We start from the raw sequence: 133153 nt of genomic DNA on the forward strand, positions 1-133153 counted from the left end.
CCTGTGGGCCAACCTTCCGCGCCTTTCAACAAAGCCTCCCCGGGCTCCTGACCGTGGCACGTGCGGTTGTCTTGCGGGGCTCCGGGTAGCACGGAGCTCCTCTTTGTTGCCTTGAGGTTATTTTAATCATTTCCTTTCCCGTTCTTTGTTTGTTTGTTTGTTTGTTTTTCCCGAGGCCGCCGTTGGGGAATGGGCCCAGCGCCTGACAGGGGCCTCGCACGCGCAGGGGCGACGCTTGCGCGCGCGCCTGCGTGCCCCGGCCGGCCAAGACGGCGCCTCCCGATTGGCCCCTTTGGTTGCCGAGCAACGGCGGCGGCGACGGGGGTCGGCGGTCGCCATGTCGGCCCGGACGCTGCCGCTGCTGTTCCTCAACCTGGGCGGGGAGATGCTCTACATCCTGGACCAGCGCCTCCGCGCCCAGAGCATCCCCGGGGAGAAGGCCCGCAAAGGTGAGCGGCGGCCGGGGCCCCTCCCGGAGCCGGTTCTGCCCCCCCCCCCCCCCCCCCACCGCGGGGATCGCTCCGGTCGCCGGGGCCTGTCCGGGGCAGCGCGGAGAAGGCCGGTCCCGCGGCGTGGGGGCCGCCCCCGGTACGGAGCAGAGCGCCGGGAAGTGGCTGGCGATATCGGGGCGGCCCCGAGGGACGGGAGCAGCGGCACTGCCGCAGGTGCCGGTGCCCCGGGCAGGGCTCTCCGCCCGCCCGCTCCCGGCGAGGGGATGGGCCGCTGACCGACCCGCCGCGGGCGCCCGCTCGGCTCCCGGTAGGTAATAGGGGAATAAATGGGAATATACTGGCTGTACGGTTACTGGAAAGGTGCTCGAAAAGTAACAGGGCATCACCGTCTCCGTCGGCGAAAGGAGTCTTGGGCAGGTGGTTTCCTCGCCACCGCAGAACCGCGCTGTCACGGTAATTGATCGTGTGTGTTTCTCTTCTCTTGAATTTGAAGTAAGGCCGGTTGAGTAAATCGGCTGTCATGAAGTTTCTGTGGTCATAACTGCCCAGAGGTATTGCTGAAGCTCATTTGTGAAATGCATACAGCTAAGGTAGAAATTGAAATATATTTCAGTGTTTCTGCGCTTGTTTCAGAGGTTAGAGCTTCAGAAATATACTTTTGGAATCAAAATAACTCAGGATTTGGGCATGTCGGTCCAGGTCCTGAGCTGTTTCAGGAAGACCAGATTGCTTTGCAATCAGAAGTAGTTTCCAGGAATAATTTTGTAAAGCCTATGCAGAAGCAGCATGTGCAATTAAGAAAAACTTCAAATAACATAAATATGGCTTCTGAAACCCTTGTCTGGCTTTTATAAAAATCTGTCAGTCTAGCATTTTGCCAAAATTATTGTAAAAGTAGAGCCCTGTGCGTTCACAGGCGTGCACAAAAATTCCAGCTTATAGCTGAGTACCTCTTTGTTTACCACCTATCGATTAAAACTTCTTTGCTTTTAAAAATTCTTCCAGCTTCCTGTCATGGGATGGGGAATGTGCTTCAGGAAGCTTTAGTATTTTCTAATGAAGAATCAACTCAGTGTTAACTCGATATTGAAGAGGTTGTTACATTTTTTTCCTTCTCCTGCCTATCCAATAGGAAGAAGTGCTAAACCATAGCAAAGGTTTCACTACAGCAGTGTGATTTTTAATTATTCATGTGTGTCTTCAGAGAATGAGCGGACAAAATGTTACTACTGTTCATATAGGTCTAAGCTTAGAGCTTAAACTAAATTAGCCATACTTGGTGGAATATCTCGGCAGGAGAATTAGATCTGTACTAGTTTATCCACATATGTGTTTTATCTTCCAAAAAATCAGGCATTAATTTTACTGAGATGTGGTTTTGTCCACACTGAGGTGTTTGTTAATCCTTAAAACTGTTCACTCAAATATTGTTCACTTCTAAGTGCAAAAAACAGCTGAAAACTTTCCAAGCTCAATGCAAAACATGCTAAGATTCAATCAAGGGTAAAATTTTATCTCCATTGAAGCAACAAGATTTTTTCCAAGGGCAGGGCAAGATTTCATCTTTTCTGTGCTCATTGAAAGTGAAAGATGTCAAGTAACAGAAGAGTTCATTCTTGTTAAGCGCTGAATGCTGATGGGAAAAACCAAAGTCCATTAGTTAGATATTTTTTATTTTTTTTTTTAGTTTATTTCTTTCATTTTCCTTGCCAACTCCTGTTCTTACTTCTTGAACTGATGTTTTTGTTTTATATGCTTCGTGTAGATGAATGGACAGATGTGGACAGGAAACGAGGTACTGTAATCTTCTAGCTGCATGCAGTAGACAAACACCACTACATGCACACATGAGGCTCATCGTACGTTAACACAGCGTATCCTGTTCCTGCAGCCTTCTAGTCATAGTGTCAAAGATGAATAATAACACTCACCTGTTCATTAAAATGCACTTTCACTATAGATCTTAGAAAAAATAGACAATATCTCAAAATTATATGGCTTCAAAAATAACTTGCTAATTTAACCAAGACTATAAATAGATCAAAACTTTTTATCGTAGCGGTCTTTCTGGCCAAAATTATATTTGTATTTTTCTAGCATCATATTAATGCAAGCATATAATTGTGTGAGCATTATGAAGGTTATTTTTCTGCTTAAGTGCAGGAATATTATGTATACTGCATTTTTCTAAGTTTTTTTTTAATTCATTGCTTAGGGTTTTGACAGGTGAACTCCAGGAAAGATTTCAGGCATTTCCATCCTAGCTGCTTATCCATCTCTGCTAGTGGTCACCACCCTTGCAGAGCGATCACAAAGGAGCAGGTGCTCACACTTCAGCCAAGCTCATCTTGACTGAAATTATCCCAGAAGGTGAGTTCGACCTGAGACTTCAGGTTTTGCAGTGGAGCAGCTGAGGTGTGTGTGCGCTTTTCCTTCTGGACTCTGCCTTGAAATGGTAGCTTCCAGCAAAGGGGTGTGGTAGGGAGCTGGATGAGGAAATAAATCTCTTAAACTATCTCAGGTTTTTTTGCTAGGTGAACATGAGTAGAACTTTCAGTGTCTTTCTGAGCACCCCTTTTTAAGAGAGATCAGGGTTATGATTCATGTTTTTCAAAATAAGCATCATTTGTAGGCTTGGAATATTTACTGAAGGTAAATACTGATATCCTGGAGTTTGCCCCAGCTTTTTTTTTGCTACCATTACATGCTGTTTCCAAGAATGCTTTTTTCCAGCATTCAATATCTCCGAAGTCTAAAAGATTCCATATTCCTCTTTTATCACATCCAAAATGAGTTGTATGAAAGCCCACTTTATCATATTTAGTTGGTAGTGGCACAGATGCAGATCCCATGTTGAGCAATCAGCTTCTCTTGTGAGAGAAAAAAGTTTGCCCATGAGCACTGCTCTTGGGGTGATCTCTGAAAGGTTGCATAGAGTAACCAGCCAAGACTATTGCTGATGAAGCCATGATGAGGCGGCTTCGCCTGCCTTTGACCTTGTTAAGAACTGTAAACTTATTGCAAGTAGAATGTGTGGCTGTTTTGAACTCATAACATTCCCTCTGCTGCATCGAATGTCTTCTAAGAAGCACGAGCATAATCCAGGTGTAAAGACTCCAGTCTCATGTCATGCATCCACGCCATGTTATGTGACAGCACACTAGATGTTGGAACGTGTCTGTCACCAGTGACATGGCACACGTAGGCAAAAACCACCGTAAATCCTCAGCTTCTCTTCTGTCCATCGCATTGCCTATACTTGGTTTCCCCCTCCCCATCCCAGTTGATGAAAACCCTTTCTGCTAAATTGCTTTTATGCTATGTTGCTTGGCGTGCCATACTCCCTGAGCTAACGCTCCTTTCTTTGTTATTTTCCATTGTTAGAATGGTGTAAATATCTCCCTAGGGACTACCTGTGCTCTAAGATCTTTTTGCTGTGTCATTATCAAACATACCATGTGAGATTTGCCCTTTACCGTGTTTTTTTTAATGTCTTTCTCGGTTCTTTTTATAGCCAATACAAGAGGTTTTAATTTCAGAAGATGTTTTATGTAAGGCTGGGTGTGTGGTTAACACAGATCTTCCGATTCCACTGTAAATATCTACCAGCCACAGTCAGCGTACTGGGACGTTGTCTGTCTCCTGGCAGTTGTCGTTATTAGTGATTCTGCAAAGATGGAGGAGAAGCCTTTGCACGGACAGCATACACAAACAACTTAAAAATATTTTTCTTGATAGCAGTATAAGGCAAAAGTTCTTATTTTTGTCATAATTGATTACTTGCAAAATGAAATATATACTAATAGTAATATATTTGATTTTCCCCACTGAAAAAAAAGTGAGGATTTTTGCCTCAGACTGCAAGTAGGGATTGTTTTATGGACAGTTTATTTGAAAAGAAGGGAGGAAGAGGAGGGATTTTTTTTCCCCCATTTGTAATTAGGTGTGTTTGTAATGCATGCTGCTCAGAAACTGAGCTGAGATCTGTCTGTCTTGTTTGGGTACTTAAAACAGGTAGTAAGCCCTGTTAGGTACAGTGCAATGGGTGCTGAAATGTGTGTGTCACCGGTGGCGTACACCAGTGTAGGAGAAAACTTTTACACATCAGGTTTAAGCAAGGAGAGAGACTCACATCAGAAGGCACTTGCCCTCATGAACACAGCTGTGTCCAGGTTCTCAGCACCTACAGCGTACCTAGCCGTGTTCCCCAGAGAGTTAATCATCTAAGAAAAGATGAACTGACTGGGACATTAACTCTCTTCTGGTTGTTTATGTAGCTTCAGTACAACAGTTGTGAAAAGCCAGGTGTCCAACCCACCAATGAATAATTATAGCTGTATTTCAAATAGCTAATCACTACCACTATGTATATGTTCAATTTTTTTTATTATTTTTATTACTTCTTCTGAGGTTTTTCTAATCCATAAGAATCAGCTGGCATTATGAGCTTCAGTAACAGTCATCTGCTTAGGAAAATTCAGGCTTGTACAGTAATCTTGTGTGAACTGAAATTTTCATTTAACATTTTTTTGATAGAGAAATAAATGCTTATTCATGATAACTCTGTAGAATGTATCAGGTATATAATAAAAGTATCAGATCCAGCACAAAAGCTAAGATGCTGCATCTGCTTGAATCACTGCAAAATGTTTTCTATCTTCTTTGCCTTAAAAGCTCAATAACCACAACATAGCCCTTACACTCAGCACTCCTGACCTCTAGCCCTTACACTCAGCACTCCTGACCTCTACATGACTTGAATAAATTGCATAACAATTCCATGTCTAAATTTACACATAAAAAAATGAAGCACGTGTAAGGAAGTCTAGAGTTCTGCGCTTTTGAACTGCCCTAGTATCTGCAGATGTTGCTGTGTAAGAGCCCTGAATGGCCTGACATAGACCCCAGTGTTACAAATGCTCCCTTAAATACTTGTCAGTGTTAATCCATTTGAAACGAATACTTCAAGGAGCCTTGAATCATTCAGGAGCTTCAGTTCAGAAGGAAAAGTAGACTAATTGTGTCAAAAGCTAAAGAGAAAACAGGCAGAGTCAGCTAGCTATAGTTTGCAAAAATCTAGAGCGATGCAAAACAGTCTTTTTAGGAAGCAGAACTGTAGCTTTTATAGATAATACATGTCAGAGTAGCCTATAAACAAAATTATTTAAAAAGTGAAAAGTGCTAGCCGTAGCTGTAAAAACAAGGCAGCAAAACCAGTTGTATTCCCACTGGAAAACAGGGTTTGATGTCTACAGCTCAAGTAGCATTTCTGCCCCTGGGGACAGTCAGCAGGAGTCGTGCTGCTCGCTTAGACCAACGTGGGCCTGAGAAAAATGTTGACATTAAGAAGTGGCGTTCCTCCTCCTTTTTTCTTTTGTGGCTATGTATCTAGTTTTCACAGGTAGGCATTCATGTCAATCCTCACAGCTGTCAGTGTCCAAGTTCTCAGTGTGGAAGGAATCAGATGAATGTGCTGTTTCTGAAGCAAAAAACAGAGACTCTTTGTCTTTGCAGTTATGAATGACATCATCACAACCATGTTCAATAAAAAATTTATGGAAGAGCTGTTTAAACCACAGGAACTCTATTCCAAGAAAGCTCTGCGAACAGTGTATGACCGGCTAGCTCATGCTTCAATCATGAGACTGAACCAGGCAAGCATGGACAAGGTAAAAAAGACCACCTGCCCAGTCCTGACTATGCTGTACTTCCGTGCTACCGTTCACAAGTTTCTGATTGTGATAATTAGTACATGGCTTTACATCACTGTAGTTTTGAAGCATTTTGTAACAGACCTCTTTCTGCTTGCTTGCTTGCTTTGTAAAAATGGTTCTTGGCCAAGGAAGCTTTGGGGAAATCCATGGTAGTATCAGATACCTCAGAACTATGTATTTCTGCTTTAATAACTACATGTTTGATTTTAAGAGGTTCAGTAAGCATTCTTTATCAGATATTTTTATATATATTAAAATATATATATGTGGGTGTGTATAAATATATATATTTCTGTATTGACACTCACTGTTTTGCAGTTGCAGGTGTTAGAATTTTTGCCTGCAAACAGTATATCCAGCAGACAATTTAAAAAAAAAAAGTAGGAACTGGATTACCTGAGACCTCTACTCAGGTGTCAGTGGTGTTGAAATTTGCAGTAGTTTTAAAGGCAGTTGGAGACACCAACAGGAGGGCTGAAGATGTGATTGCAGAGGTCATATTTTCTTAGGAAACAAAGCTAAAATGGTTCTTCTTACCACAGGCAGGTGCTAGCCTAAGTGTCTAAATCCCTTTCCACATCAACGTGAAGTTACCTAAGCAGTGTCGCGCTCTCTGCTGTGATGGAACCAAAATTTCCCCATGTTGCTTTGCAGTTATATGACCTTATGACCATGGCTTTCAAATACCAAGTGCTGCTGTGCCCTCGGCCCAAAGACATTCTGCTGGTCACATTCAATCACCTGGATGCGATCAAGGATTTCATACACGATTCCCCTGGCATTCTGAACCAGGTGGATGAAACTTTCCGACAGCTGATTCAAGTAAGAATCCTTAGAAAAATGGTGGGACACAGTGTGGTTTGAGATTTTTAAATTTTTTTTCCCCAAGCTAATCTCAGAGACTAAATACTACATCAGTAAGTGCCATATCAAGTGTGGAGGTTGATATGTTCTCAACCTCAGATAACCATCCAAATGACCTTCCCCTCTTTTTAACCTGAGAGAAACAAATTGGTGTCCCAGTTAGCAACTTTTGCTCATGTAACTGCTGTAATTCTTTGGACAAAGAATATGAGTCTCCCAGTGAAAGGGAACTGGTTTCATAAAATGTTAAAAGTTCTGGGAAGTCATTAAATGTTTCTAAAGGGCTTCTGGAGAGGGAGATGTCTATGAGTCAAGTGTTATTTTTTTCTACTGGCTCAATTTAAATCAATGCATTGCTTATTCAGCCTGATCAAAGTCTCCACTGACTTCAGCAGAAGTTAAATCAGACTCTTAGTCACAGATAATAGTTACTGATAATGACCAGCAGCCCCCCCTTATATAACTTCTGCTTCCCCTACCACACGTACCATTTTTGGCCACCAGTATTGTGATACACTTGTTTCCACCTTTACCTGGGTTGGACATGGTACACTTGCAAAGCCTTACATGACCGTTTTTCTTTTCCAGACATACAGCTGTCTCTCTGCTGGTGAATTTCAGCTCATCAGGCAAACACTCCTTATTTTTTTTCAGGACATGCACATAAGGGTAAGAGCTCAATACAACTAGTCAGTAAGAATGAAAGGGAGTTTGTGGCTAGAATATGAAGGTATGTTATAATTACAGTGTAGGTTTGATTTTGTTACTTATGCTTTTCAGTCATCGTGATGTGCTTGTATTTCACACATTGAGCACATCTACTACAATAATAATTCTAAAATGATATGAAAAAAGGAATCTCTACTAGTACAGATTTGCTAGTTGATAAATATGTGTTTTCTTTTAGAAGAAACTTGATATGAAACTTGGAACCTGAGCTCGAAGTCATGGGGCCTGATATTCTCTAAATAAATTGATCATACTCAAGTGCATTAACAGTGCATATTTTTATAATTTTTTTTTTTTAAATTTTAGATTAGCGTGCCCATCCTGTGGACCATAATTGTACATTGCTGGCTTTGGCCTGTATCATAGTCTCTACATATACACCAAAATCTCTAGGAAACCTACCCCAGTCTAGGCAGGAAGGCTCCAAGGTCAGACTTCAAAGAATTCAGATCAGAAGATACGTAATTGATTTTCTCAAAGGTGGAATATTCTTTTACAGGTCTCTATCTTCCTGAAGGATAAAGTGCAAAACTCTAATGGTCGCTTTGTGCTGCCCATATCAGGCCCCGTTCCTTGGGGTACTGAAGTTCCAGGACTCATCAGGTGAGTTCTGAACTGCTGCTTATACTGTTTGTAGTGCCTTGCATGTATGGCTGCTCACAGAGGAAGTCAGTCCCAGAGGTCTGATAGGAATCGAGCTTAGACTGTCATTCATGTTGCACGGATTGCTGAACCTCCAGGAAGTACTATTTAAAGGGCAGGATCTGGGAATAAGTCACCCAGCAATCAAATACTAAGATGTGTCGGGCATTCTCTGTTCCAGTAAATTAGCTATTAGTAATTTATCCTATAAAATAGGCATTCACCAACATACAGAATAGGGTTTTATTCCCCTTTTTCTTGTGCAGTAAGAAGAGGAAGTCAGTACTGAAAATCAGTAATAAAAGTACTAAACATGTTTCAATAATAACTTGCTTTTAAGGATATTTAATCACAATGGAGATGAAGTTAAAAGGACTGAGTTCACCACTGATGGAAATTACGTTACTCCACAAAGGGAAGGATCTTTTGATCTTTATGGAGACAGAGTCCTTAAACTTGGAACAAATATGTAAGTAATATTTGTCCTACATAGAAACATTAAGTAAATGGTGATGGTTATGGATTTGTTCAGAAGCACATCTTCAGCCTTGTGTATTTTTGCCTTTCACCATCAACAGCTTGACTTTTTTACAAAGTGATGTCCTGAAACAGAACGCATGTGGACAGATGTGTATAAAGAGCTGTGGAAAAGAGCAAAAGTTTGATTTATGTCTGCAGTAGAGCTGAGTAAAGAGTGTTCTTATCTGGTACTGCATATTATATGAAATGTAATTTAATTTTAACTGTATTCAAGAAATCCTTTCTTTTCTCTATGTTTGTCTTAATGTAATTTTTCCATTCAAAGAGTAAGAGAGAGCAGTGTTCTTACAGCTTTGTTGCTCACACATTTTAGTGCCTTGATACTCCATAAAACTGAACTGTAACTTCTCATTTCAGTTATTTAGAGTCTTCAGAAAAATATCCTGAAATCGTAGATACTGTGCTGCTTCCTCCAGTTCCTGTATCTCATACAAGTAACAGGTTGCTCTTCCTCATGTGTTTTTCCCTCTAGGTATAGTGTTAGTCGGCCAGTAGAGACACACATGTCAGGATCATCCAAAAACTTGGCATCCCATGCAAAGGTCAGTGTTGTTCTGCTCCTGTCACTGGTTAACTGGCTAGCTAGTCTGTGTCAGTGAGTCCTGCAGCCGGTCACACATGGTGGGAGCATTTCCTTTGAGCAGTTTCACCACATCCACCAGATTTTACATTCTGCTTCCCTTGTCTCTTAATAGATGGGGTCACCGAATGAAACACCCACAGCTGTCATCTCCAAAACATTTACTATACAGTTGCACTATCTTCCCCTTTGTTCATTTCCTTTCTCAGGGAAACAATAACCATCTTTTTAGTCTGCAGTTATGGGATAACTTCAGGGGAACCTGTTCTGTTGCCTTCTCGGAGCCCCATCCAATCCTCCACAGTCCCTTCTGAGCTAGGGGAAGGGCATGTTTTCCTAAAGAATCTTACATGCAGGATTATGCAATGGTGTACTTGCTTCCTATTTTAATCTCTCCAGAAAACAGAAAGCTGGTTTTACAGATTTCTCAGCTGTTCAATTTAGCTGGAAAATTATCTTGTCCTGGGTCTATAAATTCAAGCAACCATTTTAAATATATAGCTGATAATTACTAGTTATCTGCACAATCTGTACCATTAACAACACAGAAATGTATTTATATCACTCTGAAGAACATTTATGTAAAATCAGAAAACACAAAAATTATTGCAGTCCTCATCTCCCTGGTAACCTGACCAATGAACCCATTGCTGTTTTCTGCAGGAGAATATAGTCCCTAATCCTCTTGCTAAAGAAGAACTGAACTTTTTGGCCAGGCTGCTGGGAGGTCTGGAGATCAAGGAACCCGGGGGCAGTGAGACAGGATTTCGACTGAATTTGTTCACAACCGACGAGGAGGAAGAGTATGCTCAAGTCCTTCTTGGTTGGGGTTTGTGCTGTAGTGCCATGTGGACAGCCCTGGAGACAAAAGCTGGCCCTTAACAGCTTTAGGGACAGAATAGCAGGGTTTTTAGCATTTTGTTATTCTGGTCCAGATGGTCCCCACAGGAACAAAAGAGGAGCAGTTTCCCTGGCTTGACCTTTTTATTACAGCTGTCAGCAAGAACAGCCATTTCCCTTACTGGTGTCTCCCGTGATGCACAGCCTTGCATTCCCTCCACGTGACAGTGGCGGTCAGCAGCAGGTGACAATCTGTGCTTAGTTCTGTCCCATGGAACAGAGACATCCCTTCAGCCCTTTTAGCTCTCCTCTCCCCCAAATGCATCTAGGTATTTTAGAGGCAAGAATATAACTGATGGAGGTGATGAGCCTGAGAGGCTTGAACACTGTAGCCCCCTCCTGGCAGGGAGTACAAGGGTAACAAGACTTTTTGTTATGTGATTTCTGCAGAATGATTTTACCTGCTTTTATTCTCAACTAGAGAGATATTCCTGCTGTTCTACACTTAGCATAAAAAATCCAAGACAGGGAAAAGTCTCCAAACTGGGGTCAATGCCTTAATTTGCCTAGTAGGAATAGCAACATTGTCCAAACTTTGTGCCTGCAGGAGCCTCATGGAATCTGATTTTTATAATTTATTTGTATGTCTTCATGAGATTAAGTACTCTTTTCATGTTTTTTTATCAAGACACGCTGCATTGACTAGACCAGAGGAGCTATCTTACAAGGTTATCAACATAGAAGCCACGCAGGTACGTACAGTGTGTTTCAGACCTTTGATTCTCATCATTCTGCCTTGCTAAGAACTGTGGTTCACCCAGAGTGGTAACTTTAAAAATACTTTTTTTTTCCCCTATGTCAGTTAAGCTCATAAATAAGTAGTGGCAGTATTTTCTGCCAAGCCTGTGGATTTGGGGACTATTTAATAGGAGAACTTGAAACCTGACAAATGGTAGAGGAAGTTTTTAGCTGCATAGGATGGAGAACTGTTACTGGATCATTTGCCTGCTGGCCCATTTTAAAGAGGCTCGCAGGTGTCAGCAGGTGCTGCGGCAAGTCCCAGTCCCTCCAGTACATGCCAGCAAAGGCCCGTGTTAGCAGGCGCTGGGGCACGTCCCAGTCTGCCCAGTACACCCTAGCAAAGGCCTGCGTTAGCAGGCACTGGGGCATGTCCCAGTCTGCTCAGTGGACCCCAGCGAAGGCCCGCGTTAGCAGGCACTGGGGCACGTCCCAGTCCGCCCAGTAGACCCCAGCGAAGGCCTGTGTTAGCAGGCGCTGGGGCAGATCCCAGTCCCCCAGTAGAACCTAGCGAAAGCCCACGTTAGCAGGCGCTGGGGCACGTCCCAGTACACCCAGTACACCCCAGCAAAGGCCCGCAATAGCAGGTGGTACGGCAGATCCGAGTCCGCCCAGTACACCCCAGCAAAGGCCTGCCTTAGCAGGCACTGGGACGCATCCCAGTCCCCCAGTACACCCCAGCAAAGGCCCGCATTAGCAGGCACTGGGACGCATCCCAGTCCCCCAGCAGACCCCAGCGAAGGCCCGTGTTAGCAGGCACTGGGGCACGTCCCAGTCCACCCAGCAGACCCCAGCGAAGGCCCGCGTTAGCAGGCGCTGGGGCATGTCCCAGTCCCCCAGTAGACCCCAGCGAAGGCCCGCATTAGCAGGCCCTGGGGCACGTCCCAGTCTGCCCAGTGGACCCCAGCGAAGGCCCGCGTTAGCAGGCGGTAGGGCAGATCCCAGTCCGCCCAGCAGACCCCAGCGAAGGCCCGCGTACGCGGGGCAGGCGCGCTGAGACGCGGTGTCTCTCCCCGCAGGAACCGGGGCGGCGGGCGGAGCTCTCCCGCATCCTGGGGGAGCTGGAGGTGGCGGATCCGCGCCCGGCGAGCTCCGGGAAGGGCGAGGACCTGCTGGCGCTGATGGACGGGCTCTGAGCGGCGTGGAACGGCGGGGGCGGGCCGGGGCGGGCGGCGGGGCGCAGTGCGCAGGCGGGGCCGCCCCTTCCTGCCGCCGGGGCGGGCGGGCGAGCGAGCGAGCGAGTGAGTGTGCAAGGGGAGGGGCGGCCCCGGCGCGCGCCCGAGCCTGGGCGGGGTGCGTGTGCAAAGGGGAGGAGCGGCGCGGGCGAGCGTGCAAGGGGAGGAGGCGGGCAGCGCACGTGCGGAGCGGGGGGGGGGGGAGTGTGCAAGGGCGGGAGGAGCGTTTGTGCGTGCAAGGGGCGGCACGTGGAGAACGGGAGCGACCGCTGGGAGAGGGGCGGCGTGCAAGCGAGCGTGCAAGGGGAGCAGGCGGCGAGGACCCCAGCGTGCTGGGCCGGGGAGGGGGGGGCACACGGAGAATGTGAGGAGTCAACTTGGGAGAGGGGCGGCGTGCGGGTGAGTGTGCAAGGGGTGGTACGTACGCGTACGAGCGTGCAAGGTGAGGAGGGTGGGTTTCCCCGGAGGCGGGCGCCCGGCCGGGGCGCAGCACGGCGTCTCCCTCTTCCCCGCCGCAGCCGCGCGATGGACGTCAGCCACTCCGTCAAGGAGCGCACCATCGCCGAGAACAGCCTGGTCATCCTGCTGCAGGGCCTGCACGGCCACGTCACCACCGTGGACCTCCGCGACGAGAGCACGGCCACGGGGCGCGTCACCAACGTGGACGCCTTCATGAACATGCGGCTGGCCGAGGTGACCTTCACGGACAGGCAGGGCACGGTGTCCCGCCTGGACGAGCTCTTTGTGACCGGCAGGAACGTCCGCTACGTCCACATCCCCGACGAGGTGGACATCAGGGCCACCATCGAGCGGCAGCTGCAGGCCATCCACAGGGTCCGCTACTTCGGGGGCCGCGACAAGGGCAGGAAGGAGTTCCCTCGTGCCAAGCACAAGTGAGGCCCCGGCGCTGCCCGCAGCCCTGCCCGCGGCAGGGCCGGGATGGAGCTGCCCCTTTGACCGGACTGCCAGCCGCCTCCACATCTCACCCCAGACTTCTCGCCCAGGGACTCGCAGCTCTGCTGCTCCCCTGGCTGGTGGGGTAGCACAGTTAATTTTTTTTTGTAATGAATAACCCTGCTTAAAAGGGTCTGTGATCTCTCAGCTCATTTCTTGTTCTTGACTATTCATGTCCCTCCTCTGATGGCCAGACAAAGCCCTTTTGGCCAAAGCCACAGCCTGGGGTTGTTGCTCGGCCACAGCCCCTCGCAGCCTTCCTGCTGCCCACGGCTTTGCCTTCCTCTGCCAGCATTGCTGCGCGCAGGAGCTGGAGACACTGGTCCCGAGCTGGGGAGGGGGTTGGTCGTGGTCTGTCCTCTTGCCTTCCTGCTAGACAGCCGCCGTTCTGAAAGTGTTTTAACGGGAAGAGGGTGAGACGAACATCTGTCTGGAGCGGAGCAGGGCTGAGCTCGCAGGCGAAGGGGCAGCACTGTCTGCCTGGAAAAGCACGAAGGTGCTTTGCCCAGGACACAGGGAATGCTGCTGCTGCTGCCGGCTCTTCTGCTTCCCCACTCCTCCATCACCCTTTGCCCAAAGCCTGCGGCTCCTTCCTCAGCCCACTGCGCAGTCAACAGATGACTTCACCCTGTTTCCACAGGGATCCCTTTGTTACCCAGCGCCGTCCAGGCTCCTCTGAGACAGATCTCGGTGGCTCTCTCTCCCCCCCGGCGCATGCCGTGGGCAGAGCTCTGGGCCTGGGCGCCTCGCTGGAGCGGTCAGCGGCTCTGGGGCAGACCCCGAGGACCGAAGACCCGCTTGGGTGAAGACGGGGGATTTTTAAGAGCTCGCCCGTAAGAAACTGCACACGAATAGGGACCGCATGTCCCTGCCACAGCCGGGGGCGGGCTGGGGACGACTCCAGCGGTGGGAGCGGCTCGTGGCGCGGTTTGTGTGGGCGTCAGGGAGGCCGCTCGGGCGGGAGGGTTTGGCGGAGGTGCCGTGGGCCTGCTTCCCGCTGGGGAGAGGAGTCGGGTGGAGGGGCTGGAGCCTATGGCATGGCTGCCCCGTGCCCCCGGCCAGGGCCTGGCTGCGGGGAGCGGGGCCGAGTGTCACGGGTGGCTCAGGGGCACGGCGGCCTGTGATGGCGGCGCTCTGCCGGCAGCCTTCGCCCCGGAAAGCACCCGCCTCTCCACCAATCACGGCGCGTTCGAATCTCCCGCGTGCCCACCAACCCCTTTGGCGTCCAGCGGCGGCCGGAGCGGGAGCCAATCGGCGGAGGGAGTCATCCCTCCCCAGCCAATCAGCCTTCGCTTCTTGTCTCCCTCTCGTCTCCGCGCCTCAACCCGTCAAAGTCTTCCCCTCCAGGCCCCCGGGCTCTCCCCCAATCGCAGCCGGCTCTGGCTCAGCCGGCCAATCAGCGCCGCCCCTTCCCCGCGGCCCCGCCGCCATCTCTGCGGCGGCCGCCAGGAGGCGGGATGGCTGCGGGAGGGAGGGGGGGGGCGGTGGCGTGTGCGTCACTTCCGTTGTCAGGTGGCCGTCCGCCGCGGAGCGGAGCGGAGGCCGCGGCCGGGCGTGGGGCTGCGGGAGGCGCCGGCGGCCGCGCCGGCCCCGGGGCCATGGGTGAGCGGGGAACGGGCGAGGGGAGGGTGAGCCGGGTCACGGGGTCGGCCCCGGTCCCGCTGTGTGACGGGGTGGGCGGGGAGGCGCCGCCGCCAGCCCCGTCGGTGTGGGGACCGCGGCCGGGCTGGGCCGGCGGAGCCCGCCCGCTGCCCGCAGCCCGGGAGGGGTCCCGGCCGAGGCCTCGGGAGAGCCGGTGGCCCGGGACCGCCGCGGGGGCCTGCGGGGCGAGCTCCCGGCCTCTCCGGGGAGCCTTCCCCAGGGGTCGGCCCAGCCGGCCGGTCGGTCGGTGTGCTGCCGGTGCAGCGGCCGCTCACCCGCGAAGGGTGAGATTTTGCGTATCGCGGCAAAAAAAGGGTTTAAAAAATCACTTTGTAAAACTACTTTGTCGTTTTCTTCCCCGCTGACAGCGCTGGTGGGGATTTGGGCTTTGTTGACAGCATAGCTATTTTTGCGGCGCGCTGGCAGGTTCAGGGCTTGCTGAGGGAGCAAACAGCTTGTGTTTGGTGCTGATTTCGCTTTCAATCTGAGCAGGGATTTCTTAATTTAGTAGTTTCGGACCTCTGTTCTGAGGAGGAGTCTCGTGTGTCTCAGCAGTGAGTAGCTGAAGGTTGTACCTCTAAGTGAGAATGAGTAAGACCATAAAGTATTACAGCTGGAGCTAGCTACAGAAACCTGCCCCGTCCTCCCTGTGCAAGCTCGCCTGAAGAAGAGAAGGAGGCATGCTGTGGGATTTCCTGCGTTCAGAACCTGTTTCTGTTACCTGTTGGCTCTGGCTGTGGCCTTTGGGAGCTTCGCTGCCATAATACATGAGAGCGCTAAAGGTCTTGTCTGTTCCTGTTGGAGGGAGCCTGTGGCACAGCGGCTTTGTGTCGCTGCTTTTCTCCCTGACATGAGGTGTTTTGGGCTCATCTTGTTCCCAGCCAACTGCTCTCTCCTCCTGCCATGGCTGTGGATGTGAATGTGCTGCACTGGTGTTGATAATTCAGTTCTTTGCTAGTTTAGAGTCTTAACGTGTAGGCTTAACATACACGGCTATGTATAGGTGTGCTAGGCATCTTGGGCTCTAGTCTCAGGCTGTAATCCCATGTCCAGAGGGAGGCAGAGAGCTCGGAGCAGAGGCCAGTGCCCGGTGCGGTGGGGCTGAGATGCGGGACAACAGGCTCCCGTTGGGGCATAAGGGACACGAGTTAGGTGCAGATGGAGGGTGGTTGGGTTTGCGGGATGCCTGCAGCCCAGGTGGGGTGTAACTTGAGGGATGGGGCAGAGTAGGGCTTACCTGCTGGCAAACAGCCCTGGTTGGGATGCAGGACGCGTTTCCCTGGTGCTGGAGTGTTTGTGCTACATCCTTTTATTGTTTCTCTGTGGCATCCGTGCTGATGTTTTGGTCACATAATCGCATTACTTAAAAGCACCGTCATGTTCAGCTGCTTTTTATTCTCAGGATATTACAGAATCATCTGCTTTTGAAACCACGCAGAGGAAAGCCTTGTAGGCACTTAACTGCTGTTTGATTAAGGGAAACCCTATTGATTTTGCCTGAACTGCCCACTGTGCTTAGCCTAAATAAGGGATGTGTTTTCTGTCTGCAGAGACTCGGTGGTGCTTTGGACTTTTACAGCATGCGCCTCACTCGTGCCTGGGAGCTCTCCAGCTGTGAGCTCTTGCTAGACCAGAGGAGGCTCCAGGTCCATTGTAACTTTCTATGTGACACAGTCTTTTTTTGTTAGTTGGGTGCATATTTGTGAACTTATGGTGTCTGTCAGTGTGCTTTCATGATACAAATGATAGTAACATTAGCATGGCAGTATATGTAGATAACTTCAATATATATCTATCTAGTTAGAGCTTGATGAGTAGATTATCGTTAAAAGCAGCAACCACACCTCACTGTAACAAAAGTGTCAGCACGTGTGTGAGTCATGCAATAATCTTTGTGCGCATGAGGAAAGTCCTGCTGCAGTGGATTTATGGAAAATCAAGTGTACATAGTAACATAAGCTATAAACAAAAAGTAAAATCTCGTAATACAATACACATCTCACCTGACGGTGATTTTAAGCGTAATGACTGCCTGACTTCACGGGAGCGGCCCAAGGTCAAGAACTTGTGCACTGGGCTCTGTTCTGGGAGAGCGATGCAGTCTTAGGTGCTGTCGGAGTGCTGCAGTTGGATTTCCAGGCTCTTCTGCGCGGTGCCCATGCCATGAGGACGTTGGGCTGGAGCACGTTTTTTTCCTGGTGGATGTGGCTTGTGCTTCAGCGTGAAAGGGTTAAGCTGAAGTTGATGTTTATGTAACCAAACAGGGAACTCCCAGAGATGAGTCCTTGGCTATCGCATGTGTCGATGCATCAGAAGGGTTTAAAGAAAGCCCAGCTTGTTGCTTGCTTGCACTGTAATTACGTTGCTGGAATCCTGTGTTTCAGAGTTTCCCTGGCTGCCTGGGGGGGCCAGGAAGGAATTTGCTTTCCCTGATGTATGACTTGGCCTGTGGAAGCCTTTTTTGTCCCTGAGAAGTTGGAGATTGGCCACAGCTAGATGAGGCAAGATGCGGGATGTAGGCGAGGTGTACTGAGGTCCCTTTTAGCACTATGGCCTCTCAAGCACTGGCTGTGCCTTGCTCACATACCTGGGATTAAACTAATTGGCAAGTTTGGCTGAGGAAGGAGGTTTTCTAGTGGGTTGCTAGTTCAGCAGGGGCTGCCGGAGGTGTTCATGTCTCCCAGCTTGCGAAGCACAGCTCGCTTGGTGAGCTCGTACTTCACCAGGTGCCTTCCGGCAGTATGGGGCTGCACCGGCACCTCAGGATTCTTCCTTCTGCTTTGGTCAGAGAAACTCTGCGTCTGGTTTTGAGCGAACTTGTCACTTAGGGAAGAAGCTTGAATAAGTCTTCACACATTTCCAAGAAATCTCTGAGTCAGGGCTCCTCTGTTTCTGGAGAAGACTTCCCTTCCCGGAAGGGCTCACACAGCGGTACAGGGGTTGCACTGGTGGCTCTGAGTCATCTGATGGGCTTTTTTTTTTTATTATTACTTCTCTTACAGAACAGTTAAACTTCCAAAGCCTTTGGTAAAGTTAATGTTCCTGTATAGTGAATCTACCACAGTGCTTTGCAGAGGGAGGGGAGTTTACCCCGGCTGTCCCCGCACCCGCCTGCAGCAGCAGCTCCTCCTTCCCGCACGCCTGCTTTGCTTGGGACCTGCCCGGCAAACGTTCCCTGTAATCCCCCAGCCAGTGACTCCTCCGCAGGCCTGACTGATCTGAACTCCACCTGTTCTGAGGGAAGCTTTTCCAATGGGAATCGAGCCTCTGTCCCTGGGAGCACTGATGACTCGGGTCTGAGCTGTCCCTAGCTGGGTTTGCCTGGGGAAGGCATGTGGCAATGCTCTGGGATTGCCGCTTCTCGGAGCGATACCGACCTGCTTGTTCCCGTGCTGGGAAGCTGGACCATACTCGAGGTTTTACTCATTTAATGTCAGCATTCATGTAGGTTTTTAGGTCATGTCCAACATTGCTTCTCATGAGCTGGAATTTGTCATGAGCCAGGCTTAAATGCGAACTTTGGTTAATCATCACTGATAAATACTTCCCAGTGTGTTATTTAGGTGATAAAAGGTGCAGCCTGATGCTGCTTATTTGAATCAATTTTTTTTAGCTTCATTTTTGCGAAAGCTGAGTCCTGCGCTGGCTGAGAGGAGAGGGGACAGGGTGAGTGAGAAAAATGTTTGGTCCGAGTCTCCAGCTTCATCCCAAGTGCTGCACCATTTGGCTCCCAGAAGAGAAAGCTGGGCAGAAATGCTGCTGCATGGGGTGGCAGGTCTTCTCCTGTTTGGGGTGGGAGATGGATAATTCATGAGTATGGAGCAATACCGTGCTTCCCTGGGCAGTGAGCGCCCGGCGGGCCTGGCTGCGGTGCCGCCTTTCCACCATGGAGGTTTCGAGCTCGATGACGAAGCCCGCGGGGAGCGGTGATTCATTAGTCCTGTGCGCACGCCCGAGTCGGCAGCCTGGCAGCTCTGCCTGCGACTCCCGCGCAGCCCTGTCTTGTTTCCACCTGCAGCGTTTCCAGGTCAGGAGCAACGGGCGGTGCTGGCAGCGTGGTGAGCGGGAGCAGCCGTGGCACAGCTCCTTCGTCTGCCTGGGAGCTGCTCCAGCAGCACCTGGGCTCCCAGAGGCAGGTTTCCTTTATTGGTATGAACTCCTTGCTGAAGGAGCTTGTCCTCAATAGCCCTGAACTTCCAGCAGACGCTGGTGGGCTCTGTCATCTGCTGCTGGTTCCCAGCTGCCAGCTCATCCTGTTGCCTTACTTGCAGAGATCAGCTCGCTTGTAGCAGTGGGGTAGGACACCTTCAGGGTTGCCAGTCATCAGACTAGAAGGTGTAAACACCAGCTAACTCATTTTGTCCACTTGTTGCAAGATAAAGCAACAGAAAGCATCACAGAGGTTGTATCAGCTGCTCCAGTGTCTTAACTAGTTTCTGTGCTGCTGAGTAATCCTGTTAATGCCCCAAAGGTACTTTTTTTTTTCCTTGCTCCAGCTATTAGCTGTGGCTGCTGGACTGCAGGACCTGCTTGTTCTTTAATCTGAGATGAAAAGGTCAGTTTCCTCCTCTCTTGTTTTTCTTTGTTATGCTGGGCACTGGAACATCATGCAGCAATTTGTGAATTAGACAATTTCCTTAAGCTACGTAATTAAAAGACGCTACATCTAGGTCTCCAAATTATTTGATTAATAATTCTATTAAAGTCATAGTTAGCACAGTAAGAAGCTTTAGACACTTCTCCAGTAAGATGTTTGATACATTGCATGCATCACATTAAAATCGTTAAGTAATGAATTTTTGTGCTAGACTTGTAACTTCATTGTCTGTGTGAGAGAGACCATTTTTGTTACAGATGGTGGGACAGGGAGCGGGGGTGGTTTGACTCACTTTGTACACTTTGGGTTTTGGTGGAGGCGGTAGTGAATCTACCACATCAGTATCTAACGGTCCTGTCCCTAGGATGTAGTGTTCTAAGGGATAAATGGTTTTTTCCTGGTTCTTTGAAGAAATGTTGGATGCTCTCTCTTGAGGCTGATCCTGATGATGATAAAATTATTTCTTTTTTTTTTTTTTTCAGTCTTAAGAATTGGAAAGTCCCCGGTGTCTATGGGGCTGCTTGTAGACAGAGGTATTGCTGCAGGGGTTGGGGGGGATGCTCTTTGCCCTTATGAGGCTCACCACCTCTTGTGGAAACATTCTAAATTTTCAGCTTTGGGCTATTTTAAATCTCAGCTGTGCTGCAGCGTGACCAGTTTGTGTGTGGGACTCCACTTACTGCTTATTTGCCCTCTGCTCATTGTGTGCGAGGAGGAAATCCTTGTGCGATGCAGTAATTCCCCTCTTGCGTGCTCTGAGCAAGCCTGTCCTGGGAAGGCTTGGCTGCTTGGGTGGCACTAGCAGCAAGCACATGAAGAAGCTGCTCGTTTGCTCTTTGAACGTGTTAGGCAGAGGAGCAGTGACGCTGCCAGTGTCCCTTTGGCTCAGCTGGGCTGGTGGGGCTCCTGCATGTGTCCAGGGGCCAGTTGTGCCTGCAGCGAGGCTAGGGATGCTCCGGGGCCCGCGGGCGGGATGGCAGATGGCTTCAGCCCGTGCTGCTTGTGAGATAGGACCCCCATCTCGCAATGGGTCCCGCTCCAGGTCTGGGTGTTAAGGGTTGCTGTGGCCTCATGTTTCCTCTTACAGCTGCAGAGTCATTTTAAGCCATCCAGTTTATTATGGCTTTTGTCTAAAACTTATTTAAAGCTTATTGTTCCAGGATATAGTTCAGCTGTTGGTGTCTGAGCAATGCCAGCTTTGTGTTATGAAGCAGTGAAGCCCCTTGAAATCAGAGCTTTTTATCAGCCCAGCACAACCCAAGATTAAACGAATTTGCAGGTAGCAAACACCCGCTAGCTTGGCAGGGAGGGGGAGCCTCCTGCATTGCTGTTCTTATTTTAAGATTTTCCTTAAACCCAGTCTCGAAATACTGTTCTTAGCCCTATGCCTACTGGATAGCCACTTGTTCTGTGGGAAGCTTACACAAGGAAATCCGTGCCCTTTTGACCAATTTCCTTGCTCTAATTGGGGTTACACAATGTGCAGAAAAGGGAACAATTTTCCTGCTTTTTCACAGAAGCTGCCCCTGGTTTTCTTCCCTTTGCTCTGGGACCTTCCTTCCATCTGACCATCCTTTATTCCAGTCTCAGAGGAACCTGAAGTGCTCACATGTAAACCCTCTGGGTGCTGCTGAGGTCCCCTGAGATTTTTTCTGGGGCTCTGCCCTCACTGCCTTGTGATGCAGCAGGAACCGAGTAGGGAGCGGGGAGATTGGGTAGACAGTGCTGTGAGTGGTATAGGATTGTCTTTAATAGCTAAGTACTCATTTATATTGGTGTTTTTCTTGCTTGCTCTTACAAGTATTCTGTGACGGAGCTGTGATATTTAAGTCAGTGGATGTCCTTTAGGCAGCAGTAGAGCTGGGGCTCTCAGTGCTGAGACGACTCATACCGAAAGTGCCAGCTAGCCAGTGCGCGGGTGAGCAGGCTGTCTGCGTGCTGTCAGCACGGGTCTGCCTGACCGGGGCATCCTGCTGCCTAGAGCAGCGGCTCTGAACGTGGTTCATCAAAGTATAAATAGCTTCAGTACTCTAATTCAGAAAGACTTTTAGCAGTCTTTGCAGCTCCCCCAGGACCAGGTGATAGTACTTTGTTGTGTTTTGGGTGGTGTTGGGAGTTTGGTTCCCGTGTCCCAAATGTTCCTTGTGCATTTTTCAGTTGATGTAACTGGTTACTGGTAAAGTAAACCAGCTTGGATTAACAAAAGTGTAACACTTGATATATGAGGGTTAAACTAAGCATTTGGCAGAGGTGGTATAGTTTCAATTCTAGAGTGTCTGATTTAAATCCTAAATTTCTCCTTTATAATGGTACCAGATGAGCTGTTAAGCAGCACTGAATTTAAGTTGAATTAGTTTGATTATTTTTTTTAAGAGGCCAGATATAAATTGTAAAGAGGAATTACCTTGCAGTGGGGGTTCGATAAGAACAAAATTCAATGTATTCTTTGCCTTTTGCAGAAATTGTTCTGTTCAAGTCCAAACTTTTAAGCATTAACTCTTACCGTGATTAAAAATCGCTTCTAGTGGTGAAGATTCTGTTGTGGCACTGTTGCTAGCTTGGGTGTATTTAAGATATTGTTAAAAACAGGCAAGCTAGTACCATGTGGCAGGGATTAAAATGGAGAACATGTTTGTTTCTCCTCTGAAGGTCTGTCTCACGTCACAAAATGCCTTTTGAGATAGTTGACGCTTGTATTTGTCTTGCTATGCAGGGCCATGTGTCTGTGACTCTTTGGGGACTGAACTTCAGGAGCCCTTTTATTCTCTCTCGTGATATCAGGAGCTTCAGGCCTTTTCTAGGCCAAAATAAACACAGATGTTTCAAGCTGCAGAAGTTTTGGTGCATACCACGTTATCGTAATCAAGAATAATCCAGAACCACAGCATCAAGTGTATCTTGTTTCACATTACAGAGTCCTCGACCTTTCGACCATCCAGCCTTCTCCAAGGTGATGACTCCTGTCTCCTGAGACGTTGGAAAACCTAGTTTGGAAGAAGAGTAAAGATACAGTTGATGCTGAACTACGTGAGTCCTCAGATTATTTTGTTTACGATAACGCTGTTTGCACCATCGATTCCTATCCAGCTCAGATTGCACAACGGTCATTATCTCAGAGTTTCTGTGCAGTGGGGTTTCTCCAGTGGAAATGTTACTCATAGGTTTCCAGCAGGGATGATGATGTTGCAAGGAGTGGAGAATTTTATAAGGCACAATCAAATATTAGGTCAGGGATGCGGAATGAACAGAACAAGGAGCATATTGGGCTCAGGACTTTATTCTGTTCAGCTAGCTGGGCCTGGTAACACTTCTCTGTTGGAGATCTGAACAACTGGTGGAAGTCGGTAGTGCAGGGATGCGAAGTCTGCTGCAAGACTTCTCACCTTATCTCTCTTGCTATCTCTGATCTTGGTGACAGGTACTGCTAGATGAATTAATGCAATGAGATCACGCTTGTGTCCACAGAAAGGGTGGGACTGCCAGAGGGTAAACTTCATTCAAAGTATGGTGATTTATCAGTCTCTTATGTGGTGAAACACTGGGACTTTTTTAAAACACATAAGTAGTAACCCAAAAATATTTTCCCAGTCTGCTTTAGTAACCTCTTGGGGAAGACTACCGGGGCTTGGTTTTGACTTGCTCAGAGTAAAAAAGTGGATCTGTGCTCAGTTCCTCCTCTTCCCCGGCCCCCCCCCCTGCAAAAACAAAAACAAAAAAATCTTTGAAATGCTAGAGCACAAGCATTTAATGTCTAGATATTTGTGAAAGTCTTTGAAACTATTTTCCAAGAGATAAAGCTGAAGAGGAGGTGTATTGGGAACAAAACTTCAGTTTGATGGAACTGATTTATGCTTGCAGTAAGCATGCAGTGCGTGAAGGCTAGCCTGGCAGCAAACATAAGAGGTTCTTTTCCTGCTAAACTGAAACAAGGCTTTCCTTTGGGGAAGAAGTGTTTTAGTCACAAAGGCTTGAATTTATTTGTCAGCTTAGGTATTGGCTCTGCCATACCGGTGCAAATTCTCTTCAGATTTCTGAGCAGCAGACAATGCATGTTGGAAATCAGATTTTCTGCAATATCTGAATAAGTAGGCGTTTGTCAAGCTTTTAGTTGTTTGTGCTGAATTGTAGTGATGTGTGGACCTTGAATAAATACTTGGACACAAAGCATGAGATTAGCATTTAATAGGTTGAATTGTTCTTTGCATGGAGTGGTAGTGCAAGAGAGCACATGTACTGGCACCACAACGTTTTCATTGGAATATCCATTAAAGGCAGGTAATAGTGTGTTAATTCTAAACAAAGCACCATTCCTGCATGTGGAGACTGAAGTGATGGAGCTTTATATGTTGGACTCCAAATAGCTGCATTGGATGTAGATAGATGGGGATGTAATAAAAAGGTTCAAGCCTAAAGAGGTACAAAGAGAGAGGGGGACTTAGTTTAAGACTAAAAATAAATTTTTGAAAAATCATAGTTAAATTAACTGAATCTCACAATAACTAGCATGTTTCAGTCTTCTGTGCCCTTGCTGGAAAAGGTGAAAGATATTGTTCATTTTCATGGTCAGTTAGTTTTGTGCACTCTTGGCTGTTTGAGGAACAGACTTGAGCCTTCTGAGTTACTTGGTGAGCTGGCTGTGATGCCTAGTGGGAAGTCCTCTGTGAAGGAACCCACAAAAGTCCATAGGCTGAGTCAGTAGACATCCATACAGAAGGATAACTTAAGTATTTTCTTTCAGAGTTTTTTGGAATACGTTAATTTGCAAACTTGTTTTTGCTGTAAAACAAGCTTTAATTATTTTGACTTGTTCCCACTATGTGTCTCAAACAACTGTTCTAGGAAATGTTGCTTTGAATAATGAGGCTGATTTATACCTTCAAAAATGCATTAAGCCTCCAACCAACAACTGGTCTATCAGTAATGAGCCATAGCTTTTTTGTAGAAACATACGTAGGCAGAGACATGAGTGCATCAGTAGGTGAAAGCCTTCCACTAAGAAATAAGGGGTAGTATAAGAAATAACTCAAGTTGCTCATCAAATGTGGTCTTCTTTCTCTTTCAAGAGCCAAGGATGAAGCGGCGAGCATCAGACAGAGGAGCTGGGGAAACATCCACTAAGGCAAAAGCTCTTTGTACAGGGATTTCTGGAAATAATGCCAAGAGAGCGGGCCCTTTTATACTAGGTAAGCAGGGAGGGTTTTCTTCAGTTTTCAAGGTAGCTGCTGATTGCAAAACTGAAAATAAAAGGCACTATAAAATGAGGCAAAGCAGATGTGTAACTCAACGTCTTACCTCAGAGTGCAATTCACTTGATGTAGCAGAGCAGCAGCCCTTGGAGCTTCTGCAGCTAGTCAAGCTAAGGAGATTTATAATACTAATACAGAAAGGCAGGCATGGCTTTTAAGATAAATATGAGCCCTTGCTTTTACCTGCCCCCCCCCCCTTTTTTTTTTAAACTACATTCTTAAACATTAAAGAGCAAATTCATTTGGGGGCTTTTTGGTTAGTGCTCCAGAGAAATGTTCAACCCTTCTTGACAATATGCTGTCAAATCAGCATGTAGGCAACTTAATAATGCACTAGTGGTCATTATAAGCAGTATGTGCCAAGGCAAGACCACTTTGATAGCTTTCGAGAGTTGCTAGAATAGTTGTTAGTTTAGAACTATTATATAAACTGTCAAAAACATGATGGAATTCATATTGGAAACCAATGGATAATCAATTGGAAGCTGATTGATTTAAACTGAAGAGTGGAGACTGTATGTTAACTTGAAATTTGTACCTCAGGTGTACCTGAGCTGTCCCTGCAGAGGTGGCAGTTGGCTTCAGAGGTGTGGTAATAACAGTTGCCATGGGTGTTGCTAGTAAATATAAAAGCCGTATGGTTCAGGCATGCAGAAATTTGAATTTCTGAAAACAGCTGTGCCATGTGTGGGCTTTTGTTAAATGTTTCTCCAGTGAACAAATGAAACATTGTCCAAAAAGGTTTCGGAGTTCAAGACCATTTTTTTTCTTTAGATTGTAATTTGTGGAAATGCACTTAGTCTCCTGAAAAAAAAGGAACTCAGTTTAAACTGTGTGACACTTGCATACTGATGTAACCCCGAATTAGTCATTGCTGCTTAGAGGAAAACAAGTCTGTTTTTGCTTTGTGCTGTTAGGTCCACGTTTAGGTAACTCCCCTGTGCCGAGTATTGTTCAGTGTTTGGCAAGAAAGGATGGGACAGATGACTTTTATCAGCTAAAGGTAAGCAAACTGCAGGGCTTCCAGATCTTCAGGGCTTTTTAACTTTAGCTCTTGTGACAGAAGCACTTGCAGTAGTGTGTGGTGTAGGCTGAACTGGTGCACTGTCAGAAATGGCTGCTGGAACTTCCCCTCGGTGGGGCAGTTCTGCCAGGCATAGATCTGGTGTTGAGATTAGCCCTGAGACAGGCCTCTGGCTGCTGTGCTGCTCTCCTGGAGCCCTCTGATCTGCTCTGCTGTGCCTGAAATGGGGGTGGATCCAGTGGGAAAAATCACCAGGGATATTTGCAAAAAGCCACCTGAGCAGCTTTTCTGTGTTAATCAAGCTCATGCTATGCATTCTGCATAGATGTTAGTTCAGGGAGGTTTGTGGCAAGTATGCAAACATCAGAGCAATTACATCAGCTATTAAACACATGTGAATACCTAAAATGACAGAGGTTGGGGGCATTTGGGTTTTTCTGGGAACTATAAAGGTCATCTCCCTTTTCCTGAAGATTCTCACCTTAGAAGAAAGGGGTGATAAAGGAATAGAAACCCAGGAGGAACGACAGGGCAAGATGCTGCTGCACACAGAGTATTCTCTCCTTTCCCTGCTCCACAACCAGGAAGGAGTGGTTCATCATCATGGGCTCTTTCAGGTACAGCTGGTCACCATCCAGGTTGGGGGAATGCCAGTAATCACTATTGGCTTGAGCTGCTTTTGTTTAATGTACAGTTTGTGCTGACCCTGTTCTTGTTTGTAAAGAGTTACCAGCACACTGCTGAGATTAACCACAGCTGCTTCAAACAAGCAAGGCTGTGGCAGGGGCTTTTGATAGTTAAGTGGGATGTAATGAGGTTTGGGATTTGGGAAGTGTGAGAGCATTCAAAGATGGGACAGGTGCTCATTAGTGTCCCCTTTAAATAGCAAAAGAGCTGCTTCACTGGTGAATTAATTTGTGCCCATAGAGCACCCTTTAGAACTGAATTTGTGCTTTCCAGTCTCTGTACTGTTTTATGATGACTTGCAAGAGGGGACAAATTGCCAAGAAACTGTATCAGCAAATTAAACTAGTCAATATGCTGATCGATGTCTTGTGTGAATGAATTGTGTTGCTGTTAATGCCTTCAGAGCTGTTTATGGATATGATGGGCTGATGGGAATTACTGGTTTGGATGTTGGTATTGCCTTGCTTGCTGGTTAAATTTTGTCAACAGACTTTTCACTTGAGGCCATCTGTACTATATCTTAAATAAGCCAAATGTCCAACTCAGCTGTGTCCTGTTTAATGTTATGGAAGAACTGCTAATTGTGTCTTAAGATTTCTGTTCTTCTCATTAATAATGTGTTGGATCCCTAGTATTCACAGAGTCTGTACCACTGTAGGGTTTTTCTAGGTTTTTATCTAAAGGTGTTTGTGTGTATGTAAACAGTATCAGTGCTGACATATGCATATAGCCAAACAGCATAGACTTTCTCTGGCTTCTTTAGGTAGAGATCATGTATCTTCTTTTTTGAAATCCCAACTCAGGGCAAAGATCAAGTGCTATGATTGCATTTGCTTATTTTGAGATCATCACGTAGTTATTTATTCTCTAGTGCTCTGTAAGTACATATGTCCAGATAGCTTCCCTGAACTATTGCTCATTTGTTTGCCTCCCTGTAGGACCGAGCTTGTGAAATTATAGAAGATCTAGAAGCCAACAGAATGGTTAGAAAAATGAAGAAGCGCATTTGTCTTGTGTTAGACTGTCTCTGTGCTCATGATTTCAGTGACAAAACAGCAGATCTGATCAATCTGCAGCATTATGTCATTAAAGAGAAGAGACTCAGTGAGCGGGAGACAGTAGTAATATTTTATGATGTGGTACGAGTGGTAGAAGCATTACATAAGGTAAGATCTTTGTTACCCATTTCAGTGCTGGAAGGCTTAGTTTTCCCCTGTTAGTCTAATAGATGTTTTAAAACTTCCTTGTGCAGGCAGTGGCAAGGTTACAGAGGATGGATATTTCAGCTGTTTCCCCCTAACAGTGTTCTGTCTAAGACCTCATGCCCCAAGCTGTAAAAGCATTCCCTTCTCCTCAAGTTTCTTGATGATAACATAGCATTTGTTGACTGTGGAGAGGGGCCAGCTGGGCTAAATGTAGATCAGGTGAACTAGGGTGTTACTAACCTCAGAAAGGGGTGGTTGAAGAGGGGAGCAGAGACTAATCAAATGCAGGAAACACTTCAAGCATTTCCTTTTGAAGCAAAATAAATGACAATGTAAGAACTGATTTCTGAGATCAGAACCTCAAGCTACAAGTTTGAGATCAATGAACTAGAAATTATTGTAACAAAAAAAGATTCTGCCAATGTTTGACTTCTTACACTGTGACAAGGGACACCCATCCTTTCTTGGCAGAGCAGTGAAGCATATTTTTGAGGGAATGTTCATCATATTGGTCTTACTGAGCCTGGACACTTAAGTTTCAGGTCTCTTAGTTTCAGTCAAGTCTGTCTGTGTGTTCAAAGCAGTAAATTTGCTTGTTCTGTCCTTCTGACCAGAATAAAAAATGAAGTGCATAAAGTACCTGGGACAGAACCTGACTTGAAACCTTGATCTACGTTATTTCTGAGAATGAAGATGACGTGATTTCAAAAGATACTTAGTGCTTTTGTCCAAGTATTGAGTTTATACTTCTATAACAAATATGCTTTTGCTTATGTTATACTGTTACATATTTTACAGAAAAATATTGTGCACAGAGACTTGAAACTAGGAAACATGGTGCTAAACAAAAGGTAAGTCTGCTGGAGAGCTGCTGTTCTGGCAGTTGTCTTGCATTTCTTCCCTGAAGCAGATTTCTATTAGAAACACAATTGAAGGTAGCACTCGTTGAGAGTGCTCTCGTGTGAGAAGGGTGAGGGAGCTGGAAGTAGGCTGCACAAAAATACAAATCCATCTCAAAGTTACATGAGTTATTCTCCAAAAATGAATTGAGCCCAACCTAGATAGTTCACTCTTCGACCAAGCTTAGTGACCCCGTGTCAGCACTTCTTTTTTCAATTCTAACTTCTGAAAACTAAATTTTATTCTAATTCAGAAACCTGCAAGAGAAATACTTATTTATAATATTTTAAAAAAGAATTGAAACATTGTAAGTGGTTCTGTTCACATAATTCACTTTCCATCATGCTAAAGGGATTCCCAACACTGCAGTCTGTACTGTAATCACAGCAGTGTTAAATCTTTGACTGTTGCACTGCTGTGTTTTTGCTAGCAGTAAAATATTTACTTATCTAAACAAAAGTTCTTCTGTCTAGTCTGTATTTGTGCCTCAAATAGCTTTCTTGTTCCCATTAGCTGGTTTGATGCAAGCCTCAGTTTATAACGCGCTGATGTCCAACATGTCTTGGATGCTGTGCAGACACAGGAGGGACTAGCCCTCCCAGAGCAGAGCGAACAGCATCAGTGGGGCATGAGTTCAGCACGAGTGGGAGGCAGCTGGTGGTAGTGTGCACTTTGCTTGGTGGCTCCTTGGAGTTTTTTAGTTATCTTGGGTTATGTAGTTACTTAGTTGGCAAGCTAGTTCCAGTTCAGATACTCCACTGTGTCCTTCAGTATTGCATTACTGGCTAAATATTTTGCACTAACTTTTAAGAATGAGTGGAATTCATTGTCTTTTCGCACTGTCTGGTTTTCTGTGGCATGAATAAAAAAACTGGAAGGCTTTAGGTCTGCAGGCTTCCAGAGTCTGTACAAAGCATGCAGCTTCACTCTGGTCATAGCTTACTTTTTTCTCCTCCCTAATACCATTTGAAAGCAAACAGATTTTACCTACTGAGGTTGAACTTCTTGGTTCCCCCCAACACACACAGCAGCTAGTGCTTTTCAGGGCCACCTGTAAAGAGTTTTAAGTCATTTCAGTAACACTTTAAGATAAATCTCTTATCTTCTGCTTGCTTCTTTGATTCTCCTTCTTGCTAGGAAGAGGCAGACAAAGGTTGCTGCTTTAAAGGATCCACCCAGAGCTTCCCTTCTTTTCTGGGCAAAGTGTGCAGTGGAGCATCCCACTGACAGAGCTGCACACAGGGGCCCCCACTAGCAGGAAGGGGGAGGTATTTTAAGCTTTGTGAACATGTTTGCCAAAGTCATTCTTTGTATTACATACTATGTTTTTGCTTTTTACTAGCAAGACCATCAGCTTTGGTGAGGAAAAACTGTAGCCTCTACAGCAGTGAGTCATATGAAAGGGTGGGTGAGGCATAAGAATAGATCACCATGGAGAGGACCAGCCATTTGGGCTGATCAGAAATGTTTGTTCTGTTCCAGCCACGCTCATAGAAGAGCCAGGTCTTTTCTGTTTGTGGGGGAGTGAAGGTAGCTACATATCACTGCAAAGTCCTAACCAGGCATGTTACACCCTGGGCTAATGTAGGTCCCTCAGATGTTGTCCCCTGCAAGATGTGGGCATTAAAGTTTTCCAATTAGCCAGTGCAGTAGTTGGATGATTACAGATTAGATCAAATTTTGGTGAGTAAATAAAACCAAGCAACCCTGAATATTTTAGTGTCCTTTAGAACACTTAGTCTTTTAAATCCTTAACAAATCCTGCAGATTGTTATTCAGCCAGGGAAGTCTCCTGGCAGTTGAAGCTAACACTTCTTAAACACAAATCTTTCTTAATAATCAACTCTCCATTGCCAACCCACACTTGGTTTTATTTCACTTCTCTGTTAGACTCGCTGGAAGTATTTCTTGGTTATTGTGACTGACTTAGTTCATGCTCTCAGGCTCTAGTTGTGTAATACTTTTCAAGAATATAGAAAACTTCTAGACAGTCCTTTAAGTTGTATGTTAAAATCCAAATTATCTGAGTGACATGGAAGATTTAATGTGATAGTAGTTTCATAATGAGCTCACTTTCCCTGGAAAAATTCATTAATTGGAGCTGGCAATACCATAGGCAAATAGGGGTATCTTAATTGCATGTATTGCATGTACCTGCAGTTCTCACCTTTTCTGTAGGAGGTTTTTTGGATGTTGATTAGACTTTCTCTGTTCTGCATACTTGCATGTGAAGAACAGTCCTGCAGATCAGGTAAAACTGCCACCAGACTACTGCTGTGGGATTGCTGGATAATGCGAAAGTGGTTGTACTGAATCAACAAAGGTCCTGTGGTTCATCTGCTGGCGACATGTAAGCAAACAGTGCATGGAGGCCAGGCGTGTGGCAGTCCTTCTGTAGGGTATTTTCCCTCAGCTGCCAGAAAATGTTGTGTGGAGAAGATGCTTTTGGAGATGGTAGTTGGGAAGCATAGAAGAGAATCAGCAGTTAAAATAAACTTCTACTTTGTTAACGCTCATACACTACAATGATCAGCAAGCACACAAGTGCAGATCCTGGTGCTGATGATGCCTGCAGGGTGCTGTGCTGCTGGCTATGATGTTCCTGGCAGGCTGGCCAAAAGGCACTTGTGTGGCTGCAAGGTGGACAAGTTACACGAGCACCCTGTGCTTACAGCCACGCTTATATGTGCCACTCGAGTTGGATGTAGATGTCCATAGTTGTAAAAGATTCTCTTATTCCCCCTGTAAGAGTCTTGCAAGCCATGCTGACAGGTGCGGAATCCCTCCCCTTTGGGATGGAGTTGTTGATCTTACAGCTCCGCTTGTCTTTTCCCAGCACTTCAAGCCTCCCAAAAAGCCCTGTAGACACACACCTCTGTTTTGGTGTTAACTTCCTCTGTGCTGTTTGGCTCATACAGGATAGTCCTTGTTCACTGATGTCTTCTGATTCTCCCCAGGACTCATCGAATAACCATAACAAACTTCTGTCTTGGAAAGCACCTCGTGAGTGAAGATGACCTGCTGAAAGACCAGCGAGGGAGCCCTGCCTACATCAGCCCAGATGTGCTTAGTGGTAGGCAATCCCCTTTGGTCCTCAGTGGGAATTCACAGCCTCCACGCTTAACACTTGTTGCTTTTATTTGTGGCTCTTGACAATAAATGAAAACAACCCACTTCTGTTCCCATATGTAACCTGCCTTCTGTGAGAGCCTCTTAATTAGGGTCCAGTTATGAGACTTGGTCTGTTTTTTCCCAACTGGGAAAGTATGGAGGGAAGGAGCAAGTGTAACTTTTTTCTTAAGGCCAGTCTGAACTTCAAAGCTAATTAAAAGCTCCCTGCCTGTTCTTAAATAAGTCCGACTGCAGACAAGACGTTCCGTTTCCCATACCTGAATCTTGTTCTGAGGCTTCACTTAAGCTGCAGGTAAATCCCTAGACCTAAGAGGCAATTGGTCCAAATCCCACCATCGTGTCAGTTTATTCCAGGCCATACACTAAGAGGAGCAGTTGCTGCTGCAGCTGCTGCTTGCTTACAGAAGGGAACTACTGACCCTCTGGGCGGCTTCGGGGCTGACTGAGAGGAGTTACTTGAAAATAAAGGAATGATCACATCAGGCCAGACTAGCAGTCTGTTTGGGCTGTATCTTGTCTCCAGCAGTCTGGCCTATGCCTTGTCTGCAGCAGTGGCCTTAAGCAGAAGTCTGGCAAAGAACAGCTTTCCCTAATGTCCTCCCCTCCCACCTTTTAACTGTTTCCAGTGCATGGGACTTTCAGAAACAGATGTGGTTTCTGTCTGTCTAGTTGCTTCAGGAGGTTTCTCTTCAATAAACTGTCTGCTACTGTGCTAGCTTTTGTGCTGGCAATAGCTGAGCAGGGCTGTCCTGTTTGTCAGGGCAGTGACTGAGGCATCGTTTTGGGTTTTTTTCTGGAGGTTTGGTTGTGGTTTTTTGTTTGGTCTTTTTTTTTTTCCTCATCCAGATGAGCTTGACTAAGAGTGTTGAAAGGTGCATTTACAGTTGGGACTGTGCATCTGAAGCACCTCTGTATAAGTCTACATAGACTCTAGTTACCATGCATTAGCTCATGTTGTGGAGTAGTCCTTGTGAGCACAGATAAAATTCCCTTTGGATGGAGCTGAACTGCAGGATGCAGTCCAAGATCACCCCTAATGCATCCCACCTGCCTAAGGGTTATCCATCTACAGGGTCAAGGTATCATTTGGACGATGGGAAACTGCCTAAAACTGTGGACAGTAGGTCATCAGCACCGACTGCTTTCTGGACAAGTCGGCAGTACGCTGGGCAGCACCACTTGCTGGTGTGCATATAGCTAGTGTGAAAGCCAGAATCCTTGTCAATCGTATTTGTTTATGCAAGGATGACATCTAGAATACTGAAAACACCTCTGCTGAAGATTTGAGTTATTAGTTTGTGGTATCCTGAGCTATTGTGTTTCAGATATCCACTCAGAGGGAGCTAATCCTGAAATTTCCAGACCCGGTGGACTCCCCTCAATAAGTTTGTTGTTGGGTTTACAGGCAGCAGCAATAAATGTAGCTGAGCTCTTCTGTTGTGATCTGCCAGGCAGGTTTGAGGCTGCTTCCCTCCTGGGCAGGACTGAGCCAGGAAGGGAGCAGAGGCAGGCAGGGAGGTGGAACGTGTGTTTTTTTGCAGGCCTTTCCTGTTCTGCAGGATATCCTGAGGCCCCTGTAACCAGATGGATGATACAAGCCAACTGCTCTGCAGGAGCTTGGAGCAGTTGCAGCTCAAGTGGCTGGTGTCTGGTAAAGGCTGCATGGGGCTGCTCCTTCCTGCTCGTCCGGGGTACTGTTCAGTCCTGGACTTCAGCCCTGTTATCCTCCCTTCCAGTATAGCCTGGCTGCAAGCACCTGCGTTTCTTCTAACGGCTCTCTTGGTGGTGGATTGACTGGCCTGTCTGTAGGCCACACACCACAAGGCGCTGAACAGGCTGCCGTTGACTTCTCTGACAGCTGAGGCTGTTCAAGATCCTGCAAGGGGCAGCCTTAGTTAGAGGACTACATCCTTCTGTAGCACCACCTTGCCTGACCTTTGGGTGCAATCGCACTGCTCTCTGGCTCTGATGTCTCTGCAAATAGCCCTTCCCTGCGGGGTGTCTGTGCAGCCCGATCCTGTGCTCTTGAAAACACTGTTCCAAAATGGCTCAGTCTGCAGTTCCCCTCCAAGCATCGAGGGAAAAGTTACTTGAGGACATTCCAGGCTTCACCACCACCTTCAGACTCTGAGCATCCCTCTGTCTGTATTGCTAATGCTCCTGTGCAAGGGGAAGCTAAAACGCATGAAGAATTAATCATTGTTTTAGGTCTCCAGAAGAAGCTGTCTTCTGCTAAGAGATGGCTCGCGTTTTATGGCTGCTGAAATGTCACCGCAGGAAAAGTTGGAGGAGGAGGGAGAGGTGCCTTTTTTTGAGCATATAAAGCAAAGAATAATTAGTACAAATAACAAATGCTGCAGCAGTGACTCACTGCGTGAGTCAGAGGAAGTCATTCCCTCAGTCCTGTGCTGTGGTACAGCACTGGAGTTTAATTTTTTGACCCTCATGCGTTCTGCTGTTTGCTGATTTATTGTGTGATTGAAGGGGCTTTAAAGCAGCATTTCCATCGAATGGCTCCCAGGGTGTGCTGGGGCTGCAGCAGCTTTTGCGAATGCCTCTGCCCAGAGGAGGCACTTTCCTGTGCCCTCCACAGCTTCCCAGCAGGCTCCAGTGTCTGCATGCTGGATCCGTCCTGGAGGCAGAGTCCCATCTTGACGGGCTCAATCTGAGCTGGGTGTGGAGAGTCTTAGTCTGCACTTCCATGCAAATCTCCAGTGCAGTTGGGGTGGTGAGGTTGGCGTTAATCTTGGGCCACTCTTCACCTGAGGAGCATTTACTCTTCTCAAGGTTTCTTTCCCGCCTCCCCCTGCCTTGTGCTTGCTGGCCCTTAAATTCCCTTCTCCTTTGACCTGGACTCACAGCAGGGTGCATCTGTGGAGCCTGCGAGGCTCGGGTAATCCTGGTGGCAACAGTCTGCAGGGATGGCAAAGGGGAGTGAGGTGTGAACTCCAGCACAGCATGCAGTTGTTCTGATTACTTGGTGCTCTTGGATCACATCGAGGCCATTCAGCAGGGATAGCCCTGCTCTGTAGGGAAAGGGAAGACACCTGTGTGGAGATGAACAATTTGCTTATTTGCAAAGGATGCATCTTTGAAAGAGGTTCTTGGTGTCCTGTGATAGGAAGTCTTGAGCATTTTGATTAATGCTAAGAAAAAAGGGAGCATATACAGAGGTTGCTTCAGTGCCTTTACTGCTGGTGGTGGGCTGCAGAGGTGAGCAGTGTTATAAAGCCTGTTGCTTTTGTCTCCTTGGTCCCTGCAGGACGGCCATACCGTGGAAAACCCAGTGACATGTGGGCGTTGGGTGTGGTGCTCTTCACCATGCTCTATGGCCAGTTCCCCTTCTATGACAGCATACCTCAGGAGCTTTTCCGCAAAATCAAGGCTGCCGAGTACACCATCCCTGAGTGAGTATAGCCTGTCCCAGGGAGGCCCTTCTCTTAGTGCCTGTGTGGGCGGTGCTCTGGGCCTTACTGGGACAGCCAGAGCTGGAGGGGCTTCACTCAAAGCCCCTGAGGGTTGCAGCAGTAATGAGAGCAAAGACTGTATGCAGTAGTCCCCAAGGAAGCAGTAGCAGAGCTGGGACATCTTGTACAAAGGTGAGAGAGGCCCCATGCTGCAAAACAGGGAATCAACCCCCTGGTTAATTCTGGGGTCTCTCAGTCAAAGCATTGGTGGCTCCTCTAGTTCCTGACCTGTGCTCCCAGCACATCCATCCTGCTGCTGCCTCTGCCCACCTCAGGCACTCAGACTGATCATGTGTTCTCTCTCCCAGGGATGGACGGGTCTCAGAAAACACTGTGTGCTTGATCCGAAAACTGCTGGTCTTGGATCCGCAGCAGCGTCTGACAGCTTCTGAAGTGCTGGATTCTCTCAGCTCCATCATAGCATCATGGTACGTGCAAGAGGAGAGACACAGGAACATGGTGCCTCTGGCCGCAGGCAGCGTTATTCCAGCTGTGGCCAGCAGACTTCTGCCAAACAGGACACCAGAGCAGGATCTGTGAGAACTGCAAAAAAGGTCTTTAAATCCTGTGTCTCAACCACTGGTGTCTGCTGATGGATACAGCCAGAGCGGCCTGCACAAATGCTTATCATTGTGACCAGGGTTGAAGTCTAAAGCAATAACATTACAAAACCGTACTGAGATCTCTAGAGGGGAAGAGCAGGAGATGCCGTTACAGGTGGGAACACTACACATGCAGGGTGGGGATGCTTTTTGAGGGTAAATCTGACTCCAGGACTTGCATGAACCAACTGGGATGAGATTCCAGTAGCACACTCCAGCAGAAATGGATCCTGGCAGTGTTTGCTTGGTGCAGCCCTCTCTTATTAGCCCTGTGACCTTCTGTCTGTGCTGCACAGCATGCCCAGGCAAAGTTCTTGTGCTGTCTGTTGAGTCAGCAGTGAAGTCTGTGATTTTTGGACCTGTGGTTGTTTTCTCTCCTACCTATGCAAGAGTTAAGAGTTCCACATCCTGTTTAACAAAAAAAAAAAAAAAAGGCAGCTCTGGGGTTATAACATGATTTCATACCAGGGAAGTTGAATTTGGAATAGTGTCCCCTAGTAGCAGTAGCCGGTGTGGCATCCAGGTAGCTCTCTGCCACACTCACAGCCAGCCAGGTGGGATTGCCCTGGCCAGGGTGTTGGGTGAGGGTGGGTGAGCTGGTTCTGTGCTCTGAACCCTGACACTGTACTCTCCCCCCAGGCAGTCTATGTCCTCGCTGAGTGGCCCTTTGCAAGTGGTGCCAGACATCGATGACCAAGTGGCTAACCCTGAAAACCCCCAAGAGGTAGGTTTTCCTACTTACCTTTCTGTGGAACTGCTTTTCTGTGCTAAGTCTGTCTGTAATGGAAGGAGATGGCAGCCCCCTGTGGCCCCCAAGCTGGTGAGGGGAGGGTGGTGAGGACCCAGCTGTGGCTGCTGCTCTACGAGGTGGCCAAGTCCATCGTTGTCTTGTGCAGCGGAAGGAAAGGCTCATGTTGCTGGGGCTGGGAGTCTCATCCAGCTGGCTGTGCTGCCTGGAAGTGAACTCTCAGGCCCCAGAGCTGGCTGAGGGTCAGCTTGCTCCTCTCCGAGCTGCGCTTGCTCCCTCACACACAGCTGAGAGCTCACATGCAGTGGGAGAGCTAGGAGGAGGTAGCGATGTTGGCTCAGGCTCCCTGGTGAGTTCTGTGATGGGAGCAAACATCCTGTTTTCTTGCCAGCATATTTTTTTGTTGGAAGTGACAGCTGGTGACCTCACTGCCTTGGGGACAGCCTTGTAGGAGCTTTTGCCTGTGATGCTGCAGTCAGTGTTGCCATGAGAAATCCCTCTGCAGGGCGCGGGGGGATGTGAGAACTGGGGCCAAACAGCTGCAGCCCCTGAGTATCTGCCAGGGTTGGGATGAGCTGCATCAGGACAGAGCCACTGAGGTTTCCAGACCTCTGTTTCTGGTGGCACAAGTGAGTCCTGCCTGTATGTCTGGCAGCAGGTCCAGTTCTTGCATTAAGACTCCAGTTATCCGGCAGTAGCTCAGGACCATTGGAAGGGAGTTGTGTGAACATTGCTTGTTGCCGTGGCTCTGACTGGGTGGTTCTCTCACAGGTGAAGGTGACAGAGGAGTGCTCACAGTACGAGTTTGAGAATTACATGAGGCAGCAGCTGCTCTTGGCTGAGGAGAAGAACACCTTGCATGAGGCCAAGAGCTTCCTACAGAAGCGGCAGTTTGGGAACATCCCCCCCGTGCGACGCCTGGGCCATGATGCCCAGCCCATGAACCCTTTGGACGCAGCTATCCTGGCCCAGAGGTACCTTCGGAAGTAGCTTCCCACACATCCGAGAGCACAAGCACCATCCTGCAGTCTGCCTTTCACGTCGCCTACTACAGCTCAACAGCAATACCGGTGTCCCGTGATGGAGAATAATGTAGCAATTCTTCTGAGCTCTGTTCAGGGACACGCACTCACACTCGCTCTGGAGGGAGAAGACTTTTGAAAAAGCTAGTTTTGGAAGCAGCAACCTCTTGGCATCTTCTGGAATCTGTTTTTTAAATCGAAGCCTAGATGACTAATCTGCTTTTAATCATGACTGTAATCTACCTCTCTTGTCTTTTTAACCATGCTGTTCTCTGGATCGAGCGAAGCCTGCGGGAAAGGAGAAGACTACCAAGGGTGAAGCTGGTTTGCTGGCACAAGAGTTGCGGCTGTGCAGTACAGAGAGTCGGCTGATTGCATTCGCTCCATATGGTTTGAATAAGCTTAGATTTATCAGGGTTTCTTGAAAGGAAGAATTTCTTGAAACCTCCCACTTCCCTTCATCTGCATCAAATCTTTTTCTGTCCTTGACGTGCCACCTGGTTTGGCTGTGTTGTCTAACCCTCGGTGGCCGTGCGTGGGCTGCAGTGTGCCAAGGCCTTCGTGAGCAGCACAAACAGCCGCCCGGTTATCCTGTGTGACCGGCGGCTGCCCGGAGAGCTGGCCGCCGCCTCAGGAGAGAGTCGTCCTTGCAGGCAATTGCTGCAAAGATGGGATCTTGTCCACAGTTCAAAGGTTTTGCAGGACTTGGCCCAGTGTGGCCTCTGACCTCTTTCCCACCTTTCACTGATTCTTTTAGTTTTGTAAGGATATATGATTTAATCTTATTTTTCAGTAGCTTATCTAAGGTGCAGTTAAAATTGCATTAATTCTGATTTAGCATTTTCACACTTCAGTTGTGGTACAGATATAATATATGAGTTATAATGTGAAAAAGCTTCCCAAAATAATCTGCCTAGAATTAGGAAGGGGCTGGCTGAAGTCTCTACTGTATTTGTTCCCTAGCTTATCTTGCCATCCCAGCCTCGCCATGCAAACCTGGGGCCACCTCTGCTGTCCCCGTGTGGTGCTGAGGCGGGAGAAGGATGTCCCGGTTTGTCACCTAATGCCACTGGAAGAGCGTTTGCCTGTGCTGAGAACAGGAACGATTGTTTCTGAGCCTCATTTTGTGAACTGGATGCCTGTCTTGCCAGATGAACTGTTCTCGCACAGAGGTCCCAGGGCTCACAGTGCCCCAGCGAGGGCTCCTGCTCAAGGCAGCAGCTCTCTGGCTGCCTCCTTCCCCTGCTCCGGGCTGCTCCCAGCCCTGTGGCAGCTCCAGCATCGCCCTCTCCTGCCAGCTTGGGGCTGGGCACAAGGAAATGTGTGAGCAGGGATGGGAAAAGCTGCTGTGGCCTCGGCTGTGGGGGCTGGCCCTGCTTTTTGGGGCCAGCTCTTTCACCCTGGTGAGTGCGGGCAGGGAGCGAGTAGCAGATATATTTGTAGCGTGTTGTTGCCTTCTCTTGCCCCAGGCTGGGGCAGCAGACTGCGTCTAGCCTGGGCCAACCTACAGGTGTCTTTGTGGAGACATAGGGATTGACCTGAAACTCCTTGGCAGCGTCGGGCATTATGTCCTGCCTGCGAACTCGCCAAAGCCGCTTGGCAGCGGGCAGGCAGGGAATTGTGAACACTAATACAGACTAGAACAGTTGCACCAACCCCAGCCAGCTGAGCCAGTAGCCTGAAGTCTTAGCCTTATTTATTTTAAAGATGGTAGATCTGTCCCGGCACACCGCAGCGCGTGCCCATCGCCCCCCTGTGCCACCAGCAGTGGAGCAGAGACCCCCAGCCCCGCGTCCCCTGGGGCCTGGACCCCCAGCTGGGGCCCTGCTCTTTCCATCTGGTTTTCTCCTGTTTTGCTCCCACCTCTTTATGTTTTGGTTTTTTTTTTCCCCAAAGTTAAAAGCAATATTCTGGGGACTCTGCAAGGCTGTATCATACCCAGTATTCCTGCACACCGGTCATCGCCAGTAAATCACACTTGTATTAAAGCAAACTGGAAGGGGGGGGTGCGGGGAGGGCAGGAGCGGCTGGGGGGTGCGGGCGGAGGGGCCGCGCTGTGGGAAGGAGCCTGTTGTAAGAAAAAAAGAAAAAAAAAAAAAAAGGAAAAAAATTTGTATAAAGACATTATTTTTGTACTACATCAAAACTACTCCTGCATGACGGCAATAAAACTTCATACCGAGAGCCCGGAGCGCAGCGACCCCGTGGGGATGGGGGGGGCTGGGACCAGGATGGCTCGGGGACACGTGTGGGAGGGTGCAGTGGGGGTGGGCTTGCAGCGAAGTGGCCATGAGGGACCCTACAGGGACCCGCAGCCCTGCCCTGCCCCGGGGGTCCCAGCTCCCCTTGCCAGGCCCTGCCCAGGGCTGAGCCCCCTGCCCCGGCAGAGCCTGTCCCTCCAGATCCAGCCTGGTGTCATCCCTGGGCCACTGGGGACAAACATTGGGTGGGGAGTGTTGGGTCCTGGGGGTCCAGCCCCAAGGTGTCCAGGGCTGATGCAGGTGGGGCAGAGACCCCTGCCCGCACCCTCGGCTCTGCCCGGCACCGCTGCCGCGCCGGAGCAGCCCGTGCTGCCGTCAAGCTGCCGGGTGGGCTGCGCCATGGCCTGGGCTGCTCCGTCCTTGCACGGTGCAGCCGGGAGCAGGGCAGGACCCTGCCTGTCCCCAAACCTCCCTGGGGCTGGGTGCTGCCCCGGGAGCCCCTGCACACCCTTCCCTGCGTGGTTACGGTGCAACACGTGGGGGGGCTTCGCCAGGTCGAGGCGCAGCCCCGCGAGCCCATGGGGCTGGTCGTGGCCGGGACGGGGTCCGGAGCTGCCGGCCCACAGCCCCGCTCCCTGCTCCGGGGCGGCTCCGCAGCAGGGCCGAGCCCAGCGTCCCGGGGGAGCGGGACGAACCCCGGCCCCGTGCCTCGTTCGGCGTCGGGACGGGGCTGCCATTGGCTCCGGCGGGGAGCGCTGACCGCCAGCCGCCTCCAAACTATTTCCTGTTGCTGCGGCGTTAATGCTAAACAGACCTTTCTCTCTCTTCCCTCTCTCCAGCCAAAGTGCAGCGGGCTCCTGCCGCCGCTCGCCTTCCTGCCCCGCTCCGGGGCAACCCGCCACCCCGGTGAGTACCAGCCCCGCCGGCCCCTGGGCACCAGCACAGGGGGCTCGGGGACCGAAGGGGTCCGCGGGGCAGACGGGGCACCCCAAAGGACCCCCGGCACCCCGCATCCGCCCAGCCCCGACGGCCGCGGCGGGATGTCGCGGATCTGCCCCGTCCCCTGGTTGAGATGCTCCGGCGTTGCGCGGGGGGGGACCAGCGCGTGGGGACGCGGGGTCTGAGGGCGCGGGGTTCGGCGCGTGGGGATGCGGAGCTCGGGGACGCAGCGGTTGAGGATGCGGGGCTGGGTGCTTGGGGACGCGGGGCTGAGCGCTCTGGGGCTGTGCCCGCAGGCGCAGCCGTATCTCGGGGTGGTCCCGCTCTGGTGTCCCCGGGGGTCCAGGGCAACCCCAGCTCCGGCGGTGAGGGCTCGGTGCCCTCCTGCCCAGCACACAGCGCCCACCAGGGCCCAGCTCCCTCCGGGCTCGCTCACACCCTGTGCCCACTACAGCCCCGGACCTCAACCCTGCCACGGCCCACGGCCACGGCTGCCGAGCCCCCCCGTGGCCAGCCCTGCGGTGCCCTCGCCAGCAGCCCCGCCACCGGCAACGCTCCGAGGGGGTCCCTGGAGCCCCACGGCGGGGTTCTGCCCCTCCAGCCCCGCAGCGGGGCTGTGCGGCTCCCAGCCGGCCCCCTTGCAGGGGCAGGGGCTGGCGGTGGGGCCGCTCCGCAAGGGACGACACCAGGACCCCCCTGGGGGTGTTTCGGGGTGTCCCGCTGCGAGGGGCTGCCCAGCCGCGGGACGTGCAGCAGCCCCGCAGCACTGGACTGTCCGGGGACGGTTCTGCTGATGTGTCACATTTTCTGCATTTCTTTCCTCATTCCTCCCTCCCTGGAGCTGTTTTCTGGGAAATGAGCTCGTCCCCTGCCAGGGCCAGGCACTGCATCGCCTCCCGTCCTGCCCGCTGCCCCAGCCCCACGCCTTGGGGGGGGGCCACGGCACCCCACAGCTGAGAGGGACCCCGGCCCCACACCAGCATCGCTGGGGCAGGGACGGGCTGCCGAGGCTGGTGCTCAGCAGCTTGGGGCCAGGCGGGTCCCTGGGCGGCGGGAGGTGGGTGCTCACCCCCTGCACCCCATCGGGGGCTCAGGCACCCTGTCCCCACGGGGTGTCGTGGAGGGAGACGGCGCAGGGTGCCCACGTCCCCTCCCAGCTCCCCAGGGCAGGTTCCCGTGGGAGCTGTGGCCGGCGCAACGGAGGCGGCGCGAGCGGCTTTTCCTCTCGCAGAAGGACCAGCGCCTGCCCTTCGCTCATCCTGCTCCGGGGGCCGCGGCGGGAGCGCGGGGTCAGCCCCGGCTCGGCGGTGTTCCCTGCTGCCTGCCAACCCGGCGGCCGTTGCACCGTGGCCCGGTCCTTGTCCCTGTGCCATGGGGCCCCGTGGCCACCAGCCGAGGCTGGGCGCAACGTGGAAGGGGGACACACACACACACGCTGCCGCAGAGGGGCTGCGTGGGGAGCACGCGTGTGCACAGGCAGCACCAGCTCCCGCGCACCCCGTGGCTCTGCCTTGCAAGGGTGCGCCGGGACCCCGGCCCCGCTCGGCACCGAGCTCAGCCCCGTGTCCCGTGCCCGTGACCGGGGCAGGGGATGGAAAGCCTGGCCCGGTGCCGCAGATCCGCTTGACGCAGCGTCCTGGAGGAGCCATATCCGTCCCGGTCCTGCCGGAAGGACGGAGGGGTGGTGGGAGCGGGACGGCTCCAGTTCGGCACTTTTGGGGCTCGGTCCTGGATGGAGCAGCCCAGCCCGGGAGCGAGCCCCTGCCCCAGCCGGGAGCCCTTGGGGCACGGTCGCAGCCAGGCATGGCCCCAAAAAGGGACGGGGGACTGCTGGGGAGGCCCCAGCCCCCAGTAGCGCCTTGCTCAGCCCCCGTGTCCTGCAGATGCCGAGCACGTGCCATCCCGGGAGACGCTGAGCAGGGCCAGGCGCGAGATGGAGAGCCGCAGGCGGGACATGGAGCTGCTGAGCAACAGCATGGCGGCGTATGCGCACATCCGAGGTGAGCCAGCCTGGACCCGGCAGGGACACGTCCCGGGGGGGACCCTAGGGCCAGTCCCTCATCCCCTCTGCTTTCCTCGCAGCCAACCCCGAGAGCTTCGGGCTCTACTTCGTGCTGGGGGTCTGCTTTGGGCTGGTGCTGACCCTGTGCCTGCTGGTGCTGCGCCTCTCCTGCCGGCCCGCCGTGCGCCCCCCGCCGCGCCCGAGGGACTTCGGCGAGGACGAGGAGGAGGACGAGGAGGAGGACGAGGAAGAGGAGGACACCGTTGACCGTGCGGCATCCGAGTCCCTGCTGCCGGTGACCGAGATCCCGCTGGACAGCCACGGCCCCGGGGACGGGGCGCTGGCCGTCAACGTCTTCGCCTCGGCCGAGGAGCTGGAGCGGGCGCAGCGGCTGGAGGAGCGCGAGCGCATCATCCGCGAGATCTGGCGCAACGGGCAGCCCGACATCCTGGGCACCGGCACCCTTGGCCGCGTCCACTACTACTGAGTCCCGGCACAGGGGCAGGTGCCCCCGCGCCGTGTCTGGCTCCCGGCCCCGGGTAGCTCAGCCGACACCGTGCCACCCCCGGGAGCTGCCTAGGACGCGGTCTGGGGACAGGAGGACGGCGGGTGGGGGGGCTGCTCACTGCCCCCAGGTCGGAGGAGCTGACCTGGAGCACCGCTGCCAGCCGGACCCCAGCGCCACGGGCACCCCCTCCCCAGGACCAGCCTCGCCCCCGCCGCTGCGGGACACGAGGCACTTTTTGAGGCATTGGTACGACTGCTGGCACCGGCCGAGCAGCCCTGGGACTCTGCAGAGACAAGGACGAGGACAGGGCAGACCTTGCCGGCCTCGGCCACGGGCGCTGGCCCCCGTCGGCTTGGCGCTGGCACCGCAGGGAGGCCCAGCCCTGTGGGTCGCGGTCAAGCTGTACGTCCGTGTAAGCTATGGGGTCCTGCCCCCCCCCCCAAAACATGGTGCTGTTATACACTACCTGGAGCCCAGCGTGGCGGCGGGGGGGGACCCTGCGTGCCAAAGGGGGTCCCGCATACCGGGGCGGCTGCAGGAACCGACAGAAGTGGTGCTGGGGCTGGGGGGGGGTCCGGCCACGGCTGCCTTCCCCAGGCCAATTCCCTCCCCGCTGGCCCCACTAAAATTAGCCGGGTCCTTTCCGGCACCGCCTGGCCCCGACCCAGCACCCTCCCGGCGGGGCCGGGGCGGATGTTTCCCCGCTGGGTTTTCGGGGCGGCGGGTGCTCCCCGGGGACGCGGGCTGCTCCCCGCAGGGCTGGGCCGCATCCTGCCCACGCTCCCTGCACCGGCCCAGCCCCATGGGGTGCGGGGGCCCTGCTGCCCCCTCCCCAGCCCCCTCCCCGACAACTTTATAAAAATAGCTCCTTCCCAGGCCGGTCCCCAGTGCCGCCAGCGCCAGCAGGATCCAGATGTTTTCCAGATGTTCTCCCGGCCCCACGCCAGTGGCTGGAGGCCAGGATGTGCCGGGGCTGGGGCTGGGCTGGGAAACGGTGCGGGGGCTGGATGAGGAGGAGGAGGAGGAGGAGGAGGCGCTGACCCAGCCCTGCTGCGGGCCCTGGCTCTGCATCCCAGCCTGGGACAAGGTGCAGGGGGATGGTGGGGGGGCACTCGGCCCCCCCCAGGACTGGTTGTCACAGTCTGCAGCCCTGGCTGTGACCGCTGGCATGGCCACTGCCAGCACCTGGGGCTGAGCACTGCAGGCTCCTGCCCTGGGCTCTGCAGTGAGCCAGCCCTGGTGGGACGCCCTGTGCCAGGGCAGGGACCCCCCGTGCCAGGGCAAGACCCCTGTGCCGTGGTGGGACCCCCCCCCGTGCCCAGCCCAGCCCTGCCCAAGCCTGTAAGAACTTGGCAGCCCCAGGGCGCTGCCCTCTGCAGCACCCACAGAGCCCAGCAGCACTCCGTACCCAAAATATAGTTTATTTTAAACAATATCTGTACACCCAGGGGCTGTTGCTGCAGAAAGCAGTGCCTGGGTGCAGGGTGGGTGTTTGGGCTCAATCGGTGCAGGACGGGGCTGGGGGCAGCGGGGCTGGGGGGCACATGGCACAGCACCGGCACAGCTCCCGCAGCACCACGTGCCACCCCCGGGGCCGCAGAGGGGTGGGCACCGCAGCCGCTAGCAGGGCAGCACCTTCCTCACCCGCTCGATCTCCGCCTGTGGGGAGAGGCTGTGAGCGTTGGGGGGGGGGGGACGGGACGATGGGGACCCCAAAACGTGGGAGCAGCCCCTCGCCAGGGACTCACCTGCAGCGCCTGGCGCTTGGCCCGCTCCTGGCACATCTCCAGCCGCATGTCCTCCAGGTCCCGCCTGCAACACGCCGGGGACGGCTCAGCCGGGACCACACCGGGCAGCGAGCGGGACCCCCGCCACCGCCAGCACCCCAACACCCCCCCCACCCCGTCCCCACTCACAGGTGCTGGACTCGCATCAGGTCCACGAGGATGTGCAGGGACCGGACCTCAGCCTTCAGGTCCTCCAGGGCCAGCTTCTCCTCCGGCCGCGGTGCCGCTGGCACCTCCGTGTTCCATGGCGGAGCGGGCGCCTGCCCCGCGCTGGGGAGAGGGGCGCAGGTCCCGGCGTGGGGACCCCCCACAATCCCCAGGGCGAGGCTGGGGGGCCGCTGGCCGGGTACCCGGGGGCGCGTGGCAGTGGGGTGGCTCAGCTTGGCCGTGGTGATCGGCACCGCGTTGAAGCCGTCGGCGTCTGCCAAAAAGAGAGTATCGGCGCCCGGCGTTGACGCAGGGCACGGTCCGGCGATGGCCACAGTGCCCGGTGCCGGCACCCGGCTCCTACCTGGGTCGCCGGCTCTGCCCTGTTCCGTGTCGGCCGAGGCGCAGGGCTGGGCACCGCCGAGCCTGGGGATGGCAGAGGTGGTAAAAAGTGGCACAACTGTGCCGTGGTTGGCCCTCCCGTGGGGGAGACGCCAGCCCCACTCCGGGGACCAAGCGTGGTCATCGGCACGGCCCCGGCGCTGGGGGCATCGCGGCGGCCCCAGACGTCCCGGCACGGCCACGTGCATCATCTTACTTGCTCGCCAGTGTGGGGGCCGGTTTGGCCTTGGCAGGGACGGGGGGAGCAGGAGCCATCCTCTTGCTGGGGGGGAGCTTAGCCGGCTCCATCCTCACCGGTGCCGGCAACTCTGGGGAGAGGAGGCAGCACCGGGGCTGGGGCTGGGATCGGCACAGCGAGCACCGCACGGCACAGCCAGCACCGCACGGCACAGCCATGCCCCAGCACCGGGGACCTGCACCGGGCACGGGGGTCCTGTCCCCCTCCCTCCCTCCCGCCTCCCCCAGCCCAGGACTCACCCGGGTGCTCCCCCTCCTCGTCCTTCGCTGTCTTACAGGCTGCTGGGGAGCAAAAAGGGGCTCGTCAGGCGCTGGGGGAAGGATCCTCGTTATGGTCCCTCTCCCAGGGACCCTTCGGCTGGGTGGGACAGCCCCCCCACCCTGCTAGGACATGGTCTCCAGGGACCACTCCATCCCTGACTCCCACATCCTTGCACCCTGCTCCTGCCAGGGGCCCTGGGGGCTCAGGGTTGTGTGTGGGGGACAAGGGGGTGCTGGGGACGAGGCACCCACAGGCAGAACCAGTGGGAGACGGTCTCACGGTGCTCCTGGGCCCACGGTTCCCACCAGCACAGTCTCCCACGCCTGCCGGGGCCGGCAGCGATGCTTGGCAGGACCTGAGCAGCCCCATGGCAGGATCTGCCCCACCGCCCCCGGCACCATGTTCCTATGGTTCTGTCTGCTGGTTTGGGGGCAGCCACCCCTCCTGCCAGCCCCACACCCAACCCTGCACCCAGCCCCGCACCCAGCTCCGCTGCGGTCGGCGCTTCCTCTGTGCACGGCAGAGCAAGCGGCTGCAAACCTCCCCCGGAGCGCTAGCACCGTGGCGCAGGCAGGATGCCATCCCGCCACCGCCTATGGCACAGCAGCATCCCTCTGCCGCCGAGCCCCGGCGTCCCACCGGGACAGGCCCCCCCAGCAGAGCGGGATACGAGGCATCAGGCCACAGACACGTGCCCACGGACCACCCTGTCCTCGCGGTGGGCCACCCCGTCCCTGTGGCGGTCTGGCAGCCCTGATGCCGCCTGGACCCTGCCACCGCCAGCACGGCCTTCGCCACGGCAGCCTCGTGGGCACCAAAAATGCCTGCGGTGGGTTTTATCCACCCGAAGAGACAGCTGCGGCCATGAGGGCTGCAGGGACGAGGACGGGGACGAGGGCGCCCGGCCCCAAGGGTGCGGGGAGCTGCTCTGCGGGTCCTGGGGCTCCATCACTCCCAGCGGCGCCGGGTTGATGGTGCCCAGAGCTGCCCGGCATCCCACCAGCCCCTGCTCCTCCTCAGCAGCTCCCCCAGCTCCTGCGGCCCCGACACAGCCCCGGAGCGGCGTGGCCCCACGCAGGTGCTGCTGCCACCGGGATGGTCCCCAGGCGCGGGACCCCCCCAGAGCCACGGCCGCTCCGTCCTACCTGCCGGTGCGGGGCTGCCCACGAGGCCGCGTGGTGCGATGCCGTGCCAGGCTCCCCTGGCTGCCACAGCCCCACACCGCGCACGTGACGCCGGAGGAAATCGGCTCCTCGCTGGGAAGGAAGTTGAAGCAGAGAGCACCTCGGTGCCGGTCCACGCCGCATCCCCGTGCCCCACGGGGCTCCTCCGGCCCCCCGGCACGGCCGGCCCCCCGGCTGCCCCAACCCACCTTGCACCCGGCTGCGGGGCTGCCCGGCCGTCCTGGCGGGACACCGAAGCCCCCGGGGCCGGATGGCCGCTGGGGCCAGACTCACCGGACTCCGTGTCCCGGGATGGCGGCGTCGCCGGCTTCAACTGTGGGAGAGCGGGTTTGGGTGAGGATGGGGCACCGGAGCGCATCCCGTGCTGGGACTCCAGGCAGGGACACGGCGCGGCCCCACAGACACCGGAGTTTGGCTCTACGGAGCCCACCGGGGTGCAGGATCCAGCCGCACGAGCCCCACGGCAGGGTGGCTCCAGTGCAGCCCCCACTCACCGTGGGCACCGGCGCCGGCAGGAGCTCCACGAAGTTGTTGGGGAAGAGCCCTCTCTGGTGCCGGCACTGCCCGTCCCACCAGCCCTCAACCTCTGTCCGCTGCGGGCAAGGGCAGGCGTCAGCGCCGGGGAACAGCCTCGGGGTCGCCCCCGTCCCCGCGCCCCCTCACCTTGCCGAGGACCTGGACGACATCTCCCCGCCGCAGCGGCAGCTCGTCCGGCAGCTCCGGGGTGTAGTCAAACAGGGCCCGGCACAGCTCCGGCTCCCGGTCTGCGCGGGAACGGGACGATGGGGCTCGGGGGGGGGGGTCTGGCTCCTCTCCAGGCCCCCCCCAGCACCCCAAGCCCAGGGGAGACCCCCCCACCTTGGGCACAGCCCTGGCCCACAGCAGAGGGAATGGGTGACTCACCCAGCTCTGGCGGCAAGACGGGTGCCAGGCGCTGCGCCGCCGGCCGCGGCTCTGCCTGCGGGACGGGAGACCTGCCGGGGCACGAGGGTCCCGGCTCCCAGCCGGGGCCGGAGACAAGCCCAGGCACCTGCCGGCTTGCAGAGCCCTGCGTCCCCCCCCAAACCAACCCCCCGCTCACCTTCTCCTCCGGCACCGGGAAGGGCTTGGGCATCTGCTTCAGTGCGGCGTCGGGGCAGGCAGCTGTGAGAGTGGGGAGGGGGGTCCCGGCTGCGGCTGAGCCCCAAATGCCAGCTCAACCCCTGGGCTGCCCTGTGCCCGCACCCAGCCCCGGCACCCCCTGATGCAGGCGGTGGGCTTGGGGACCCTCGGCGGCAGAGCGGCTCGGTGACAAGGGCTGGGGCTGCTGCACAGAGCGGAGAAGTCACAAAACTGCTGCATGGAAAGAAAGGGCTGGGGAGAGGAAGGGAGCGGGAGCCGGGGACAAACCCACAGGGCTGCCCTCCTCTTCCTCTGGCACCTCCGGGCTGTGCCGGAGGCTGCCAGCAGGCTTGGGTACAGACAAATCCCCATAAGCAGCCATGCAGGAATCGCCTGGGCTGGGCTGTCCGGGACCGTGGCGGGGTGAGCTCGGTCATGGCCAGACTGATGGGACCGGCCCCCCCGGCAGAGCTGGCACCCCGGCACAGGGGTGTTCGGTGGCAGCGGTGACACGCAGGAGCCAGGCGTTCAGGGCTGCTGGTGCTGCTGTCGCCTGGCACTGGCATCTGAGGAGACCTGAAGCTGCAGCCGCAGCGTTACGGGGGAAAAAAAGGGGCACCCGCTCGCCTTGCGTGGGCTCGGTCTCCTCTGGGACGATGCCACCCGATGCACAGGCACTGCTGTGGCCTCGCTCCTGCCCGAACACTGACCCGCACCCTCCCAACACTCACACCTTCGCTACAGGCGATTCACCATCTCCTCCGGCGTCACTGCCGGGAGCTGGAGGGAATTTGTCCCAACTCTCCCACCCGGCAAGCTCGGCAGGAGGCACGTGTGCTCATGGCAGCTCTGAGCTGGTGCGTGGCTTGGGCTATCGCTGTTACACGGTGGATTTAGCAGAAGCAGCCAACTACAGCTGCCGCTGCAGAGCATGGAGGGGATTCACGGCTCTGTGACCACTCCTGCCTCGCTCAGACAGCCGGGGAGATGCCTCGCTGCAAGGTGAGAAGAGCCCCCCCGAGCTCCCATGGGGCCAGCAGCAGCCCCAGCCCCCCCCGGCCCCAAGGACCGTACCCAGCGGCAGCCCACGGTGCGGCACGGCCGTACCCAGCGCCAGCACTGAGCTCTTGGCACCGCGGGCACGGCGCATCCCTACCTGAGCTGCACCTGCAGGCAGCAGCCGAAATCTGCCGACGCGGGCACAGCCGGCGCAGGCTGCCAATCCAGGGAGCGAAGCACTAAGGCAGGCGTCACACCCGGACCTGGACAACAGCTCGAAGCCGCCCGGGTCTCGCTGTGTGTCTGTCACCTTCGGTCTGGAAGGGGAAGTGAAACCTAAACCACAGAGGGGCTGAAACCCACAAACCGCAAGCGCACAGGGCTGGTGTGGCCACGCCACCGAAGTCCCCCTGCAGAGCGCAGCAGCCAGAAGGATCCGTAGTGGCCCCAGGGCTCCCCAGCTGGTCCCGGCCAGTGCTTGGTCCAGGCTGACAGCACCGATATTCCTTTAGACCAAATGCATTTGACGCATCAATGCTGAACCACAGCACAGGGAGGGGGCCTGAGGATCAGCACCGGGCGGCAGAGAAGGCTGATAGGGGAGCGGTTTCTGCTGGGGAGCGGGAAGCGTGCTCTCCCTGCTCTCCCCTGGGTTTGGCCGCTCAGGCTGAGGAGCCGGGAACACTGGGCACCCTTTGTCTCAAGTTGGCTCAAGGGCTCAAGTTCAAGCGTGAAGGGAAACACGAACCGTTAACCCACATTACTGTCTCAACTGCTGTTAGCCAACACTGTTAACCAACACCAGCCAGGAATGCTTCTCTGCAGTGCAGGCAGACACCCAAATCCACCACGAAGGCTGCACAGCCAGCAGCCCCTGTAGACGTCAGACAGCAAGGAGCAATCTTCCTTAGAGGCAGCAGCAATGGAAAAGCATTTACTGCCTGGCACCAGCAAATGCAGTGGCCAGCTTACTCACCTACACTTGACAAGCACTGGGGTTTAACGGCATAAAACCGGGCTGCCTGGAGCCGGGATCTTCAGTGAGGAGTTCAGTTTTAGAGCATGGAGGGAGCTGGTCTTCCTGTTGGGGGGTGACACAATTCCTCCCAGCAGCAGGGCTGGGGAATGTGGCCTGTGGCTGTATCACCCCCCTTCCCCCCATGCAGTTACTGCCAACACCAAGGGGCTAAAAGGTCTATCAGCTGCTTAAAAAACAGCAGTTAGCTGCTAAAAGCAATGAACTCAATCACTTCAGGCTAATGGTGGAACAAATACTGCGTTCTTGTACCTGCAGTAACTCAATAAAACTCCACCGCGGCAGTGCTTGCCCCTGGCCAGCTCCTGGAGGGGCAACTGCAGGACTCTGCTCCTGCACGCCCTTGTGTTACGAGGGCAATTTTCCTACTTGCTTGCAAGCGCAGCGTTCCCCACCTGGAAAGCCATATCAAAACGGAACCTCTCACGCATGACACCCTGAGAGTAGCTGCTTGCAACTGCTGCTTTTTAACAGTGGGGGCAACCCCACAGGTACCAGGTTGAGCTTCGCTGGTGAGTGCTGTCTGGTCCAACCTCTCTGCCACGACCGTTGTGTGTGTAAACCTTCCCTCTTCCCAGCAACTCTTCTGCAGCTCTGCACCAGGGCTGGCCACAGGCATTTGGTTCTTTCAGCCTCACCAATTAATTCAGAAGGCAAGTGTCTGGCGACAGAAGGAGCCCCCGACTCAGAACACAAAACAAAGCTGAGTTACACCTACTACTTATTTTATTGTATTTTATTTGCATAAACAAACTTCAGGGCTTTGCTAAACAGGAACTGTTCAAGTCAAAACAAACCAAACTCTAGTTGGTGTGTGTGGGGAAACAGCACAGCAATCCTGGGGAAGGGAAGGCAGAGATGGAGAGGAGAGGGAGAGCGGTGTCTTTACAGCACGTGCACACTCAGCGTCGGTGCATGGACATGCCTCTCCTGCCAAGAAGGCTCACTGACTCAGCCAGAGAACTATTTGCAAACTTCTTCAGAATATTTTTAAGTAGAAGATAAAAAGAAATACATCATAATGGCCGTCCTTAACCAGCACAGGAGGGATTTGCCTTTTGTTTTTATAAAAAGATTAATAAAAAATATTGAAAAATTCTCATCTCCTTTTATATTTTTAACCTAGTAGAATTCTGAAGTTTCTTAGAAAACTATGTTACCTTGGAAAGAGCACTCAAGTTCACAACCAGCTGCAAAGAGGATACACAAAATGCCTACAAGCAGTTTGGGACTCCAGCACACACCAGGCCTAACAGTGTACACAAACAGTGGTGAAAAGTAGGGTGTAATTATTTTTGTTTGTTTTTTTTTTTTTTTTTTTTTTAAACCATGCTAATTTTGTTAACTTTCAACATAAAAGGAAAACAACCATTTTTAAAAGGCCCTAAACTCAACTGTTACATAAAAAAAAGTTTTTTTTAAAAAAAATCATAGCAGTTTGGTCCCAACAAGTTAACATTTAGATGTTTATTCACATGCTTCATTGTTTTCTTATTTATAAGAACCAAGAATTGTTTCCAAAATTATCATTTAAATTGATGTTACTACATACGTAAAGGCCTAAAATAAGTAGAGTATGAATTTAAAAAATTGAATACACAATAAGGGAGAAAAATTTGAACTGGCGAGTTAATCCCAACCTTTACTATTTCAAATTATAAAAGAGAAACAAAAATGTCAAAACTACCGGGTTAAGATGGGCACAAACCAAAATCCACATTGTCTTCAAAGCCTGTTACCAAAAAAATAACCGACCATTCAATAAGGTCACAGACGAGAGAAAATCTAGGATCTCACCCTGTACTTGACCTTATTCAGTCCAGAAGGTAAGTCTTTGGGAAGATATACTCCACGAGTGGATCCAAGCATAAATGATTTATCAGTTCTAGTCCACACTTAGGGAGGCTGAATTCTGGAAATGCAGTTAACTTCGGGATTGTTCCAGAGCTCCTCTCCGGGGCTCTGCTCAGCACTTCAGGAGCGCCCTGACAATCTCCAGCACTAGCATCGTGCTGAACCCCTTCCCTCCTGCCAGGGCTCTCAGAAACACACAGACACTGCGGCTATTCAGCCGTTGTCTGTAAAGTGTCCTTTTCCTCTCTATTTTCTGTTCCGCTTTCGTCATCTTCAATTTCTCCTTCTTCTCCACTGAATTTGTCATGAGCCCACTTGGGGCTGGTGCTTGACTTTCGGAACATGAAGCGACCTCTTCCTCGGGGGAAAGCACCCCGACCACGGCCTCTGTTCACCCACTTGTCTGCACCTTCGCCCTCCCGGTCATCGTGCTGTACAGGAGGAAGCCAACAACATCAGTTGAAACAGACTGACTACTCACAATATAAAAGCTGGAAAACTCTGGCTTGTGATATGCAGCCCTGTGGCACAAACCAGACTGCCACGTTTGTGCCACAGTCAATACCGCCATCTAAAGAGAACTACTGTCTTGTTTTGGGGAAGAAAATCAGCAGATGAAGGCAGGAATGCACAATCCCTACACAGGCCCTTTGTGCATGGCAAGCTGTCCTTGCGGCCAGGAAGCTCTCTATAGAATATTTAGGGGTGGGCAGGGGACGGGTGTCTAGGCCTGGAGTACCATTACTGGTTCTGCAGCTCCACAATTCAGATATTCTACAACTTCCCCTTTTATTTTCTTGCCAGTCAAACCACTTTGGCAGCTTCGGTCCTTATTGCTGGTACTCAGGTTGTTTAATAACACGTGCTGCTTTCAGGAATGCTTTCCATGAGCTAACGCAGATGCAGCTGGTACAAGCTGCCACGGACCATGTCACTGGGCTCAGATTGATCCATTTCTGTATGTAAAGTGCAGTGTAGAGACTGAATACCCCCAAAAATTACAATTCTGCCTTCAACCAGATCAGGAAAAAATTCCAGTTAAAAAAAAATCCAGTCTTTCTTTTTTGAGGTATAAAACTGAAATACTGCATTATTTAATGAGAAGATTAGGGATCTCAACTACCCCAAATCAGGCAGAGAAAAAATGAGTTGGTGTCTGTTTAAAACTACCCCTCTTTCAAAGAACACAGTCACACAGAATTCTCTTAGATTAATGCCTGTTAGTATGGCAGACTGCTATCACCAGAAAGAAAAACGAACAGTACTAACCCATCCAGGAAACTGGATGTTTTATGGGGATAGAAGAACCAAGAAATGCAGGCCACCTGCAACACAGACTAATAGATTTAAGCTGTGTTTTCCACGTGTGTGTGAAACACGTGCTCTTTAACTGGCTTTTAAGATCTCACTTAGTGGCAAACCACTCTACAATGAGCAGAGACAAGTTCTCTTTAGTCATGAGCCAGAAGCTTCTTGTGAAGCAGTGTCACATGAAGCCTTAACCCAGTGGATTAGCTAGTTTAATGACAGTTGGTGCTTCCACCTCTGAAAGACCAGATATACCTGGAGTGTACATATGTGTTTCAATACTTAAGACACATACCAAGTAGTATTTCTTGCTCTTAGGTGTGTACTCTGGATCCCATTCCTCATCTCTGTTTCGCTTCTGGAAGTCGTTGTTGCCACCACTGTTGCTGTTATTGTTGCCTGAAAAGTTGCCTCTGCCCCATCCTCTCCCTCTTGCTCTGAACTGCTGCACCAGCAAAACATGGAAGAAAAATAAAATGGTTGCAGTGGCAGTGCCCTCCCACCCCCAGACAGCTTCCAAGGCATCCAAGAGATACAACATCACTTCTCTAACTATCCAAGAACACCTTTAACCTATCATTAAAGTAAGAGCCCAGTACATTTTAGGGTTTTCTAGCTCATCTGATCACACGGTGCGTCACAGTTTCTATAAAGCTGTTTAAGACCATGTAGAGGCATTTCCAGAGCACTCAAGAGAAAGCGTCTGAGAAATACAATATGCACATAAGGCATCTATGTAACCAAGGCATAAGAATTGCAAGCAATAAGCATGGTTATGACCAGGTGAGTCACTTCGGTAGCCTAACCCAAACTGACTGATGCACATCATGCTCCCCATCGGGGTTGCTCAGCAACTACTAATGCACAAAAGCTTCCAGGCTTGATTCCACTCCATACATCTTGAGTCCAACTGCCCAGACTATATTCTCAGCACCCTGGTTTGAGCTCCACACCTGGAGCGATCATATTCTGGCTCATCATCCACAACCAGACAATGTCTTTGGGGTTTCTCCTTTACAGTATGCTTTAACTGTGAAAGAGTAATACACAACAGCCACTTTTTGACCGCTTTGGGAATTGATACTTGGGGCAGGGGTGTGGAGAACACTTACAAAGGTCCCTCTAGCTCTTCCTCTCTCATTTGGACCAGTGAATTCTTTAGTCCCAAGTCGGGACTTGTCAAAGCCTGTGGCGCTTTCCTCCCTCTCCTCAGTCTCCTCAGGATATTCCTCCGCTTTGACTGAATGAGAGGACCGCGAAGATGATGAACTGGATCTGGATCTCTCACGTACCCTTCGGTGTTTCCTGTTTCAGTGATAGGAAACGGAGGTGAGGGGGACACCAAGAGGGTTAATAACTCATTTGTGACTTGTTTGCTACAGAACAATTTCATTATCGCTCCCCTAGAAACACAACGCTCTCCTTTTCCTACTACAAAAAGCAAAAGCCATAATGAGAGCTCAGGATCAGCTACAACACGCAGATCTAACACAGGTCCCAAGTCTTCTCTAGAAAGAACTTGTTGCTTCTTTCGAAGGTGTTCACACCATCTACTATGAGATAAGCATGCATCTACAGAGTTTTAGTCAAATGGAAAATTAAGCTAATAGAAAAGGATTAAATTAACATTAAAGCAGTCATTTAAACATGGCGGTTCTCCATAACACAACAGGAACAAGAAGGAAAAGTGACTCACCCATTCTGACATATGGAGCCTTCTCATTTACCTTTAACAATTATTTAGTGTTTCAGATAGATATAATGATATCAAGAAGACACGCAGAGGAATAATTCACATCACTGGAGCAGTTATGTCAAAAGGTGTACAACCGTATGTACACGATGTCGTCTCCAACCTTAATAGCAGAAACATGAAAGGCAGAAGGAAATGGCTATTAGGTTTCCTACATACTTTTTCTTTGAGCCTTTGTGACTTTTCTCCGTTTTCTCAGTTGATCTTTCCCTTGAGTGACTTGAATCTCTCGAGTCCACCGATTCTCTGGATTTATCACGTTTAAGATCTCTTTCCTTATGTTTTTTACGGCGTTCAATATCAAGGCGCAGGTCAACAGGGTCGTCCTTATATTTACCTTCAGCCTATAAATGCAGGGAAGAGGGAAGAGTTTAATACAAAGGTTTACAGTGCACTAGTTTAGCACCATTACTTTGCTATTGACTGCACAGACTTCTGGAGAACAGGAGTTTATCTGAATATTAATCAATAATCCATTTTAAGATGTAAAATAATGCACTACTAAAATAAGTTTTTATTTGTCAGAGTTCAATTTTCCTACTGCTTTTTAACTTTTATTCTCCTCTTTCAAACAGCATTAGAATAAATAGCCTGGTAATAGGGGAGGGAGAAACACAGAAGCTGACACTTATTGTACACCACAGCCAGTGAGAGATGAGAAAAAACTTGGAAATCCAATCCAACTGATTATGTATCAGAACTCCAGCATGTCAAAAATGTCTAACAGCCCATGGACAGCAGCATGCTCACTATCCTGACAACAGACATAATCTAGCAGGGTAGAAGGAATTTTAATCACCAGGTCTGGAAACGGAACTTAAGGAGAAGCAAAAGCTGTTTGCTGCTTGGAGATACCTAGGATAGCAATTACTGATCAAAGTGGTAAGAGGTAGAGGCCACTGAAATGCAGCAACCAAGGGCATCTGGGAGAATTGCAACATCCCACTGATATGTAGCCTTTAATACGTCTGTCAAGAAGATTTACTCTGTGGCAGACGTCACCTACAGTACTCCTTCCCCCTCAACTGGAAGGCACAACATGAAAGATGCCAAGAAGTCAGCACAGACGGAAGTATGAGTTTCTCCACACAATCCTAGCAAGCTGACCCTGGTGTTTCACAAAGCAAAAACCAACCAGCTGTATGAAAAACACTCAACAACTAGCTTTTTTTTTTTCCACATTGTTAATTAAAAAAATATATATATCTGGTAATGCTTGCTTTGAGCTCTATTTAAATTGCTACTTAAATAATGGATTAAAATAGTTGCTCTGGAAAATGAGAAGTTGTGTTACCTGTGTATACTTTAAGACCAATGGTACCTGGATGAGATTCTGCTGGCTGCACATACAGGAGCAGCAAATTGACAGTGGCTGTGGTTCTGACAAACATTTAACTGAGTAGCAGTACATCTCCGGGAAGCCTGTACACGATGTTGCTAGCAACAACATACAGCCTCCATGGCTGTGGTCAGCGATTGCTACTTTACTTACACAATACTAATCTTGGGAACTGTATGACTTGATATGCAACATACATCATATTAATCGTCTTGAATTAAATACAAAAGGATTAGTAATTCTCTAGCTATTAAATTTTTTACTTACATGAGTTTCTAAACACTTTTTTGTTTAAATAAATATGTCAAATAACGCAGGAGTGAGAGCAGGCGTTTTGTTTTGGTATTTTGCTCTTCTACTTTCCCCAGGCAAAGAGCTTTAATTTCTACTCTGAGAATAAAACTGCTCCCAACACGATGGATGACAGATAAGTGACAAAATCAGCAGCAGCTCCCTTATGTGGTACAGCAAACACCTATTTGGGTTTGTGAGGGCACGTCTGTTTCACGGAAGGCTGGCGAGCTGTTTGGAAACCACGTTTATAATACACTCTGCCAAGCTGATGCTCAGAGTTCAGGCCCATCAAATCCATCTCACCATCGTCCATGTCAAGCCACAAGTGTGTTTGGAAAAAATCGAAAACAAATATGAAACAAGTAAGGTTTCAGCAGGACTTTTTAAAATCTCTTCAACGTTCAACGTAAATATGTATGAAGGTGAATAAACAAAGGTTAAAATCCCAAACATTTTACGTTAAGCCATTTTTATGGTTGTTTACAGTGACTGCAATGGCTTAACATTCATCTACTCAGAAAAGCTAATACACTAAATTCCAAATGGTCTGGATCTACTAAAACAAGTGCTGAATGTTAAAGTAACAGCAATCAACAGAAATGGTACAGTAAGTTGTTAGAACAAAATTTATAATCTGCTTAATAGTGTATTTGGTTTAGATAAGTATTTAGTTTTACTTTCCTCTTTTTGACATGCATGTCTTTTTGAAAACATGGTTGGAAATATTGCATGTATACAATTGATTTAATAATACTTACAAGCAGAAAAATATCACAAAAAGTCTCTTCTCTCATCATGGGCACTTGTTCCAAAAATCCTCTCTTTTTTCTCAAGCTCACCTCAATTGACTTTGGGGTCATTTACCATAGTCTAACCACTTCACAAAGGTTGTTGATACATTTTTAATAAAAATTAACCCTTTGTAGTTCATTTTTAGAATTATGCCCATCCTTAAAAGAAAAACACAAACTTAAGTAGAGAGTAATTTAAACAAAAACATCACTGTTAAGTTCATGCCCAATGCACTCATTTTGTTGAATTAAACTAATCAGAGTAACAGTTCACCTTGAAGCCAGGATCTCTGGAACTTTTCGTTTCCTCTTGAGAGAACCCATGTTTTCTAAAAGTACTGGGAGATATATCTATCCTCCTAAAAGTAAAGACAGTACACAGATATAATCTTGCTCATAAGAAGAATCTGAAGTTTTTAGATCAAATGTCATTTAAAGGAGACCAATATTCCCAAAGGTACTTAAAACTCCCCATATTTTTTCCATTTTTTTTTTGCTGAAGCTAATTATATACTTGAATTATTCCAGAGTTTGAGAAGGAAATCTGAAATACCCCTGAAATGTTAAGGCAGTGTCTAGTGGCACCAACCTGTGGATTTCAGGGCTCTTTTTGTTTTTAGCTGCATCTTGTTCCATTCCTTTCTTTAGATATTTGGTAAAGCGTTCATTCAGTGTCATTCCTGAAGACCCAAAGTGATGCTCTGTTGGGGGTTTGAGTAAATAATGCCAAAATATTAATACCATTTTTGCAAAAAAGACAAAGCAGATCAGTCCTACAGCTTGGTCAAATTCAGATGCAGGACACATGAAACACTGGTGGTGAGCTCTAATGCTGGTGACAAATTTCAATTTCAATCTTGAAATTAACAATTTATTCAAGTGAGTCACATATTCACTAGAATACACAAATTCTAAGTCACAGTCTCTCTGAATATTGCTCAAGTAAAAACAAGAATGCCTCTTCTGCCTTTCCAGAAGAAAAGTTATTTATGTAAATAAAGACAACTCATGATCAGGCTGCTATTCTCATCTATGGCATATCTGCTGGAAAACAACTCCTTGAGCACTAACTAGAGTGCATGAAACCCACTTATTTGGGCAAGGGAGGAGTAAACCTTCATCTAAGGATACATGGACTTCTGACCTACCTCTTACATGATGGACTATAGTCACTATATGTTGAGCAAACAGTTCAGAAGGACTTCGCTGAGACTGAGCAGACTGAATATGATGGAAAATCGAACGAAATTCTTGCTCTTTTTTGTTGCTGTGCACAAGGTCACGACACAGCTTGCGCTCCTGAGCCAATATACCACTTGGACTAGAAAGAGAACAGACCACATGAAATAGAGGAACAGGGTAAAGGGAAGCAGTTGAAGTTGATTAATGTCTCAGAAGTTGGAAGCAGACTGCATTTTTTCTGTAGTATTACGAAGGCACCTAAGAATATTCAGTAGCATGAACAGGACGCTTATTTAAACATCTCTAAAATACACTGATCTAGGTTACTGTAATAATTCAGATCACTTGTTATTCTGCATTTGGAGGGCTGTGCAGGTATTAAACCCTGACATCCTGTGAAACACAAGCCCATTTTTACACCACTGGCTGGCTGTGATCTTTTGCTACTGTTTCTAAATTCTAGATTAACCTCTAACATCCCACGGGGCGTATTAACACTTACTGGCTACTGCTGTACAAATGTATTTTCTGGACTAACTTTTTACTGTCTTATGATTTCTTGAAGCAATGTTGAAGTGGCACTCAGAGCTTCCTAGAGTTTCAGTAACGCTATGTTGAGAATAAAAGTATTTAAACATACTCCAGAAAATCAAATATCATTTAAGTGGCACTAACTTTACCATACCACTAAGCTTCTGGCAGCAAGAAGCCACTGAGTACCTAACTCTTTTCCAGAGCCTGGTGTAGCGTGGAACCTGATGCAGAAGCATTTACATTCTGAACTAATCTTACATCTAGTCGCAGAAAAGATTAGGAAAAGTTGTTTAACCTTCATGCTATACTTTCACCATCTGCAAACTGGTAACCCCTCTAACCTCCCACCACAAAAATAAGGTCACACAAGTATAATACCAGAAAAAAAATTAATCTCTGTCCCCCAAAAATGCAAATCGTGATGCAATATTATGTAGCCTTCCTCACACTTGGCAAACATATGAGGATCTCAGGAAGAGAAACAGGAAAAAAAAAAAATCACCATTTAGACTTCTCAAAAAATAGCAAATACTTACCGTGCAAGATCTTCATCAAAGGAATCCATTCGAATATTGACCTGGGCCTCACGAGTAATGGAAAAGGAGGATTTGCCAGGAGCTAGCCCCTCTACTTTGGTGCCTGGTTTCTCCTTTACCTCAGAAGCCTTCCTTGGTGGTGGGGAAGAACTTTTTTCCTGGCTTGATTTGTAGGTGGTCACTCTAAAATTCTTTTCAGGAACAAAGCCCCTGTGACCTGGTTCAGCTCTCTTGGATGCTGGTCTCTCTTCTTTTTTTGATCTTTCAGAATAGCTTTCCTCCTCCATTTCATCAGGTTTCCTTTGCTTCTCTTTTCCAGGCGGCAAAAATACCACGCCTTCCCATTTTCCTGGCCTATCCTCTTCTTGACTTTTACTTGATGTTGCTACAACTTTAGACATAAATTTGGGCTCATCATCAAATTCTGAATCTTTTCGGCCCTTTGCCTTGTCTTTCTTTTCCTGCTCATCTGTTTCCTCTTTGCCATAATGACTTTCCTTGTGGAACTCCGGGACCTTTAGCTTATCAAAGTCATCCCGGAACTTATAGCGCTTGGGCGACTGGCTGCCACGGTATCCCTTCTCAGAGTCAGCTTTGGATGCATAGGAGTCAGATTTTGCCTTTCCATCTGTTGATCCCAACTCAGAGAAATTCCCTTTTTCTTTATTTTTTTCTTTTTCAACATTTGTTACTTTCTGTTCTTTGTCTTTCCCATTCTCAGTCTTCTGCTCTTCCAGATACCTGTTCATGAAACAGACATTACAGTAGTTCTCTTATTAAAAATCAAAGAGGATAATATTTCAGTTGAAAGCAGTCAAATTTTAGAGAACACCAAGCTACACATGTACAGAAAGCTGTCTCTAGGCCCTAAAATAGTTAAAATGTAAAGCAGATTACTCAGCCTGGATTTAGACTTTTAGTTCTCAATAAATTCAGCAAATGTAGAAGAAAATGGATATGCAGAACTGATGAAATGAGGCTTAAGAACAAATCAAAAACAGCTTACCCACAGATTCATTTTAAGGAAAATAGTAACATCTTACCCAATCGGTTTATTTACTTACAAACCTGGTTCAGGAGAACAACACATCAAAACTTTCAAACTGGGCTGTTCTGCTTTAAACAACACACTGGAAATAAAAGCCTCAAAAGCTACTTCAAATTTTGGATGCAAGTTTCATAGGTAAGCTAAATATTTCATGACAGACTGTAAATACAAATAAAAGCAAAAAGGTTAACAGAGGAGAATATTTATTTTGCTGGGAGAAGACAAAACACTTGTAGTGAGAACAACAGTTTAGCTAGATTAAAGCATCAGAACTATGTTTTAAAGCATTCATTAAGCAAAACCCCAGCTTTGAGGAAACAGCAGTAAAGCCCAAGGACACTAGTTCAGTGCTTTGGAAAGCCCAAGAGCTACAGCTTTTTTTTTAAAGTTTCAGACATCCTTGATATAGAGTAAGTTCAAAATAACTTAAAAAATAATAAAGAAAAGATTTAGAAGCACTTGTGTATTCTACCGTATCTCTTAAAGCAAAGCGTCACCTTCAGGCAGGAATCTGCAATGGACTAACCAAGCAAACAGAAACATGGTAAATTGATGCCTTCGATATGGAAGGATGTCTTAATTTTAGTGATGATCTCGGTGCTTTAGTTTCTCATACTACCCACATACACAGGCACAAGCACTGCAACTACACCTGCCTTAAGCTGCTTGCAGGAGGACACGCAGTAAGATTTAATTAAATTTTTCTAATTTATAGTATCTAATGCAATTCCAGAATGCAATACCAAAAAAATGTCTTTAACTGAAAAGTAAATAACTTAGAAATGCAAGCTTCCAGTGTGCACTGTTAGGTTGCTAGAAAATCTCATTGGGCACACCTTCACTTCAAGTGTTCATCAGCTATGAACATTTTTGCAGGGAACATACACAATCTTTAGAACTATCCAAGTCAGAAAACTAACTCCAACTTCCTGCAACACAGGGCTAGGTCTATATTTTGTTCTGTGATTTAGACAGTACCAGGCCCAAACAGCTGGCAGCTTGCTAGCATGGCACCCTGCACACCCCGGGGCCTCTTTCCAGCTGGAGCCTGCACACACACACACCCCCCAAGAACCCTTACAGTGCTCATGGAGAGTGCCTACTCATGCAAGCTGGCTTGTCAAAAATACTGCAGCACAACGAAACACATCACTTGCCTTTTTGAGAAGGCTCCTCCTCCAGGAGCTGTGGTTTCCTCCTTCTGAGATGCACCATAAATTGAACTGATTGGTGTTGGACTTTTGCACACAGGGCTCTTCCTTGTTGGGCTCAAACCTGCTGAGCCATGGTCAAATGGACTCTGATGAGAGCCTGCCTGAAAGGAGGTGCTGCTGCTTTGTAAAGCAGAGCTCATCTGTGATGGGTTGGACAGTGGTGGGCTTGACTTTTGCAATGGACTTGGCCGAGGAGAACGACGCCTCACCACAACTGACTGGAGAGGGCTTTTTAATGCAGGACTCCGTTCCCTTGGGCTAAGTTCAGACACAGAAGCTCTTGACGCTGAACTTGTACCATAGGTGGTCATATCTTGCCATGGTTTTGATCCCTCAGATGCCTTGACGTCTTGAGCCACTGCTCCTGAAAATGGCTGCTCCTTGGACTCATCACCTTGATTATCTCCTGCAGCCTGAGATGCCCGGGCATCCTTGGAAGATGACTTTTTCTCCTTTCCAGATTTACGCTTGGAAGACTCAACTCGGCTATGATTTGAGGAAGACCGGGAAGAGGAAGACCTCCTTGACCGATCAGAAGATGACTTATCAGAATTTCTAGAATGGCTTCTAGACCTTGGTGAAGGAGACCTTCTCTTGGGCGAACGAGAGCGTGACCTCCCTCTACGAGGGCTATATGCTTGGCGATAATTTTGCCAGTTTGACCTGTAATTCCCATATCCTCCTCGGTTATACTGGCCCCATGGATAAAACCCTCGATTTCGGCCACGAAAATAATATGGTCTCCTGTATCCTCTATTATGACCTCTGAAATCCCGGTTCTGATAGACTCTTGGATGGTTCCGTTCTCTGTTATGAGATGGAGAATATGATCTTGAACGGGACCTAGAACTGATAGAGAAGAAAATTACACAAATATTTTAAAGTTTATTCTTCTGTCACAACTTTTTATTTGAAGCTTTATAAAAAAGAACCTGAAAAATTAATTTCTAAGCTTTTAAAAGTAATTTCTTTGGTTTATCCTCACCCAATTGAGGTATTACACTTTGCCCTCAATAAACTGGAGTGGAAATAACTTGTACCAGTGCTACCACCAAACAAATATTTGACTTCAGGATCACTGCAGAGCCCATGATAAGTCCACGTTGCTCTTCATTTTTCTAGGAGGAACATGACTGCTATCCAGCTTCAGAAAAAGCGACATCTCAGAATTCCAGACCTTTACAGCTCAAGGTCAAGGTTATACCTCATCTTAGATCACCTCTACAAAGAAGTATTTCTTTATGCATGCCACATTACCATTATTAGAACAGATCCAATATCTTCCTCTTGTGTCCCAAGTTTTCATGTGCTTTTGAAATTCTGATAATCAAGATGAAACCCCAATTCTTTGCCAGGTGAGTTAAATAAATTGCTACACCTCAGCATGAGAAGAGCACTACTGGAGCAAATGGCACACTGGTCTATAGTTTTAAGTTTCAAAAGGTGCACCCCTTGCCACAACTGAGAAGCTGGAGCTCCAAACAAGTGGGACAGCAGAGGGATGCACTTGCTCTCCAGCCTCACGCCGCGAGATGGCACTGTTCAGAGTCCCTCTGCTCGCCTCCACACTGTGCAAGAACATTCATAAAGAACAGAACTGAATCCAAGACAAGTACAAAGCCTGTAAGAACACAGATTTAAGTGGCAAAACATTAAGGGCTAATTGTTCCAATAGTCTCTTCCATTAAAATTTTGGAGCTGCAGTTGTATAACTGTTTAAAAGCCCCACTGTAGCTCAGGATTAAATGCCAGCTTTACAGTAAGTATTTCACTACTGTTAGAAAAACAAACTTCCACTGAAAGTCTGAAATTTTAGCAAATTTGTATTAGTAAAACAGAGAAAGTGTCCAAACTAGTAAGTTTAAATAGAAAAGAGATTTTTCCCAATGGAACTTTAGTAAATAATATTCATTGAAACCATTTCCACAGTCCCTTCTTACATTAAGAGAGCTCTGGCTCTAAAACACTCATTAGTCATACTCCAGTAGACTTGTACTACTTTTACAGACTGACAATACACAACTCACTGCTGCCCCCTCTCCGCTCACGCCCCAAACCCCCATAACGCTGCCATGTTAGGAATTCCTACAAGAATAGCATACATGCCTGCAGAGACGAACTCTAGTTCTGTTTTTATTTCTTCCACCTATCGAATACATTACATTTTAGCGTGAAACTGTATAGTCATTGCTAGCAAACAGCTCAATGATAATTTTAACATATGCTTCATCCTTTATTTCAAATAACCAAAAAACCTAAGCAAGTTATCTGAGACGAAAGCACAAGAGGCAGACAGCAAGAACCAATTATAATGAGCCCTAGTCAAAAGTACTAAGAATACATATACTCCCATTTTCAGACAACTGCTGCATTTGTGATCAATTACCAGCAAGGGACCTGTTGTACGCTGCTTCCAAAATCTGTTCTATCATTTTACAGAGGCTTGCAGCAGGGAGATTTAACTCCAAAAGTTGCAGAGATTATTTACAAGAAATCTTTTTAGAAAAATACAGTAAATATTACGCAAAAGAAACACTGCAAGTAATAGTTTTCCCAACTCTGCCAGCCCCTGTAGCTAGCCAGCTAATACACACTGCTCCAGTTCTAAAGCACCCAACATTTCACAATAGGTAAAAATGAAAAATAAAGTCATAAAGAAAGCAAGAAATATTAGGCAGACTCCAACATGGCAAAACAACTTAGAACAAACAGTAAACCTACCAAATGAAGAGTACAACAATTTTTGTGGTGCATGCTGAAGTACACAACAATGGACTTTTATGCCAAGATACAATGAGACCTACCTCAGAGAATATCCTAACGCCATACAAGATGACTTGTCTGTACTAACCCCCTCCATTTTGATTCTATTTTTAAAAAAGGAGTTATTTACAAAGCACAAGTAGATTCAGCAGCAGCACAGAGGAAACAATCATGTTTGCACAGGATGCCTTTGTTTTCAACTGTCAAAGTTCCTTCATCGCTAGGCAGATATTCCCAAATGACCATGTTTCTTCCAGCTTCCTTCTGCAAAGAACTTGGTTTGACTCAAGTCTCCGCCTCTAATTTAGTTTTGTCATGTCCTTCTCTCTCCAACTGTACATTTATTAGAACCTCTGCATTTAAAAAAACTCTTTAATTGTTAACAGTTGCATGTGTTTACAATCTAATGATTTTCAGAATATGTGTTATTAATTTAAGATTAGTGAAAAAGCAGCTGAACTTTATACCCAGTCCAACTGGAATGCCTTTGCCAGATAGAAAATGCTTAGCCAAAAGAAATGGAAAAAACAGGTATCCTGATATCCAGGGATGACGTGAGCCTTTAAGTAGCCTGATCAGAAGCAATTCAGGGAGGTAAGAACAACTATTATGCACATTAATGATTTCTCAAAATTAACTGCAGTGAAATTAACTTTGTCTACTTTATCCATCCAGAATGATCAATTCTGTTAACTGACTCCTGTATGGTGAAGTGAGGGGCAGGGACACAACAACAGAAATTGCCCCTACCTTTCACAGCAGTATCTTAAACTGACATTAAAACTTGTTTGAATTCATTTTTAGAAAGAGGGGGAAAGCATGCAATGTCCACAAAGGCCCCTCAAGTCTGGGACCAATTACATTAAAAGCTTTAAAAAAGCCAAAGACATTTAACAAAACAAAGGTGCATGTTTTACTATGGACCTTCCCAACTCTGACTATGGAACACACACTTAAGCTCTCTCACTGGCAGCAGTAAAGCAAATGTCTGATCAAAAGCAAAATCCCGAAATAATCTCAATTCAGGATAAAAAGCTATGATTTTTCACATTTTGTCCTGCTTTGGCAATCTCAAACATCATCATTAACCATGAGTACTTTTAATATAGGAAACTTGGTCTCAGAGAATGTGCGTACTTGGAATTAGGAAAAGCACAATAGGCTATCCCATTACATACAGCAGCAATTAAGAACTGCAGAAGAACATGGGGAAAAAAACCACATGCATTTTGAAATGGCCTTCTATTAATACCTTTGAGGAAAAACAAAGTACAGAAGTCTTCTGTAAGGGCCCAGTCTAAAAAGGATGTAACAGCTCCACTGTGGACTGCATACCTGACAAAATAAGCTATACTAACAAAGCACCTTCTGATTTAACTGTACATTAGAGTACCTTAGTATCCATATTAGGGGAAAAAGACCTGCACAGAAAAGTAAAATTATCGTTCACCAAAAACATGCTACAGAGACCAGGTTAAGGTATTCAGAAGAAGTATCTTGACAATGCTGATAAACAGTCACAATTTATTCTCCTAGCTCATTGAAAACACTTCAAAACAGTACAGGAAACAGCCTAAGACACAGGACACTATCTGTCCTAGAATCTAATCAAAGTCCTTCCCTGGAATAGAATTAAGTGACAAACCATCTGAACAGGACAGAGGGGAAAACCACAGTTACACCCTTTCGCTTCAGAGCAGCACACACTTACCTAAGTCTGCGTTTTCTTGACCGTGAGACAGAACGAGAACGGGAGCGAGATTTGGAAAAGGAACGTGAGCGTGATCTTGATCCAGACCTCGAACGGGAAGAACGGGATCCAGATTTTGATTTGTTAGTTTTGGACATCTTTGCAAGCACCTGTCAGTTGTACCTGAAGGAAACAGGGAAATAAAAGTACTTGAAAAATGAAGTCATGCAGCAGATTTAAGAGAACAGGCAACATCCGGCAGCCTGACAAACTATGGAGTGACATGAAGCTTGATAAGACTGGAAATATCCATGTTTGAAGTGGCTGCCTAATAACAGATGAATGACATTGGGCTCAGAATAGAAGGTTTATTTCAGTCTAAGGAGGAAATCTGCAAAAAGAATAAAAGGCTTTCAACCCAGAGTTAATTACAAATGCGAGTGCTACATTTGAAAGCAGCAAGTTAATGCAAAACCCAGGAACAGGCAGAGGGCACGCTGCTAGCTTAAGCAAGAATACCTTTAAAGAGACAAACCATTTCATTTCAGTCACATCACTATCAGTACAGCCAGCTGTCACTGGTTTAAAGAACAATGAAGAAATAAAAAGGCTTACTGTCAAAAAAAAACCCCACCAAAATCCACCCCCCAAACTATTTTCAATTTTCAGAAAGAATCACAAACAAAAACATTAATCCAAGATACATTAATGTAACTCTATTTGCACAGATCTGCCTCACTATGAACGCTCAGGTTAAATCCTGGACATACGTGTCCTGTCTGCTTGTGCAGTTTATGCAGTTGCTATGATCAATTACAAGCAAGTATCATCCAGCGAGGGGTTCTGTTGCAGCCAAAATAATTCAGATGTCCTTCCAAATATTCAGAGACAGAAGAGATTACGCTGTAGCATTAAATGACTCGGAATAGCTATAATTATGAATTACCTGGACTATTTTCAGGCACGTGTCCAGGTAAAGGTTAAAGAGTCCCTTAAAAGATGTTTCAAGGAATAAGTTTGACCACATAGTTGTTTCAGTTATACCCTACCTGACCCATTCTCTTGTAAACATCAACTTTGTATCAACGAACAAGGTTTTCTAAAGGATGTTCATCATCTCTTACCTCAAGGGAAAGAAAAATATTCAGGACTATTAACTCAAGAGTTGAAGCATGTCATATTGTTTACATTTGAAGGTTGGTACAAATTGATAAAATTCAAGATGCTCTATTTCTTTCAGCCAGTCAGATTCTTCTGTCAGTATCCAAGAGTCAAATGCATAACACACAGTTTTGCAGCTTCCAACAGGGACCTTCACAAACTTTCCCCTTCACACTACCAGCAACCTCCTTTCGTGACCTCCCTTCCACAAAGGGCTGGGGAAGAAAATCCAGCATACCAGAGACAGTCAGGAGAGCAATAGTGCTTCTTCTGTCCAGCCATTACAGTGCTTCTCAACTGTAGTAACAGTTGACCTATCTAATCACTGTATCCAGCCATAAACAAAATTTCTTACAATTCAGAATTTGATCATGCTGCAAAATATGCTCCAGCTTTTGAATCCCTGTTGGTTCCAGTATAGTTCTTCAGCTTCTATGGAAAATGCTTTGGCCCCTGTCTTGCTGAGGAAGAAGGGGACTCCACTCCTTCGCTCCTCAGATTAAGTTCCTAGTCTCCTTTCTATTTTCATTCCTAGAAACCGGAGGTTTCAGTAATGGGCTGGGAAAGGGACTAAGTGCTAGCTTGAGTTAATCGTTTGGATTGCTGAGTATTCCACATCAGCAGTTGGTATCAAAATTTGAACTCTGCAATTCCAGAGGTAGCTAATGAAGCTGAGAAGAAAATCTGCTCTCTTTAAACAATACATAAGTTCCATTCCCAATATCAGAAGCAATTTATTTAGCATTTAACAGAATTCCTTAGAAATTTCTACAAGAAGTTACATTTTCTCCCCCTCAAAGTTAGTAAAATATTGCATAGCTGTAAGTAATTTGGGCAAAGAAAAAAAAATCAGTGTACTGGTAGATTTACTGTTCTGCTTCTATCTATGCATGTTCAACAGCAAAATTATAGCTACTGAAAAAGTTTCTTACCTTACTGCCTTACTATTCAAAGTGGATCTGTATACAGTGTTATTGATGTTTTGGAATTTTACATACAATGCATGAAAAATGATACTGTAAGAAGGGAAAAGTCCAGACAGGCAGCTTCCAGGTTACAATTGAATATATTTTTTATTTGTCAGAAAACATCCCCAGTGTTACCAAACAAGAATACTGGAGTGATACTCATAATTCTGCAGAGCTTGTTTCAGAGTTGGACAGATTTTCATGCATTAACCCCAGCCAGCAACTAAGCACCACGCAGCTACTCTATCACTCCCCCTCCTCAACTGGACAGGGGAGAGAAAAATACAATGACAGGCTTGTGGGTCGAGATAAGGACAGGGAGTGATCACTCAACCAATTACTGTCATGGGCAAAACAGACTCAACTTAGGGAAAATTAACTTAATTTATTGCCAATCAAACCAGAGTAGGGTAATGAGAAATAAAACCAAATCTTAAAACACCTTCCCCCCCACCCCTCCCTTCCTCCCAGGCACTTCACTCCCAAATCCTCTACCCACCCCCACCCAGCAGCACAGGGGAATGGGGAATGGAGGTTACAGTCAGTTCATCACACATTGTCTCTGCTGCTCCATCCTCTTCAGGGGCAGGACTCCTCGCTCTCTTCCCCTGCTCCAGCGTGGGGTCCCTCCCACGGGAGACAGTTCTCCACGAACTGCTCCAGTGTGGGTCCCTTCCACGGGCTGCAGTCCTTCAGGCACAGACTGCTCCAGCGTGGGTCCCCCACGGGGTCACAAGTCCTGCCAGCAAACCTGCCCCAGCGTGGACTTCCCACGGGGTCACAGCCTCCTTCAGGCATCCCCCTGCTCTGGTGTGGGGTCCTCCACGGGCTGCAGGTGGAGATCTGCTCCACTGTGGACATCCATGGGCTGCAGGGGGACAGCCTGCCTCACCAGGGTCTTGACCACCAGCTGCAGGGGAATCTCTGCTCCAGTGCCTGGAGCACCTCCTCCCCTTCCTTCGTTGCTGACGTTGGTGTCTGCAGGATTGTTTCTCTTACATGTTCTCACTCCTCTCTCCAGCTGCTGCTTCTGTGCTGCAGCAACTTTTTTTCCCTTCTTAAATTTGTTATCACAGAGGCGCTACCACTGTCACCGATTAGCTTGGCCTTGGCCAGCGGCAGGTCCGTCTTGGAGCCGGCTGGCATCGGCTCTGTCGGACATGGGAGAAGCTTCCAGCAGCTTCTCACAGAAGCCACCCCTGTAGCCCCCCGCTACCAAAATCTTGCCATGCAAACACAATACACACGCACTTGATCATGTTCAACTGATTTCTCTGCAGATCTGTCCATGTGCACTCTGAGTCAGGAAAACAGAACTCTCATTCAAACTAGGTTGCAACACCCACATCAGCAAAACAAGGCCACCAATGACACTGCAAAGAAATTGGACCTTACTTTTAATCAGTGCACTGAAAAGGCAACTTGCTATTATACTCTACTTATTCAGGATTGGTAAGCTATCCTCATCCTTTCAAAAGCATCCTTGGAAGGATGCTAAGACTTCCTGTAACATGAATAATTGGGTTTTTGCCTCGTATTTTCCAAAACCTGTTCCAAAATCATCCACCACTAAGTTATCCCAGCTCCAGATAGAGGTGGCATGCCTATAAACATTTAAAATTTGTCTTTCTATTTCCAGGATACATCTGAGGGTTGTGCAGCGTAATAAATCCCAAAGTAGAACTTTAGGTGCTCCCGATTAAGCAGACACTTCAACTGCAATGGTGTTAATCATTACTGGATAAACACAACACATGCATTTTAAACTAAGAGCTGGATTTTTATTAGTGTTCATTTATTTCTAATATGCAATCAGCACTTCAGCTTTAAATCATCAGATATTCTCTCTCATGTTACTTAAGGAAGCTCAAAATATATGAGTCACGAAGGATCATACAGTAAAAATCTAATCATTAACACACACAGCAGTCCACAACTGCCTGTGGCTTTGAGACCCCTTAATCTGCTCTGTTTAAGCAAGAAGTCCTTGGCCTTTGCTGCCCTAAGAGAGAATAAAATAAACACTGTGCAAGTGTTCATGGTGTCCCCAAGAAAACTGAGCATCAATAATTGCTGTGATGGTCCAGAGATTACATACCGTAAGTTATTTTAATTACTTATTTCAATGGCTAAAAAGCATCTTAAATCATGAAATGAACTAAGAGGCATTCTGACAACAAACTGCCAAAACCTGAGCATCTGTGAAACAAATGCTCTGCAATGTTCATCGCCCACGTTCTACAAGAGGGAAAAAACTAAGATTGCTCTGGGAATTAAGAAAAGGATTGTAAAGACAAAATTTGCTTTAACTGAGTATTGCATAAAAGTTATCAACAAACTTTTCAGCAAAAGTGACTAATGAATAAAAGCCAGAAAGAAAAAAGGAACTATATTAGCACAACTTCACCCCTTTTTTCACCTACTGCTTAAAATTAGGTATGTAAACACAACCGATTAAGTTGTGCTGCTGTATCCATTTTAAGCAAATTCCAGTGGACTGACTTGCAACTTCTTCACTTTCAGCCGCTCGCTAAAGCCAAATTACATTATGGTTACTGAAAACTCCAACTACTGCCAGGGTACTTTCAGGAACAGCACAATGCCCGTCACAGGAGCAACTGCTGGGAAAGTGGGTTGCTCTTCATCATGAGAGCTAGTACCGTCCAAAAATGGGAAGTAGGCTTTTATTTTAAAAATCATGTTACATGTTCCCGTTCTTCCCTCTCACTATACTAAAGATGCTATATCAATTCAACTGAAGCACTTTAATATATTCCACACTAGAATGTATGCAGAAAAAAAAAATTAATGTTTCCTGTTCTAGTAGGAAAAATAAATCGCACCAGGGATGAAAATAAAAAAGCATTATCACTGAAGAAGCAAAGCTCATTCTTATGCATGGTCATTTTTCAGGGAAAGAATGTGTGAAAGGACCATTTATAAATATTTCCTTTTAATTTACTAAATACATCTGTCAAAACAGCAACATTTCCTAGTCTGTTGGCCAAAACAATCAAAAGTTCAGCACAGTAAACCAAAACATGGAAGAGAAGCAGAAGAAACAAATGGTAATAGGAACTACTAGAAGATATAGGAAGACGATCTAAATTGCCTCTCAGAATCAGAGAGCTGCTCCCAACTGAATCCTGAGGGGCTTTGATACAATAAAACCAGAAAAAGCTACAATCTGTAAGGAGATTACAAGTATATGCCATAAACTGTGTAAAAACTTCAAGATAGCTCTCTACTAAATGACAACCCTGTAGCTCAAGAACAAACTACACTTCAACATATTATCATCTGTAAGTTACCTTTATTTACACTGAACTCCATACTGCTTGAAATATTTTAATAGACTAATACAATTAAAACACCTTTCACCACAGCTCTTCTCTGTTGTGTCTCTTCTGAAATAACTCGTTTTCCAAGAAAAAGCACATGGTTAGAGCTGACTGACCAAGGAGAGTATAAGTGGCAGTAACTCTCAGTAAGTCCTGAGAAGGCCCCAAAATAGACTGTAAAAGTATCACTTGCTTTGGGCTGTTTAAGCGTCTTTGTATTTTACTTTGATCCACAGCACTTACTAGCCAAACACTAGTTTGGTACCCGTGATGTGTGCCAAAAGCTCTCGTCTTTGAAGGTTTTTTTAATCTTTGTCAATATTTTTAAAGTTGATTCATTCCTAACAGGTGAGGTAACTCCTACTAGAATAGAAACTGAGTTGCTATGCTCTATCAGTACTCAAAAGGTTAAACAAACTAAACATTGGAGTCATTTCAGCTCCCCTGTGTTAACACTGCATTTGTAAACTTATTGTGATATGCAGTTAGTTGTCCTAAGAATTAATGACTGACTCAGATAAAATGTGTTCAGCTGGTAAGCAAAAAAAAAAACCCAACAAACAAATCCCTGTTCTGAAAGAATCTATTCCTACAAAACATCCTAAGGATTACTCTGATTTTAAAGAAAGAGATGCCTGTAAATGAAGCAAAGGCAACCTGTGAAAGCAGCAGTGGCTGCTCACTTACCTTTCAGAATCTTCCACTGAACTTGATGCTGTGCCCACAAAGCGCACACATGCATACAGTCCTCACAGAGCTCACATGGGGATGCTGCTTTTTGAAACACGGGAAGGTAAAGCGTGTCTGGCCCTCAGTGGGGACTGCAGTAGAAGCATTTACACAGTGCTATGGAGACTTGTTGTTAGCAATCTGCTCTGCCAGAATTCACATTTCCTTCCTGTTCACAGCTACAGAATGCCTTCCCATTACACTGGCTCCACCTCTACCTTGAAAGGGACCATGGTTGATCCCTGCTGCCTGATCCAGGTCTCATCTCCCAGCACAGACAAGCGTGACTGCACACATCTGGAGGGCATGCACTCCTGGAAACATTGCCAGGAATTTTCAGAATTGTTTTTTGCTTTGTCTTTTCTGAAGATCCAGTTACAAGCTGTCCAGCAGATCTTCCCAAGTAGTGTAGTCTCACATCCAAAAGTATCAGCACTGATCCTGAGTGTGGTGAGTTTAAAAGTTCTAGTAAGGTATTAACCTATTGGAAAACAGCCACTTGACAGCTTGTTTATCTGTCGTAAAACTACACTGTATAACATACCTCGAAATTCAACACGCACCAAGTCTGAAGAAACAATTTGTTTTCCAAATTAGTTTGCTAAATTCACTCATACAACACAGATTTAAAATTAGTTACATTTACTGCAAGCCAGATCTGAAATCACTGAAGTCAGTCAGCGAAGAAAAGTCAATCTAACAGGTAGCCATTTAGTCTGCTGAAAGTACATTGCCAATGCAAATTAGTAAGCATTTTTTTTTTTTTATTTAGATTCTTATTGTAAGAAATGTGGACATTTCTGCATAAAACATGAAAGTATTCAGATTCCCACATGCTGTAAGTACCACCAACTCAAAGGTGTAAAGTTCAGCCTTGTTTGAAAATGAGCAACAGCCAAAGCTTCACTGAACAGTAAGACTCAAACTGGCAAACATCTCTTATTGGAGTAAACTGTTTTGAATCCTTCTTCCATAGTTTATAGAAAGTAAAGGCAGAAGGTTTGCTTGAGCTGTGAAAGTCTTTGACAGCAATCAGTAACTTAAGTGAATTCGATTCCTCACAGGAGAGCATTGCTACATTACTTATATCCCCTTCTTGGCATCAAAGATTTCCCTGACCCCAAAGGCATACACCTGGAATTCTTCAAACCTGTTTCTTGTTAAGGAAAGCAGGCAACACAACCCGATCAGTTCTGCATGTAGTTTTCGTAATATTTATACAAGCTACTTCATTCTGGAAGTTCTCAAGCTGCTTTAAGATAACTTTTATTATTTTTTTTTGCCACACAACAAATGGTGCCATTCAGAAAGGGAAGACTTGCAAAGAAGGCTAATGCAGTAGAGAATGAGCGCTGGTCAAGAACTACAAGACTTTTGTCTTTACAAAACTGTTGTGAATCTTTAACATGTACAAAGAAAAAGCAATAAAAGCCTAGTTTCCAAGGATCTTAACCAAACAGTATCCATACTGTGAAATGTAGGCAACTCAAGTCATCTACCAAGTGAAGACAAAGGCCAAAGTCAACCCTCTTTGATGTCTAACAGTAACCTTTGTGGACGGTTTTCTGCAGAGATCCACTTCTACTTCTTAAAGAACTAGAACAAAAATTAACATAGAAGTCTCTGAGGATATTTCTGTTGATGTGCAGTTTGACTAATTACTACCTTAGCAACAAGGCCCATGTAGAAAGTTCCCATCCTGCCAATATAATGAATTATTCATCTACATTCTAAACTTAATCCATGTCATGACAGAGATTACAAATGTTCTGTTTTACAAGAATATTTTTAATCCAGACTGATTCTGCGACCCCATTCATATGAGCCCTACTGACAAATAAGGGGGGGGTTGAGATGGAGAACCAACAGCTGGAAGCCTCTCACTCTCAAAAATAAGCATTTTCTAAAATTTGGAGGCTATTTCAAGAAGCAAAGTTTGCCTTCTCCATTTCTAAATCCTCATGGCAATCCATCATACCACTAAAAGAGGTGAAAACAACAGAAGAGCAAATGTTCCTACTAAGCCACCACAATGGACTTTGCCCACAAGACAAACTTTTGTCATGAAACGGTGTCAGGAAAGTTAATGTTTTACTTGTTTAATGTCTTCTGACAGAACTCAAAAGAACAGCTCAACTCTGCTCCACGGCAATGCAAAAAAGTCACTGTCAAGAGTCTCTTACTGCTGTACACTTCCACTAGCTACCAGAGCTTCAAAATTTAATTATTCAGAATATTTAAGGAGAACTTTTATGGCCACTGACTGAAGTCACTGCAATGCTTCAGCAAAAGAACAAATGTTTGAGGACAGACTGAATATGGGGGTTTAACACTTTGGATCAGTATGACATTTAATAATCCGGCTAATTAAGATATATAGGGGGAAGCAGTCCTTTTCTCCCAAAAGTCGCCAGGGGGTAAATCCAAAAATCACTTAGCATAAAAAAAAAAAGTAGGTACTACTACTTTTTCTATTTACCAGCTATTTGGAAAGTCAAGCCAAAACATTCCAAGACATGAGGCTGAGTTTTTTATCAAAACCTGTATAGTCCTTTTTGCAAAGCAACATTAACAATGAAAAAAGAATTCAGCTGATAGTTTAACTTGCAGTATGCCCAGGATAGAGGGGATACAAGAAGGTATACTCCAAATCCCAAAACAGGCAGTTTTACCACTTTTGTAGATTTTTAGTTTCTATTGTGTGCTTACCTGCTTGAGCAGGTTCACACCTTGCACCCTTCAACAGTCAGGTTTCACTGTCTCAGCTTTATCAATTAGGAAATCAGGAAGCAAACCTGAAATGAGAAGAAAATGCATTGAAGCATCGTTGTACGTACTTTGTTGTACTTACTGCCACCAATGATCAACAGGAGTCCAGCTTCCTTAAGCTCGCATCCGGTGCTGTACCCAAAATGTTCATCGTATCTTAAGTATTTCAACAGAGCACATACACTGCAAAAGTTCATCACTCACTTCACCATGAATTCTTTCATGTACTTTTATGAAGAACGTAGTTTTTAAAATGGTTATTCAAGCTTCCAAAATTTTAAGTCCACTTCTTCCTTCCTTCCTCCATCTCCACTGCACCCCATCCCATCTCCTGTTATGTGCATACTAATAGCTGTCATTACATTTGTACAGCCATATTGAAGTAATTTCTCTCAGCATATTTGTATGGTCTTACTAGATTCAGGACTAAGGATTTCCCCATATTGTTAAAGAGAATCCACAAGCCAAGAGAAATAACTGTTTTCCTGACAAATTCATCCATCAGCATATCTTCGTCTTCAAAGGGTGCCACCAGTCCACTGTGAGCTGTTTTGACAGGTCTACAGTTACATTTCAGTATCCTTCCATGCACTGCTAGAGGGGTGTAAGTTTAAAAGAAGAAAACAACAGTAAACACAACCTCATAAATTACTCCACGTTATTAAACCTCTGATCCAACAGCAAGAATGTCATTTACTCCGTGTTCAACCATAAAATAAATCTGTTTAAAGCTATTAATTTCTTCTGTTTACCTCACTGAAAAAAGGTTTCAAGGCTACTTGAAGATTATACTTTCTCTGAAATGGTGATTAAGTCCTGTGCTCACCCAAGAGGGAAGGTTGTATTGCAAGGTTTAGAGTTTTCTAAATCATGCTTACCAATCTTTGAAAAAAGCCAAATAAAGAACACTACAGATTTTTTTTATTTTTACTGTTGTCATGTCTGTCTGTCTAAATATCCATGAAAGAAGGAAATCCTGCCTTTTACCTTACAAAGACCTTTGACATTCAGCCTTTCACAGTGGCTACCAGAATAAAAAATTTGCTGTAACCATTTTTTCTTGCTTTGTATTAAAACACTTGAGTCTTGTTTGTTTTTTCACCTATTCCCCAAACACCAGCATTACCACAAACTTTTGATATAATCCACTGCACACAGGTGTCATCCAGATAAAAAGCTGGCTGAATTCTCTTTTGTAGAAGAATACTGTTCTCATATTTAGAGCACTACTACAAAAAAAAAAATGAACCAAGACAACACACAACAAGCAAGAACAGCTAACCTTTCTTCCAGATATGGAAAGGAAAGTAGGAAACGTGCTCAATGCTCTCTGCTGAAGCAGAAATCATACTCCAGGAGTTTCTTGTTCCAGAACACTGTGAAGAATATTTCTATATGCCAAGACATGGGTCAAATGAAGAACATTTCTAGTTTTCACAATGCCTTTTTCCAGGAATTTGTTTCCTATTTCCAACTGGCCTGTATTACTTTATGACTGTCTCTTTCCATCTTCCACTCCTTTCAAGCAGTACTCATCATTATTTCAGATCTTTCACAGATGTTAAAGCAGAACAGAACCACCACGGCCCTGTACAGAAAAGCCATCTAACAAAATGTTACAGCCGAAACGACTCCATCTCAAGCATGTCATTGAGGATTGCTATACCACGTAGCACCACAATTTGCCAGCTTAGAGAGAAGAACACAGCAGATAAGTCCCTATCAAAAGAAGCAGTTTATTTGTCTTCATATCTATAATCCACTGAGTATAAACACTAAGAACATTTGGAAGCAAGTGAAATGGCTTATGCACATACCTCAGAAGTGTGCACAGCGCTGCAAAACTCATTACAGTAGTTTCAATTTATTACACAGCATTTACAAAACATTAACTTGCAAATATTAAATATTTTGTAAAAGCATTTGTAGGAAGCACGATGTAATTGCAGCAGGAAAACAAAAATTTACTTGTTCCTTTCTGGCCAGCATTTAATGAAACTGTAACGGTTTATTTTGCTGTAAGACCCAAAGCAAAGAAGATAGCACCTCATTAGAGAAAACATTTCTGCCTGAACATCTTGTCATCCATTTAGTGTTTGCTAGCACAAACACTGCGTTAGGGAGAAAAAGCTGAACTGCTACTTTATTTGCTCACAACAGCCTTCATTATCAGGGAACAAAAAAATTAATTCTCCTTCAGCCAGCTCTACAATCCATAATCCTAAACTCTAAAACTCAAACAAGATTAGTTAATTCTAAAGAAAAAAAAAAAAAAAAAAATCATCCTACAAAATAGTTCCATTTCCCACAAAACAAGCTTTTAAACATTTGGATAAGGTACCTGAAAGGCTTACATCAATTTAATCTGTGGCAGCCTTTGTCCTAGCCAAGAAACTGCCTCTTTACAACTTAAAGACCCAGGAGATGAAAATTATTTATTGCTGATTGACCCTATATCCCAATTTATACTGTAAAAAAGATATCAAAGATATTGGAAAATGCTGACACGAACAGAAATGTCAGCACTGTGTTGTTTTTGAAAGCACTGGAAGTAAGAAATTAGCTATTTATAAACTTAAACAATAGTAGTCACCTAAATCCGGGCCTAACAGAGGCAGAAAATCAAGCCATTAAAAATGCAGTCCTATACAGGACCTTGTAATTCACATGCCTGTAAAAATCACCACTTCTGTGCATTTTAATTGACCTGCCTGCCAGAGAAGCAGAGGAGGTAAGTGGCACCCGTAGATATGTCAGAAGACTTGGGTAAGAATATCGCTGTTAAGAACTGCCAAGTATTAGTTACAATACAATGACAAACTGTAGGAAATAAAAAGTGTCAAATAAAACACAACAGTAACTAACAACTGTCAGCATCTTTTAAAGTTAATTTCAGTATGATCTTGTTTCAATTTAACTATCTACCTACAGAATAAGACTTGCACTATGTTCAATACCAAATTGCTACTTGAACACCAAATAACACTGATATGAACAAATTGGTTAAATAAGCCAAACGTGAGCTACTGGGCTCACGTAAAAACACATATAGAACTGTAATAAATTTGGTCCTTAGTACTTCCTCTTGCACTCAGGCTCAATACACTTGGTAAAAGCAGCCTGCCGCCAAAAAAAATCAAAAAGTGTCAAATCAGAGCAATCTTTGTTTTCTAGACAAGTACCTGGCAAAGAATTGAAGAGCTATTCTTTTTTTTTTTTTTTCCCCCTGCAGCAAGTGCCCCAAAAGGGTATTTTTCATACCATGCATTAATTCCTGGGAAAGATCCGCAGTCCAAGCAGCACTTTGCACTTGCACCTGTTGAGGCTGCTGCTGGGATCGCAGCACACTGGCAGCTCACACAGAGGGACACAGCCAGAGAACACCCCGAAACCCGCCTCCCTTCAACCCAGCCACGGTTAGCACAAAGACACATGATACCTGCTTCTTCCCTTGCAGCTCTCAGATCTATCAGTTTTATCACAGAGCAAATCAAAATAATGACCATAGCAGTTTGACTATCACAAATTCCTACATTAGATTAAAAATTGAAAATAATATTCCTAAATCAGTTAAGTTTGACAACCCTCAATAAACTTAAGTGAATTAAAGCTCCTGTTGTAAAAGAGAAGTCCAGAAGCATGACAAATTAACCTTGCTATGCATGACAGCTATGTAAAAATCTATCTCCCAGCAAGCTTTGTACTGCAGCTGCACGAGATTTTGCTGTGAACTTACTTGAAGTGGAAAAAAAGTTGCAGCTATCTACATGCCAGAGCACACTGGAAGTGCCAGCGGTAACGTACAGAGTACAGAAAGCACACGCTGGCTTTGCTAGTTCAGAAATCAAAGTCTAATAATCTCACTTTCTACTTGATTCTTCCTTTTGAAGCTAAGGTTTGGTCTTGCACCAAAAATTAAGTACGCTCTTGAAATCAACAGAACACTTAAGGGGAAGAAAAAAGAGCCACCTGCATAGCTCCCACTGCCAGCTTGGTGGACTGCAAATTAAAATGCTATTTCTAATCATCCAGTTCAAATTTCATTAGGATAACAAAAAGCAGAACAATTCCTCTGTCTAGATCAAGTATCCAGTGTATGTTTTCAGGAGATTAATGACACAAGTTAAACTAAAGCCTACAACTACACCTACCAACCTCCTCAACAAAAATTTTCCTGGACAACACTGCTAAAAACAAAAATAACAAAAAAACCCAAACCACAACTACTTTACCAAACTACAAACTACTTTAATACATGCCAAACACGCTTTGAGGAAAAAAAAAAGTTCATATTATTCTGCCATGGCAAGAGAAGCACTAGTTTGTCAATAGCAGTTCCAATTTCTCTCTAGTTTATATGCTTTTAAAATTAAGATTTTCCTTCAAGCACGTTTCGGTTTTCACACAATTAAACTAATCCCTAAAGAAGTTTAATATTGAGCTCCAGCCCTGATTTCAGACAATTAGAAGCAGGTTCTATAGAATGCTTGAAAAACTATTTACAAGTTCTTCCAAAAAGGACTGATTCTGCAGATTGCAGTGCTGAACAATCATTTTCCAAATAATTTGAGCAGCTATAAACACCAATCAGTGACTTTAATTCTGACACTAGTTACTTGATAAAAAATATTTTATATATCTTTGAGCTTAAAAAGTTTTATGTTGTTATTCAGACAGTTTAGTGACAGGGATCTCAAAGAAAACAAATCCAAGAAAAAGCTGATTAGAAATGTGGATGCTTTTGCTACAAAAGTCAGGCAGCTGGATTTTCTGTTAAACGTGGAAGAGAAACATCCACAATAAATAAAAAAAAAAGGAAAACCTATTTCATCAGCTTTTTGCTTCCAAACCCACACAGCCTGGGAACAGACAAGCAGAAAAATCAGATCTTTCTCAAAACTAATGGCTTCCTCACAGTGCAGCCCTACTATTTTGAGCAGTTTTTGAATGTGAACTGAACCCTTGTCAAAACTGTTGGGGGTCTGTGAATCCTTGTGCCTGTAGTTTCAGAACCCTCAAGAGAAGCAAGAAATGGTCCAATTTACATAAGAAAACTATTCACAAATCAGTTAACCAAAAGAATTCAAACTTGTGCATAATTGAAGTTATTGTGCTACTCCCCACGCGGCAACGGAAGAATAAACTGTGGCCTCCAGTGAAGTTTTCAACCCTCTCAGGTCACTGCAGTCTGGAAACTAGCAGACTCTGCACACCAGTATTTCCTTCATTAGAGTGGCCACAATGCACTTAAAAATGTGGAAGTTATGCTTCCAGAGAAACAGTAAGTAATGTAAAAAACAATTGAATCTGGGGCTCTTTGGAGTATCTTCTGAAATACCCAGTACAGTTACAGCCAAAACTGAATCTGCCCTAAAGGATTACTACTCTTCACACATTTAACCTATGAAAATACAAGCTCCAGCAACTTTAATTTATAAGCTGCAACAAGCAAAACCATTCACATATTTACTCTCGAGTCAGCATTTGATTTATCTTTACCTTAACTTGAATCTCCTTACACCAGGGGAAAACAAGGAAAAGGATTTCCACAACTTGGTATAACATTAAGAGTTCTTAAAAAAAACCAAAAAACTCATGGGAGTTATTGCAAGCACAAGCCATCAGAACAGGCTATCCCCACACTCTGCTAGGCTATAAAACAGAGGTAAATGCTTGTCCACAGAAATCTCATACACAGGGAATAAGCTTATTCGAACAGATAGTTTTCAATGCTGTGTTTACATACCTTGTATAAGTCTCCCATCAATTATGTTTCTCAATACTGCTTTATTAGAAGCGATTGAGCTCTCACCTAAGTAAAAAAAGGGAAAAATCAAATTTAAACCAATCAAGATACCAGCAAATCATCACATTTTACAAGCATAGGGAAGTATTCTGATTTTAGCCATTCATCCCAGCACCGTTTCCCAGTTAAAACAAGGCTGCCGAAATTACTTAATCTAATCAGATAGCACATACGCAGATCCTGAACTCAGGAAACCAATCTCATCCACAGCCCTATAGGAGCAACTGTAATAATTTACACAGATACATAGGGCCTGAAATAATCAGGTACACAACCCCCGCAAGATATCATGTGTACAGCCCTCTGTTAAGGCACAAGTTAACATCATTAATACTGAGCCTAATTCCCTGGAGAACAGAATTTCAGTTTAAGGCCCCCCACACCATCACCTTTTGTGCTCTCAGAGCAGAGAAACCTATGAAGTTACTTGCCAAGCTTTCCTTTCTTCCTTTCACTCAACCAAAGGTAAAAGTGAAATGGAGGCAGCAGTGGGGAGGACATACGCTGGCTGGCGGTGCAAGCTACAGCACCCCTCGCATTACAGCAGGGGCTTTTTCGGGTTTTGTACAGCCACCTTACACTGTAAATCATGACAGGCTAAAAATGGCTGGATGATGAATTTGGAGATGAAATTATGAGCAGTCCATTCGCTCTTGTATCAAAGGAGTACTAGCTACGAGCAGGGCTCTGCAAAGAGGCCTCATTCTCCTACAAGTACAACGGGAGAAACATACAAACTATTTTCATATGTGATAGGAAAAAAGGGCACTGACAGAAAACTTCCTTGGGTAGGAAACGACTCCCCACCCACCACCCATCCAGGACCCAGCGCTCCAGCATTCCCACAGCAAGGCTGGGTGTCATCTCTGTGTGCCTTTTTTTTTTTTTTTATGGACGCGACAGCTTCCGGTTACCATGGAGTGAAACAGCGCAAACACAATTCTCAGCTGGCATGAAATGTAATCCCAGGATTTTACTATTCATAGCTCTGACATGATAAAGCTAAATTAAGCAGGAACTCCTAACTTTCTCAAACCTAATAGCAGTGATTTAGCCTCTGCTAATGCTCTATTTCACTGTGAAGAGAGGAAGGATATTTTCCTTTATGATAAGAGAGACTCCAGACCTACAAACCCAGCCTGTCATCCAGAAACAAAATGGCACCTACTTGTTCCCAGGCACCACTTCAGCGTGACTCCAGCAGGAACAGGGGAGAGAAGATGAGCTTTTGTGCTAAATCTAACACCTTCTCCTCATCTTGGGACCCATTACAGAAACCCACAAAGCAGTTTTAAGCCATGCTCCCAGGCTTGCCCAGCAGCGAGTGTTTGCTGAACAACAGCCTACCAGTAGAGGAACACGGGTCACTCAAAGCACAAATAAGAGAAATGCCAAGCACAAGGCAAGCCAGCACAACCCCAATGCTGACAGTTAGCCCTTTATACAGCCTGTACCTTGCACAAGCTCCACAGAGAGCCGGAACAGCTTTTGCAATTAACAACACTATTCCTCTCTCTTTCAATGCCCACGGCCTAAACTATATGGCTAAATATACAGCAGGGGTCCTGCCACGCAGAGGAACTCTCTGTACCAGCATAATTCAGAGGAAACTATATGACCCAAGCCCACTTTATTGTATTGGCACGTGCAGCCATTAAACACAGTTCAGTATATTGTAAACTTTTCCTGATATGGAAAAAAGTTCAAGGGCTACATTGCTGCTTAAACAATTAACAAGTTCCAACAGGGCAAACTGTCATTTTGCAAAAACAAAGCCAAGTGAGCTACCAAAAAAAAAAAAAACAAACCCAAGCTTAAATGGCACTATTCTTTTAGGGAGCTAGTGATACAGCTACAAAGGGAACACCACACTTTTACAATGAAGAGCATCCTCAGGCCTAACCAGTCCGGGTCAGTACTTCCTAGGCCTCTCAAAGCAAGATTTCTTTTACAGTAGAGAAAGTGGGAGCAGGTGAGAAAAAAAAAGTGACATCTGCTGACTTGCTTGAACCACCACCTATTTTACGTCCTGGTGTTTTATACACGTAATGTTTTTGTTTTCTAATAGCACCAACCGTGCTAGGTGTCCACCAGCTCTTCTGCAGCATGCTGATCTCAAACGCCTCACCCGTGAACCCACAGGGCACAGGCCTGGCTTGACCCAAGTGACTATTTTCTCAAATAATTTACAAAGCTTCCTTGCTTAAACAAGCTGGAGAAACCAGCAGACAGCTAAATTGTATTATCATATCCCTAATAGCAGAACACCCCTTTAATTTACAATACACACAACAAAACTTTACTTTCATCAAAACAGAATTGGAAGTTAAGGTCAGGGACACATGGCTGCTCTGAAATCCCAGCATACAGGGAAACCTCTTTCCAGACAGCACTCATTGAAGCACTAAGAGCAGAACTATGTCTTCCAGAGATACAGAGCTTGCAGAGAGACATGGAATTAGCAAGGAAGGAAAAAAGCAGGAAGACACCAGAGCATAACTCAGCAGAAATGCAGGCATGACTTCTGCAGACAAAGAATTACCCAGAGAACGTGGGCACGGATTCATCACAACACGCACCTGCCACTGCCAACACATGGTCTGTATGGACACACTGCAGGGCAGCAACATCTGCCACAACTCTAATGCATTTACAGCAAGCACCTCAAAAAGAGACCACGTGGACGGTGCTATAGGTGCCTCCTTACCACAGCCAGGTTGTTTCTTTACAGTAAAATGGCAGGTAAAAGGTTTCACCTTTTGATCCCTGGACAAAAAAGGATGTGAAAATGCAGGCATTCAAGTTAGCAGGTGGCAAGGCCTCCCGCACCCTTGCTGGCGATGGCACACTGCCCTCCGCCTTCCTCCTTCCTAGGGGCAGAAGCCCCAGCTGAAGGGGAATGGTGCAACGCCACAGCTGTCAGTTCAGGCTCCAGAACTCTGCAAACCCCCTGGGCTGAGATCGTATAGTTTACAGATCACACACTCTCACGTGTATCAACACCAATTTTGAAAAGACATCTCGGGACACTAAGGCCCATCTGCTAGAGTACTGCCTCAGTAGCAGCATTTTTAACCAGCAATATCAGCTTCTTAAGGACTTCAGAGATAACTCCTAAAATTGACTTTTCATACATTCCCCTCCCTGTTCCTGCTGAAGTAGGAATAACTAATTCACAGTAGGGAGGATGTGAAACAAAAAATAAATAGCAGGATCCAAAGAAAATTTAGACATAATCACAAGGCCCTAGACTCTACAGACAATCCTATGTCACAAAAACATACATTTTAGACAGCTCTCTACAGTAACTGCTTTATTTTATCCTCTTACCTGCTGTTTGATTGTGTAACTAATAATGCAGTTCACAGTCAGCCATTTCCTCACTCTGTGCTGGGCACCTGCAAACTGCCAGCTCAAGTATACAGACGAACTACTAAACGCTCCAGGAAAAGGCACAGTTATGTCTAAATACTTATTTTTTTCTGTCTCTACAATATATTCCCTTAAAGGCAATCTGAGAAGCTAAGCTTCAAAATATACCTTTTTCAATGAGTGGAAGTCAGGTTATGCAATATGAACCCAAAGAACAGATCTCTTCAGCCACAGCACTTCAGGGCAGCATCCACACAAAAGGCACATTAAAAACACACCTAAAATGTGACATTGGCCTTACCAGAAACATTGACATAACTACCTGCCCTCGCTACTAGCGGGAAGGAATACTGCAAGAGTCCTTTGCAGAGAGTAATGGGATGATTTAATTGTCTGTGCTCTTAGGAAGGAGCATCCTGAAAACATCCATTTGCTGATGCGACCCTGCAGCCTCTCACACACGCTCTCTGTGCTGACACTGCCGCAAGAGCAGCAGATAAAGTCTCCTTCCACCCATCAGCTGTAAGACAACCTATAACGTTTCCAAAATGGTTTTACATATTGTTTATTTCAATGATCAAATCTGTTCTTGCACCACAGCATCAGACACATCACAGTATATGTAAAAAGCAAGAACAAGTACCCCACCTCTGACAAGTCCCAAGGAAACGCTGTTGCACCCACTCCACATCTACGGAGTCCTCACACATGACAGCACACAGAGGCGAACCTGCGCCTCCCAAGGCTGTTACACGGAGTACTGCTTATTCCAAACTTATCTCGTCACCTTCTGGCACATAAATGCACTCAGAAAGCCACTGAGGAGGCAACTACAGTGACAAATGCCTTGTGGAGACTTTGAAATACATTTATAGACCCCTCAAACACATTAATCTCCCCAAAACAACAATAGTTAGGGACACAAGCCCTCATCAGCCTGGTGAAAATAAAGATAACAGGGCTCGCAGGTGGCTCTGTGCCACCACAAAGCCCATTCCGCCCCATCACCTGGGGTTCTACCAAACTTCACTTTTAAACAAGGAGACGCACAGCGGGGAACGCGAGCGAACAAACCCACCCTTGCTGCACCAAGAAAGGCACGGTGCTGCGCGCCGCTGCGTGAGCCCTGCGAGAGCTACACACCCTCGGGGGTCCAACCCCAGCCCACGGGGTCGCGGCTATGACCCGGACAAACCGCAACCCCTGCAAACTGCCGCTCCCCCCCCCCCGGCCCCGCCCGCCCGCCCTGGGAATACAGGCAGCCCCTCCCGTGCCTCAGCGAGCGTGCGAGGACCCCGCACACAGCCCGTCACCACGGCGAAGGGAGAAAACCTACGGGGACGGGCCCGAAACGCGGCAGGAATCTCCGAGGACGGGGCCCGGAGGCCCGGGCGGAGAACGGGAATCTCCAGGAACGGGCTGGGCCGGGACAAGGAGGAGGAGGAGGAGTCTCCGGGGTCGGGCCCCACGGGGACAGCGGCAGCCTCCGGGGACAAGGCCCGGGGCGGGCGGGGGGGGGGGGGGGGGGGGGGGGGCGCGGGGCCGCGCCCGGCACGTGGCGGTGGCGGCGGCGGCGGGGGGGGTGTGGGGGGGCGGGTGTGGGGGTTGGGTAGCGCCGCGCGGAGGCCCAGAGCGGGCGGGGAGAAGGCGGACGGCCGCGGAGGGCCCTCGGAGCGAGGCGGGAGGAGGGAAGGGGAAGAGATAAGCCCGGTGGCGGAGAGGAGGGCAGGGCCGGGCCCCGCCACGGCGGGCTGGGCCTACTCGCACTCACCGGACCCCGCGCCGCCCGCGGCCTCCTCAGCAGCCAGGCGCCTCCACCTCCCTCCTCCTCCTCCTCACGCACTTCCGCTTCGCGCCCGCCCGCCGCCCGCCCGCGGGGGCTGCCGGGAGCCGCAGTCCGGACCCCCCGCCACGCTCATTGGCTGGCGGCGACGGGCGGACTGCAACTCCCAGCGGGTACCGCGCAGGGGTGTTACATCATTTCCGTCTCCTCCCCTTCCCGCCCCTGGCGCCACGGAGAGGGCGAGGCTTCCGGCGGGGAGGGGTGGGGCTACGGGGTCTGGGCGGAAAATGGCGGCGGCGACCTTCCCTGGGCCGTGGCGCAGGCCGCCCCCCGTCCCTCCCCGGTGTGGGCCGAGCCTTCTCCCTCACTGCCCGGCGCTTCCCCCGCCCAGGGAGGGGAGCGAGGCCGCAGAGCAGCCCGTCGCTGGAGGGGCCCCCCCGGCCGCCCCTTCCCACCCGGGCCCTGGCAGTGTAGGCCGCGGCCCTGAGGAGACGGAGGCCCCGCGCTCCCCGGGCCTGGCGGTGGCTGCCGGGTTCTTTCCACCAGCCCTGGGCCGGTTGCAGCTCCCGAGGGCCCAGCTACCGGCCACCGGCTCGGGGTGGGTGCAGGGGCCTGCTAGTGTGTGGGGAGGGCGGCCAGGATGAGCTGGCCGCATCCCCAGCAGGGAGAAGGGAGCTGAGAGCTGCCAGAGCAAACGATGCTGGGGGGGCTCCAGGGGCGATCCCTGAAACCGGGGGTAAACCCACCCCACTGCTGCCAGGGGGGCCAGCAGAGCTGCCAGCCCCGTGGAGCTCCGAGGGATGGCCGCCTGTCCTCCGGTAGTGTGGTTCCCATCCCCCCTGGGGACACGGCGAGGCGAGGCAAGGCGAGGGCAGTTGTCCACTTTTATTGTTTGCAGAGGTTGTCCGGATGCATAACACTGTCACAACGGCACGGAGAGCAACGTGGCGCCGGCCGGGCCCCGGGCCACGCAGACATGCGTGGGGATGGGGAGCGACCTCCCCCCGGCCGGGCTGCTGCCCTTCTCCCTGTGAGCCCCGGGCAGCCCCGAATCCTCCCGCCCCACGCAGGGCCGGGCCAGGCGAGCGTCCCCGATGTCTGGCCGAGCTCTATTTACAGTATTCACATACATTGTACCCAGCAAGTTAAATAACTACATTATTACACCACACGTCTGGGGCGGCTCTGGCAGGCTGCTAGGGTGGGGGTGTCAGTCTGATAAGGTGCATATTTAAAAAAAAAAAAAAAACGAAATAAAAACAAGAACGAAGAGAGAAACCAGGTGTCCCCGCAGCAGGCAGGGGGCCAGCGGCAGCCTCGCCGAGGTCCCACACCACCCAGGGCCCCCACGGCAGGGCCGGGCACGCATGGCGGGCGGGGGGGAGCGGCGAGGTTTTTCTTCTGACAACAGCTACGGTTCTGCGCGGGCGTCCGGAGTCGGGACGTGTGCGGTGACCCCCGCGGGGACGTCTGCCAGGGCCAGGCCCTCACAGCACCTCTGCAGGAGGAGGGAGGGCACGGCGGTGAGACCAGGCAGCCACGGCATCGCCCTGGCCCCCCCGCACACCCCCTCCCGTCTCTCACCTGTCACCTGGGGGGGCTTGACCACAGCCTGCTTGAGGAAGGGCTCCTTGTCGCCGAAGGGGATGATGCTGCCGGGGCTGCTGCCGTGGTGGGAGAGCTCCAGCAGCTCCTGCGACCCCTCAGTGCCTGAGAAGCCGTTCTCGTGCTTGCCGGGCTGCACGCCGTTCACCAGGGATGCTGGGGATGCCACCTCCTTGGCCGGGGAGCTGTGGGGTGGGAGGGCTGGGGTCAGCCATGTCCCCGCCACCCTCCGGTCCCCCCATCCACCCCCACGCTCACCTTGGCTGCAGGTCCTCGCCCGCCAGGCCCTTTGGACCCCCCGGAGTCCCCGTGCTCGGCGTCTTCATCTCAGGGAGTTCCTCCTCCTTCGGCATCGGCCCTGCATGCTTCTCGCGGCCTGGGGACAGCAGCAGAGCCCCTGCTCAGCCACGGCCCCAGGCAGGAGCGTGGCTGGCAGGGAGCAGGATGGTGGTGTGGCTTTGCAAACCCTGGGCACCCCAGAGGCGCAGCAGGCTGTGGGAAGGGGCCACGCACCTGGGACATCCTCCTGCTCGGCCGCTTTCCCGTTCACCACCTTCTTGTCCTCCTTCTTCTACAGGGAGAGGAGAGCCGTGAGGGGCAGCGGCAGCTCCAGGCAGGGGGGCTCTGCAGAGTCCCCCATGTCCCCAGGCGCCTCGGGACAGAGGACAGGCACCCACCTTGGCATCCGCTGCGTCCGACTTGCGTGTCCTTTTCATGATCTCCTCCAGGCGCTGCAGGACAGAGAGGGGGGCTCGTGCACAGCCCTCGCCAGCAGGACCTGCCCTGGGTGCTGGGCAGGAGCCCTTGCAGGGCAAGCCCCTGCCATGCCACTTGCCCAGGGGTGTCCCCAGCCCTCACCTTCTTCCTCTCCAGCCGCTCCTGCTCCTCGCGCTGGAAGTGCTTCTCCCGCTCCAGGCGCTGCCGCTCAGCCTCTTCACGCGCCCTCGCCTCGGCCTCTTCCCTCTGTGGCACAGCAGGGTGGCAGGGATGGATGAGACAGGGCAGGGACAGTGGGGACAGGCTGCCCGGGCGGCTCAGCACAGCCCTGCCCCACATCCCCTCCCGCCACCCTGGGCATCGAGGGGCTGGGCTGGTCCTCGCCCCTGCATCCCACTGGGGTAGGAACCACAGGAGATCATCCGTGCCTTCCCCCTCCATCCCTATCTTCATCCCTCATCCCACCTCTTCTTCCCCTGTCCCCTCCACCCCGCCTCCCCTGCAGCCCCTTGCCCCCACACCCCGCCACCCCAGACCTGTCTCTGCAGCCGCTCCATCTCCTCCCGCTCGGCCCGTGCTCTCTCCTGGGCCTCTCGTTCCTCCTGCAGCCGCTGTTCCTCCTCCTGCTGGCGTGCCAGGGCCTCTCTGCGGGTCTGCTCCTCCGCTGCCTGCTGTGCCCGCTCCTCCTGCAGCCGCCTGCAGGGAGGGGGCCCTCAGCAAGGTGGGGGACCAGGGCTGGGGCCCCGGGGGGGGGGGCAGCACCCACCTCTCCCGCTCCTCCTGCTCCCGGCGCTCCCGCTCCTCACGCTCCCGCTGCTCACGCGCCTGGCGCCGCTTCTCTGCCAGCAGCCGGGCAGCCTCCTCCCGGTCCGTGGTGCCAGCTGGGGGTCTGCCTGGGGGGGTGGCCAGCACAGGGCTGGGGGCTGCAGGCGCCGGGGGGGCTGCAAGGTGCACGCAGCGTCAGTGCTGCTCCCGTTCCCCCAGCCTGGCTGCCCCCCAGCTACCCCGTACCCACCTGCTGTTGGCTCTGCGGGCACCTTGGGGGTCTCAGGGAGGGCTGGGGGGACCGGGCTCCGCTCCTCCTCCTTCCTCTCGCGTGCCTTCGCCTGGCCCTCCTGCTCCCCCCGCTCCTCCCGGGCCCTGGCCCGCACTTTGGGAGAGGAGTGGGTGCTGCGGGGCAGGGGCGGCTTGTGGGGAGAGCCAAGGGCCGGGCTGGGGGATGCAGGACGGGCTTTGGGGGTGGCAGGGGATGAGGGACGGTTCTTGGGGCCGGGGCTGCAAAGAGAGCAAGAGACAGTGTTAGTGCAGCTGGGGCAGCCTGCGGGGCGGGGGGCCAGGCAGCCCCCACAGCGGCAGGTCCCTACCTGCTGCCCGCTGCGGGCAGGAGCCGGGGCTGTGCCGCTGGCAGCGACTGCCGCTTCTTGAGGCTGCGCTCGCGGGACAGGGCGCTGCGCTCCTTGGCGTTCTCCCGATCCTTCTCCTTCTTCTCCTTCTTCTTCTGCTCCGGCCAGGGAGAGACACAGGCAGCATCAGTGCGGGGCGCGGGGCTCGGCCGGGAGCCACACTGTACCCCACAGCTGCCCTGGCACCGAGGGGTCCCCACGGGAGGTGGCACTCACGGGCGAAGACTCGGTCCTGCGGCGCGGCGTCACGTCAGGGCTGCTGGTGGTCCCCTTCCGCCTCTCCCAGCAGCGGTGCTGCAGGCGGTGGTTGTGGCAGGGGCTGAGGGGGCTGGCAGAGGCCGAGCGGGGGCACACGGGCACTGGGAGTACGAGTGACCACACCGTCAGGACAGAGCCGGCACAGCACTGGCACCAGCTCTCCGCTGGCTTCAGGCACCCTCGTCCCAGTCCACCATGAGGACCTGTGTGGCCCCGTGCCCCCCCCCCAGGTGCTCACCCTGCTCTTTGCCGTTCCCGGCCAGCGTCACGGCGCTCCGGCTGCGCGCGAGGAAGGACAGGGTGGGTGTCATCAGCCGGTCCACGATGCTGCTCTCCCATGGGCTCAGCTGCAAGCTGCGGTCTGGGGAAGGAGAGGGGCCCTTAGCACACCCCCAAGCCCCCAGGCACCAGGCCCGGCCCCCAGCCCCGTGGCCGCCCACCGGGAGGGAGCAGCCATGCGGTTGCGGCAAGGCCAGGACACGTGTATGGCCCCGGGAGTGCCCGAAGCTCGGCCGCCTTGGGGAGGGGTCCCCACTGGCCGGCTGAACAGGATGAAGGGCCGTGCAGGCACAGGCATGGGTGGGTGGCTGGGCACCCATGGGACGGCGCTGAGGCACGACGACGACGCTGTCCCCGTGCCCCGCAGACGCCCCGGCCACCGTGCACCTACAGCGAGCGGCACCGGCAGCACCAGGGTGCAACCCTGCTAACAGCAGCCCCCTCCACTCCGGCTCTCTCCTTGTGCCCGGCGCTGGCATGCACCCTCCCTGTGCCCCCGTCCTGGTGTGATCGAGCCCCCAGCACGCTGCAGCTGCCACAGGGACACCGCAGCGTGTCCTCACCCTGAGGGAGCTGTGCCAAAGTCACCGAGCATGCCTGCGGGAGCCAGGCCAGGCTCATGGCACCCAAGGAACAGCAGTCCCCGGCCACGCTGCTGGCTCAGCTGGGCACGGGGCTGCCCCTGGCTGCCCTCCAGTGCGCATTGCCAGCACCGAACACCCCACAGGCGCACAGAAAGCACCCACAGAGACAGGTCCCCTCTGCCCCGTTCCACCGGAGCCCCCGGTCAGGCCGGGAGCAGCACCCGCTGCCAGGAGGGGAGAAAGCAGAGCCATGGGTGAGCAGAGGGGACAGGGCGCCGGGTCTGGCACCGTCCCAGGGAGATGCTGCTCCCACCCGGGCAGTGCCGAAAGCCCCTGGGTGCCTCTCCCCAGGCTGAGCCCCCAGTGTGGGGCCGGCGGGAGCCGCCTGCGTCACCACCGCCTGCAGCCGCCCGCGTCAGCTGCTCTGGCTATTTATACCCGGCCGGGAAGGCGCGCACCCATCACCAGGCAACCCTGAAACACAACAGCAGCTCCGGCGCTGGACGCATCCCTCCGGCGCGGCCGGCAGCCTCGGGCAGCTCGCCCAGGGCCAGGACGACCTCGCAGCACCCGATGCAGCACCGTGCCCACAGCGCTCCATGGCACCCAGCCCCGAGGGCCTGCGGGGACAGGCATCGCGGCGGCGGGCACCAGCGCCATGCCCAGCCCTTAGGACCGTCCGGTGACGGGCAGCCCCGCTCTGCGGCTGCGTATGCACCCACCGGAGCTGCCCTGGGGCAGGGAGCCAGAGCTCCCGGTCCCTTTCCTGGCGCCCCGTGGGGCTGCCACCACCCAGCCGCTCCTCCTCCTCCTCCTCCTCCTCCTCCCAGCCTGCATGCAGCCTCAAGGAACCGCCGGCCGGCTCCAGCCTCCTCCCGCAAACAGCAAACGGCTTCTCCTCTCTCCGCGGGCACCGTGCTGCAAGGCAGGGCCTGGGGACGGGGGACCCTGGTCTCGGGGGTCCCCAGCGCTGGGCAGGGGCTAGGCTGTGCCCCCTGCGCTGGGGCAAACACAAAGGGCTCTTACTTCTACTGGGAGAGTTCCAGAGGGTGGCAGAGGATTTGGAGAGCCGCTTGTTGATTATAGAGTCGACGTGTTTGGGGAGGTTTACAGCGGACACCGAGCACCGGCTCGCACCTGGAGGAGGGAAAAGACACAAGGGCATTAAGGTCCCGGGGACGGGGACGGGCCCCCCACATGCAGCATGCACGGCCGTGCCGGCGCACTGGGGCGGGAGCAGGAGGATGCGGCACAGAGAGTGGGGCCAGGAGATGCTGGTGTCTGGGGACACGACAAACGGCGCTGGCATCCGGCACGGCACGGTGCCCGAGCCCCAGAGGGTCATGCTGGGATCATGCAGGGATCTCATCCTCAGGGAGCCAGGGTGGCTCCTGGGCGCCGCCACACCAGTCTCCCCAAAAGCAGTCCTGAGAACCAGGAGCCAGGTAGCCAGGGACCTCGGCAGCACCGGGCGAGCAGCCAGCCCAATGGAGCAGGTTGAGGGCAGCAGGTCCAGACAGACACGGGACAACGCTCACACCGGTGCTGGGTCACTATGACAGTGCCAGGGGGGTGCTGGTGGCTGGCAGCACCTCCACAGGGTGCTGGGATCCCTCTGCCCTGGCCGGGCTCCTCTGGAGAAAACGGCCAGGGGAGCTCGCTGCCGGTGGAGGCAGCAGCCAGGAGACTGGCGAGTGAGAGCGCTGGCAGCAGCTCCAGCAGCACATCCCTGCGGGAAGTGGCAGGGGAAGGTGTCCCCTTGCCGGACCTGGCCAGGTGCTGCACCGTGGACACAAGGGTCTGTCCCTGAGTGTGCCACGAGCCACAGCCAGACGCACGGCACCCGTACGCGTCGCCCGGACAGGCATAACCAGAATATGGCGCCTGTACACGGCCTGGCCAGGCGCAGCCGGGCACACGGCGCTGGTACACACGGTGCCAGGCACGTGGTGCCGGTACACACAGGCTGGCACACAACACCTGTACACACAGCCCGGCCAGGCACAGCCAGGGCTGCCACGGCCGCCCCATGGCACAACTGGGGTAGACAGACCCCGGGGTCACAGCGCTCCCCTCTATGCCATCAGACACACCAGGTAGTGCCAGCGCCCACCGGTGCAGCCCTGTCCCCTTGCCAGTCGGGGAACAGAGGAGACCTCCACATGCCCAGCCACGGTGCCAAACCCCATGGGGTGTCCCCAAGGAGCCCCCAGGGAGAGGGCCCAGCTGGGCTCAGCGCTCCAGTTGTGGGGCACCGGGCACGGCTGAGCCTCCGGCAGCCGCCACGGGGGCACGGCACGGCGAGGCACGGCACAGTCGTGCACACCCAGGAGTACACACAGACATGGTCACCCCCACGCTGGAGCTGGAGGAGCCAAGTGCTGCCCCCACTCAGCCGGGGGACAAGGGAACACGCCACAGCACAGACCCCAATGAGAGACAGCGATGGCCTCGCACAGCTCCACAACCCACGCGTGACTCCTCCCGGCTGCTGGAGACCCGGGCAGCGTGGCCACGGCATCCCCACAAGCAACCTGGGCTGTCCCCAAGAATGCCCCCGCGCAGAACGGTGACCGTGACGCACAACCTCCAGCTTACGCCCAGCCCCACGAGAGCTGGGAAAAGCCAAGGGACCCCATCGGGCCCCGGCACAGCCTGGCACAGCCCCGGCAGCATGACCCCACAGCAGAATGAGGCTGAGCTGGGTTTGCGGAGTCTCGCCCGCCTTCCGCAGAGCACCGCAGAGCCGTGCCCAGCCGCCCCCGCCGCCGGCAGAGCCGCAGGGCCATGGGTGCCCTCGCCCAGCCCGGCACTCACCATCCTTGTGCGCAGGGGAGCCGTGGTGCAGGGCCCCAGCCCAGGACCACCGCTGCTGCCGGATCTCTGCCCACGTCTTCTTGGCCGACCGCTGGATCGCTGCCTCGTAGCGCTCCTGCCCGAGGGAGAGGGACAGGGTGAGGCCGGCAGCTGGGGGAACGGGGCTGGCACCGACCGGAGCCTCCCGGCACGAGGCTATCGCAGCGATGGGGACGCTTGGAGGGAGACGGGCCAGCGACACCCACCCTGGCCAGCGCACGCGTGCCCGAGGAGCCAGGCACCGCAGAGGCTCTGCGCCATGAAGGATGGGCACCGCGGAGGACGGGCACGGCGGGCAGCTCCCGAAGGGCTGCCGGAGCCACAGGGTCTCCCCAGGGAGCACGTCCCCGGCGTGCCGCCCCGGCCCCCCACCCGTGATCCCCCGTCCCCACCTTGTTCTTCTCGAGCTTCTGCCTCTGCCGCTCCTCCAGGACGGCGCGGCGCTTCTCCGCCTTCAGCCGCTGCTCCTCCAGGCGCTTGCGGCGTTCCTCCAGCTGCTTCTCCCGCAGCAGCCTGGCCTTCTCCTCCTTCTCCAGCCACAGCACCCGCTTGGCGGCTGCGGGAGGGAACCGGGGCAGCGGGGTCGCACCCGAGACGCAGCCCCGGCAAACCCCGCGGTCGGGACGCGTGCCCGCGCCGGCGACGTGGGGCCGAGGGCTGGCTCCGGCCGGGGCACGCCGCCGGGCAGCCTGGGCACGCGGGGCAAGCGGCATCCCGGCCGGCCGGCGAGGGAGGGGTTTGGGCGAGGACAAAAGGGAGGCCGGGAGCCCGCCGAGCCGTGCCGCGCCGGCGAACAATGGGGGAATGAGGGTGGAAAGAGCGCGGGGACGAGGAGGCCCCATGCGCGGCGCAGGGGCCCCGCTCGCCCGCCGCCCCGAGCTGCTGCGGGGCTGCCTGCTGCTGCCCGCGCAGGGGAGACAGCTGGGCACAGCGCGGGGGGCACCCACGCAGGCCCCCGGACCGTGGGGAGCAGCCGGGGGAGCGTGGCAGCAGAAGCGGCGGCGTGCCGGGGAGGGGGGGGGCAGGGTCGCCGGCACAGCAGCTCCTGCCCGGGCTCAGCTCATCGCAGCTAATGGGATTGCCCGTGAGCCGGTAAAGCTCCTTAGCTCCTGCCTCCCCCGCCGCCTCCACTTTCCCTCCCGGAGCGTGCCGGGGGGCTCGCTGGCCCCACGTCCCACCCTGCTCCCCCAGCCCCTTACCCAGGTACTTGGCCCGCTCCTCGCGCCGCTCCTTCGCCTGCTTGTGCCTCGCCTGGGCTTTTTGGGCATCTGCAGTGGGGAGACACCGTCAGAGCAGTGCCCGGCCCCCCCCAGCCCCAGAGCTGTGCCGGCACCAGCCGGGCACGGAGGCTTCGAGCAGCGCCCGTGGGGTGCCGGCATCACCGGAGCACCACTGGACCCCCACCCCGGGCACCCACCTTGCTTGGGCCTGGGGCTGGCAGCAGGAGCCGGCGAGGCAGCAGACGGCGTGGGGCGGTCGCTGCGGGGCGGCACGTCCTTCGAGGGTCCGGCTGTGCCGCCCGGGGGGCTCTTGGCATCGGAGGGGGCCCCTTCACCAGGAGCGGGGGCCGGGGGTTCGCTCCCGCGGGGCAGCGTCTCTGCCGGGCAAGGGGCGGCAGCAGCACGGACGGGGACTGGCTGGCCAGCGGCGTGGGGCGATGCCTCTTCTTTGGGGTGCTCCGTCACAGGGGGCTGGGGGGGTCCGGGGGGGGACCGGTCACACCAGGGGGAGATGCTCTCGGCCGAGGGGGCCGCAGCTGCAGGGATGGGGGAGACGGGCTGTCCTGACGGCGTTGTGGCTGGAGGGACAGGTCGGTCACGCTGTGGGGTGCTGCTCTCGGAGGGGGGTGTCACGGCTGGGGGGCAGATGGGCTGCCTGGAGGGGGTCACGGTTGCAGGGACGGGCGAGACGGTCTTTTCGGAGGGGGTGATGGCTGGAGGGACGGGTGAGACGGGCTGTCCGGAGGGGACGATGGCTGGAGAGATGGGTCGGTCACGCTGCGGGGGGGTGCGCTCTCCTTGCAGGGCGTCCCCAGGTGAGGGGGGCGGTGAGGTGGGGGGGAACACCCTGTCTCCCATCGGGGACGGTGGCTTCCCTGCAACACAGGCAGAGCAGAACAGACGGTCGCTCAGTGCAGGAGCCCGGGGGCAGCCCCGTCCCCCCCAAACGCAGCCCTCGGGGGGTGCAGCCCCGTCCCCCCCAAACACAGCCCTCGGGAGCATGGCTGTCCCTGGCCGCAGGGGCTGGGGACAGTCCCCTGGTCCCCCCCGGCAGAAGGCAGCGGGACCCCCACCCGAGCCCTGCCGCTGCTCCCATCTCGGGGAGCGCCTTCGCCACCCCACGCCGGGTGCCAGGCGCCGGGTGCACAATGCACAGAGGGAACCGGCCGGTGCTCCGCCAGGCACCGCCGCCACAAAGCCGCCCTTCTTCCCCCGACAGCTGCCGCCCCGGCCCCGCTGCGGGGGGACGCGTGGACAGAGACCCCACGCGGGCACGGGGGACCCACACGCTTCCCCGCCGCTCTTCCCGGAGGATGCGGGGCCGCTTCCGCCGGTGCTCGCGGCATGGCCGGAGGCAGGATGGGCGCGGGCCCCGCGGCCTGACGTCACCGCTCCGGCCCCATGTCCCCCAGCACCGCGCCATGCTGTGGCCAGGCCTGAGCACAGCCATGAACTCATGGCCGAGGAATGTACGCGAGGCCGCGGGCCGCCGCCGCCACCAGCAAACAGCCCCCTCCTCGCGTGGCACCCCGCCGTGGGGCGGACGGGGGGCACGGTGCCTGCTCTGGGCACCCCAAGGGGAGCAGCCCGGGGAATCGCCCCCCACGTCCCGGCCGGCCCCAGGGAAGCCTGGCAGCTGGGGGACCCCGCTGCACGTCCCGGCACTGGGGACGGAGACGTGGTGCCAGCCACCCCGCGAAGCCACAGCACGTGCCCTCTGCGCGGGGTGGATGTGCCAGGACGGCCTGCGGTGACCAGCAGCGGTCATCCCCCCCATCCCAGTTAACCAGCCCTTTGCAAACGCACCCCTGGGGTACGTGCCCGGGACCACAGCCCCGACCCCCACGCAGCGGGCAGCACCGTCGCTCCTGCCCAGGAATGATGCCCGACCTGCCCTGGTGCCACGAGCACCCAGCTGCAGCTCCAGTGCATGACCCCAGCTCTGGCAGCACGGCACAGTGGGGACACCAGCGACCGGCACCCACCGGCCTCGGCGAGCGGCTCTTGCCACGGGGTGATGTCACGCAGCGGGCTCGGCCGTGTTTGCAGAGCTCTCCACAATCTTCAGCGAGGGGCAAAGTGTGGGCTCTGCAAACACGGGCTGGCGCCGCTCCTCCACCCTGCGCCGGAGCCCGCCGAGCCCAGGGGCAGCCCCAGACTGCCGGGGAAGGCACCGCCAGCCCCCCCTGCACTGTGGGCATGGGTGCACCCCAGGTCCCACGGTCCCCCAGCAGCCACAGCAGCACCCGCCTGCCCACGGAGGGGTTGGGGGTCCTGCTGCAGCCCGCCAGCAGGCCAGGGCTCGTGCTAGCAGGGTTCACCCACCCTGGGATCCACAGGGGACACGGCCAGCCCCGGCCCCCCCGCAGACCCCGGCAGCCTTCCGGGTATTTTCTGCCGCAGGAAGCCAGCCCATCCCCTGGCTTCGATCCTGCAAATCCCACATCCCCATCGCTGCACCCTGCGAGGTGGCCATGATCCTGATGCACGGCCGGAAAGGTGCTGGGGCTGCAGGCGGGAGGGTCCCCCGCCCCGATTCCCTAGATCGGCACCCGCGGGCAGGGGGGCTCGGCGGCCCCGCAGGTTCCAGCTCTGAGGACGATACCCGCGATGGCACCGCGTGTATCCCAGCGACCCTCTGGGAGAGCTGCGGTGACGCTGCTGGGTGCTGCCCGCAGGGCTGCCAGCCGAGCAAAAGTTTCAAGGGCAGGCTGACACCTCCGAGCAGATGGGAATATCTCCTGCAGCCTCGGACGTGTGGGGAGCGGTGCGGGGGGATGGCGGGTGCCTCCTGCCACCCCGTGGCGCCGGGCACGGAGCCCCGGGCGCAGCCCTGGGCAGGATTCGTCCAACCCCGCTGGCCAGAGGGACAGCAGCACCCGTGGCCAGGGCAGGGCTGCCAGGCACGGCCAAAACCCCAGCGTGCGGCCGGGACCAGCCCTGCCACCATCTGTCCCTGTCGCTGCTCCAGCGCGGCAGCTGCCCTGAAACCCAACGCTGCCTGCGCCCAGGCGGCGCGGGCGTCCCCTCTCCCCCGGCCAGGGCATTCCGCAGGGGATTAGCTCCCCGGACCCCAGACACGCAGGCACGGCTCCCCCGCAGCCCCCAGCCTGGTGCCGCTGGCACCGGGACGGCGCTGTGCCCGGCCACGGGCCACGGCCACAGGGCGAGGTGCTGCCCCTCAATGTCACGTCACCCAGCTCATCCCACCTCCTCCCGTGGGTCCATGTGGCACGGGCACCCGCACCGGCAAGCACCGCTGGCACCTCCAGCCCGGTACTGCCCGGTGCGACATTGCTCCGTGGCCAGCACATGGCTGGGGATGCTCAGCCAGGCAGAGGCTAATTCCCCGGTGCCGTGAAGCGAGAGCACATCGAGGCCCTGCGGGGTGCTCCGGTCGGAAGGCAAGCAGCCCTCGTTAACCGTCCGCTGCGCATCCCCGCAGGGCGCTTCCCACGAGGGCAGGGGGGGGCACCCGCGCCGCTTTAACCTCAGCTCCCCCCGGCCGCCATCGCCTCACGTTCCCGCTCTGCGGCACGGCCGGAGCCCGCCACGGGTTGCTCCGCGTGCAGTACCTGCCCGGGGCTGGGGGCATCGGACGGAACCCACCGCTACGCAGGGAGGAGAGGAGGGCAGGGCTGGCGGGCACGGTAGGGGCCCGTTGGTGGCAGCTCCAAAGCCACCCAAAGGGGCTGGGGTCACAGGGGGGGCCGGCGGACCCCGGCCACCCTGGCCATTGCAGAAGTCCCTGCGATGCCCAGGGACAGGGTCCTGAGGGGAACCCCAGCCCCGAGAGCCGCCGCCGGCTCCCCGCAGCCCGTGGGGACATGCATGTGCCCAATGCGCCCTTGGGCCCTTCCTGGTGGGGCTGTTTTCCAGCTGCCTCCCCCCGCCTCCGTGGCAGCCCCATGGCCATGCCAGAGGAGGGAGAAGGATGGGTCTCGGGGCTTCTCCTCATTGCCAACAGGTCCCTGCGCTGAGCAGGGAGGCAGCCGTGGCCCCGAGGCCACGATTGCTCTGCGGGTGCTGGGTCCGGCAGGCAGGGCGGCTGCCCGAGGCCACTGGGGTGCCATGGGGTGCACGGGAGGGTTCAAAGCCCTGGGGGTGCTCAGAGCCCCGGCGCTGCTCCCAGTCCCACTCTGCCTCGTCACGTCTCAGACATGCTTCGGAGCCGAGCCCTGTCCTGTCCCACCCAGCTCCCGGGATTCCCCTCGCACCTGGATGACAGGGACAGCGAGCAAGCATCCCCGGCACAGCCCCGGCACAGCCCCGGCACGTCCCGGCCGCGGGCGCAGCGCTGACGCACACCCTCGGCCCCGGCTCGCACGCATGGGCAGGGAGACGCAGGTGATGCGCAGATCAAGCACCAGCAGCACCGCACCACGGGGGCGGCCGGTGCCCCCCCGGCAGCCGCCGACAGCAATGACACCCCGTCCCCCGTGGAGAGGGGGGGTCCCTGCGGTGCTGCTGCCCACAGCCACCCGCACCCTGGCTCCAGGCAGCACGGGTGCTGTAGCCTAAGGCTGGCTCCTCTCCCCGCCGGCTTACAGCCAGCAAAACGCAGCCGGCAGCGCCGGGGCAGGTCAGGCACCGTCCCACGGCGGCCCACGCGCTGCCCGGAGCTCCGCTTCGGGGACGGGCCTCCAGGGCCAGGCAGGAGCAGGGCAGGAGGGGCAGAGGCAGCAGCGCCGCCAGGAGGGCACAGCCGGATGCCCGCGGTGGATGCTGGCGAGGAAGGGGCATGGCAGGGCATTGCCCACCCAGCTGGGGCCACGCTGCCTTTGCACCCGCTCCCGGCAGGGCTGGTTCGGGAGGGGGCTGCTGTGCCCGCTGCCCAGCTAACCTCCCCAGCATGGAGGACCAGCCCCCCTTCCTGGGGTCCATACTCCTCCGAGGCACCGGGGGCACGGGGGCAGCCATGGGGGAACCGCGCCAGCCCCTGGCAGAGGCCGCCGAGCTCCTGCGGCTCAGCAGCCAGCCGGCGGTGACGTGCCAGGCCGAAGAGAAGAGCAGCAAGGGGAACTTGGGAGATGGGATGTCGTGGCCAGAGCGGGGCCAGAGCCGGGGAGTTTCCAGGGTTTAAAATACACGCGGAGGAAAAAGCTTGAGCTGCTGCCGTGCCCCGGCACCCCCACGGCAAACTTTCCGTTTGGCTGCGGTCGCGGCACAGCCCCCAACAGACCGAGGGCAGGGGCAGGCAGCACCTGCCTGCCATCCATCTGGGCAGCGCCGGCAGCGGCGACAGGAGGTGCCCTCGTCCTTGGGGTGACCCGTGCGGAGCCGCCAGCGCCGAGGGCAGCCGGCCCAGCCGTGCTCCCGAAAACCTGTCTGCTAGCATCACGCTGGGAAAACAGAAACCTGGCTCAAAGGCAGGGCAGGGGGCTCTGCGCCTGCTGGGATCCAGCCTCCCAGGGAGCAGGTGCCCAGCACCTCCGAAAAATGGGTCCTGAGTCTCACAACGCGGATGCGGGCACCTACCGGGGCTGGGGCCGTGCGGGATCCGGCTCCGCTCCCAGCAGGCTGCCTGTGCTGCTGCCCGTCCCTGCTCAGAGCCCTTCGACAAGCGAGAGCTGCGCTAACTATTTTGGACATGGCACCACGGGACTGTCACATCACCGCTCCGCACGTCGCATCACGTTGCTCTGACGGTTTCGCGGCAGCAGCTCTGCTGGCGTCCCCGCACTGGGAGAGCTCCCGAGCTGCCTGCTCCCAAACACAGGCGCTGGCTGGCAACCAGCTCGCCCTGCACCCTCCCTCTCCGCCGTGCCGGAGGGAGAAGGGCTGGAGAAGCCAAGGCAAACCCAGATAAGAACAAACCCCTGCCTGCTCCCTGCCATGGTCCTCGCCCCTCTGCCTGCCCACGGGGCGGCATCCCACCCGGGTGGCTCCGCAGGGCCACGCTGCCCCGTCTGCCCACCAGCTGCCCCGCACCACGGTGGGTCCCGGTGCCTGGAGCGCAACCCCGGCCCCGCTGGCGACCGGACCACGGCACATCTGGGGGGTCCGGGGGCTCCGACCCACGCTGGGCAGCGAGACCTGGAGGGAGCAGCCTTGGGCTGCTCAGCCCTGTGGGTCACCCAAATGAGAAGGATCGGGGATGGTCCCCGGAGCGGGATGTGCTGCAGAGCCCCCCGCGCTCCCCCAGCACCGTCCTCTGCTCGCGGTAGAGAGGCAAGCGCCTCCCCGCACCGGGAAACCAAACCGCGCAGGGGGTACGGGGGGCCCGGCTGACCGCAGAAGAGGCCGGCGCGGCCGGGAGCAGCCAGCCCCCAACTCCCCGGGGCAGCGATGGCCTCAAGAGGGAAGGAAAGGCCGAGCCGGGTTGCGCGCCGGAGCGGGCGGGAAGGCTGCGGAGGCGGCGAGCGGGACACAGACAATATGTCTGCGGCGCAGGACGCGCCGTTCGGGCAGCGCGGCCGGGGGATCTGCAGCCGGTTCGTTCGAGAGCCGCCGAGGAAGGGGCGAGCGGCATTTCGCGGCATTGCCGGGAACCGGCAGCGATCTCTCCCAGCCTGCGAAGGCCCGGGCGGCCGCGGGCGATGAATCGCGGGCCCGGTGGCGGCGGGCACCGGGGACGAGGGGGAGGGGAGCCGCCTCTCCTCTTCCTCCATCGGTGGGAAGCAGCTCTGCCACGGAGCCCTGCTTAGTCACAGCCCCGCGCTGAGAGCGAGCGGCCCGGCGGGGCCAAAGAGCGCTTTGGCTGGAGCCCTGCAAAGAAGAGCCAAAACAAACCCTCGCCCCGAGACTCGGCCCCGCCAGCCACCGCCCTCCCCGGTCCCCCGAGCCGAAGGGCCGGAGGCAGAGTTCATCCTGGGGCAGCGATGGGACCCGACCGGCTGGGACGTGTCCCGAGTCCCCGTGGCGGGTGGGCGAGGGCAGCCGGCTCCGGGCAGGCGGGGGTGGGGGGGCAACCCCTGCACCCCTCAAAACCCACCGGCAGCGCCTTCTTCCCCGGGCAGTGCCGGTCACCTCCTGCTCGCCCCCCCCCGCCCCCAGCCAGGGTGCCACAGCCAGGCTGCCAGACAGGCGGTGGTGGTGACCCCGACACAACCAGGGCGCGGACCCCAGGGCCACCCACGCCCCACAGCACGAGTGGGGCTGCCTTGGCAAGCAGGCAGCCCCCCCACCCCACCCCGGCCGCCCCCCCCAGAGCAGCCTGCCGGGCCAGGGCGTCGGGACCCGGCACCACATGCGGCAGCGGGACTCGGGGACGGGGCGGGGGGGCTCGGGGCCCGGCCGGCATCGCCCACCGGCTGGTGGGGAAGAGCAGGGGCAGGCGCCGCCGCCCCGGACACCCCCCCCCCCCCCGCCACGGCGGGGCCGCCCCCGGGAGGGCTCCCCAAGGGCAGCTCCCCCCGCACCCCCCGGCGGCGGGGCCGGGGGCTGCGCGGCTCCGTCCCACCCCAAGATGGAGGGGCCGTGCCCGGGCTTTGTCCCTCCCGGCAAGACCCCCCCACCACCCGGCCCCCAGCCCCGGCAGCGCGTCGTCCCCCCCCACCTCCACGGCTCCTCCACCGCCTCCCCGGGCCCCCACCCCGCTCCGCCGTCCGATGCGGCCCCGCCGCATCCCCCGGGCCCGGCCGCCGCGGCATCCCCGCCGGCATCCCCCACGCCCGGCTCCCGCTCCCCGCCGCGGCCCGACTCCCGCCTTCCCCTCCGGTTCCCCGGGCTCCGGCGCGGCCCCGCGGTGCGGGAAAGGGCCCGGGGCTCCCCCGCCGCTGCCGGAGCCGGTTCCCCGCCGCGGAGCCTTACCCTGGGCCGGCTGGGGCTGGGGCTGAGGCTCCCGCCCGGCGCGGCTCCTCTCCATGGCGTGGCGGGGAGGCGCAGAGGGCTGGCCGAGCCGTGCCGAGCCGCGCCGTGCCGAGCCGCGCCGCCCCGCTCCCCCCGGCCCGGCGGGGGAGGACGCACGGCGCTCCCCGCCCCGGCCCCGGCCGCGCATCCCGCCCGGCCCCGGGCTTGGGGGGGGGGGGGGCGAGCAAGGGGATGCTCTCCGCCCGGGCTTGCCTCGCCCCTGCCCCCAAACGCGGCTCCTCTCCGCAGCCCGGGCCCGGGCTCCCCCCCCCCACCCCCCGCCGGGTCTCGGCCGCCCTCCCGGGAGCCGAGGTTGGGACCCCACGCCCGTCACCCCGGCCTCAGGCCTGCCGTGCTACCTGCAGCCACAGCGCCCAGCATCTCCCAACTTGGCTCGGGCACTCGTCCGTCTCCGGCCCCCTCCTCTCCCAGATTCTGGGGCCTGCACCCACCCTTCCCACTTCCCACATTTTAGGATGCTCCGGTCACCCGCCAAGCGCTGGCCCTGCGGCCGACAACCCCGCCCTGCCCTCGCTGTGGCCGGAGCCACGACCAGCACCGCGACACGCAGCCAGCGCCACTCGGATCAGTTGCCCGATTTCCAGGCACCCCAAAGAAACGTCGATTTCCCCTCCCGGACCCCCACCTCGGCTGCTCCTGAGGCCTCGAAGCTGCTTCCCTCGCCACCCACCCGTCGCACGTGAGCCTTAGTCACCGCCAGCAGCAGCCCCCCCACTCCCGGGGGCGAGGGCTTCGCCCCCACATATCCCACCCTGCCTTGATAACAAGCAGATAAGGAGAGGCCTCCCCCGCTTCCCAGGCAGGAGCAGAGGCCTCGGCTCAGCCCTGCTCGGTGGTGAAACTCCTCCTGGCTTTGCAAGAAGCAGGGGTGGGCCAGGAGCGTGGCCCCCATCCCTGCCCCACGCAGCATCCCACGGGGCGGCCGGAGCACACACACCCCGGGCGCGGGTGCCTGCCCGCTGCGGCAGCACGTCCGAGGGCAGGGGAAATGCAGGCAGCAGCAGCTGGGGGGGAAACACCGCTCAGGGCATTGCAGGGGCAGCAGGAGCCAGGGACACCTCCCCGTTCGCTGCATGGCTGGCCCAGCTCGGGGCACCCCGCAAAGCACCCGTCTCCCGGGTTCACGGGGATGACGAACAGATTCGGTTTTCTGCAGGCAGCACCCGTCAGAGATGCCTGTTTTAGGGATGATATCACCGCAGGGCCAGGAGATCCCCTGCCACCCCATCCTCCTTCACCTACCAGGCAAACAGGTTTCCCGAAATCCCAGCCCTCTCCTCCGGAAGCGTGTTCCTCTGACTCAGGGGACGGGAAGCGGGCAGGAGGGCTCTTCGGCAGACGGGGCAGCCCCACTCTCTGCCACTGCGGAGGAGGCCGTATGCCCCAAACTGCCCCAAACGCCCCAGAGCCCCGAACTGTGGTCAAGCCACCACCTTCCCCCAGTCCCCGGCCCTGCCACCCCGCCGGCTGCTCACCCGGCTCAGCCAGAGCAGAGGCTTCGCCAAAACTCCTGGCAGCCTCACCCACCGGCTGACTCCCCGCCGGGGAATGCTGCGGGGCCGAGCCACGGCTCCAGGAGCTGCGCAGCCCCGGGGGGATGGCGGGGGACAGGAGTGCACGTGGCACAGGAGCGTGTCCCAGTGAACCCACAAACACAGGGGACACCCCGAGACAGGGAAGGGCAACAGCCCCACTTGCACGCCTGCATGGCCGAGCCTCCGAGGAGGCTGCAGCAGTCCCACGGCCCCTTATTTCCATGGCACGCAAGGGATCTGGAAGAGCAGGGCCGGGGCCACCCCATGACCTGCTCCGAGGGTGCTGTCGGGTGACTTCCAAAGCCCCTTTGCCTGGCAGGGTCACGGCCCTGTGGGTCCCAGCAGGGCGGGCAGGGAGCCCAGCACAGCATCGCCCAGAACAGACGAGCATCCCGGGGCTCCAGGACAGCCTGGCACGCAGTCCAGCCATGCCCATGCTCCTTCTCCCCACCACGGGGCCAGCCTGGAGCAGGGGGCACAGTGAGGAAGGGGCAACGGCGGGCGTATAGGGCCTGCGGCTGTGCTGCGCTGGTGCTCCCGGTGCGGGCAGCGATGCAGAGGGCTCCTGGCTGCTGTGCCAGCCCGAGTCGATGGGCTTATACAACAAGCAGAGCATCGATCGATCGCTCCGCTGCAGGCAGAGCCCCGCTGCGTCGGGGTTCCTGGGTGCAGCCCCCCCCATTCCCGTGGTGCTGGGAACAGCCACCCTCCCCGCGCTGACGGAAAATCCGATGAGCTCATGATGAGCATGCTGCCCGGCCCCAGCAGCTGCATGCCCCAGAGCTCCCCGTGCTCCTCAGCGCCTCGACGTGGGGTGCAATGCTGCCACGGCTCCCTCGGGCTGGCCTGGGGAGGGGGCTGCACCCAGTGGGCTGGGGCCCGGCCATGGCTCTAGCCCCCACAGCATGCCCAGTGCCTCACCCTGACGCTGCCTGTGGGGAGCCAACGGGGTGCCGAGCACCCCCAAATCAAAGGATAATTACAGCTGCGGCTCAGTCACTGCCCCGCCAGCGCGAGCTGACACTGTGGGAGGCTGGGTACAAACAGGGATGAGGACGGCAAACAAACCCTGCCGGCATCCCCGGGCAAAGTACCGCGCAGGACACCCCATCCCACCCGCTCCCACCCCTCTGTCCCACACCTCCCTCCTCTGGCCCCAGGACTTTGCCCCCACCCCAGGCTGCTCCCACCCTGGTGCTCCGCGTGGGGCGGTTTCAGGGCCCACACAGGGCAGCGGTACCATGGCCACGAGGGCTGATCTGAACCCCTGCCCCCAAAATGCTCCAGCTGACCCCCGCTAGCTCTGGGGCAGTGACCCAGCAGGAACCCAGGGACGAGGGTCTGTCCCTGCATCCTGCCCCGGAGCACACGGCTGCGGTACCAGCCTGTCGCCGGCAGTGTGCCGGGGCAGCCACCAGCCCCTGAGCATCTTTGCCACGGGGCCAGCATCACGGCTGGCTGCGAAGCCCTGCTGCTGCAGGACAGTCCCCTGTGGGTGCAGGTGACAAATGGGCCAGCGATGGGCTGAGCCCTGCCCTGCCCTGCCGCAGCCCTCACCCGCTCTGTAATTATCCCAGGCCGCATCTGTAATTAGCGCCCTGATGTCATGGTGTCAGGCCTGGGCAGCCCCACGCACTCCCCGCCAGCCCCACCTTGGCCTCCGGCCCCAGCGCTGAAGGAGATGCGAGCCCTCCAACGCCGTCCCGAGGAGCTCCTGCCTGGCTCTGGCTGTCCGCGCTCCCCACTAGCATCGCTGCTGGACCCCCATCCCATCCCTGCCCTGCAGCACCCGAGCTGCTGCAGGGCTGGATCTGGCCCTCTGGCCGGCGCAGGGCTCGGCCGTTCCCACTGCTGCATCTCTGCCGCTGCCCACGCTGCCGGCATCCTGCCCACTCCTCGCCGTGCTGACCCTGCTGGCTGGCTGCACGGCTGCCACCCTCCTGGGGACGGATCCTGCCTGGGCAGGACAGCGGCCACCCCCTGCCCTCCTGAGCCCCCCCAGCCTGGGGCTTGAAGGCAGCGCTGCCGGTCCCCCACCCCCCTCAGCACAGGGAATGTGCTGGAGCGGCCCCGGCAGCTATAAATAGAGCGGGAGGCGCAGGCTGGTCTGGGCGGCTGCTGCCCCTCGGCCGGCGTGGGGGCACGGGCAGGGTGGGGGGCTGCAGCGGCACCCCCCGGGTGGGACGGGAATGGGGAGGAGGGCGAAAGCCCCGGGCACTGCCGTCCTGCCGCAGGGATGCACCCAGCCCTGTGCCGGGGGGACGGGAGGGGAGACCCCCACGCAGCCGCCGTGGAGCAGCAGCCGGCACTTTATTGCGAGGCAGACAACCGCACTCCCCACGGCACACGGGACGCCACGTGCCCCTTCCCTCTGCCAGCGCCCCGGGCTGCCCGGCACCGTAGCCGCCTCCACCTCTAGCACCCACGCAGGGGCCGGGCTGCGCCGGTGACGGTGAACCGTGCGCTCAGCACCTCCGAGGGTGCCCGCGTCTGCTGGCCTGGCTGCTGCCCGCCGGCAAAGAGGGTGAAGGTGCCGGGCTCGAGGCGCCAGTCCTGTGCCCAGACGGCACGCTGCTCGGCCGCCACCTGGAAGGACAGCTTGGTCTCCCGGCCGGCCGGCACGGCCACGCGGCGGAAAGCCACCAGCTGCCAGCGGGGCACCGGCACGGACGACTGCTCCCACCGCAAGTACAGCTGTACCACCTGCCCGGAGGGACGGGACTCAGCGCTGACGGGACCCCCCAGCTGCCCCCCTGGCAGGGGGGACCCCGGCTGCAGCCATACCCCCTATGGCCGCATCAGTGCGGAACGGCGATGCTCACCTCCTCGCCATCCCTCTGCCCCGTGTTCTCCAGCACCACGGACACGGAGAGGTTGGCACAGACGGGCAGCGCTGGGGGGCTCAGCACCAGGTCCCGGTACTGGAAGGTGGTGTAGGACAGCCCGTAGCCAAAGGGATAGAGCGGGGCCTCCTGCCCATAGTACCGGTACGTTCGCCCCTCCATGGTGTAGTTCTCCATCGGTGGCACCTGAGGGACGTTGCGCCGGTGGAGTCGGGGCAGGGCTGGGCAGGCATGGTCAAGGAACAGCCCCACATCCCACGGCTCCCTGGCCACCGAGGCAGGGAAGAGCTACGGGTTCCGTCGGCTGCCCTGGCCGTACCTGGTGCATGCCAGCGGGCCACGTGGCCGGCAGCCTGCCGGCTGGGTTGGCCCCCACCTCGCCCAGCAGGACCCTGGCGATGGCGAGGCCGGTGGCCTGGGCGGGGAAGAAGCATGCCAGGATGGCCCCCACGCCCTCGTGCGCCTGCGCCCAGCTCACGTCCAGGGGCCCCGCGTTGAACAGCAGCAGGATGACGGGGCGCCCGGCGGCTGAAGGGAGACAGCGGTCATCAAGACCCCGCACCAGCGCTGCTCAGACAGCTCCGGGGTGCCCCATGGATGGGGAGCGCCTCGGGGGGTTGCGGTTCCCCTCCTTGCGCCCCAGCCCATCACCACCCCCTCTGGGCTGGCCCCGACCCCCAGGACACCAACCAGCCCCCAGGTGCCGGCACGCTGCCCTGGCCAGGAGCAGAGCCCCTACCCGCCTCCACGGCATCCTGCAGCAGCTCCAGCTGGTGGCCCGGCAGGGACAGGTCCCTCCGGTCCTTCGCCTCCGTCTCCACATCCGTCCCTGCGTGGGGACAGCCAAGGGACAGCCCCTTACACCCTGCCCGGGGCACCGCGGACAGATGGGGCAGAGGGGCACCGACCGCCTCGGGGGGCCGATGAGGACCTGTTCCTCTCCCAGAGCCGCCCCGGATCTGGGGTGCTCCCCCTCCCAGGCCGTGCCCACCCAGCGCCTTCCCTGCTCCCACCTACCTGTCCCCAGGCAGACCACCACCACGTCGGCTGCCCCTGCTGCACCCACCACCTCTGCCCGCGAGTACTGCTGGCACGGCGGCTCATGGCAGCCTGCCGCGAAGCTGACATTGGCCGGCAGCGTCTCCAGCCCCCTCCTGCACCAGGAAAGAGCAGAAGGCACGGGGGCTGCTGTGCCCCAGGGTTGGGGCACCTTGGGGACACCCCCCCTTGCCCCAGACCCCAGTGAACGGCCGAGCGGCTCCAGCAGCAGCCCCAGGCAGCGCCCAGGACCAGGGGATGGACGGCAGCACCACGCTGTCTCACCGGGGAGTGTAGATGTACTGCGGCTCCGGCACCGGCGCGTAGTCCCCGAACAGCACCCGCGGGTTGTCGGCAAAGGGACCCACCACCTGCGGAGGGCAGAGGGGTGAGGGTGGGCACCGGCAGCCCTGTGCTACGCAGCCTGCGGCTCTTGAAAGGAGGGGACGCCTGCGTGCCCGGGGTACAGAGCCAGCAGCCCCTGGGTCACCATGTCCCCCCTGCCCGCCTCCGTGTGTGGGGCTCACTGCGAGGTGCTTGCCGGACAGGTCCCGAGCCCGGAGGGGCAGCGTCCCCCGCGCGTTCTTCAGCAGCACGAAGCTCTTGACAGCAGCTTCCAACGAGAGGTTGCGGTGCTCAGGGCTCTGCACGGCGCTCAAGTCCAGGGAGCTGTAAGGGTTCATGGCCGGGGGGTCGAACTCCCCCAGCCGCATCCGTGTGTAGAAGAGGGGCCGGACCCGGTCACGCAGCATCTGCGAAGACCCCGACACCAAAACCTCGGTTGTGCTTGGCAGGGGCAGCCCCGGCTCTGTGCCCATGCCCTCGGCCCTGTGTCCCCCGGCTCACCTGCAGCGTGATGTTGCCCATGGCCAGAGCCTGGGGGATGTGCATGAAGACGTTGTTCCTCATGCCGTAGGAGAGCTCCAGGTTACAGCCGGCGTTCATCGAGGCTGCCGTGCCGGAGAGAAGGGAAACCGCCCGTCACGGCTGCGTGATGCCCGGGGACCCCGCGCCTGTCCCGCGAGCTCACCGACCGCCGTCTCCAGGAAGGTGCGCGTGTAGTGGTGCCCCAGCATGATGAGCTCCAGGGCCCCCTCGTCGCTCACCACGTAGCCCTCGAACCCCCACTCGCCGCGCAGGATGTCCGTCAGCAGCTTCTTGTTGGCACAGGCGGGAACGCCATTGATCCTGTCGGAAAGGGGATGAGGCAGCCCAGCCGGCCGGGCACCGGCCACCCCGCGGGCAGCCCAGCCCGCACGGCCCCCGCCACGCTCGGTACCTGTTGTAGCTGCACATGAAGCTGTAGGAGCCGGCGCGCACGCACGCCTGGAACTGGGGCAGGAAGGTGGTACGCCAGTCCCGCTCCAGCACCTGCAAGCGCCGCGGCAGAGAGGGGTCAGCGCCCGGGGGGCCGCCCGCCGTCCCGCAGCCCCGTCGCACTCACCTTGGCGTCGAAGCTGAGCCTGGAGACGGGAATGTTCTCGGGGCCCCCGTGCACGCTGAAGTGCTTGCAGCCGGCGCTGGCCTTGACGTAGCGGGGGTGCTGGCCCTGCAGCCCCTGCACGAAGCTGCGGGCCAGCTCCCCGCTCAGGAACGGGTCCTCCCCGTAGGTCTCCTGGCCAAGGCGCAGGCGGGTCACCGCCGGGACCCCCAGACCCACACCCCCCCACAGCCAGCACCCCAAGGAGCCGCTGCCACCCTCCAGCCGGTCGGCCACGGTCCTGCGTGGCCTGACCCCCGCCCGGGGTCACCACCATTCCCCCCCCCCATGCTGGCACCTGGTTCCTGCCCCACAGCGGGTGCCTCATGATGTTCAGGACGGGGCTGAAGCAGCTGAGCCCCGTGTGGTCACCGTAGCGGCCGGTGGCGGCGAAGTCGTTGTGCTTGGCTCTCACCTCGGTGGCGGTGGCGTTGGCCACCCGATAGACGAGCTCTGGGCTACGGAGGGGGGGGAGCGCAGAGGTGTCGAGGCGGGGGGCGCGGGTCCATCCCGCGGGACCACATCCCGCACCCCCGGGATGCCCCGTCCCCGGGGCCGGTACCTGAAGGCGGCGGCGAGCCCCAGCGCTTGGGGGAAAGCCGTGGCCCAGCCGGGAGCCTCCGCGTCGCCCCGAAGACACTCCGTGTTCCAGTTGTAGGGCCCGATGCCCAACCGGGGAACGGGGGGCGCGGGGCCGTTCCCCATCGCTCCCCCCCTCGCCACCTGCGGGGCCAGCGGCGCTGAGCGGCCAGGGGAGGAACGGGGCCGGGGGGGGGGTCCCGGGGCCGCCCCCGCCGCCCCCTCACCTGCAGCACCAGCTCGGCGGGGCTCAGCCGGCCCAGCAGGTCGTCGAGGCGGCGGTGCCAGGGCAGCGCCGGGTCCTGGAAGGGGAAGCGGGGGAAGGGGGTGGGCTGAGCCCGCCCCGGTCCGGCGCCCAGCACCGCGCCCAGCACCACGGCGGCGGCCCGGAGCCCCGCCAGAACCGGCACGGCCGTTCCCGGGGTCGCCGCTCTCCGCCGAGCGGGCGGGAAGGTTGCTCGGCGCGGCATGGCACGGCTCGGTTCCCGGGATCAGCCCGGCCTCTCTTCCCGTCCCGGCGTTCCGAGGCCACGGGCGATGGGCGCGGCGGGGCGGGGCGCGCTGCGGTCCGGCCCTGAGCCCGCCGGACGGGGCGGGACGGGATTCGGCGGCTTTGGGGGGGGGTCCCCGGGGCGGCGAGACCGGCCGGCGGCACCGGAGCACCGTGCAACGTCCTGGCTCCCGTCCCCTGGCTCCGCCGCGGTGGCAGGTCGTGGCGTTTTGCTTTCACCCCCCCCCACCGAGCACCTCCCGGTGGGGGCACGTCTGTGAGTGGGAACCGGCAGAGCCGCCCGGTGCAGCCAAACCGGCTCCCGGGGTCACCCCGGCTGCAGCGGGGCTGCCCGTGGCTCTAGTGCTGCGGGGAGCGGAGCTGGCAGGGCACGGCCTCCTGCTCGGGGCTGGGGGGCAGAAGGTGGCCCACCGCTGCTCCTGTCCCGCACCCGGGGCAATCAGGGGAAAGACCTTCATTAGCACGCTGTGCTTTAACAAGACCCACGGAGTGTGAGGGACACCAGCACAGGTCCCCTCTGTGCCCTCCGGTGCCTGGTGGGACACTGCCAGGAACCCTGGTGCGGTGACCGGGGACACAGTACCTCCGGTGGGCACCTGCAGATGGGAGCAGCCGCGGTGGCCGTGGTCATGCTCTCAGTGCCCGAGGCTGCAGGTCCTCCCGGCCGTGCCGCCCAAGTCCCACACTTGCAGCCTGGGGACACGGTGCAGGGCTGGGCGGTGGCTCCGGCGCGAGCACGCCGGCAGGGCTGTGGCCAGACCCAGCACGTGTCCCGCTGCCCGGCCAGGTGACGCCCCAGCCAGCGAGAGCCAGCGCTGCGTGACCCCGAGCAGCATGTGGTGTCTCGGGCAGCCCCCGGGCACACGGCGATGTTTGCTCTGTGGCTTTCCCACATGGCCGCTCCCACGAGACAAACAGCATGGTGATGGCCGGGATTTGGCTTGGCACCGGGCAGCCCAGGCCCATGGAGACCTGTATCTCCACATGGGCGAGTTTGGTGGCCGCCTGGCTCAGGGGGCTCGTGCCCAGTCCAGCATCGTGACTGTGGCATTGTGTACTGCATGCCGCGGGGGTCTCCGCTGCCCCCACCTTCACGTTCCCCTGGATTTAGCTCTTCAGCTGGGAGATGCACAGGGGGCGAGGGGAGAGCACGAAATGGCCATTTGCCTGCCAGTGCTGGGGGCAGGAGGGGAGCCGGTGCTGGCAGGCTGCTCCCCTGTGCTTTAGGCCTGGGAGATGGGGGACCACAGACACCTCAGCATCTCGCTGGCACCATGTCCCGCTCCTGCCAGGGATGGTGGCGACGCTGGCAGTTCCCCAGCCCCGACTGCCCACGCCAAGAGCTGGTATCAGTCCTCGGGGCTCACAGCCTGCCAGCAGCCGAGTGAGCGCAGGCTGCGCCGTCCCGGGGATGTAGCCATGTAAGGCAATGCCAGCGAGTCGGCCGCAGCCGTCGAGAGCCCGGCCAGCCCCCACGCTCCCAGCACTGCTGCTCAGCAGTGATAGCGAGCAATCCCCCAGCTGCTGGATTCCTGAGCGGCCGGCGGGGGGGGTCCCACTAACGGCTCCCTCTGCGCCCACAGCACACCCTCCCACCCACCACGCAGCCTCCATCGCACCACCCCAGCTGGAGCCACCCTTGAGCAGGGGTCAGCAGCCAGCACTCGCTCAGCAACATGTCTAGAATAGAGACGTAACTGAATAAATAAATAATGGCCAGGCAGCGTCCATCGGGGAGCAGAGGCTGGTGCTCGGGCGGCCACACCGGCTGAGGAGGGTCTGTGGGAGCTCGGTGGTTCCAGTAAATATTTACTGCAGTCGCTCGGAGCCCCAGGCCAGGCTGACTCCTGCGACACCCCAGTCCTCCGCCGCGTTTCCCCATGGCTGCATCTCTCAGGTGTGCGAGGCGTCGAAACCCTGCACCGACCAGCTCCCGTTCCCGCACCAGGCCCCGGCCCGAGGCTCCGAGCTGGCCGGCCCTGCCCTGCCAGCCCAGGGCTTGCTCTGTCCGCCCCGGGGTGGGGGGAACGCCGGCTGCCCTCTCCCCAGGAACCAGCTCCGGCCAAGACACCGGGGCCAGCGGCTGGGCTGGGAAGGGGACCCCCGCCAGCCCGGGGAACCTGACCCCGGGCAGGCCCTTGCTTTGGCGACGGCCCTCTTCGTGAGGAATCCCTCATCCAGCCAAAACCCCTCGTTGCCATCACCGGGGCTGGGGGGGGGGCCTCCGCACCAGCCGCCGGGTACCCGCGGGCCCGGGCCGCCGTCCCGCCTTCACCCGGGGCCGGTGGGAGGGAGCAGCGCCGCAGTCACCGGCCGGGCAGGCCTCACCCGCTGCCGGCGGAAGCGCTCACCGCGACCCCGGGGGCGGACGGGCCCGGCCCCGACGGAGAGACCGCCCCGGCGGGCGGAGGCGCCCCCTGCCGGCGCGGCGCACCCCCCTTCCCTCCCCGAACTTGGTTCCGCCCACCCCCTCGCCTGCCGGGAGCGGCGGTCAGGTGACCCGCCCCGCACGCCGGGATTTGTAGGCGCCCTACCGTCCCGCCGGGAAGGGTAGCGCCGCCCCCCTCCCCGTCTCCCATGACGGCGCGCATGCGCGCAGGGCGGCCGCGTTGCACTCTGGGGCGCGTAGTTCGACTGGCGGGCGTGGCGTGGCCGGCGGCGCGGCGCGGACTACGAGTCCCGTCGTGCCCCGCGGCGCGGCTCGGCGCGGTACGGGAGGCGGCCGGGCCGGGCCGGGGAACGAACGGGCCGGGCAGGATGTCGCGCCAGGCCGGCCGCGGCACCGAGAGCAAGAAAATGGTAACGGCGGGGCCGCGGCGCCTGAGGAGCCGGGCGGGCCCCTGCGTCGGCCGCGGGGCGGCCCGCCGGCGGCGATGGCAGGGCGCGGGCCCAGGGCGGGGGGGTGCCGGAGGAGGCGGAGGCCCGGCCCGGCCCGGCCCGGCCGTCGGGTCCAGGCCCGCGGCGGGGGCCCGGCTCTGCCCGCCTCGGTTCGGGGGTCCGGCTCGGCGGGACCTGCCCCTCCGCCGGCACCGCCCGCCCCGCAGGCCCGTCAGGGGTGCGGAGCCCGCCGCAGCCCTTCAACGGGCTCGGCCTAAAGCGTCCGGTACCCGCGGCGGCGCCCGAGGGGAGTTCCCGTCCATCACCGGCAGCGCAGGGCAAGGGAGAACCCGGTGCTGAGGAGCCGGAGAGCTGGCTGCTGCCGTGTGTCAGGATCGGAGACCGGGCGGGAGCGGGACACCGGTGCTGGCGGGAGCCCGACAGTGGGAACGCCAAGGCCTGTCTCGCCTCACTCTCTTTTCTCCTCTCTAACCCCATTCCGTACCGGCAGTCCAGCCGAACCGAGAAACAAGAGGTGGAGAACGAAATCGCAGAGCTGAGGTCTGATTCTGGGTCAAACCAGATCGGATTAATTCAATTTTGACGCAATGCCAGTATTCGAAAGCAAGTAATAAAACCAAAAAAAATCTGGCTTTTCTCCCTCTTTGGCCATTTTGACGGGCTGGTTCAGGCAGCTGCCTGCTCCGGCCTCCTCTGCGCCACGAGAGGTTCTCTTCTAGGGATTCAACTCCTTAAATACAGTGATTTTTATTTAAGGAATTGGCGTTGCTTCATTAGGATTCTGACATTTTTGTAGCCACAGAACGGTTATATAGCGTTGAGACCGTACGCTAGTCTGCAATATGAAAAAACAGAACTAGTGGAAAAACTGTTAGGCACTTTAATTCCATTAGATGGACTGAAAATGAAGAGTTCGTTCACAAATATGAATTCAGAAGTTTGCCTTGTTATAAGAGTTTAAAGCTACCCGAACAGCAGCACTGCAGGTGATAACTATGACCAGCACTGGGTTTGCATGCTTTGGGGCTGATAACAGTAGGTGACGGCTTCGTGGCTTTACCCAGTAAATGACAACATCTTGGACTGTTAACAGCTGGGTTTCCTCCATCCATTCACCCCTTACTCTCTCCAGCTGCCAAGCCCTGTCTTTACTAAAATTACTGAAATCCTTAAAAATAGCATAACCTTTTTTGCATGTTTGTTAAATTCTCTGCCAAATGTCTGACTCTGCCAGTTGAGCTAAAGGAGACTTCCACCTTGTCTTTCGCTCGGGTGATGTGAACTTGCGCAACCTCTCCTTCCAAGATGAAAGCAGAACTGTAAATAAAAAAACCCCAAAGATTGTGTCAATTCTTTCGATCTAAAATTGGGCAAAAGTACCAAGGAGCCTGACTGGTTCTTTTCACATGCTTAAAGCCTTTTGGTAGCTAATTGCTGTTGACCTGCTGAATTACAATGACAAGGTGGAATTCCCTGTGTCTTCTAACAAACCCAATTTCTATTTGTTGAATGTTGCAGTTTGGGAGTGATTCCTCCTTCTGTTTGTCTTGGCTTTGTGTAAACTTGTTCAGAATGAAGTGCGATCAGTGTTGTCACTTAACTCTGATGTTGTCTCTTTTCCCTTCCTTTCTGCCTGCCTGCTGCTTTCATTCTGTAGTATTGGTATTTGCCATTCATTTCACCTTCTGCATCTATGCATCTCATGGTAGGTGATAGGCTTTTAATCTGAGATTAGACTCTAATGTTTCTGAATGCTAAAACTGAAAGCAGAAATAAATAATGATGGCTTATTTGTTCCTGAAAACACTTCCTTCAGGTTCTGTGAAAAGCTAAAGCCTATTGTAGCTTTGTTTTGCAGCCTTTAATGACCGTGATAATCACTGGTCTGGCTTAGTGGCTCCCAAGAAAATGCACTTTGACGTAGTTGCTTCAGGTCAAGGATCAGTGATGGTGGTGGCTGGGAGAGGAGGCCTCTTCCCTTGGTGTTTTCTGCAAATCTGGCAACTGTGCAAAGAACACCCAACTAACTTTGATCCTAGCCAGGCACAGAAAGCGGATGTGTGCAACACAGATCTGCTGAGCTGACCTGAAATCATCCTTGCTGTTCCTCTTCTGGGTGTGAGAAGCTGATTTTAATGTATGAAGCAAATTATGTGCCTAGATAAATTCCTAGGGACCAGATGAGTCTTGTTTTTTCTTAGTAGCAGAATGTAATAAATCCGTGAATGGAGGAGTGGTTTTTGCCCTGTTGAAAGGACTAGAAACGGAGCCTAATAAGTGTTGCCCATTTGCAGCGTGTTTATGAAACACAGATAACAGACAGCAGTTTGAGCCAATTTTCACCTCTAGGTCAGTGGCTGAAATAAATTCAGGTCCCTGGCAACTGCACATTTAGCCATCCAGAAGGTGGTCGGTAGCACACCAAATGACCTGGAGGTGTCATTCCAGTTATCTGGGGATGTGCTTGTTAAAGCAGATGCTAATTGGCAGCTGACGAGAGTTGCTAAGAATGGCTGCAGAGCATGAGCAGCCTCCTGGCTTGCCTCTTCAGGTCAGATTCAGGACACATTAATGGGAAGTGCTGTGTGTGTGGAGAGAGGGAGAGAAAGAAAGTGCTCTGTCCTTCCTAGTCAAAGAGGATTTCTCTTTCCAAGGAGACTGAAGTTGCCTTGCCAAAATGTGAACTGGGATCTCTCCTTGTTAAGCAGCAAATTCCTTTGAGACAGCAGGTTTCTGTTCCCCCTCTCCGGGCCAACGGAAGCAGCGCTGGACACAGATGCAGCAGTGCTCAGTCAGTTTTCTCTCTGGCTTGCGCTAAATCCCTTTTGCCTCTGTCTAGAACTCAGAGCTCTTCACGCTGACGTACGGCGCTCTGGTCACCCAGCTGTGCAAGGACTACGAGAATGACGAGGACGTCAACAAGCAGCTTGACAAAATGTAAGTGGATCTGGGGCAGTTGAGCCTTGTAGGAACTCGAGTTCACAGTAGGCACAGCTTTGTGTGCTGCTCTATGAATAAAATGAAAGCCTGGCAGACTGAATTTTATCTAATACTGATATTTCTCAGATTTTTTTTCCTCCATTATCTTTTATAAACGTTGGCTGTCTTTCTAAATTTATGCTCTTCCCACTCTGTAGCTGTTTCTCTTTGGTACATTCACAGGGGTTACAATATAGGTGTTCGGCTAATAGAAGACTTTCTGGCCCGGTCCAATGTCGGAAGATGCCACGATTTCCGTGAAACTGCAGATGTTATTGCAAAGGTAATTGCCAAAGCAGAGCTTTGTCAGGTTTTGCATGTGAGGATAGAGTGTTTGCTACTCAGAGGACTGTTCTGAGAGTTTGACTGAGATTCTGGGCGGAAAAGAGAGAATTAGATCCCCAACTACTGCTGACTGGTGGGAATTGGGAGAAAGGTGTGGTTTTTTATAAACCCTTTAGTAATTTTGCAAAGATCGAAGCTGTGCTGCTGCTTCATGGGACACGTTCTTGTTCGTACTCTGTTTGACATAACAGATCGCATTTAAAATGTACCTGGGTATCACTCCGAGCATCACCAACTGGAGTCCTGGAGGTGATGAGTTCTCCCTGATCTTGGAAAATAACCCCTTGGTGGACTTTGTTGAGCTCCCTGACAACCACTCATCTCTCATCTATTCCAACTTGTTGTGTGGAGTGCTGCGAGGTGCCCTGGAAATGGTGAGCCAATGTCTCTCTTCCAGTGAGATAGATACATGAATAACCAAGGTATCAGCAGATACTTTAATGTCTAGTCTGTGTTCGTGACTTCTGTGTTTGCTTTGGACTTGAAATTCATTCCCAGGAGAAAAGCAGAGCTACAGGAGCACTTGGCTGCTGTTGTGTCTGGCAGCTGTGAGTCCCAGAGGTGCTGACCAAGCCCCTTCATCTTATGACCCAAGTACAAGCACTGTTATCTCCTTGATTTTTTATGAAGCTTCAAAATCCTCACTTTGTAACTGCTATGAGCCCTAGTTAGGAACTGGCTGGAACAAGAGAACAGCTGTGTCTCAAATTTAGGAATCTATATTTGGGCTTGATTATCTTGCTTAGCTGAAATTTTTGAGGAACGTAGATGGACCAGCGGGACATGTAGCCCTGAGTGATAGGGTTAATCAGGCTCTGGTTTCCACAGGGAGTCCCAGTTATGCTGTAGGAGGTACATTTGCCGAGGTAAGGCGCCCGCTGTCCACCATGTAGGCCGCAATGTACAAGGAGTATGTGATCTTGAAAAATAATGAGTGCTCCCGTAGAGCTCTGCATTGCATGTCATGCCCTCAGAGTCCTTAAGCTGGTGCTTCACAATAAGACTGTTCCTAGAGAAGCTGGTGTTATGAGGGAGATAACAGCTCTTCTTTTTCCTCTTCCATCACCTAGGTTCAGATGGCCGTAGATGTAAAATTTGTCCAGGACACATTGAAGGGTGACAGCGTCACAGAAATAAGAATGAAGTTCATCAGGCGGATTGAAGACAATCTTCCAGCTGGTGAAGAGTGAATCGCAACCCAGTCTCCCTTTGGGACTGGCGGGGACCACCTGGTTTTGGCCATTAGCTATCGTCACAGATCTGTAGGGTTATAGTGCTTTCATCACAGATCTGTAGGGATCTAGTGCCCCTGTACATTCAGACTGACTTACTGACTGTTTAAGATGTTATTATATTCTTCTACTGTTACTTCCATCTTCCGTAGAAGACAATTGTCTGGTTGCTGTTTATTTCACAGGTTCATTCTGAAGCTTTTTCATAAGGTGATGTCTTTTTCGTATTCCCCTGGGGACTCTTTCTATGCTCAGTTTCTAATGGTGATGTTTGGTTGTGCGAGAACTACTGCTCAAACTCCAGAAGAGCTCCAGTTTGTTCAAATCTGATTGAATGTTTTATTACCAGAATTGGAGACCAAGCTGTGAGAGCCCACTGATTTACTGTTTAAATGCTTTCCTTAAAAGGAGAGGTTTAAAATTCATTTGGAGATAAGCACATAGTATTTCTGTAGACCAAACTGGCTTCCTGCATTTGATTCTAAAGTTAGTAGTAAAATGCAAGCTTGATACAAAGGGGTGATTTGGGAGAGCCATTTGAGTTTTGGCACCAGGTCGGGGAGGCTCCTGTTCTCAGAGAGCTGTGGCATCGTGCAGCACTGGCAGATTCAGGAGGCCCGTGTGGCCTGGGCCTTTCAGCAGTTTCTCTTCCCCAGCAGTCTCATGACTCCCCGCTTGGAAGGGGAGGACCATTAAATTCCAGTGGAGCAGCAGTAAATACTTTAAATGGGGAAACGAAAAGAGTGGCTAAAATGCCATTGGTCTTCTACAGTGTGTACGTCCTGGGGGCCGCATGGCAAGTCGACGGAACAAAAAACAAAACTCAGACTAACGACTGGGAGGTATTAAATGCATTTCAGCAGGTAGAGTCTGGTCTCCTGTTATGGTGTATAAACACTGTAGAGCGTGGAGGTGGTGCCGGGGTATGTTCTCACAGATGTTTAGGCTACAACAGAATTTCCCATGTTACTTAAATTGGCAAGCTTCGGCAGTCTGTAGCACCTGCTGTTCTGTAAAATTAATACACAAAGTAGTCTTACATCTCAACAAGCAAGGTATTGGAAAATCAACTTCCTCTGCATCCTGTTCAGTGAGAAAATGCAGTCAGATGTTCAGTTCTCAGATCACTTTACATAGCATGAAGGCACAGATCCACAGAGATAATTAGAAGCTTGATAATAATAAGTCGATAGCTCTTACTTCCACAGGAGCTGGCAGCTCAAATACCTTTGTAGGTTTATGCCTGAGTGTAAGGTGAGAGAGAAAAAGCTGCCGCTTGTGCTACCATTCATTTAGGTTCTCCGGACAAATGTTGGGCCATCTGGACGCTGGACGACTCACCCAGTCCCTTTTTTTGCCCAAATGAGTACCTTTAGTGAGAGGGTTTGGATGCCCCATGTGATGTTTGTCCTGTGAAGGGGCAGCGTTGCTATAAAAACAGTTGGAGAATGACATTGAGGAAAAAGCAGTGGCTGGTGGGTTTTGGAGGCAGAGGTGCCACATGGTCATGTTGCACAGATGAAAAAGATCTGTCGTTTCTCATCATTGACCATTATAAGTCATTTTAAGGCTGCATTTTGAAAGCAATCGCATTAAAAGAATCCTGGTGTCAGCTCCTTGGTTTCCTCTTGCCTTTTTTTTTGGTGACACGGGTGCTGGTGTGGAGCAGCAGCTGAGCGGGGCTGGCAGGGTGACGGCAGCGCCGCACCAAGAATGTCTGGCTGCCAGTGCCTGTGAAAGCTGCTGCCTGAAGGAAACCTGCCCAATATTCAGCGCACGGAGGGATTGTGGCTGGGGGTGGGACTCGGGGGCTGATGGGCAGCGCTGGGAAACCAGACAGTCAATGTTTGCTTGTTTGAGGACTGGCATTTTCTGCCCCGTGAATACTTGTGCATGTACGTTAGCAGGGACTCGCTACCGCCAGCCCAAGGCAGTCCGCTGCAGAGAGAGCTGAGGCATGCGATTTGTGGTCATTCTTAGTCACAAAAAAATCATCTCGGGGGGCATCTGTGCCCCCCCGTGCCAGCTCAGCTTGGCACGGCGGCTGCTCCACGGCTGCCGTCGGGCACACGGTGCTGCAGGCGGGAGCGTGCAGGCGAAGAACAGCAACTGCTGGCTCTCCAGGAGCAGGAATTGTGCCTCCCTTGCTTGTATCAACAGCGTAAATGGTCTCCAGGAGCCAGCAGCGTAGGGGAGACACCCTGCAGCGTGCTGCTGGGCATCCCCCCTGCACCGGGGGGGGGCACCCTGCAGCCTCGCTCAGCCCCGAGCACTGAGCACCCCCAGGGCTGCACCCCGGCCCGCTGCCAGCCCTGAGGACAGGGAAGCAGCAGCTTTTGCAATAAAGCGGCTTTTTCTCTTTGGCTGGAGCTGCCAAGCGTCACGTGTCGCCTGCCCGGCCGGCAGCAAAAGCCAAGCCTCGCCAGCCAGAACGGCCCCAAACAGCCCCGACACGCACCCGGCTCCTGAGACAGCCTCTGGGCAGCAGCTGCCCCCGGGGACTCTGTCCTAGAGGGTCCGGGTGGAGGCAGGCCCCGTGTCCTTGCCGACGTCGCAGCTAAAAGGGGGTTATTTTGCAACGGCGAGCTCACACCGGGTCCTTTTCCCTCCTTCGGCGAGCAAGGGAACACGCTCGCCCCCACGGGGAGTGGGTCCCGGGGTCCCGCTGCCGGCCCCCTGGGAATTACGGAGTTGTGCAGTAATTTGCTGGGGCGACTGGGTCAAAACCAGCCCAGACCCTCTGGAAGAACAAAAAGCAAAAATTGCATTAAGTAAATTAAAACTGTCTACTATCGAGTAGCTCATTGTAGACAAGGGAGAATATGCAAAAAGCTCTGTTTGAAACCTACTAAATACTACCATGTGCTGTTTATAGGAAACAAATGGCGAAAGGCATGCTGCATCAATAAAACGCTGAACATGGTTGGAGTTGGACTAAAGCCTTTCCACGGCTCTAGGTTATTGAATACCCTTCACTTTCATGTAGTGCCAGGCATGACCCCTGGACACATACCGCGAAGGGGAAAGTTGACTTGTGGGAATAATAGACATTCCTGGTGAACGATTTAACCTGGCAGGAAAAGAGGCGACTTTCAGCCTTTCATATCTCTGCGTGATATTAGAGATGACAATAGCAACAAGTCGAGGCGGGGGACGTGGGACATGGGGTGGGAGCGCTGCCGGAGAGCGATGCTCCAGGACCCCAGTGGACGGCGGTGCATGGGGTGAGCCCCCCCCCCCCGTGCCTGGCCCCTGCCTGCCCACGCTGGGCACTCGGCCAGCCTGCCCACCCCACGATGGCAGCAGACAGATTCTGCATCGCCGAGACCCCGGGTCCCAGCCACAGCGCCGCATCCCAACCCCATCCCTGGCCCGGGATCCCAGAGCAACAGGTTGCAGGAGCTTTAGTTGCAGCGGCACCCACGGAAGGAGGTTTTCCATCCCTTGCCCTCCTCCAGCACCGTTTCCTCCCGTGGGCAAGCGGGACTTTGGCTGGTGTCCTGAGGGCACACACAGGCGGGAGCTGAAGTCCCGTGTGTGACTTACCAGGGTCTAGCTTGAGAGTTTAAACCGGCTCACCTCCCCAGTGTGGGGACAACCTGGCTGTGGCTCCAGCTTGCCCGGGGTTTGTTGCCTGCTTTGCTGCAGGCAGGCGGCGAGGGCTGTTTGCTGCCGCCCTGCTCTGACCGCACGGTACGGGGCAGCGGAGCTGGGGGCAAGCCCAGCCACGGTCCACACCGCCTCGTGCCGGCAGCACCCTCATAGAATCATTTAGGTTGGAAAAGACCTTCAAGATCATCGAGTCCAACCATCAAACATGCCCACTAAACCATGTTCTGGAGTACCCCGTCTACTCGCTTTTTGAATATCTCTAGGGATGGTGACTCAACCACTTCTCTGGGCAGCCTATTCCAATGTCTGACAACCCTCCCAGTAAAGAAATTTTTCCTCAGGCCAGCCTGGCGTCCCTTCTCCCCTCGCTGGTGGGAAGCAGAGCTCCCAGCCCCACTCCCGCCACCTAAACCAGGGGCAGGCGGCAGCCCCGGGCACCATCCCTTTGCAGACCCCACAGCCTGGCACCCGCTGATGGGACAGGGATGGTGCCGGGAGAGGACCCTGGATGGGACGGGGGAATCTCTCCAGGAGGGAAGCGTTTCTGGACTGGTGTCCTCATTGCTGGGGCAGCTCCCACAGCTTTCAGCCAGATGTGCTTGGCCAGGGTACTGGGTGCTCGCTGGGGCCGTGTGAAGGATGTTTCACCCACGAGGGCTTGTGCGCTGGGGACGGCAGCTCCTTGACAGGGCTGGCACGGTGCCGGTGGCCCTGAGCAGCCAAGGTGTGGGCAGTGACGGCGGGGATGTGCTGGCACCATCCGCTCACAGCTCCACAAACGGTCCCCTTGAGCCCCACACACCTGGGATGCTCAGCCCCAGCCTCGCATCCCCAAGCACCCGTGCATTGAAAAACTGTTGGCTGCTGGCAGCACCCAGGCCAGGTGAGGGGATGCACGGGTGGGTGGGTGGGTTCCAGCTGAGCACGGACCCCTTCCCACCCCGGGACTCCCAGCTCTGGCCAACCTGGCCGAGCACCTCCCCATGCTTGGCACCACATGGGTACCAAATGAATGTCTTCTCTGCCCGATAACAGTCTGGCGAGTTTGGGTATGTGGATGCTTTTATAAACCTTCCCAGGCCCCTGGGCTGGCTGCGAAGCATGTTCAGCTGACCCGGGAAGCCTGAGCAGCTTGCAAAATCCTTCCCCGAGGCACAGCCATGCTGCAAAACCACTGCCCTGGCCCAAATACGGTTTCCAAAGCTGGGAATGCCCGCTGGCAGCAGCGTCGGGTCAGGGCAGCCCTTTGGCGATGCTCCTTGGCACCCACCCTGCTGCAGCATCCCTTGCCAGGGCCGAGGAAGAGGAGGAGGTATCTGCAGTTCCCCTCCTCAGGCCAGGGGACGTGAGAGCTGCCCCAGCAGCACTGCTTGGAGCTCTGCCACATTTCGGTGGCATTTGGTATTTTGGGTGAAGGGAAGGAGGCTCCATTGTTCCTTTTTTATTGTTTTGTGTTTCCTAAGCGGGACAGGCACCCTCCTCCCACACTCTGCCCAGCCGTGGAGCTGATCCAGCCCTTTGAAAGTCAACACTGCAGCGAACGCGTCTGTTAAAGTGCTGGGCAAACGGAAACGCAGTGAGAAATGCCCCCGCTCCCAGGCATAGACTGGCACCAGCAACACATGCAGGGATGAGGGGGATCCAGGGCAGGGACCGTGCATGGAACGTGATTTGTCTCGCTGTCCCCCTTCTCCCGGCCGGGTCCATGCTCCCAAGTCACCACACAGTGCTTTGTCTCCATACGTGGCCGTTTAGTCAGCAGCAGCTTGTGCCAAGCTGTGATGGGAAGGGACAGCCCCGGGCAATAGTCGCAGGAGGACAGACTGACATCAGCCGAGCCGTGCCACCATTCCTGCCCTCGCACCGTGACCCGGCGAAGACTCCGGTGCTCTCCCGGCCGTGGGACGGTCCAGCCACCCCCACCACGCCTCCCATCAGGCAGCCGGCCAAAGACCGTCCTTTCTGCCTTTCTCCCTGCGGTTTCACTGCTCGCCGTTTCTTGTTCCGCTCCACACAACTAAACCCCAATAATTAAAACCACAGCCGCTATTGTCCTGCTGGCAGCAGCACCATTCCCCCTCTGGAAGCCGTCCTCCGCTGCCTGGCAGCGCAGGATGCGGCACGGGCGCACGGTGCCCTGCGGGGCTGGGCTCCATCCGAAAAAGGTGCAGGCGTGCCCGCAGGATGGGGTACGGCCCATGCAGCTGTTTTACACAACAAATGCTGAAGCCATAAGCTCGTTGCCATCCCAGAAACAAAGACCCTGCAGAGAGCAGGAGAGCACCAGTCCAGCCTTTCTAACTTTCTGCAAAATGTACAAAATTTCCAAGGGTCGATTACCAAACGCAGCCAGAACTCTGAGAGTCCAGCTCAAGTGGATTTGCCCGGAGGCAGCTCGGGAAGCTGCTGGTGTTGAGCAGCCTTGGCCCACGACAAGACCTTCAGCTGCGGGCCAGGAACAGACAGGCATTTTGATGAGAAATGTTTGTTTTCTTTTAAAATAGTTTTAATTGTGGCTTCTAAGGAATGGAGCTGCTGAAATGGTCTGTGTTTCCCTGAGCTGCAGCAAGCCGGGTTTTTGAAGGGCATCTAACCCATCCCAGGGCAGGAGCTGCTCTCAGCCCATCCCTGCTGCGCTTGGGCTGACCCGGGCTTAGGAACCCAGGGATGGAGCTTTCCTCCTCGCCCCAGGCAGCCCAGCCCCTGCTCAGCTGCCCCAGAGAGCTGCTGCTTTCTAGTTTAAATCTTTCCTCCAGCAGTTCAAACCTGCAGCATCCTGTCCTGCAGCAGTGCCCAGGGAAGATGGCTCAGTTGACGGTTCCTCCTTTCCCCATCGTCATTAGTCTGTTCATCCAGCAACCAGACGGATGAACCATCTGAACTCCTCGGCCGTGGCAGAGGAGTTGTGAGCCTGGGCTCTGCCAGCACGTGTCAGGGTACCAGCCAGCCCTGGGAGCCACCTCCCAGTCCTGCACATCTGGGCAGCAGCTGGGGCCAGGCACATGCAGTGGCACAGATCTCAGGGAACGCACTTGGGGTGTCCCCTTGGCTGCTCCTAAGGACGGGCTGCCCCCAGCCCTGGGGACCCACTTCTTTCCCACCTCCCCAACCCTCCAGCACGGGTACTGCCCGGCACAGCCACCATCTCCCCTTACAGGATTTGCTGAAGCCCCCAGCACCCGAACAGCCCTGGATCCAAGCTTCGGGACGCTAAAGTTTGCTCAGCAAGTCGCATCGGTGCGTGCTCAGCTTCTCACCCCAAGTCCCACTGCCTGCAGGTGACCTTCCCTCAGCCTGGCACTGCTGGGTTTTGGGGGTTGTTTTTAAAGCACTTGGCACCAGCCCTGCCACCACCGGTACTGCAGCAGCACAGATGGCACCAACCAGGGGCCACATGGGAACCCCCCAGGACACAGCCCATCCCCAACCCCATCCCCACCATGACAAGCAGCTCGCCACGAGCAGGACCAAACTGGATGCCTGGATGGCAGGGAACAGGCTGTGGTCAAGGTTTCCAAGCAGTTAAGTTCATAGACAGAGGAGCAAAATGATTTGAAAATTTAAAGCCAATCCCCTCCTCGAATGAAGCAAAGCCCCAAACTTTCATCTCAGCCCTGGGATCCCGTTGGCTTCTGCCTGCCCATCACACATGGACAGCCGAGACATGGGAGCTCACGCGGGGAAAGTGCTCACCAGAACGATGTCTCTTTCCAGAAAAAAATAAATATTGATTTTCTTTTAATTAGTGCTAACACTGACATCCAAGAGCTCAGAGAGAAGTTGCTGGGCATGGGGCCGGCTCCATGTCTCCATCCCACTGCTGGGCACGGAGCTCCCCACAGCCACCACATGCCCCAGCTAGAGCCGGCATCTTGCCCTGGGGCCAGTGCTGGCACCGTGGCCTCTTGCCCAAGCTCCTCAGCTGTTATTGCTCCCCCAGGTACCACAGCAGCGAGCCATTGCTGGGAAGGCACTTGAGCAAGATTCCACCGAGGAGCCGGAGGGGTATAACCCAGCGGCTTCCTCAAGCACGGAGCACCGAAACAACGCGGCAGGACCTCTGCCTGCCCGCTGCAGAGGAGCCTGGAGGCAGCGAAGAGGTGATGGGGGCTGACCTGGGCTCCTGCATCCCCTTACCCCAGGCTCCAGCATCCCCCTGCTCTGCCCTCCTGCATCCCCCAGGCTCCAGCATCCCGGCCAGGCAGGGCACAGGGAGCCACGCCATGGGTGCTGGCTGGCCAGGAGCTGGGGAGCAGAGCGTTAACCAGGACAGCCGAGCTGGGGAGCAGAGCCCAAGGAATGAGGAAGCTGAGGAGCGGGTACCCGTAGTGGAAACGGCTTGGCACAGGCTGTGGAAAATGGAGGCCTAGAGAAATGTGACAGCAGGCTGGACTGGCTGGGAGTACCACACAGGCGTATTTAAGCCTTCAAGCCTGCCATTGTTCTCCCCTAATTATTCCCACTCCCTGAGTATTACACCCCATAATTCAGGAAAGCTGAGTAATGGAAGAAACAACAGCAATTTTAATCTCTCAGTACCGGTGGTCTCTACCAAAAAAATGCTTTCAAGAACTCTGCGGTTGCAACTTCCTCGGTTTGGTGGGCAGCAGAGGGGAGGGAGAGCACGGCCACCGGCCCACGGGTGCTCAGCCAAGACCGGAGGTGAGGAGGGGAGCAGGGATGGGACCGGGACCTTCCTCTGGGCGATGGGAGAGGAGCAGAAGGAACGCACCGGGTGCCGGCAGCATCCTTGCCAGGTACCACATGAGCCCTGCACTGGCAGCCGGGCTGGCTTTGGGGTGATGCTGGGTGGTGGGTAGGGGCAGCCCCTCGCCCCCCTGCACCAGGGGACCCCGGTCAGCACGGCTGCCGCAGGGGAGGACCAGAGCAGGGCAAGGTGCCCACCTCACACCACCAGCGCTTTATCGTCTGCTCTTGGCTAAACCACAGAGAAGAGAACAGGGCATCAGGTTTTGGTCAAAACATTTTCCTTAATGGGAACTGGCTTTAGGAAAAGGAAATTCTGATCTCTCTAGAAATGCTCTTGCTTTTCAACAAAAGCCACCATGTGTTTGTACCCTGAGGAGCAAGCTTTGGGTACACACGTTCCCGCTTCTGTGAGGAACGAGACCAGGAATCAGAACTGGCAGCACTCGGGTGCTCTGGAGGCACCCACACAGGCGGGAGGGACCCCCAGCCCTGCCCTTGCCCCTCTGCCCACTCCAGCACCCCCAGCCAGATCCAGGCACCTTCCCGCCAGCCCTGCTCCCACCATGGCTCTGAGCACGAGTAAAGCGAGTGGTGGGTATAAACAAGCCTCCCGGCTAATTTAGCATCACTTGCCCATCAGGTCTGGGGGAGCAGGGAAGGCAGGACTGGCAGCAGCACCCGCAATGGGGCCAGAACTCTTGCACTGAGCGCAGCTCTGCCGTGCCACGCTGAGCTGCCCTGGGCAGGAGGCAAAGCACCACGTACGGGGACCAGGCATCCCTTAGGAGCACCCCAAGGTCGGGGCATCCACCAGCCTCCTGGGCACAGGTTGCTGGGGGGCAGCCACCGCCTCCATCCATCCTCCCTCCTCAGCTCCAAGCCACAGTAAAAGCACCGAAACAAGCCCAGGTCTGCCCTGCCGCAGCTTTCTGCGGACACAGCAGCTAACCTGTAATAAATTACACCAGCCATTTTCCCTTCTGTTTGAAGTTTCAGCAATAGCGATGCTCAGGCTAAATATATAGCAAATTAGCTCATCAAGCCAGGCAGCAACTTGCCACACCGAGGAGCCCATCGCAGCCCACAGCAGGGATCGCACTGGGAGCAGAGGGGATGGAGCCAGTGGGTTTGAGACATGGTTTCTCATCAGCTGATCTATAGTTTTGGCTACAAGATGCTCAGCTCCCTCTTAAGGTTAGCAAAGCTTTGCTGGAGCTCACATCCTTGCCCCAGGTACAAGCCAGGGCAATGGCTCTGCCGCAGCATCCCTCAGAGCCACCTGACAAGCCACCAGCCATGGGGGACAGGTCACCCTGCAGCCACCTATTAGGGTTAACCCTAATGACACACAGTTCAACCTGCCGCATCCTCGAGTGCTGCCCCTTGGTATGTCCCAAAGGCCCCCCAAGTTCTCCGAGCATCGCAGGCGAGGTGGGACGGGGTGGCCCGAAGGTGGCCATGCTGGTGGCGGCGGGGGCGCGCTGCCTCTGTGTGGTCTGCAGCCATCTGGATGTACTTACAGCAATACTGCAGCAATTGCGAAAAGATCAAAAATCTTCAGGCCAACCTTGATTCCCATTGCATTTTTTGCATTTTTGAGGACTCGAGTCTAAAACCTGACAGCAGGGAGGGGCGTTGCCTGCACAGCCTGGGAGCATTCAGCACAGTGCTGCCAGACTCCGAAGAGTGATGGCCGGGCTGCCCCAGCATTGCTGCGAGACCCCACGGGATGCTGGGGAACGATCCCGAGGAAATGCTCTGTTTGGCCCTTTGTACCTGGCACAAGGAGCTGGCACTGTTTCTGCTGGGGGGTGAGTCAAGATCCCCCAGCACGGCCCTGCTGAGACCCGGCTGCATCCCTGGAGCTCCCACTCACAGCAACAGGAGAGGGCATTTCAGGTCTCCCCAGCCCTGGGGCCAGGGAAGTCGCCAAGAAACAATCAGCACCCACGCCTGCCCCCAGCAATGCCCCGGCTCCTGGCCAGCCGCACCTCCCCTCCCGGGGCTTCTCATCCCCTTTGAAGCTCAGCTGGGGGAAACATGTCCCGGCACCCATGCAGCCCTGCCCAGCCGGGAGGAGGTTATCCCGGCACAGAGGCAAAGCGATGCTGATTTACCAGCCACACGCCACCTCCATCTGCACTGGAGAGTGACGAGGTTCGGACATCTGGGATTCAGGTGCCCCACGGTATGGCTGGATCCTGCCTGGGCTGTGCCTGGCCCCAGCCCCGTGAGCCACTTGTTCACCCCTCCCTGCGTCCTGGGTGGTCCCGATTCACCCTGGCCCAAAGTTTCCAGCTGCTCCAGTCCCCCCCTCCCAGCAAAGGGAAGACAAAGCAAACGCACCCAGGAGCCATCACCAGCACCCACCTGTGTCCGTGGGGTACATCCAGCCCCAGGGCTGAGGGCTGCAGCAGCCATGTCCCTGTATTTGCACTGGGGGGAGGAGGAAAGGACACACGTCAGGGTGCCGGTTTCCAAAGGACATTACATCCATATCAGCAGAAAGTCATTAACAACTCACATTAATTGAGCAAGGCTCAGGCAGGCACATCCCGCACCCAGCAGCGGGCACAGGCGGCCGCACATAGCTGAGCCCCAGCCAGCACCAGTGTGCTGCTTGGGGCAGCCAATGCCCAAACAAGCCAGGAGGCTCTCAGCTTTATTACTGTAAGAGCAGATCAAGGAAAAGACCTTTCTCCACCCCACAGTTCCCCCATCCAGCCCAAAGCATCTGCAGAAAAATTTCCATGTTGATTTTGGGCTGGGATAAAAGTTGAGCTATGCCGGCTGTCGAGCTGCCCCACTCAAGGCTGGCACTCGGGAAGGTCACCGCAGGGCGCCCAGGGTTGTGAACTGGGTGGTGGGTGCTGCATGGCCAGGACCAGCTTATACAGGGGCCGGCAGCACTGGGCTTTATCCCCGCTCAGGCACAGCACCCTGCAAGGGAGGGTCCTCGGTGCCTGCCCTGAGCCGTGCTTTGGAGGGACCAGTTGGACCCCTAGACCCAGCACCCTGGTTAGTCCTTCTCAGCAGCCTGCTGCCCAGCTGTGGTCTCCACCTGAACTCTTCCCAGCTCCATCCCAGTTGCTCCCTGGGCGGCTGTACCTCGCCAGCCAGCACGCCGCTCCCCACCCCGGCGCTGGCAGGCTGCGCTCCGGCCACCTCCGCACCCATCACCAGCCGAGCAGAGCCAAGCCGGGGCTGCAGCAGGGCAGGCAGCCACGTGCATCGCTCCCGCTGACGCACAAGTTGCTGCCTCGTACCCCTGCGGGGAGACGTGCCCCTGAGGGTCTGCCAGCGGGCTGGCTCCCTGGCTGTTGGCAGAGCAAGCCACTGCGGCTTCCCAGCCCAGGCTCAGCCCTGCTTGCCCGGGAACGGCTGGGAGCTGCTGCTGCCCAGGCCACCAGCACTGGGCTGGGCTAGAAGGCAGCATCTTGAAAGCCCTGCATAGAAAGAGGCAAAGAAGCTCCCACCAGCCCAAGGAGAGACCCCAGCAGCAACACCCCCTCCTTACCCAGAGGCAGCAATCCAGCCACACAGCCAGCTCTGGGCTGGGCTTTTGGCCCCTTATATAGGGCATGTGGAGGCAGCCCCCACCTGGGGGGGCTGTCAGCCCCAGGTGTGCCTGTCCTGCTGCCTGACTGGGGCTAGCCCTGCCTGCACCCTGCCCTGATCAGGCAGCGCTGCACTGCAGGAGCCTTCCCACCTCACCCGGCATACGGCCCCGCTGCCCATCTCACACCAATACCAGTCTTCATGCGCTGGACATAGGAGAGGGAGATTTTTATCCCTGGGCATGGAAAGGGTTAAACCTCCCCCTCTTCCTCCCCAGTGGGGTGCCCAGTGCTCACCCCTGGGATTGCATTCCCAGTCTGACCCAGTGGTGGTGTGCATTCCCAGTCTGACTTCCCAGCAGCAGCCAGTCCTGCACCGTGGCACCGAGGCACTGGGCTGTAGGTCCGGCTGCTTTCACACCCGGCAAGCCAGACACGTTCTGGGCAGCCGGAGCAGCCGGCTGGGTCGGAGCAGTGCCGTGCCGGCATGTTCTGAGCCACGCGGGACCCTTCGGCACACCAGGCACAGCGAAGGTGCCAGCCCCTGCACCTGGACCCATTGGCACTGCCTTCCACACATACGCATGGCCCCATCACGTTCGCCCCGCACAAAAGGTGCTCAGAGAGGTGGCAGCCCCAGTAATTAATCATTAGCTCGGTCCTCATGGCTGGGGTGGCGGAGGGGGCAAGGGGGAAGCGGGCTCCCACTCCTCTGCCAGTGCCTGCCCGTGCTGACTGAATGGTTCAGTCATTAACGGGAGTGGGGCTTGTTTGGCTTTTCCCTTGTGCCGCCTGGAAAGGGGCCACTTACTGTTTTACAACTAAAATAACAAATTATTTCATAGAGGGCTGGAGCTGCCGGGAGCTCTCGGGCCGGCCGCGGTGCGGCGCCGGGGCAGGCGGTAACGGCCTCCCGCGCCCCCTCCCCGGCGCTGGCACAAGCCGTGCCCACGGGGAGCACACGGTTCCCACCGGAATGGGCAAAGGGGGCACAAGGGATGGAGAAGGAAGAAGGGGAGCACCTGGGCCAAGGGCTGACATCCCCGTGGTTGCCTGTCCCTGTCGATGCTCACCCCCCCACGGGGACCCCATCCCCTGGTGATGCCCAGGGACCCCCAGCCGACTCTTGGGGGGGGGGCAGGCTCTGTGCAGTGCTGGGGGCTGCAGCAGCCCCCGGTCTCCGTCACACTGGGCTGGCATCCGCATCCTGCAACCCTGCCCGGTGTCTCCGGGCACCGGCAATGCCACCTTCCCGAGCGCTCGGCTTCCTCTGGGAACGGGAGGCTGTGCTGTGCCCCGGTTTCCTTTCCCGGGGAACGTGATGGGAACCAGCCCGGGCCCCCGCTCCCCTGCCCTGCCATCCGGAGCGGCTCACGCACCGTCTGGCCTCGCAGCCGGCTCTCCGGGTGCTGCGGTGCCCATTGAGCAGGGCCCCCACGCCACCTCCCCAAAGCGACCTGCTGACAGCCCCAACAATAGCACGGCTGATAAAAATCATAAAGCAACAAGTGCACTTCCCCGGGCCGTGCCCCACCGTGGCTGCCCGTCCCTGAGCGCCCAGCCTGGTGCTGTGGGGTGGATGGGGGCCGGGGGGGGAGCCGAGCCGGGGGGTGCAAGGAGCCTGGAGCCTGCCAGGACCTGGGCTTTGTGCCTCTGCCCCGCCAGCCGGACCTCCTCGGCGAATGACCCCCATAAAACGAAGCAGCAGCTGTTTGGTGGATAATAAAACATTATTTTTTTTTCTCTTTTACAACTGGTTTACTGCATAAACGTTTCAGCAGCACAGCACAGCACCGGGAGCAGCAAACCTCCGCTTTTGCTGCTGCATGTTGCAGGTGGGTCACTGGACCCCCGGAGCAGCTCCCCAAAGGGCTGCAGGACGCTGCCCTTGTCCCATGGGATGGGTTCCCAGCACCCATGGGAGTAGCGTGCAGACGGCAGCACCCACCCCGGTCAGTGGCGCAGGAATGGCACGGGGAGGAGGGATGCAAACCGGGAGGGTGACAGCAGCCAGGCGAGCCTGCTCCCTACGGCTTGTGTCCTGAGCCACCCCCCTCCAGGGGCAGCTGGGTGCTGGGGGGTCACCAGCAGCCCCTGGGACCCAGGGACTCTGTTCACCCACCGGCTCTGGAGGCAGATTTACTAGCTCGTAGCCAGGGGTGTTTATGGTGGGCTGGAATGCGCGCCCCCAGCACGTGATGAATTTACAACGTGCCAACAAGTGGATTTATTCCTACCCCACTGTCAGCGAATTAATCACGGCAGCCACGGAAAGGCTGGAGGTGCGGGACAGGGAGAGGTGCCCGGAGAGGAGGGCGGTGGGGTGCACGTGGGGCACATCGGGCACGGGGCATCGTGGGGACGGTGCCCGGCTCTGGTTGCACCAGCCCTGTTGCGGCGAGCTCCGGGACTGCTGTGTCCCCTCCAGCGCTACCGCCGAGCTGCTGCCTCGGGGAGCTGGTTTGGGTTAGGTGAAGCTGGGGAAGCTGGGAGAGGAGCACGTTTTCCAGCTGATTTCACACTTGCAAATGCTGCCGTTCCCTGGGGAGCCGCATTTTGCT

At 53.9% G+C, this 133153-nt stretch overlaps 9 protein-coding genes across 21 annotated transcripts; 5 read left to right on the forward strand and 4 right to left on the reverse strand.

Moving 5' to 3' along the window:
- The first annotated feature begins 284 nt into the window (after nucleotides 1-284).
- On the forward strand, nucleotides 285-12369 carry OSCP1 (organic solute carrier partner 1). 3 transcript variants are annotated; one of them, XM_075047240.1, is made up of 11 exons: nucleotides 301-449; nucleotides 2218-2247; nucleotides 5967-6121; nucleotides 6821-6988; nucleotides 7619-7699; nucleotides 8259-8362; nucleotides 8742-8870; nucleotides 9414-9483; nucleotides 10185-10324; nucleotides 11050-11113; nucleotides 12179-12369. In XM_075047240.1, exons 1-11 carry the CDS (start codon nucleotides 338-340, stop codon nucleotides 12293-12295), a joined length of 1170 nt encoding a protein of 389 aa, XP_074903341.1. In that variant the 5' UTR covers nucleotides 301-337; the 3' UTR covers nucleotides 12296-12369. The 3 variants fall into 3 exon arrangements, with proteins under 3 accessions (XP_074903339.1, XP_074903341.1, XP_074903340.1); XM_075047239.1 differs by lacking the exon at nucleotides 2218-2247 and adding an exon at nucleotides 2668-2822 and having other exon boundaries at nucleotides 320-449; nucleotides 12179-12363; XM_075047238.1 differs by lacking the exon at nucleotides 2218-2247 and having other exon boundaries at nucleotides 285-449; nucleotides 12179-12363.
- On the forward strand, nucleotides 12361-13452 carry LSM10 (LSM10, U7 small nuclear RNA associated). Of its 2 annotated transcripts, none has more exons than XM_075047242.1 (2): nucleotides 12361-12400; nucleotides 12853-13452. In XM_075047242.1, exon 2 carries the CDS (start codon nucleotides 12860-12862, stop codon nucleotides 13229-13231), a length of 372 nt encoding a protein of 123 aa, XP_074903343.1. In that variant the 5' UTR covers nucleotides 12361-12400; nucleotides 12853-12859; the 3' UTR covers nucleotides 13232-13452. The 2 variants fall into 2 exon arrangements, with proteins under 2 accessions (XP_074903343.1, XP_074903344.1); XM_075047243.1 differs by having other exon boundaries at nucleotides 12365-12452.
- A 1325-nt stretch (nucleotides 13453-14777) lies between these two features.
- STK40 (serine/threonine kinase 40) lies at nucleotides 14778-39743 on the forward strand. Of its 3 annotated transcripts, none has more exons than XM_075047235.1 (12): nucleotides 14778-14890; nucleotides 22441-22553; nucleotides 24590-24709; nucleotides 25690-25775; nucleotides 26270-26413; nucleotides 27422-27649; nucleotides 28487-28539; nucleotides 31546-31661; nucleotides 34983-35127; nucleotides 35496-35615; nucleotides 36429-36513; nucleotides 37309-39743. In XM_075047235.1, the coding sequence occupies exons 3-12, from the start codon at nucleotides 24598-24600 to the stop codon at nucleotides 37525-37527; spliced, it is 1308 nt and encodes a 435-aa protein (XP_074903336.1). In that variant the 5' UTR covers nucleotides 14778-14890; nucleotides 22441-22553; nucleotides 24590-24597; the 3' UTR covers nucleotides 37528-39743. The 3 variants fall into 3 exon arrangements, with proteins under 3 accessions (XP_074903336.1, XP_074903335.1, XP_074903337.1); XM_075047236.1 differs by lacking the exon at nucleotides 14778-14890 and adding an exon at nucleotides 20041-20059; XM_075047234.1 differs by lacking the exon at nucleotides 22441-22553 and having other exon boundaries at nucleotides 14799-14890.
- Nucleotides 39744-40516: 773 nt separating this feature from the next.
- Nucleotides 40517-43678, forward strand: EVA1B (eva-1 homolog B). Of its 2 annotated transcripts, none has more exons than XM_075047244.1 (3): nucleotides 40517-40666; nucleotides 42583-42699; nucleotides 42782-43674. In XM_075047244.1, the coding sequence occupies exons 2-3, from the start codon at nucleotides 42633-42635 to the stop codon at nucleotides 43186-43188; spliced, it is 474 nt and encodes a 157-aa protein (XP_074903345.1). In that variant the 5' UTR covers nucleotides 40517-40666; nucleotides 42583-42632; the 3' UTR covers nucleotides 43189-43674. The 2 variants fall into 2 exon arrangements, with proteins under 2 accessions (XP_074903345.1, XP_074903346.1); XM_075047245.1 differs by having other exon boundaries at nucleotides 40562-40631; nucleotides 42580-42699; nucleotides 42782-43678.
- Nucleotides 43679-43869: 191 nt separating this feature from the next.
- Nucleotides 43870-49061, reverse strand: SH3D21 (SH3 domain containing 21). Its single transcript, XM_075047233.1, has 9 exons — nucleotides 48132-49061; nucleotides 47892-47992; nucleotides 47723-47821; nucleotides 47190-47541; nucleotides 46023-46064; nucleotides 45742-45853; nucleotides 45126-45569; nucleotides 44958-45021; nucleotides 43870-44868 (listed from the first exon to the last, which is right to left on the reverse strand). Exons 1-9 carry the CDS (start codon nucleotides 48340-48342, stop codon nucleotides 44830-44832), a joined length of 1464 nt encoding a protein of 487 aa, XP_074903334.1. The 5' UTR covers nucleotides 48343-49061; the 3' UTR covers nucleotides 43870-44829.
- Nucleotides 49062-51084: 2023 nt separating this feature from the next.
- On the reverse strand, nucleotides 51085-86678 carry THRAP3 (thyroid hormone receptor associated protein 3). 3 transcript variants are annotated; one of them, XM_075047228.1, is made up of 13 exons: nucleotides 86588-86678; nucleotides 81385-81450; nucleotides 75579-75664; nucleotides 66692-66853; nucleotides 62161-63066; nucleotides 59956-60696; nucleotides 58852-59024; nucleotides 58293-58404; nucleotides 57978-58062; nucleotides 55439-55623; nucleotides 54639-54831; nucleotides 53822-53968; nucleotides 51085-52649 (listed from the first exon to the last, which is right to left on the reverse strand). In XM_075047228.1, exons 4-13 carry the CDS (start codon nucleotides 66826-66828, stop codon nucleotides 52428-52430), a joined length of 2901 nt encoding a protein of 966 aa, XP_074903329.1. In that variant the 5' UTR covers nucleotides 66829-66853; nucleotides 75579-75664; nucleotides 81385-81450; nucleotides 86588-86678; the 3' UTR covers nucleotides 51085-52427. The 3 variants fall into 3 exon arrangements, with proteins under 3 accessions (XP_074903329.1, XP_074903326.1, XP_074903327.1); XM_075047225.1 differs by having other exon boundaries at nucleotides 53822-53971; XM_075047226.1 differs by lacking the exon at nucleotides 86588-86678 and adding an exon at nucleotides 81834-81851 and having other exon boundaries at nucleotides 53822-53971.
- Nucleotides 86679-87469: 791 nt separating this feature from the next.
- MAP7D1 (MAP7 domain containing 1) lies at nucleotides 87470-103427 on the reverse strand. Of its 4 annotated transcripts, none has more exons than XM_075047230.1 (18): nucleotides 103274-103427; nucleotides 95719-96396; nucleotides 95501-95569; nucleotides 94694-94857; nucleotides 94263-94377; nucleotides 92472-92582; nucleotides 90821-90943; nucleotides 90541-90683; nucleotides 90286-90419; nucleotides 89937-90196; nucleotides 89688-89814; nucleotides 89458-89617; nucleotides 89063-89167; nucleotides 88882-88935; nucleotides 88718-88775; nucleotides 88463-88580; nucleotides 88184-88389; nucleotides 87470-88097 (listed from the first exon to the last, which is right to left on the reverse strand). In XM_075047230.1, exons 1-18 carry the CDS (start codon nucleotides 103326-103328, stop codon nucleotides 88087-88089), a joined length of 2691 nt encoding a protein of 896 aa, XP_074903331.1. In that variant the 5' UTR covers nucleotides 103329-103427; the 3' UTR covers nucleotides 87470-88086. The 4 variants fall into 4 exon arrangements, with proteins under 4 accessions (XP_074903331.1, XP_074903330.1, XP_074903332.1 ...); XM_075047229.1 differs by having other exon boundaries at nucleotides 89688-89862; nucleotides 103274-103426; XM_075047231.1 differs by lacking the exon at nucleotides 103274-103427 and adding an exon at nucleotides 101000-101148 and having other exon boundaries at nucleotides 89688-89862.
- Nucleotides 103428-107156: 3729 nt separating this feature from the next.
- Nucleotides 107157-111359, reverse strand: LOC142040610 (uncharacterized). Its single transcript, XM_075048697.1, has 14 exons — nucleotides 111036-111359; nucleotides 110792-110952; nucleotides 110528-110687; nucleotides 110194-110364; nucleotides 110029-110120; nucleotides 109780-109937; nucleotides 109596-109699; nucleotides 109277-109501; nucleotides 109035-109120; nucleotides 108729-108865; nucleotides 108451-108540; nucleotides 108031-108239; nucleotides 107691-107897; nucleotides 107157-107571 (listed from the first exon to the last, which is right to left on the reverse strand). The coding sequence occupies exons 1-14, from the start codon at nucleotides 111276-111278 to the stop codon at nucleotides 107284-107286; spliced, it is 2331 nt and encodes a 776-aa protein (XP_074904798.1). The 5' UTR covers nucleotides 111279-111359; the 3' UTR covers nucleotides 107157-107283.
- Nucleotides 111360-114009: 2650 nt separating this feature from the next.
- On the forward strand, nucleotides 114010-120325 carry TRAPPC3 (trafficking protein particle complex subunit 3). Of its 2 annotated transcripts, none has more exons than XM_075047247.1 (5): nucleotides 114010-114118; nucleotides 116997-117094; nucleotides 117320-117419; nucleotides 117673-117855; nucleotides 118552-120325. In XM_075047247.1, exons 1-5 carry the CDS (start codon nucleotides 114077-114079, stop codon nucleotides 118669-118671), a joined length of 543 nt encoding a protein of 180 aa, XP_074903348.1. In that variant the 5' UTR covers nucleotides 114010-114076; the 3' UTR covers nucleotides 118672-120325. The 2 variants fall into 2 exon arrangements, with proteins under 2 accessions (XP_074903348.1, XP_074903349.1); XM_075047248.1 differs by lacking the exon at nucleotides 114010-114118 and adding an exon at nucleotides 114208-115143.
- Nucleotides 120326-133153: the final 12828 nt, after the last annotated feature.

Source organism: Buteo buteo, chromosome 16 (genome assembly GCF_964188355.1).
Source record: "Buteo buteo chromosome 16, bButBut1.hap1.1, whole genome shotgun sequence".
NCBI classification, from domain to species: Eukaryota; Metazoa; Chordata; class Aves; order Accipitriformes; family Accipitridae; genus Buteo; species Buteo buteo.

Coding starts and splice junctions, on each gene's coding strand:
- OSCP1 (XM_075047240.1), top strand. CDS start 338: ATGTCGGCCCGGACGCTGCCGCTGCTGTTCCTCAACCTGGGCGGGGAG. Junction 6,122..6,820: donor ACCAGGCAAGCATGGACAAG/GTAAAAAAGACC, acceptor GTTGCTTTGCAG/TTATATGACCTTATGACCAT. Junction 9,484..10,184: donor ACTTGGCATCCCATGCAAAG/GTCAGTGTTGTT, acceptor TGTTTTCTGCAG/GAGAATATAGTCCCTAATCC.
- LSM10 (XM_075047242.1), top strand. CDS start 12,860: ATGGACGTCAGCCACTCCGTCAAGGAGCGCACCATCGCCGAGAACAGC.
- STK40 (XM_075047234.1), top strand. Junction 24,710..25,689: donor AGCGGGCCCTTTTATACTAG/GTAAGCAGGGAG, acceptor TTGTGCTGTTAG/GTCCACGTTTAGGTAACTCC. Junction 35,616..36,428: donor AGCTCCATCATAGCATCATG/GTACGTGCAAGA, acceptor CTCTCCCCCCAG/GCAGTCTATGTCCTCGCTGA.
- EVA1B (XM_075047245.1), top strand. CDS start 40,562: ATGCTAAACAGACCTTTCTCTCTCTTCCCTCTCTCCAGCCAAAGTGCA. Junction 40,632..42,579: donor GGGCTCCTGCCGCCGCTCGC/CTTCCTGCCCCG, acceptor CCCCGTGTCCTG/CAGATGCCGAGCACGTGCCA. Junction 42,700..42,781: donor GGCGTATGCGCACATCCGAG/GTGAGCCAGCCT, acceptor CTTTCCTCGCAG/CCAACCCCGAGAGCTTCGGG.
- SH3D21 (XM_075047233.1), bottom strand. CDS start 48,342: ATGCCCAAGCCCTTCCCGGTGCCGGAGGAGAAGGTGAGCGGGGGGTTG. Junction 47,542..47,722: donor TGCCGGCGCCGGTGCCCACG/GTGAGTGGGGGC, acceptor GCTCTCCCACAG/TTGAAGCCGGCGACGCCGCC. Junction 45,022..45,125: donor CTGATGCGAGTCCAGCACCT/GTGAGTGGGGAC, acceptor GGCGTGTTGCAG/GCGGGACCTGGAGGACATGC.
- THRAP3 (XM_075047225.1), bottom strand. CDS start 66,828: ATGTCCAAAACTAACAAATCAAAATCTGGATCCCGTTCTTCCCGTTCG. Junction 54,832..55,438: donor CACAAAGGCTCAAAGAAAAA/GTATGTAGGAAA, acceptor TCACTGAAACAG/GAAACACCGAAGGGTACGTG. Junction 52,650..53,821: donor AGAGCAAGAAATACTACTTG/GTATGTGTCTTA, acceptor CCTCCTGTACAG/CACGATGACCGGGAGGGCGA.
- MAP7D1 (XM_075047229.1), bottom strand. CDS start 103,328: ATGGAGAGGAGCCGCGCCGGGCGGGAGCCTCAGCCCCAGCCCCAGCCG. Junction 95,570..95,718: donor CAGCCCCAGGCCCAAGCAAG/GTGGGTGCCCGG, acceptor TCCCCACTGCAG/ATGCCCAAAAAGCCCAGGCG. Junction 90,684..90,820: donor CGGGAACGGCAAAGAGCAGG/GTGAGCACCTGG, acceptor TCGTACTCCCAG/TGCCCGTGTGCCCCCGCTCG.
- LOC142040610 (XM_075048697.1), bottom strand. CDS start 111,278: ATGCCGCGCCGAGCAACCTTCCCGCCCGCTCGGCGGAGAGCGGCGACC. Junction 110,121..110,193: donor GGCTCAGCTTCGACGCCAAG/GTGAGTGCGACG, acceptor CGGCGCTTGCAG/GTGCTGGAGCGGGACTGGCG. Junction 107,572..107,690: donor GGCAGAGGGATGGCGAGGAG/GTGAGCATCGCC, acceptor CCCTCCGGGCAG/GTGGTACAGCTGTACTTGCG.
- TRAPPC3 (XM_075047247.1), top strand. CDS start 114,077: ATGTCGCGCCAGGCCGGCCGCGGCACCGAGAGCAAGAAAATG. Junction 117,095..117,319: donor AACAAGCAGCTTGACAAAAT/GTAAGTGGATCT, acceptor GTACATTCACAG/GGGTTACAATATAGGTGTTC. Junction 117,420..117,672: donor CTGCAGATGTTATTGCAAAG/GTAATTGCCAAA, acceptor TTGACATAACAG/ATCGCATTTAAAATGTACCT.